Raw genomic sequence first — 106,130 nt, 5'->3', positions numbered from 1 at the left:
TACAGTGATTATAAAACACAGGTGGATGGTAAATTACATTTTTGCTAATATAGCCCCAGAAATACTACAAACTGTAACTTTATTACAGGATTACTTTAATCCTTTCAGCAGATTTTTAAAGATGACGGGGAAAAGAACGTCCAGCAGATGGCAGCATTTCACAAGGTGGCCGGTTACCATGTCAATGCAACTGTCACAATTCACGGTTTTCAAAAACAGAATTAGTATCAAATATGTCATTATGTACATGATGACAAAAATTGTCTTGATATTGTCAAAGATGTCCTGGTATATAGTGTCCAAATATAAACTCATTGGCATTCAAACGGCCACATCTTCTTCAAAGATGTTCAGATTTGCTGGTTTTTCCGTGGCTGTGCACATATGTCATCAAAATATGTCAAAATACAAAATTAAGAATCTAGTCTGGCCAGTAGGGGGCAGGTCAAGTGAAACCCTAACCCGAACCCAACCATTTCAAAATAAAAGTTGATATGGAGCGATATATAGTTCACACTAAAAGGTTTTATGCATTTCACTCAGATGACTGAAGAAATATTATTATTTTAACGTTTTAAACTGACTACTACTTGAGGGACAGCTCAGGCACTCTGGTGAAGCTGTTGTGGACAAAAGTCAGTATTAAATTAGGTTAAATAATATATTATTATATTATTATAATAATATAATTTAATTTATTTAAATACTATTTAAATGTTTTTTTAATTATGTAAACAGTGATTTCCCTGTGCTGATAATGTGTCAATAGTATGTCATACTATCACACTTGGAACTATCCCTTTAACTGAGCATGAAAACTAGTTTTCACCTGTTAACAATGGAGAAGTGACGCTCACTCATTCATCACATACAAGTATAATTCATGTGCTGATCATGTTTAAGCAGCAGTTACTAAAAACTTGGACCACAAAGCCCATTTTACTGAGTGGCAAGAAAAAGATTAACCCTTTACCACCTCTAGGGGACCAGGATCTGGATCTGAACCCACCGGACCAGAAAAACCAGCGTTTTAAAACCGAACCTGTTGTTTTTTGTCCTGGTCTGGCGGCTTCGGTTCCACAACAGTGGGTTTGTCCCGGTCCGGCTTGATGTCTTTTGGAGACAAACAGCCACAAACCAAACAAACGCAAACAGAAAAAAAACAACTAACGTGAGGCTGAATGTTGCATATTGTATCTTTAATCGCTGTGTGTGTGTGTGTGTGTGTGTGTGTGTGTTGTACACAGTATGTATTTATATTGGACTGCGTTCTGACTGTTCTCAGTCTAACTGCAAGGCTGACCCAAGGCTTTACTGTTCCAAACCGGACCATACTGTACCGTGATGGAAACACGACTATATTATTTTGGCAGAGATTTTCACTCCTCCTCCCAGACGCAAATCTCGCATTTAGCTTCGGAACCGTCACTTGGATTTCACTGGATGTGCTCCCCCTCGTAGCTGGGATCAAATCTGAGTTTCCAATTAACAAGAAGCATTGGAGACTGGGTAACTTGCTAAGGGGGGACCCCAGCCCTTGACCTGGAGGGGATTCTAACCAGCAACCTTCCAATGTATTAGTTGAGTATTTGGTATTTTATTTTAAAATGATTGTTTATTTTATTTTTAGTCACAAAATGCCAGTACAGTACATATATTGTTGATACCAAGCTCTAGAATAAGTGAGGTGTGTCATTATGAATTGTTGCCACTCATTGACAACAAGGCTTCTGTTTCTATTTATTGTAAGTAGTAGTAAAAAGTAGCATCATCTTGCCACATGAGACAGTATCAGTGTATTATAAGTCATTTATTATTTATAAATCAAATGCATAACCCACTTGAGAATCAATTACAGTCTTATTGTAAAGTTGTAGTCAGACCTGCAAGTAGTGAAAACTACATTATGTATATGTATTTGAACAGGTAACGTGTAATATTCAGAAAGGTATCAGTGATCACACAAGAAACCAGTGAAAGGCTTCGGATCTCAGTAAGAAAACAAACAGATTTGTTCAAAAGTTTGCTGACCTACTTACTCAGACGTATTTGGGCCAAGAAATACACGAGGATGAGAAAGCAGCTTTATTTTCAGACTTTTTAGCCATGTGATGTTTCTAAGGCAACCACAAGGGGGTGCACTCAGTCCACCTCAAAACCAGGTGAAAAATCACAAATAGTATTCAAATAAAACAAGATAGATTATTCTTGAAATACGTTTTCAAGAATAATACTTGATTCTGATAATATGGTTAAATATTATAGGTCATATGAACATGTATTACATTGCAACTAATGTTTCGGCTAACATCAAACCTAATCAATATTTGTTATGATTAAAAAACGTTCCCTTTTTTATTTAAAATTGAAGCTTTTATTTAAAAAAAATGTAGGTTTTTATTCCAAAGTCAGATGTCAAACACAAGAATAATGCAACAATACATATGAAATGATTGATTTACGTTGTTTATCAGATCGGGATCATTTAAACGATGCTGTGACGACGTTAATGTAAAATTCTTCATTTAATATCAAAGCTGCTCCACTGATATGATACTGCTGCAGTTCCACGTACACCACATTCGTTTGGAGATGTTTATATAATGCCAGATCATTTGGCATTGGAACTGTGGCTCTATTAATGGAGTATTTGTCTTAGCTGTTTATGTAAACAGAGTCATCAGACAGAGGAGGAGAGAGAGAGGCAGAGAAAGCTGCGTTCAGGGTGGGATGATGACAGCCCCTGGCTCTGCATTGCTGACGAAAGCTGCTTAACTCCTCAGTTGCTATGGCAACCAGGGAGAGCAGCCAGACAAAAAAACGAGGCAAAGGGGAGGGGCTTTCAAGGGAGAAATAGAGGAGAAAGGGCTGGATGAGAACGACAGAGAGAGAGAGAGAGAGAGAGAGAGAGAGGGATACAGACTCAATCAAGAAACACAAGGAGCAGCAGAGATAAAGCAGAGCTAAAGACGAAGGAGATAAATGCTCACCACACTCACTATTGGCTGGGGAATACAAACTGCAGCAAGAGACTGAAGGATCCAGAGAACGGAGTACACAAAGAGAAGATGGATGTACAAACAGAAAACACGGACCCCCCACCCGGTGAATCCCAGCCGAGTGGAAAAATACGAAAAGGATTTAAGCTGTTTGGCAAACGCAAGCCAGGTAACATCTTTTCAATTCGGAGCAAAGGGGATGGGAACAGCAAGTCACCTGTTATCAGGAGCAACACCCTGGACGGATTATCAGAGAATGCTGCAACAGATTCAGAGCAGGATTCAGAGAAGGGACAGGAGGTGAGTCAAGGAGAGAGGGAGCAGGCCGACGAAGAGCCCCTCAGTGAAGATGGCGTTCTGGCTGCTGCCCCTCCTCGCACCTCCATTTCTTCAGCCTGCTCAGCCAAGTCCCTCAGCTTCCTGTCATTACTGAGGGGTGGCAGGAGAGGTGTGGGGGACCGGCGGGTCCACACCGTGTCCCAGCCGGTGGGTCGGCAACGCCGTGGGCTGAAAGGTCTCTTTGGCAGTGTAAAGTTCCGCTCAAAAGACAAAGAGGACAAGGAGGACATCCCACCAAGCCCGCTTCTCATGTCGTCCCGTGCCAACAGTGTGGAAATCATCAAAGAGGACCTTACCCTCACCCCCAAATCCCCTCGATCTCTGGAAAGCCCTGAGACTGAGAGCAGTGAGCACCTCAAGAGTTTAATGACACCAGACGGGGATGCCACACCCCCACCAGAGAACACAACTCCCCAGGTAACAACAGGGAAAGTGAGCAGTTCCGATGAGCCTGCTTCTGAACCACCTTTGGTACCTGGGGATACCAGCCTGAGCTCCTTGTTGGCAGACATATCCTCTCTCTTGACCTTTGACTCAATCTCAGGGGGTAAGGACATCATGGCTGATGTGGAGGCAGAGTGGGGAAAAGCCAGCAGTGGCATAAGTGCTGTGGTGAGTGAAGTCCCGTCATCATCCACATCTCTATTCTCCAAACCCACCATGTCCTCTCCACTGACTTCTACCTCGGTCAGTGCAGCTGCTATGGCGAAACCCTATTCTAGAGCCGCCTCCACGACAGCCCAGAGCCAACCATTTACTCCTCTGACAAAGTCGACTTTACCCTCTATCATCCAAACACCAACCACATCCTCCACTCTGACACCGAACTCACTCAAAATGAGCTCGGGTTCTACTACATCTTCTACTAACACTGAGAATAAATCGAACTCATTAACCACCACAACAAAAATATCAACTACCGCTGTCACATTAACAAGCGTCTCAGCTCCAGTGACGTCTTCCTCGTCCATCATAAATAAACCCACACAGAGCTCCACCTCTGCTACAACCACAGCTCCTCCAAATGCCCCAGCCACCATCAAAGCTTCCCTCACTACTCCACCTCTTACCTCAGTGGCCGGCAAAGTGGCTTCAGAGATTGCAGCACCAACAACAACAATTGATTCAGTAAGTAATGCTAACTTTGTAGCGGCTCTGCCTCCAGTAACACATAGCCCTCCCTCCCTTATTACCACCACTACACTGGATTCAGGTAATTCAGGTTTGAAATCTTCCAGTGCAAGAGATTGTAAAGCTCCAGTGACAGTAACAGCAACCTGTACCGTCACAACCAAACCCTTCTGTCCTCCACCAGTTATCACCTCCAAGGTGACAACATTTACCACATCAGCTGCAACCTCAGGCTCAAAGCCGACTCTTCTCTTGAGCTCAGTGGACCAAAATAAGACCTGCCCCTTACTGGTCACCGCTCCAGATCTTTGTCCTCCCGCAACTAAAACTCAACCCAGCCATGCATCTGTTTTAGCTCCATCATCAACTTCTTCAGATAGAGTTTCTGCCACAACAAAATCCAATGCTGCAGTGGTCTCTGTAGATAAGATAACTCCTGCTCCAACACTTACTGCAGCCCCTACTGCTGATGCTTTTGTTCCCACAGGCCTCCCAACACCTCCTGCTCTGGGTCATAGCGCTAAAGCTCCCACTGCTCGAGCTGAAATCCCAATCTCAGTATGCCAGGATACCCCGACTACAACCCACATCCCAATTTCTGTATCTAAAGATGGTCCTGCCCCTGCTCAGATCCCTGTTTATGTATCAAAAGACACTCCTTTGTCTGCTAAAATCCCAGTTTGTCATTCGAAAGCCTCCCCCGTGCCTACGCTTGCAACTTCTCCTCCTTCTCCCACTGCTCCTTGGCCAAGTGAACCCGCAGTCTCTGCTATAACAAGAGGAAGTGGACAGGTGACAGTTGATTCAAGTAGCACACCGGGAGGTATCACGGGTGCTAAAACAGACGAACTGAACAGTGAGACCCGAACAATCCACCAGTTTGCCTCCAAAGAAAGGAAAACACCACAGGTGAAGGCATCAGGTCTTAGCAAAATACCTGTCGTTGGAGGTGGCAGAACAGGCAAGCAATCTGTCCGAGAGAGCCAACACGTTGAGAATGAATCAAACAGAGACCCGCCTACTCCTGTGTTAGAGGAGGAGAGGCATTTCAACGTACACAATGCAGTCAGTGATGTTGAGGCCAATGTATCCACCTTAATACTCACTCAGGAGGAGGATCAGCAACCAGCCCAGCCAAAGGTTCTCACCAGTTTAGCACGTGACTCCAAGATCCCCGTGAAACACAGCACACAGTCTCACACTGCCTCCCAAATCCCTCAACCTAAAGAACCCTCTCGCACCAAGATACCCGTGTCCAAGGTTCCTGTCCGCAGGGCAGCTCATAAACCTGCAGCGGCAGGAAGCAGCACCCAGATCAGAAAATGACATGGACTCAATCAAACGACGATGACTGAACCTTCCCCTATTTAACTACATCGTCGCCTTTTTAAATTCATATTTCTAGAGGGTTTTTCTCCGGCCGTCTCTTGGCTTCACTTCACCATAAGCAACAGAAACAGAGTCATGAAGGTCGACAGCACTCAAGCACAAATCCTCACCACTGGAAGCTGAAGCAACAAGCCCGGCTCTCTGGTGTGGAGCCGACGGGACATGTACTCAGGAAAGGTTCGGGTCACACCTGAACACACAGCAGCATCGGCAAGTGAAAAGGTCATTTGGGAACAATCTCACACACACAAGGCGAGTGCCTTTCTAAAGGTGCTTTTCCTAAAGACTTTCAGAATTTATTCAGTCTTTTCTACAGTGCTTTTAACTTTTGTTACTCCCGGTTTTTGTAGGACGTGTCAAAAATCATGTCATTTCTTTGCAGAAAACCTCTTTGATAACAAACAAGACCCTTTACTTTTTCTTTATGCCAGGAGAAGACGAACGGACGCTCTATAAATCAATGCAACAACCAAATTTACATTCCGCATCTGTCTCTGGATGTATGTAGCAAGAAAACGTGCCATTAAGTTTTTGCACAAGATGTTGAACTGTACAGAGCCTACGTCCACCGCCCCCCCGCCCCCCTCGCTCATATGTAACTAGATCAGATCTCACAGTGGGACTATGGGAGAGACTGTGGTTTGAGGGAGAAGGAAGTTGAAATGGACAAGCGACAGCAGCCATTATGAATGGGATCTCCCGCTTGTACACTGACATCCACCCTTACCCCGGTAATATTATAAGATGAGAACAATATCTCGGTGTCTAGTCTCATCAGTGTTGTTCTGTTTCCTGTTTAATCAATAAAACAATGAGTACTAGCAATCTGAAATCTGTTCACGTTGTGACTTTATTGTAGAAAATTGTCATTTCTAAAACAATTTACAGGGTCTGTATTAAAGTGATATAATATAGTTTCAGTAATTCTTCACCTCTGTGTGGTTTGACGCAACAGTGAAATCAGTGAGCAGTTTTAATGGTGTGGCTGATCATCTGATTTATGTGACATAAATAATCCAGCGTCAATCCGTTAACCATCTTACCACGGCCTGGGCTCAGTGTGTCATCATACAGTAGGAGCATCACTCCAGCATCATCCCCACTCGTACAAGCTCACTGACCTGAATAGCGAGCACATGAATGTCAGCAGGGCCCGGCCAATCAGCTCCAAGGAAAAATGCTTAACACGCATCCCTTACCATCAGAGGAAACGGTCAGGGAATGTGTGTCATTGCTATTCTTAGTGTGAAATGCACCAAATGGATCCCCTCGTACCGAGTGGATGATTTGATTTGGACGTTAAGCATCGGCTTCATGTCAGAGCAGAAAACAACAGTTTACAACGTCTGCAACGTTACACACAGATAGGGGAAAAAAAAGCATTTTGCAAATCAGTTTCCATCTCTAACCTGAGGTTAAGGGAGGGAAGCTGGTCTGAGTCATGGGGTAATGTGAGTCTGGTACAGGACAAAAGGTGATTTTCTTCTTTTTTGCTAAAAAGCATTAGCGCGGCGACACACAAAGACCTCACTATAGTTTCGGAGGCCAGAGGCTTCAAGCTGAGCAACGATGACCATAAGTTGCCCAAGACAAACACAAGGATTTTACCACATCTGTTGATGATCCACACTGCACAGGGTGAAACCATCCCACTCAGAAGAGAACAGCTTCCCCCTGAGGCTCCCACATAACACATGATTGCTTCACAGGCACACCTGTGATTTGGAGTTTTAATAGTTTATATGTATATATATAAGCATGCCTGTTTGTGCAACATACCAGGCTCCTTATGAGGCCTTACACCGTGTCATGAATGAGTGTGATGAATTCCATTATGTTCTGATTACAAGAGCCAGTTTGTGTCAATGGTTTCCTGTATTTTAAAAGTGAAAAATAAAACATTCACAGTCAGTGAATGCTGTCTTTTGTCCACCTCCATTCACATGATTTCCCAGCAATGTGGCTCTCATGCTTGTGAGTGATAGTAACAACAGCCTTGAGTAAAGTACAACCAGGGAGCAAGTTGGAATAACGTTGGATTAACTCAGCAAACGCTGTTGCATCATCCATACTGCAGCGTCCTCCCCAAAACACTGGACCCATGATGGGTATGACAGCACTCATGATGGCCTTCCGTGGCCTGTGTGTGTGTGTGTTTATGTCTGTTTTTGCCTCCATGGAGAGACGACGCGCCTCTTTAGAAACCGTTTTAGCATGCTTCATTCTGCGTTTCCATGCCAACCCCACTAGGTCAACCAATACAAGGCTGTGAGTGGAGCCTGGGGGAGGAGTTTAGACAAACGAGTGCCTTAATGAGCACATGCATGGTTTTCATACTAATAAGACAACACCTCATTAGTTCATATAGTTTTAAAGGGATTTACAGAGTTATGTTTTGTGTGTGTGTGTATTGTAATAGATCTTTGCTGTGATTTGAGACTTATTTTACACTCTAGTCATTTGTAATAGTAAACATTTATCTAGATTAATCACAGATTAGTTGAGGATTGTTCTTTGTTTGGATTATTACTGCGTGTACATGTACAGCTGAAACAGTTAAATGTGTCTCGTGACATATAGACAACATAATTGATCATTTCAGCACATTAAATGTGACACTTCTCTTCTTGCTGCACTTTTCCTAGTGCACTTTTGTAAAACGTTGTAATGTTATATTAGAATTACAATTTTAATAAATAATAATATTTATTATTATTATTATACAATATTATATTACTTTATAATTATAAAGTATTTTACTTCCTAATACGCAAAGCACACCATTCACTCTCACACTCACACCTACGGTCAATTTAGAGTGCCCAATTTGCCTAATCCCCAAATCTGCATGTTTTAAAGTAAATGCATAATTGAAAATACTGTCCAAAATTCTAATATGTGGAAAACTGATGTGGAAATTCACAACTCTTGATTAATCTGAATAAGATTAGGCCTCACAAAGTCAATAAAAAAGACAGATTATGGATTATGTTGAGAATGTACTGAGAGCTGGAGTTGATCCAGTGGTGGTATTGACTCTGAAAAGTGACATTTCTTAATATCTAGTTACACTGCACAACAGAGTCATTGTGCAGTGTATTATTCCCAAGGTGATATATTATAGCTGAGCAGCAATAACACTAGTGCACTCAATATCCATGGGAAAAGTTGCTCCAGTGGGATTTTTAAAGCTCTCTTTGATGCATCAAGAAACTAGCTCACTTATCCCTTTCTATTTTTAACCAATCAGGTTTTTCCATCCCAGTAAAATATTCAACATCATATTCAACATACAAAACAAGAGATATGACTGGTAATCCAAATGATTTATTCATGACACACGTGGAGTATAAAAACACCTGTCGCAAAGTGTCAGTCAAAATCTTTGAGTTGTTCATATACAAAATATAAAAATGAAACGTTCTAAAAATATATACTTGAATGTGGTCATTTGTTTGGTTGTAAGGCTCGTGTTTCACACAGTGGGAGATGTTAACCTGACAGATACATGTGTGAACCAACGCACAGCATTGAAGTGATTTGTCAAATAAAGTGAGACTGTTGCAAAAAATACAATTAAAAAAATGCATGGATTCCAAACACATAAAAAAAATAATATATATATATATATATATAATTTTATGGTGGAGATCCTACACATGAGTTTTGTTTTGCTTTCAAAAAGCAAATGTTAAAATGTTTTTAAAAGACGTGCTAATAAATGCATATATTTGATATAAAAGCATTACAAATGTGGACGACTGTGGCTCTTTTCTTTCACGTGACCGATCATTCAGAGCATTACATCATTGCAGTGCAATCTCTCTCCACTAAGGACCTCTGCTGGTGATGCAGCACAACACCACCTTGTTTTGTCTTGGCTGCAGATAGAGGGAGCTAGTTGCACAGTTTTCAGAATGACTTGCGATACAATTGTAATATGGAACATTCCTCCACTTCACTGCACTTTACATGAAAATCAAACTACATAAAATAACAAAAAACGGTAAGAATGGTGCAAAGAGAGAAAGGAACGCTAACGAAGGACATTCAGCACTGCTTTAAATAAGCAGACAAGACCAGCTTATGCTTGGAGTCTGGCAGCAGCAATCACAACCTTTGAGTTCAACATTTGAATACTGGTGACAATATAGAAATAATAAATCTGGATTAACACACAAATGTGCAGTCTTGCAAGTTATGTTGTGAAGGGGGGGGAGGGGATTAAAGGTAAAGTAAAGGTGGAACCTAATAGAAGAGAAACAGGAGAGCAAGAAGAACGTTACAGAGAAGAGAAGCAGCATCAATGTAAACTACTGTTCCTGATTTGGGCGGATTGAACCTTTTGAAGTAGTATTTTTAACCTTTAAAACTTAGAGAGAGACTGACTCAAGCCCCTCCCCTTTCCAAACACCTGTTTCTAACTGTCCATAACCAGTGGAAAACGGAACGCGCTTTAAAGTTGTCGTATTTCAAGAACGGTTGATGATACAGATTAGGTCTGTTTGTGAGGGAGTTCTCGTTGCTCTGCATTGCTGAGCAGGCACTCTAATAATCCTGTGGAATTCTAATAGATGCTGTACTGCATTGATTTGTGCATTGCTAAGCACAAATATCCCTGTGCTATCCCTCACATCATTCTTCACCTACTAATGTGTTGGAGAAAAGGCAAAAGATGTCAAGTTTGTCCATTGTGGGTTCCTGTACAAACATGTGTCAGCCTCGCCTAGCTCCTGTAAATGTACAGTTTACACTTAAAAGCTTAAATTAAGCAGGAAGGAGGAGGAGTCAAGGATAGAGAAAGACGGAACACAGAAGAATAAGAATATAGCTTAATTACTAAACCTGTTGAGTTGTTGTGGCTATAAATGCTACAAGTGTAAACAGAAGATTTTTGTGCTAGCTCTTCACAACACGTTCATTATGAAACTATTTTATTATCTGATATGTGCAGAAGTCCGTTGTGCTGTGGATTCTGATGTGTGTGGGGACGAGTTACACCATGAAATGCATGTGTCCTTCAGCACCTGTCACTATCACATCCATCCAGATACGCATGGCTTCAGGGGACGGAGCCACCATGTAGTACACCCGGTCATGTGTCTTCACACTGAACGTCAGCGAGGGGTTGGGGCTCTTGGGTCGGATGTGAGTGCGAGATTATGGAGGAAAGAGGGCAAATAATAATGGAGAGTAAGAAGAGGGGTGTGTGTGTGGGAAAAAGCAGAAGACACAGAGATGTCAACAGTGTTCAGAGAAAATGGTTTGGACCATGACACAAACTGCAGCTCACGCATGAAGTGACTTACTTTGTGTGCGCTCTTTAAATGGTCGTAGTACACCTCTTCTATGGCCTGGAAATAAATGACTCCCTTCATCTTGGTCTCATGTTTGTCTGCAGACGAGAAGATGAACAGAGCTGTTAATGGACGGCGGTAATGCAACGTTACTGAGGTCCATCCGAGAAGAAGAAGAAGAAGAAGTGGACGGACTTTCGATTGCAGACCCTGTCTCTGCCTGGATCTCACCTCAGCGCTCTGTCCCTGACTATGTCTCTGGTGTCTGGTGAGCTTCACATGTGCTTCTAATAAAGACTGTTACCAACTGTCCTGTGCTGCATGTGCACTACACACATTTCATGACGATGAAGAAGAAGAAGACAGACAAAAAGATCAGGGAAAAGCACACGTGAGCGATGGGACTTTAAGACTGTAATGAATGATTAACTCCAGGAGGAGGCAGTAGTGCAACATTATGGGAGAAAAACTAAACACTGTTTGAATGCAGAGTGACTCGCCTGCATAGTAGGTGAGTGTCCTGCGATTCTGGTCAAAGACAAACCAGCGTTTCTTCCAGGTCTTTATTTTGCCGCCCATTTTAACCAGGAAGCCTCGACAGGTTTTGTCGGTGATGGCGAGGTGGAAGCAGGCGTCTGGGTTGTGTCCCGCTGTCTCAATGTGTCCATGAAGGTCAAAGTCATCTTTCCTCACGGGCAGGTAACGCGTCAGCAGCCGAGACTGTGGAAACATACGCTGCTTTGTTGAAAACCTCACTGTATGAAGACCATGATGACATGAAAAAGAACTTTTCAACGTACCTGGGATCTTTGTTTCTCCCTGAGCTTCACCTCTCTCTCGACAAGCTTCTGTCTCCTGCACGTCTCCTCCTGCAGGCGTTTCTCCAGTTCCTCCCTCCTCCTTCGTTCCTCCTCCAGAGCTTGTCTGCGCATCTCCATCTCCCTCTCCTGCACACGTCGTGTACGTTCAGTTACAGCCATGATTACAAACATGTGTCCTGTGTGAAGGAGGTTTTAGTTGGTTTGACGCGTTACCCGATGCTCGAGGAGCCTCAGCTTGTCAGCCTGGGCCTCTCGGAGGAGACGCTCCATCTCCTCAATCTTGGCCATATTGTTGGTGCTTGCACTGACAACAAATGAACAAACAAGTGGTTAAACAAAAGAATCAATTGACAACTATTTTGTCATGATTAAAACAAGATTAAAACTCTCAAAACAAGACATCTGAGAACATCATTTCCAGGTTTGATGAACAAAATAATCGGCAGATTAATCGGTTATGAAAATAATCGTTAGTTGCGGCTCTAGTTGTTTTTTTTTGTTTTTTTAAATTAACAAAACAGTGCGATAATGATCATGATCAAAATATGAACAACTTATCTGTAACTCCCAAAGGGCGGACCAAAGGTGAAAGGTCATTAAATATAAGCAAATACAAATTTGTTAATTTTTGATTTTTTTTAATTAAGTTTTAAGTTGCTATAAATATATAATAGATTTTAAGAAATAAAAATGATGTTATAACTTATTGTTCTTTTATCTGACCTATTATAGCAGGTATAGCAATGTTACATTTTTACACTCATTTAAATTCATAACTTTGTTTTTTTATGTTGATGGATAATTACGCACTTTGTTATAATGATTATATAAATAAATGAACAGCATTGTTTAAATCCCACATTCACATGAAACATGAACAAAAACGATCTTGGTCCATTGGTGACAAATACACACAAAACAAAGACTAACACGTGGTACCAAACATGTGTTTCCTCACAAAATGAACTGGTCCAATTCTTTGAATAGAAAACCAGATTTCTGTGGATTTAAAGTGTGTTGGGAATGTTTGGGCCGATACTCAACTGTCATTTTGAGATATTGTTATTTTAAAAATGTTACATATTATACCTTTAAACTACGGGAGTGAGTATATTATTATAATTCTTATTACCATATATCATCACCAAAGTTGATATGAGTATAATTGTATAAATTGTCTAAACAGTGAATAGTTAGTGTCTTACCTGGATATGTTGTCTGGGGAGCAGGCAGAGAAGCTGGTCTCCAGACTGTCAGAACTGTCCACACTGACCGTATCTGAGGCCTGGCTGTTGTCTGGGTAAGAGAAGGTGTCCAGGAACACGCTGGCCTCAGAAACCATCCTGCTGCAAAAATCATTTCTTTTCTGTCGGTCCTCAGTCATGAGTGCATGGCTGTTACCTGTTGACAGAAGAAAAAATAAAATAAAATATATATATATATATATATATATACATATACAAAATAGTTCAACAGACTGCAGAGCATCTCGCTCCACCCAGGGTTAGGGTTCATACTTCTGGTTAAAAGTGACTTAAATAACATTTATTTTGTCATTGTTTGAAGTTGTTGCTGATGAATTCAACATGTATGAACAGTGTCGCCTGAGGTTTCAAGTTAATCACAAAGATTTGGTTGCTGGTGCTTGACTCACTCTTGGGCAGGCGACGGGCGTTCAGGTCTCGGACAGAGAAGCTGAAGCCTTGTGGGATGACGCTGCCACAGCTGGAGCTTTGGGCCAGAGGCAGGTGAGTCTGAGGGGGAAAATCAGCACACATGGTGGTCTGGACCAAGCTCTACAACTATTACTCAGCCACAAAATACTTCACAGGCTGGATGGGTGTTGCAGAAATCCTGTTTGGGTGGACCGTCCTCTAAGGACACAGAGTTAAATGTCTCTGGAATGAAAATGATGACGACAATCACAATGAAATCCCCTTCTTCTGATTCTGAACTTGGACTCATCCTGGACTGGTTTATTCAAACATTTGCTTTACAGGGAAAGCAATTCAAGATTCAGCTTCTCAAATAAGAGAAACAATAAGAAACCATCTGAAACTACAAGACGTTGTATTACATCCATCATTTCATTCCTGTATCTGATCTATAACATCTGCTCATATAAGTTAAAACACAGTACTAACCTTGGGAGGAAGGGTGCGTCCCAGAGATCTGCCATAAGGGGTGTGGAGCTGCTGCTGGCTCCTCTTATGAGGTAGGCTGTCACTCGGGTGGGGAGGGCTTTCTTTGCTGCTGCTTCTTCTCCTTTCCTTCAGAGAGTGTAAGTGCTGCAGTGATCACAGACGAGGATACAGATAACCAGGTTTGATTTGAAGACAAAGAGGAGAGGAGCACCATGTCTCAGTATTATGAACCAAGTCTGATACCTCTTTGATGGCGATGGGGATGTGAGTGAAAGTCTGTCCCTCAGACAGCTCGGCATACTTTCCCTCCAACGACACCAGCTTGTCTCTCTCCTGCAGACACAAGTACAGGATATTATACTTATATATACACATATATACATATATATATATATATATATATATACTGTAAATAACTTTCTCACCTTCTGCAGCATGACGAGCAAATTGTTTTTCTCTCTCTGGAAATTCTCTCTCTCTTGTTGAGTCTGTGAGGTGATCTGTGAGGACTGTTTCTTCAGCGTCATGAGCCTCTCCTATAAGAACAGATCATGTTTGTATCAACATGTAAAGAACAGATTTTGATCACATTTTCCAAACCTATTTTTTACCCTTGTGAGATAGTGTATTGACACTGAGCGTTGAGCCTCGCTGCACATACCTTGCGTGTGACGGTAAGACGCTGATACTCGGCGACCTCCCGCAGTAGTTCTTGGCGCTGAGTCTCTTTCTCTTCATCCTGATTCATTTCTCTCTCCAGCTTCTGAAATTCCAGATCCTCCAAACTTTTGGTCTGCTCCTTAGCCTCCTGTACAAACACCACACACACACACACACACACACACACACTAACCATCACAACTAAGCGCCTTGTGATATTTCAGTTTTTCTTTTTTAATACATTTACAAACATTTCTACATTAATGAGAAATAACATGAACTTTTTGATTTTAGAAAATAGCTTAGATTTAAAGGGGTCTGAATACTTTCCGTACCCACTGTTGGTTTTTATGTACACACACACACACACACAACCTCAGTTAAAGTCTGTATTTAGTATCTACAACACTTATCTTATTTGTGATTTCTTTACCTGCGACGTCTCCGCGTGGCTCGTCTTGTCAATACTGTGAATCTTGTCCTTCAGTTGGTCCAGAAGCTGCTTCTCCCTCTGAAGCTGGCTTATCTCCGACTCCTGTTCCCCCTCCAGCAGAGCACACTCCACCTCCATCTGCACAGAACAGAAAATAATGAATACAGACACTTCAATTACAACACCAGTGATTTCTGTCACACAGCAAAGACTGTGAGTTTGTGTTTTTCACCTCCCGCACAGACTCCTCCATCTGGTTGTCCAGGTCTTTGATCTTCTGCTCCAGCTCTTCTATGTTGTTTACCACTTGGATCCTCTCTTCCTCTATATGGGTGACCTCCTGCTTCAGCTGCATGCTCTCCAACGCCTGCAGCAACACCAGGAATGTACAGAAATACTTGGCTCAACGGCGGAATTCAAACTCATTTGGCAGGAGCATCTTGGTGATTTGGTTTTTATAACGTGTCACATTCCCAGAGACTGGGTCAGGACCTTTGTTGCCTTTTACTAAACGTTGAATAAAACACATGCATAAAGACATATGTCTTTCTAATGACTGGTTTACCTCTTTAAAATAATATACAGTGCTACAGAAATGGCTGTAAAAAGGTGAGAAAATGAGATGTTGCTCTTGAAAGTGGAATAAAATGAGTTTTCACTGAATGCAGTGACAGCAGCTGCTGCTCTAACTCATCCGGAGCTGGATCGCTGACAATAGGATTCTTTTCTACTTGTTATGGTGTAATGGAAATCTCCATCACTCCCACATTTCACACCATTCACCATATTCCTGTTTTCATTCACACTCATAGTATGTGCGTCCAGTATTATCAGCTCTTTTTCAGAGGCTCATGTGGCCAACAGGTCTAGGATTTATAGTTTCCCAGACAGACACTGAACCTTCTTTCTTCCTGAGCACACTGCTGGAGGATTTGGAGTCACGAGTGCCACACTGTCAGAATATAATCTCATTTCTATACTCCGAAGAAACCTCCGCTTTCTTTCCCTTTTTTGCATCGGTGAAAGGTTTAAAACATCTGGAAAAACGACTGTGTGTACCATGCATGTACACACACACTCGCGCAGATGTGCACACACACACACACACAACATTTCTCTTGGGGATAAAGTCATTTCCTGCAGCCCCAAGTGTTTCAATGGTTGAGTGCTGAAACAAAACGAGGACTTCTTCATTAAAACCAGACACACCATTAGATTGTTGCTGCTCAAGAGAAAGAAAAGACAGGAGATTATGGCTTTGCCCAGAGCTAGAAACTCAGTCATTTTCATATTTAGATTTGTAAATGAAACATGTTTTTATCCATTCCTCTGTGTGTGGGACAAGGTGTACCACTGTCGCACACTGAAAACACCAGTTAATCATAGTAACATCAAAGCATGTGACGGGGTCTTGTGGAACTGATTTCCCAGTTTTTGTTTGTCTCAGCAAACCACATCAACAGGAAATGTACTAATTCACAGCGCACACAGAACCACACTTCAAAAGCACGGGCGATTTTCAGTAATCTGCCTCCATCAAGTGTTTGTGTTGAATTATACGTGGGAAGACACGCACTTGCACATGCAGCCGTCATGCCAGGAGATGTGCGAGCATTCTAGCACTGAAAACTACAAAGGACATTTGTGTTTACACGCGTGTAAACAAAGCCACTTTGAACCAGATATGAAACCATTCACTAGAATGTGTGGCTCGAAGGTTTTAATTAGATTTTTTAACCTCACAACCCCGTTAGAATATCTTTAAATAATAAATAAAACTATATCTTTTTGAAATTTAATGCATGTATATATATGTACATATATGTATATATACATATATGTACATATATGTGTATATGTATACATATACATATATGTATATATGTATATACATATATGTATACGTATATGTATATATGTATACATATATGTATATACATATATGTATATATGTATACATATACGTATATATATGTATATATATACATATATATGTACATATATGTATATATGTATACGTATATGTATATATGTATACATATACATATATGTATATATGTATATACATATACATATATATATTCTACACATTTTACATAATCACTTTAATTATGTACATTTGTGTTATAGAAATGTAAAAAGGAAAATGCAAATTAACTTGCTATTATCCTGGTAAATAAATAAACAATCAGAGATAAACAAGCAATCAGCAGACTGATAAACTGCATTCCGCAGCAGGGTGGACTTTGATTTAGTTGCTCCAGTTGTAGAGTCCTGGTGTCTCACTGTGAGTCTTACACTCAACACATTTCTCTCTGAATCTGAAAACTGTATTATTATTATTGTTATTGTTGTTGTTTTTAAAATTGAAATGTAATATAAAAGTATACAGTTATAATATTTATATTTATAATAAGTAATGAAACATTCTGGTTAGTGTGGGACTGTGATGAAACTTACTTTGACTCTATGGTGGGTGGAGGGTGATGGAGCGCTGCTGTTCAGGCTGACAGCCGGTGAATGGGACCTTGCCTCTCTATAGCCGCTCTGCTGATGCTGGCTAACCTGCTGCTCATCAGACAAATGAAAATCTCTGGGTTTGGCTCCGAAGCAGCTCTCCTGAGCCACGCTGCCGGGAGAGTCTGAAAACACCGAGTCCTCGTCTGACACCTGCAGCTTCTCCAGCTCCTTATTGATCTTCTGCAGGTCAGAAACAGCCGAAACCGCTGGCTCCTCCTCCACGTGACCCATCTCAGTGCACAGGTTCAGAATGGTCTCGAGACGCTGACTTTCCTGTAAAACAGAGTTTCCATCAATGTTGATTTCTTCTGCTGTTTAGTGAGAAAACTGTAGTGAGTGACCTTTAAACCCACCAATCTCTGCACCTTCTGCTCCCTGAGTCGCTCATCTCTCTGGTGCTGGTGATAGTCTCTCAGCTCTTCTTTGCCATTCAAAGAACTTATGCTGCTCACTCTCTGACCCGGACTCAACCCGCCTTTCCCAAAGGACAACCTCCTCTCTCCGAAGCCCAGATCTAAGCCTGTCCCATCCATATCGACACCCAGAGAGCTTAGAGAGGCCAGACTGGCTCTCCTCGGAGTGCTGGGCATGCTGGCAGGGACGGTCACATCGGGGGGCTGCTCCAGGGAGGAGAGACTGCGCCGTGCCACTGCTGACCCCACCCCTCTGTGTGACCCCACCGAGTGACGCAGTGGAAGCGACAGAGCAGGTGGGTCTGCTGCGTTGTGAAGGCGTGGCAGCGAACGACTGTGCAAGCCCAGGCTGTTGAGGGAGCCGGTGGAGTACTTCCTCTGCCGGGCATCTCCTCCGGCTCTGCCCTGAGAGTAGGGCCTGCGGCCCATGCGAGGGCTGGACGGCACACTGGCTGCTCCACCTTTCACCCTGGGAGAACGAGGTAGAGCGTCCCCATAAGAGGAGAGAAGAGAGTTGCCATCTGCTGGGTTAGGATGGAGCAGACTGTCTTGTGACTGGTGGCGAGAGTGGGAGTGGCGGACCAAGCCGCTAGGGCTCAGCTGGCGATCGCTCTGACGTGGTGATGGAGGCACACTGCTGCTGGTCATGTAAGAGAAGTTTCTAGAGGCAGACGGAGGGCGGTCACTACTGCTGATGATGGACAGTGTCCTGGTGGACTGGGGTCCAACAGGTGAAGGCACACTCAGGTACTTGCGGCTGCACTCGGCTGCCCTCAGACTGGCCTCCAGGGCGCTCTTCCTGCGCTGCAGCGTCTCCATCAGTTCCTGTAGCTCTGCTTTGGAACGCGAACCCCTCAGCAACGTCCCGCCCACTGAGCCACTGCTGCTGTGCTCAATCTTCACGCAGTCTGGAAAAATGAGAAGAGTTCTGAGCCCAGGACAAACACTGGCTCAATCAAGTGGTGAAGCTTCTTCTAAAAATGGAAGAACGAACATGGACCAAGACACAGAAGAATGGAAACCAAATAAAAACCTAATTTCTTGACAATCAGAGTGAGGGTGAGTCATGGTTGGCAAATGTAGACTCACAGAAGTCGTATTACAGAAACGACTTCACTGATGGACTGTGGAACATCACAGTGACAAAGTAGTAACACAACTCTTTCATTCTCAACTTCACAGACTGTAAACAACGACTCCTCTGCTCATTGTCTGCCAATAAAACCCTCCCAAATGTCACTTTAAGATCTAGACCGTCACTTAAAATAGTGACAGTGAGCGAATGCAAGTGTATTTAACATTATATGCAGCCTTTTTACAACCGTAATGTCTTTAAAAACATTGACTTCTGCCAGTTAAAATGATTGGCTGAGGGCAGCGCACACATTTCATGTAAAGCTTAAGGATCAGTAAATATCACAAATAAAAAAAAGATTCTTGGATGTTTACCTGAGCCGTAGCTCAGTGTGGAGACTGCGCTCCTCTGAGGAAGCATGCTGTTCATCCCTCTTTCTCTGGTGCAGATTCAGCACGATGAGCAGTTTCCTGCAGAGACGAGAAATAATGTGAACATCGAAAAAAAAAAACAGGTTCAAAAGATGCTTTGTTATAGATTTTAAACAAGATGTTTATAATAGAATAATATATCATTTCAAATTTGAAAATGATGAATTCATATTCTTGTAAAAGAGTAGCAAACACTATAGAGGGATCACAGGAAGTTGAATCCATGCCTTGTGGTCCCTTGACTTATCCTGAAAAGCTCCACACAACAATGCCTCGATTCAAGTGGATATTACAGATGTGCATATTTAAGTGGAAAGAAAAAAAAAAGAAGCTGAGTAGGAAAACAGATCTGGGGAACAATTTTAATGTCGGCCTCAGTGTTACCAATAAAATATCAGCGCTCATACTTTACGCCCCCAAATCACGACCAGCCGTCGAAAGTATTCCTCATTGAGTTTGAGGCTAAACCTGAACTGGGACACTGGCATATAATAGTGGAAAATAAGATGAATCATGACAATGATTAAAATGATTTTAAACGGCTTGATCTAAGGGGACAATGATGCGACAAGAATCAAAACATCAACGCAGTAGATGTACATGTAAGAGAATTAAAGAGAGCGGTGCTGATACAAGAGACGCTTCAAAAGTCAAGACGTTACACACTGTTGGATCCACAGAGATCACACACACACACACACACACACACACACACACTCAGTCTCTCTCTCTCCAGAGAAAGCCAGAGACTGATCCCAGATTTTCTGGTCTTGCTGTCTGGACAGAGGGCCGACAGGAAGTAGGGTATCCTTTTACATAGACACACAATCAATCAGCATGAGTTCATTCTCCAGACCTCCTGAAAAAAGAGGCCATGGACCCAAGCTGATGTCAGGAGGGAGAGTTTTTTTATTACTGCACCGTTCAGACGACAGGCCAGCTGTTTAGTGTAGGCCGTAAACTCACAGAGAGACGTAAACACTCTGAGGACGCTGATCAACATGTGGTAACGCCGTGAGATAAACAAACTGTTCTTGATCAGATATGGGATGCAACATGTTTCTTTTAATTCCTTTTTTCATTAACCGTTGGCTCTTTAAACTGTTTCTATATAATGGCCTATGAATATATATATACATACATATATACATACATATATATATATATATACATATATATATACATGTATATATATATATATATATACATATATATATACATGTATATATATATATATATATATATATAGGCCATTATATAATGAAAGAGGCATTTTCTTGCAAGCAGGTGATGTTGATCTTGTTAATATTTTCATTTGTGTAGCTGCTTTTACAATATGCCTATCAAACACCACACACACACCAACATGCACGTGAGGTTGTGAGCCACAGTTTAGAGACCACACTCCACAAATGTCAAATCACAGGAGATAAACACACACCAAAAAAAAACTTCCATTCATGCTTCACTTCTTAGACATTTCTTATGCAACGAGTAACGTTCTGAAAAGCACTTTCAGTCACACACTCTGACTGAACTCTTTGCTGCGGACACGGTGCTGTGATGTGAACGAGACAGAAAGACACATAATAGTGACAATAACAACAACAACAACAACTGACCTTTGATCTCTGACCCAGTCACATAGTTGTGAGGTATTTGGTTTTTCTTTTTACATCTGTCTGCTGTTGCTGTGGCTGAAGTCGGCTCCTTCTCTATGAAATGGCAGAGAGAGGTCTTCCCATGACAAACCCTCCTCTCCCCTCCTCTCCCCTCCTCTCCCTCCACACCTCCTTGCCCAGACTGTCCTCCTCCAGGAGGGAGAGAGAGAGAGAGAGAGAGGGAGAGAGGGAGGGAGGAGAGGCTGGTGCCCCTCTCTGGTGGGCTAAAGAAATGCTGTTATGCAATGAAGCAAAGTCAGGGCATGAAATGCAAGAATGAAGAGATGAAACATCAGTGTCAGCTTTAATGAAACAACAGCTAATGTCTGAATGACTCCTAAACTCACAAACATCAATAAACTACAGTATCAGGTCATCATGATATCATATATCATCAGCTGATCTGTCACAGGGTACACACACACACACACTCATTACACCAGGATCTATACGTGGTCCGTTGCTATGAATCAATGATGGACCTGGACCCGTGTTCAGGGTCCAGGTCTGGACTTCCCACAGAGTGTTTCCACACAAGAAAAGGCTGCAGTCGACACACAAAATATGTTTCTCGTATCAGATTGTTGTTTTAACAGTATGTGGAGGCGGGAGAAGCCCTCCTCCGTCTGTGTGTGTGTTCTTGCATTTGTTACCTCTTTAGGACCTTGGTTTTTTTTCTGGCATAAACACTGACCTTGTCAGGAAGAGTTGTCCTCAAAACCTGGTTTCTGAGGAACTGGTTAAGTTTAGGACTAAGATTTGAATTGTACTTAGGTTAAGGTTTGGGTTAGACATAACTGGTTATGATTGGCTAATGCAGTGTCCTTAAAAGGGATAGCTGCGTGAACGTGTGTGTGTGTGTGTGTTGTTACTCCCCTCTTAAGGCAAGGAGTAAAAAAAAAACCCTAAGATTGTACATTCAGAGGACTGTATCTATAGCTCTGATCCTTGTCTGAAGTAAAGCGGACTGTACCATTCACATGTCATGACTCAATAACACAGTAAAAGCCCAAGTATAAGTTTTTGGAGAGGAAATAATGAAAAGTTATTTTGGAAAAATCCCCCGATTTCCCAGAGACAAAAAAAAGAAAGAAAGAACCATCATGCAAAAAACTGCTGTTACGTCATAGGGAGGGGGCTGTGGATCGCAGCCTGGGCAAGATGATTACTTCCAGACACAGAGCTGGGGTCTTTATCATAAACACACACACACACACACACACACACACACCTCTCTTTCATTCTTTACAATTTCAGGAAAATAAAAAAACTCCATAATCCATAAATCTCAGGAGGGGCTCATTTTCAAAATGGGGATACTTTATTGCTAACACAAAAGTTTAATTAATATAGTGTGCTGGAATGTTTCTCCACTTCCTGTGCAGAGTTACCACCACACACCAACATTGGCAGCAAACTGTGTGCATGTGCGTGCATTTCTTCAAAGTATAGACTGCGACCATGTGGAGAGCGATTCTAAGCACAAAGTGTGGAAAACGTAGAGGAGAGGGGAGACGGACCGAGGGAAAACTTGGTGTCAGATTGTGGGAGAGGGTGAATTATCAAGTGTGGTAATCATCGGGAGCTCTGAGTCACAGCATGAAAACTCTCAAGTGTCTCAATCGCAGGAGCTTGAAGAAAAGAGGCCCGTTTTGTAGCTAGATGAAGTTTAATGTTGTTTAGACGGAACTTTGGCCTCATCTTTTCTGTTTTTCACCTGTATTTGCATCCAAAAGACACTCTCATCACCACACTGTTGGGCTTAATAAGAACACAGCAGTGCAACAAGCATTGTGTTACTGAGTCTGTCATTATTCTGCCGTGATGTAATGTCCACGGTTGTCTGGGTGTGTTTAGGCAGAGTCATATTTGTAATTTGAATCCAATGTCAACACAAACCGTTTGTGGTTTTCTTCTTATTGAAGCAAATGCATTAAACAAGCAATAAGAAATGGTGCCTCTGTTGCATGATGGGGTTCTGGTTCGGGTTCTACCTTTCCACATAGAACCTGAGGTTCCTGTTCTGTTACAAAACAGCTATAAAAATACATAAACATATATATATATGTATGTATATATATATATATAGCTCATTTTTATTTATTTTATATAACCTTTATTTAATTTATAAATCATAAATTAATAATACAAATTAGGGACGATTAACCTCACCCGTGTTGCCATAAGTGTAATTTGACGCTCCAAAAGTATATAGTAAAAGTACTACACATTGTGTATGAAGTACAACAGGTACTAAAATCATAAACTTCTAATAATAAGAATGGAGATGTGGCTCAACTGCTACAGTCAGTCACTTTGTCCATTTCTCTAATTCTTTACATTTCCTACTCAAATACTCACACTGTTGGTATCTCATCCCTCGTTTGAACGTTTGTGACGTGGAAGAGGATTCACACTGCTGCCCCCTGGTGGACAATCCCAGTGAAATCCAGCACGGTCAGGTCTGGCACCAGCATGAAGTGACTGAAAGAGCTTTATGTAATTATTTTGTTTCCTTTTCATTAAAACTATCCCGAGTGATACACCCTTCACTGCAATATGAACATCAAACTGTGAAGTGACCTTTTATTGGTGTGTGTGTGTGTGTTGCTGCATCATATGAAGTTGCACTCTTAAATTCTGTTGTATGCTTTTGCTTACAATAACAATAAAGATATCTAACGTGAACTGCTCTAAGGCTTCATAGCTTCTCCAAACAGGTAAGTGTGAAATGGAAGATATTCAACTAAATTAAATCCACATCCAACTTTAGAACGGCTAAATAAGATTAGACGACAGTTTCAAAGTTAAAAACACAAGAAAAGACACAGCACAGTACTCAGTGTTGTCTTGTATTGATAAAGATGTGTACAGCTGCTGCCACTTCCCATAGATCTATGTCTTACCATGTGCTCCATGTGAGTACAACAGCACTGTCCATAGTCACACAAATATGATGATTGTGTTGTACCTTTCTGACCCCTCATGGTGCTGGGCCTCGTCAACAGTGAAGTCTGCGGTGGCAGTTGTAACTTGAATGGCGCCGTGGCTCAAAAGAAAAGCTTTGTTTATTTGTCTTTTCCCTCGATGCTTTTCACAGACTGTGAACAGAGCACTGACAAACGTCTCATATAACAACTTACACAATCACACATCAAGAGACACAATATGCTGTTCATGTCCAAATCTGACTCGACTGTTTTCATATGAGCGTATGCGTGAACGGGTAAATTTACAAAGATAAAAAAACCTTTTTCGGCCTTTTCCTGTCTCACAATTTACATGGCGTAAACAAAAAGACTCACTCTGTACATTTCCCTTTGACTGACGTCTCATTGTGCAGGTTACACATGATCGTGTCAGGAGCACAACATTCACCACAAAATAAACCCTCCAACTATATTAAAAACACAGGGAAATGTGTTAGATATATTGTACATATGAAACCATCATGTCTGAAAAATTATATTACAACTGCAAACAATAGGTTCTACTTTACTTAAATATTTGTACATCACATAAATGGACTCTTATTTGTCCAATGTCTCTGTCCCGCTTATCCAAACGCCCTCAAGAGAATCACCATGAGCAGAAAATGAGATGAAAGGGTGAATGCACAAATGAATGTTGACTCCTTGTACATTTATTTACACACTCACAGCATGAATCACAATGAGTCCGTGATAGAAACAGACGGTTCATCAGTGGGAACTGTTCTGTTCTCAACACGGCGTTCGTCAAAGGTTTTAAATTTGCAAATTTTAAAAATAAAATCAATGTAGAAAGTGATGACTTAAGCGTTCGAGTTTACACAAGAGTCGCGGTGACGTTTATTAACGAGAGCTACAAGCTCGGCGTTCAAGGAATTCTCTTGGATGTTTCCACACATCCAGAAACTTCCTGCGGTTCATAATTATGACGACTTTTTTTTATTTCTACTTCTTATGTGGCAAACAGACAAAATCATTTATGTTGCGTGGCGACAGCAGCAGGTCCATGTCCTCTGTGGTCTGTAGCTACACAGACACCTTATCTAATTGTTTGCAGTGTTTCACACAGTCGGTACATTAGGGCTGCAGCTAATTATTATTTTCATAATCAACTGTTTGATGATGATTATTTTGTCGATTAATGTCCACAAAATGGCAAATGGCATTTCCCAAACCTACGAATTATGATGTTCTCAATTGTATTTAGTCTACAAACCACTATTACATATATAGTTTTAATGATTTCTTTGTTATATTGAGCAAAGAAACCAGAAAATATTGTATTTGGTAATGATTTGATTAAACACTACAGCCCTAAGGTACACTATGTTGTTTCTGTGCGTGTCACCATCTTTCTTTTGTTTTTTAATATTCACAATGTAAGATTCTGCTCACAGTTTCTGTTCATTGCTTAGCGTCCGGTTGAGGATCTTGATGAAACTGCTTCATAAAAACATTTATCTGACCCAACACTTCCTACTCAAATCTGCAGCCACACAGTTTTGGGGGGCGGGGAGGTCCTGTGAGTGGGACCAGGACTCTACCTCTACCACTTGCCCCTCTTGCTCCAGTCTTTAGGTGTGAAGTGGAGACATTTAGGATCAATGCGCAAGTGTCTCTTCTGCATCGCTCGTTCATGTCCGTCCACGATGTCTTCTGAAAGAGTCAAGATGTACTGACCCTGCGTTCAAGACACAAACAGAGTCACACTCTCCACAATTGGGAATAAATTGAACCAAAAGTGCATATAAATAAAAATAATAACAATCATTGATGGGATGAATACTCTGGATTGGTATTGGTGTGATACAGGTCAAAAATCACTGGATTGGATATCAGGCTGATAAAAATATCAAATCCAAAAATTTCAATTCACAAATTGAAATGTTTATTGCACTCATGAACAAAAGATTAGAAACAATTAATTGGGGCTTCAATAGTGTGTCAAACAGTGCGATTTCATTAGGCCCTGCATAATGGGCTTATTGTTATTATTATTATTACTTGACTCTGTGACTCTGTCTGTCTGTGTTTCTGCACTTACCAATATGACCGACAGAGGCTTTTTCGGCACAAGCTCGGGTCAGGTGGTTGTGTGATTCTGGGTTTTAATCACCATCCATTTTGTATTTATTTTATTTTTTGTGTTTATGTCTTCATTAAAAGGAGAGATTATTTGTTGCACCGTTGGAGGATTTAGTCTTTTAAAAATATGAAGCTGTTTTTTTATTTCAAGCTTTTTCAAAGTCTAAAATTACTGTATCAGACTGATACCAGTATCAGCAGATAGGTCGGATCCATAGGTTGGATATGTATTATCATCATTAATAATGTTCATCATCATTATCAATAACACTATATGTTATTGTTTGAGGAACACAATTTCTGTCATTATCATAGAAGCATTCTTCAGTGAAAGTTGTTTTTTTCCAAAGCAGAATACTGTGTATGCTGCTGACCCTCTTTAGGACTTGAAACAGCACTAGTCGCTTTGTTTTTTATATATAATGTATGAAGCCTTAAGAGTTGGAGCTTATCAACTACACATTATATTGTACATATAACTACGATGTTGGCTTATTTAATTACATTTATACTGGATGTGTGTTTTGTCTGATAATTCAAGAGAAAATTAATATATGATGCATTGTGATTTATGATCACTTATAATCCATTACAGGTACACTAGGGAGGATGTTTGGTGTTGGTCATAATTTCTAGGGGTGCAACAAAAAACAAATCCTAATTGGTAATCGGTTAAAAGTTAAAAGTATAAAAAGTTAACGATAGATTTACAAAACGAAAGCTCTTTGAATAACTTGTCTTTTTGATGTTTGTTTTTAAGCAGGGGAAGAAGTGATTTTCTTTTCAAGCTACATCACCCAGCTACACCTTTCAGTATAATGTAAATGGACTGATGTGAGAGAGAATGACACTCTGGGCTCCGTTTACTGCCTCAACCAAATTTGTGACATCACTGCAGACTTGGACCAATCACAGGGCATTTACAAGTGTGCAAAGAGCTCCTTCGGGCTGTTCTACATCTACTCTGCATTCAAGTCCCTTCTGTGGAGGGCTGTGATTCAGTAGATAGCATTGTGACAAAGCTGTAGCAGGAAGTGATTCTTCCTGCTGTTCATACATTATTTACTCTGTCATCAGTCACTTCCCACGTGACACTGATCTCACCTTGTAGTAGTTGATAAGGTTGAGGTATTGAAGTGTTGAAATGACGTCTTCCTTCTTTACACTTGTGATCTCACTGATTTCACTGAACAAACAAAAGAGGATCAGATTGTTTTCTGGTTTGGCAATCATTGTTGGGAAATGACTGAACGTTGAGATAAAATACTAACAGTTACATACTTGATGGTGATCTGTGGCCTTTCTCCATTGTCAGGTTTGAGGTCCATGAGAATTTCCAAAATAGTCTGGGACCAGTAGGAGCGATAGGACAAGAGACCCAGGTCAGAAAGTGGCTTCTCAGGAGTGCCCGTCTTCCCTTCCACCTTTGAAAGCTCGTAACCTGACGAACAGCGAGGAGATGAGTGGCAGACATATCCAAATAATTTAAACAGACAAATGTGAATGAAGTACGTCACTACACTTACTGAACTCGATGAGCAGTTTACCATAGCCCCTCCTCTGATAGGGAGGTAAGGTCAGGATGCAGGCAACATTATAATCTTCAGTGGACTCTTTTTCCTGCATACAGAAAATAAAAAATAGATGGTGGACAGATGTCAGTTACTACATCATTGAATATCGATATACATCACAATATAAATCTACATTTCTGTAAAGCTGGGTGATATGGTTTATATCTTGATATTTTAAGCTGTATCCCGATATATTAAGTTGCACACAGGTGGTTGCTGTGGGATCATGAGAAGTTTGTTCATGTGACAATACATCTGTATTATATGCTTAGAATAAAAGTTATTACCTTACATTTCAGCTCATACTTTTACTTCTTTGTCTTTTTGATGTTAAATAAATATGCGCGTTGGAAACAATGAAATTGCATATAAATATGGTCAAATTCTATTACACAATAATTAGACTTAAAATTAAGACACTTTTTAAATTTTTTTAAATCTAATTTAGTCAATTCCGTGTATTTTTAATTAAATATATATTTAGTGTATTTCACCAATTTATTTAATATAATAAATTTAATCATCATCAATGCACCAGGAAAGGTCACCACAGATACATTATCCACAGGCCAATATCCCAAACCTAAGACATATCTTGCCATGATATGCCCATATAATCAATATAATTAGACTGTACATATGCACTGTAACAATGGTTAAAATGTGATTCATCATTTGTACCTTAGAAAAGTAGCCCACTATGTGGAAGCCTTTGGAGTCGTACTCGGTCATTACATAGAAGAGGAAAGGGTCCGTGTCATAATACAAGGTTTTGTGGTCCAGGAAACACTTAGCGAGTAAACACAGGTTCTGGGAATAATTCTGGAAAAATATGATTGGCACAATATCAATTAAAGTAAGTAACAACAAATGTTAAGAGCACAGAAAAATAATTCCTGTCACCAACTTTGTTTTTCCGGCCGTCAATTTCAAAGAACGATATGGTGCCTTTGCGGTAGATCTCGTTGCCTGGAGGATGTCTCAGATTACATTTCGTCTGTTGGAGATGACAGAGGATGAGAACTGTGTCCTATGAGCTACGCAGCCACAGATGAACGACACACTGATGATTCTTACCAAATGTCTCTGGAGACATTTGAGGCTTTTAAGATACTTGAGGCAGAATTCACAGAGGTAAAGGATGGGCAGTGTGGTGAGTTCCTGTGGGTACGGAGAGAAGTACCAGGGCTTCAGTCTGTGACGTCCCAGCTCTATACACTCGATGTTTTTCATTCGGGTGACGATGTCATCGTGGCTGCGGTCAGACACCAAACTTCCCGTCATGCGGGGGGCAGTTGGGATGCCATCCGAACTATCCTGAGAATCCTGGGAGGGAGAAAAAACAGGAGATTACAACCATTAGACATAAAAAAATCACATTGAAACATAAAGCTGCTTGATCAATAGATAGGTAGAACTTAAATTAGCAACATGTGCAATCACAGTGGTTGAACATGTTAACAGGACTAGACAGATTAATCTGTTGTACTTGAGGCACAATCAATGGGCAATAAAAGGAAATTAAACAGACCTCTGGTGGTGGTAGAAAGACACTGGCAGTCTGAGGGATGTTATACTGCAAAACCTTTATCATCTAGCAGAAAAAGACAACAAACACAAGCTTTTGAAAACTACAATGTAACATTTAGTGGTGTTAGTACATTTCCAGGTCGGGTTAATGGCAGCCAAAGGCAATATTGTATACAATACAATATCTGACATGATACCAAACAGTGGATCAAGCGGATTTGACAGACTTCATGACGTTCCTCCCTCAGAATATCACTGCCTTATTAGACATATGTAAAAATCGGGAAAATTGCCTTTCAAAAAACAATGAAAATACACGTTAGATTATTTAGATTATATTTTGTATGTAACCATTTTAGCAATTCCGTATAAAGAGATGGACTTGGAGTGGATTTTTAAACAATATTCATGAAAATTGCTAACTTTAACAACACAATTGGTTGCAAATACTGGTGTTTCTAATCATGTTTATCAGTTAGTTGTGCTTAAATAATCGAACATTGTGTTCTAGATTCCAAAGTTTTATTATACTGTACTTCTAAAATTGTGGTTTCTTATGGTTAAAATAGAAAGGAGGAACATAACAAATGAAATGAAATCTATTAAATGTGAAAACTAAAGGATGACAAAGCATTAAGGACAAACATCTTGTAAGAGCACTCATTGAAATGACATTTCTTCTGACTCAACATGAAAGAATAAAATGATACAAAAAGGAGATGGAGACTGAAAACTGAAAGGAAAAGCAAATGTGTGCATGTGATTCTAAACTGGTTACCTCATCAGTTCCCCCACAGTTAGCTTTCCTTTTCCTCCCGGGCTGAGGAGTAGGAATGAGAGGTCTTCGGGCAGTGCCGTTCTATCGTTGTGTACAAAAGAGAAATGACATATTAGGCAGTGAAAAGATTTCAGTTCAAATGCTGAAGAATCCATGAGGATGTTATGTACCGTTGTGAGTGAGGAGAGCTGTTCATGGTCTTCGCGGGACTTGAAAGTGTTAGTTTCCCTCACGGCAGGGAAAACGGACGCCTGAGAGGCTTCAGCTGAGGGTGGCAGAGAGGGGGGAGGCGGCGTGACTGGGGATACCTGAGGCGCCAAGGCGACAGGCTCTACTTTCCTTTTCTGCAGGGGATAAACTTTGTTAAGACACTCTTTGAAATTCAGACAGACCATGAACAAAAAGCTGCATTTTTATTTCCAAATTTCAAACTATAAGCATCTATAATGTAATGATTATAAATGAGGGTACTAAATCATGAGGGCACTGAATCATAATCTTAATATTACCTGCAATCTGTTCATTGATAGAGCAAGATTCAACTAGTTTGATGTTAATTACACCCTATTTAAACCTGGTATTAAAATGCAACAAACTAATCAGTGACAAATGCACTGGGTTGCATTGTAACTAAAAAATGTGTGTAAAAATGTTTTGTTTCTTTACCACTGTTAAAATAACTTCTTTGTTGTGCCATTTTGACATCGATTATGTAATGTTTGTAGACAATTAAGGCAAAAATCAATATTCAACACAAATACACAGCAAGATTACAACATAGAAAAACAAAAAGACATGCCAGCTACCTTGAAAGACCTGCACCCGAAATTTGGCTTGTTCACAATTCCAGTGCGCACACCGGACAAACATTTGGATAAATGTTTTAAATCACTTCCAGATTTGTTCTGCACAACAGGATCATCTTCTTCCTTTACTGTGTCGTGGTTGTTTATATCTGGATTTCCATGCAGTTCAGTATGACTCGACAGCTGTGAGATCATATGAGATGCATGTTAACACCAGGCTCAAACAAGGTCTCAGTCATTCTGGAATTGGTCAATAATCAAGCTGTACCGGAGTGGGGAGGGTTTTGCCTCTGGAGGGCGCTGTGGCAGATTGAAGGTTGGTATCTAGACTCTTCCTCTGAATTGAACACAAAAGGAAGAGAAGGGGGTTTACTCGGTTTCACTTTAACTCAAGGTATAACACGGTAAAACAAATTAGTGTTCACTGTACACACATCTAACTGGTTCCTGGAATGATAATAAACACACCTTTAAATAGTACACTTCCTTTCCTGCACTCCTATTGTCCTCTCAGAAACATCCTTTCAAAATATCTTTGTCCACAATTATACCAATAATTTCATAATTTCATCATTCAGAACAAGGAGAAAGTCGAAGACACAAATAAACAACCTGACACGATGTATTGATCAACTAACAATTATTTACATAATTTATTAATATGCTGGTTATTTTGTTGACTAGTCCATTAGTTGCTTGGTTCATAAAATGTAAGAAAATGTTGATTGTTTTTTGCCCAACTTTTCTTTTTTAAATTTTTTGGAATTCAGTTGCAGGCCAGATTGAAAGCTTTGAAGGGCGCCCGCCAGTTGATGATCCATGATTTTCTGTTACCTGCTTGATCCTCTACATGAGGCTCGTGGGGGAGCTGGAGCTAATCCCAGCTGACATAGGTGGGGTCACACCCTGGACAGGTCACATTGGTGTCAAAATATACAATAAACCTTTTTGAGCCAGGAACAGATGTATATCACTGGTGTAGTGTAGTCTACTGCCATATTGCCCAGGCCAACCTTGCTATGATGTATACTAGGGCTGGGCAATATATCAATATTACATCTATATCATGACATAAGACGTCGGTCTTCGACTATCGAGATAAAGTATCTGTGTGACTGGTTTTAAAGGCTGTGTCATTCATAATCATCATATTTATTACATTTGTGAAATGAAAAAAAGCTACTTAACAACACTGTTATTGCAGAACTCTTGGTTTTAGAGTTCTCTTTTCTATCTTTTAGAGTTCTCTAAATTCTTACCTGAGTTAGTACTATCATAATTTTATGTCCTGGTGGACAGAACTTGTAACAACCAAATTAAGTTAAAATTAAATTAAGTTTCCTTCCAATGACCTATAGTGATTACTATACAAAATATAAATGCAAATGTATTTACAAACTATAGATACATGTGCATAATACATATTAAATTTCATTCATCCTGAAAAGAGCTTTTACTAAATGATGATTTATTTTCAGTTTACTCTTGCAGTAACCATGCTCACATGATATAATGATATAAAGTGCTCTAAATTGACTGCACTGATGTTATGTTTGAGGTAAGAGATAACAGTTTACTGGTGTAGTGTAGAGGTGCTTACCACTTCTCTTTCTGGGGAACTGGGACGGGAGCCTGGAAGACCATTCTTGGTTGGAGTTTTAGCTTCTTTCTTAGGGAACTGAAGCTTCTTCAAGTCCAACCTGTCTCCTGTGACCCACTCATCCAGACGCTTGTTGACTGTTATCAAGTAATTTTACACAAACAAAAAGACATTTAATGTAATGCTCCTGTGTCGTTTAATTCAGTCTATATCATGCGAGTAAATAATGACGGGACAAAAATATACTCACAGTCAATGTAGTGAACGTAGTAGAGCTTTCTTGCTGTGACTTCCTTCACACTGAGGATTTCTGCCAGTGCTGTATGAAAAACAGACAATTTATGTAGCGCTCACCAAACTAGAGCCACAAAAGTCAAACGTTGTTCACGATGACACCACTTTAAATCTTAATGTGATTTTAAAAAGCTATATTATATTATAAACAGCATAGCTGCATGTTGGTGTATTGACAGTATAGTGACATACTCTCAAGCTATAGTCCATAATAAGATCTTAAGGTTTTGGTTGGGGAAAAAGGTGTCATGGTTATTGGTAGTGACAGCAGGCTTATGGAGTGGGGTTATTGCACAGATAAAGTCTGTTGACCTGAAGGTTAGTGTGTTCTATAACACTTATATAACCTGTGATATTCAGAGGTTTTTTGATTGATTTAGTTAAAAAAAAAAGTTATAAAGTACAAATAAAATTCTTCAAGCTAAATACTTCTACCAAAAATGCTATTTAAATATTTAATAATATTGTTTGTCAAATACTTGAATATTTTAAACTGAAAGTAATGCAGGGTTCACAGCGTGTTGAGCTAGCAGGAGCACCTAACGAGATGCATTCAATGACCCTGGTGAATTGTATCACTTTTGCAGGATCATCAGCGTGTTCATCTTAGATGAGCATCATCAAGATGCATTCTCTTACTACTAGAAAGGGAACATTACTGATCCACATTGCTATTAAACAGAGTGACTGATAGGGAGACTTGGTCGAAAACCGACACACCAAAAGAAATGATTATGCCAATTATGTACCATTGGTTTTTACATTCTAATTTTATTGTTATGGCTGAGACTCTGTGTACTTACCTCACTAAAGGCAAGGCATTGCATTTGTATAGATTAATATCAATGTGTCAAAGAACAAATCAATTACGAATCTATAAAAATATTTAGGAGCATATCATCTAACATATCAGACAATGAGTGTGCATGCCTCCCATGTGCAGCAGACAGACAAGCAAGCTTTCTTTTTTGGGGGATTTATGAGAACTGTAAAATGAGCAGACACACACACACATTGTTTTGCTACCAACAACAAAACACTTTGGCTACAGCTTCTGAAATGTAACAAATTACTATATCACTTGGATTGAAATGAGTGAATTTAAATGGTCAAAATGAAACCACAATGTTAAGGAAACACTGTCAGATTCCAAAAGGATGTTAGATTACATAGGTCATATATACATAACACGCTGAGATACAAGTACAACCCTGCTTTAAGCTTTGATAAAATGACTGTGGCACCAAGTGTCACTGAGATGTCAACTGTCTTTATAGTGACTGACATTCTTAATCTCACCAAAACAAATTATATCAACAACAATGAGGTTTAGCACAAACCTGGCATTATAAGTGAGCCAGACTATATTAAAAACAACGGGGTTTTTTCTAAGCCGATCATGAGACTCAGATTTGTAAACAGACTGATGTAATATAGCTTCTTATTTCTCTAATGAAATATAATTATATTCCCGAGACTCGGCAGGTAATTACTTGTTAGATGTAACAGTGGATCATTACGCATGAAATTGACACGAGACACCGTGGGTCCATGGTCTACTGATGTTTACGATGCTCACAACAGTGGTCGGGGATTCCGCTAACAACAGCTAAGGTTCGCCACTTAGCATTAGCTTAGCACTAGAAAAACAAATACTTACGCCATTCGTCCTCGTGTTCTTGATTTTTACGAAGAACGGGCAACCGACAGCCCTCGACAACCTCGACCTGTAAACAATAATATGGTGTTATCCCATAGGAGAACCACTGACTGCAAAATAAAATAGTATCTTTTAATAACCTACCGACGATGAGCTATCCGCCATTTTCGTCATCAGTGTGAGTATGAGCAAGATAGCAGCAGCAGGGTGTTGTGGGAAAATGCCGGTCCATGCCAAAGAGAAACCAAAAAGCAAGATGATTATGTGAGAGATAAGCGGAAGTGGGGAAATCAACCCGGAAAAACGCCGAAAAGCCGCAACAATTACGTTTATTTTCAGTTTGGGCCATAAGTAGCCGGGGTGCCTGCTGCTGAATAATTTATTTTATCCGTTATATATACATGGTACGCTAGTTAGGTTTTAGTTTTGTTTTCAGTTTATCTATCAGCTATTAGAACGTTGCTGAATTTCTATACCACTCTCTTCTGGTGGGCTTACTACGTTGAAGTACTGCACCGTTGAAATCACGTAGAAAACGTATTTATTTTATGCCACTGGCTTGTGCGTCTGAAATATTTCTGCACTATTCTTCATTATATTTTGACGTTTGGTAAATTTGCTATTTCTTTCTTAATCGATCAATTTATTGTCCATAGTTAAAAAAAAAAGTTTACCCAGTGAATAAACAATTTTGTTTGTTCTGTTGATAAGTGGAATTACTTGCATTCAGTATGACAGTGAGACAGTTTCAAAGACATGGCATCCCACAACGTATTAAATCTTACTCTAATGGCATTATTTAATGATGTTTCATGAAACCTTTATTAATGCAGTTGCATGTCACACCTGAATATCCCTCACCTTCACTTCCAAGTATTTTGGAGAACCTAAGTTCATTTAGCATCAGAACTCATAAGATTTTAGTTTGTGAAATATTGAAAATACTATATATGGTGGCCCAAAAGAGCTGATCCAGCTCCTGATATAAAGATGAAAGGCTTATTCTGCTATAATAAAACACATCAACTCATACAATCAGGCAACTGTACACTTATAAATATCACCGTATAAATATCTTGTTATATTGGGATATTAAAACAACATTTCACCCCAATTTTACACACTGGGCCTTTAAGGTTTGTGTATAAATTTCAGCTTTTGCCTGAAACGTTGATTTAAGTTTTAAGATCAGGTCAGCTGTTGACCTTTAAACATTAATTATTAACTAATAAATGTGATTTCACATTTGAGACTGGTCTACAAGCCAAGACTTTCAGTAATCTGCTTCATTTTATCTCATTGACTGTTAAACAGGATCGAATCACCAGCTGTTTGCAGTTATCTCTCTCATAACTCGATTCAAGTTGCATTAACAGTGATAAAAGTGAAGAATTTTTTTTTTGCAATGCACTGAACTGACAGAATGATGTTGTGCAGGTATACCTACAGTACATGCAAATATTGTTAGTCCTGCAGGGGTCTCACAGGCTTTTACAGAAAATATCTTCCCACTCACTCACTCACTCACTCACTCACGAAAGGCGGGTACACCCTGGACATGTCGCCAGTCCATCACAGGGCCACAAAGAGACAAACAACCATCCACTCTCACTCTCACACCTATGGTCAATTTCGAGTGTCCATTTTGCCCAATATGTTTTTGGATGAAAATATCACTGCATCACTGTGTGTCTCTTTTTTATACCTTCTCTCCATAACATTTGATTTATGCCACCCAGAATAATATAGCCAAAAATATAGCTGTTCAAAGTTAGGGATATTTGCTTCTAAATACATAACAATAACAATAGCAATAGCCAATGTGTTGTTGGGTATTTCAGAAACCTCTATAATGATACTTTCACTTCACACAAAGAGTGAACAGAAAGTGATTATGTTGCATGTAGTTCAAGAGTCAATCATTGAATCTTATGCTTTCATTGCTTTATTACAGAGAAAGAATAGGGCCACATGTGAATACGTTTGAAAAAAAGTCCAGAATTATTACCTCAATCTCAGCATTCCTCATCTGTCCTTTTTTATTTTTTGTTTTGTTTTCAAAAAATCACATGTGGCCCAAATACACACAATGCGGTTATATGTGAATAATGTCAACTAAAGAGTTAGTACCTCTCTGAGCCAGGGCAAAGGTTATAAATAATCTTTATTATAATCCTAAGAACACCGTTCAGTATACAGAACTTGCATTTTTTTGAGTAGAGAAACCTTAAATTTAATTGTAATGATAAACAAATAAAAGAAACACCAAAATACATTTAAAGAGCAATCTGCATTTAACATCCTTGAATTACCAAAAACCTTTCAATCAGACAAGTAGCTTTCTGTAGAGGGACCACCTGTATATTAGCATTTGTCATGCACTAGAGTTGGGTAGCTAATGACATGAGAAAAACAGTGACATGATAAATCAAACTATCAAAGAAAGTGATCTGATTATTATTGTCTACTGCTTTATCCTCCACATGAGGGTCATGAGGGGAGTTGGAGCCAAGGGTCAAGCCAGCTGACTTGACCCTGGACAAACAACCATTCAATGTCACACTCACACCTACAGTCAATGTACAGTAGAGCGTCCGACTGACCTCTGCATGTTTTTGGACTGTGAGAGGAAACTGGACAACCCAGAGAAAACCCACGCACACATGGGGAGAACGCACTCCACATAGAGAGGCCCACGGCTGAACTGGGATTCTAACAGTCAACCTTCTCTAATTTAGTATACTGGAGCTGAACTATATCTGTCAGCAACTACATTTCTGCCCAGGCGACACTGGAAATTATAGCTCGAAAAAATAAACAAATCAAGAGGATTGAAAATCCAAAACACCAGGTATTTGGAAACATTGTGGTTGTATTTTCAGAGCTGTTTCTTTGGTCAGATAATGAATGAGAACACTGTATGACATCATCTCACGGAAGTGAGCCGATTCGTTCACATCTTGCAGCACAGGACGGATGATTTGTTTTCTTCTTTGGTACCACAGGTCTTCCGACCCAAGGCAGACACGCTTGTGAATCCAACACTAATCATCTCAGCTTTGTTACCGTTTCATTTCTGTCGTTGAATGTCTTTTCCCCTTCTTGACACAATCATTCCTGCAGGTCTGCTACAAGTTCATGGCTTCTGATATAATCTGAAGATACAAAAAATATCTGTGTGGGCATTTGCCCATGCTTCAACAACAAGAACCAATTATCTTTGTGTTCCAAAAACAAATGTGTGACTTTAAAGCACCCTGAACCCAGTGTACTATGAAACTGCTGTCAACCCTCCAGTATGAGCTTGTTCATACACCCACCAAATGTTGTCTCTTGCTGAACATATAAGCGACAAAGACAGACCTGAAGTTAAAAGATAAAAAACAATCAGATTGCAGCATCACATCTTCATTCATAAAGTAGTCAAAATACATTTAGATGGTTATTGTACATGATAAAACAAGTAGGTAACAAAAAAAACTCTCTTTTTCTGTAAAACACATATTGCCACAGTATCGGTGTACAGGTAACAAATTAATATCACCATCAATCGTCATCAAATGTTGACTATTGCTAATAATGATAGAATCCAAACCTGCAACACCATGGTCAGTGATTATTGATCTGCTCCCTCATTCAGCTACATAATGATACATTTGGTTGACTGTTCTTCTTTCTTTCTTCTCAAACATGGTAGGATACATCCTCTTGGATGAGGAAAATAAAATATTCATAAATGTAAAGTGACACATGCAACATTCAGTTGCAGTTTTCCTGTTATACTTTCAAGCAGAACTCATCACAAACAGGTAAAAAAAAGAATCTAAATGAAATACCAGTAAATCAAAAGTTGTTAACATACATTGAAAAGTGCAAATGTAAATTTGTTTACAGCATAACATATTCACTGTACAATCATTGAGTATATTATCACATCATTATATGCATTATAATAAGGGTTACTAAGTAGCATAGTTCGGGTAAGAAATATTTCATGGCAAGTCTATTGGTAAATCTTGCATTGCCCTGTTACAAAGACAGGCTCTTCTAAACATTGCTAAAGTGTGTGTGTGTGTGTGTGTGTGTGTGTGTGTGTGTGTGTGTGTATGGTGTATGACAATGAAGCAGAGTAAACTCAAATGATTCTAGTCCAGAGGCACAAAATCTGCATTTCAAGTATCTAGCATTGTTTTTGGACAACAAACATCTGTCAGACATCAGCAAAGCAGAGAGACAGAGAAGCGGAGGAACAGCGATCTTTCCATACATAATTCAGAGAGTGAGACAAGGGGAAACAAGCAGTTGAAAGAATTGTGTCAAAAGAGCAACACTAAATACCTTTTTTATATATATATATTGTTTCGCCATTCTCTCTCCGTAAGCTGTATGATGTAGAAAGACTCTGCAGCAGTCATGCTTGTTTCACATTTTGCCTTCATTTAAGTAAATGTTTCCACAGTAATGGGAGAAACCCATGTGTTATAATACATACAGAGCAAAGTAAGGAATCCGAGGCCTGGTTTCAAGGTTTACACCAACAGGTCTTCTATGTCTAAATGACCACTCTCATTAGTGGGGCAGGAGTTGGTGAAAATGACCACACTTTTGAGGAAGACAGAGAAGAAAGTATTTCGCTGGCAGTCCGTTTGTTCCATGAAGAAAAGCCACCATGTTCAGTGTCTTGAACAGATGATCCTTAGATGAGACGGAACACAAAAACAGCTAAAAACTGAAAGTGGCCTCTTTTCTGAACACTTCAGCTCAAAATAAATATGAATCCAAATTTCTCAGTTCAATTAAACATGCTTTCTGACACTTTGCTGAGCATTCTTGTGTATGTTGGATACACATACTATTATGGGATGGGATCTCACGGACACCAAATGTAACTGTCTTTATTTTCCTTTTTGTTGAATAGCAAACCTAAAATAAAGATAATAATCTGTACAGTTAATGCGACACAGCTTCTGGATGACTGCATGTGTTGGGTTTCTGTACATCTTTGTACATGAATGGTACGTAGACACAGAGGAATAGAGACTACCTGTTTTCTTACTGTCTCATACTGCCAGGATATGTATGAGTGTCTGAATCCGTCACTTGTCTCTGGATGTTAACGCTCTGATTTAACTTTGTAGCGCAGCACCAGGTAAGTAGCCAGTCTGAGGACCAGGAAGAAAACTCCCAACACCATGAAATCCACATAGAGCTTAGCGTCCTCCACGTCCAGCAGCTGCAGAACCTCTTCAGGCTTTTGGAACTTACACACCGAGCCTGGACACTCCAGCTCTGAACGGTTCATCCCATATATCGACAGTATCACCCCTTCAAAGCCATACCTGGGAGTAGACACAGAATTTTAGATTTAGATTTAAAGAGCAAAAACATAGAGAACTGTAAAATTTGTAGAGGTTATATTCTTACAAATACGACAGCTGACAGTACCTGACATAGGAGACATAAGAGCTCCACTGTAGGTATTTGGGAATGGTGTCAAAGTTGACAAAGAAACCAGAGAAGAGGAGCACGGGTATAGCTGTGACTGGACCCACAAACGTTGCCACCTGTGGGACAAATAAAAAACATTTACAAGAGGTACTGTGAACAGACAGCCTGACAGAAGTTCGATCTCATTTGAGATGAAGTGTCTGGAAAGGGTGTATTAACCTCCCAGATACCAGAGAACCCAGAGAAAACACACGGGGAGAACATGCAAACTCCAAACAAAAAGTACCAAATGTACCACAAAAAAGAACCATACAAAAATGGGATGCAAACCGGCAACCTTCTTGCTGTGAGGCAAAAGATCTAGCCAAATGTGCCCGCTGAGGAGCAAGTTAAGGTTTTGTGATTAGTTGGTTTTTAGGAGATTCTGAAGTTGGCCAACACAGCATCCTTGCAAGATCTAAATGTAATTGCTGGCTCACCCAGGCAAGTATACAGATGCACCAACCTGCAGAGATGTTGATGCTGCCCCAATAAGGAGACCCAGGGACTGGGCTACCAAGGCTGTGGACGTGGACAAGGCCATGAAGAGCAGGTAGCGACCCGCCTCTGGTGGCTGTTCAGTCATCCAGTACACTATACTGCAGTACATGATTGGACAAATCACCTGAGGAGGAGATAGTCATTAATCTATAGACTGTCATTTGTCCAGACCAGTGAGCATTAAATCACTAAAGTGCTACCTGGAACGGTATGTCAGCCATTGTTTTGGCCAGGTAATAGGCCTTCAGGCTATACCAGTAGTTGAGATGCTCCCTTAAAAACACAGACATCTCCAGAGGAACTGTGGCACAGCAACATTAACTTATTATCATATTAACACAGCAACCACAAAATCATCAATATTAATGGCAGAGACTTACAGGTGAGGACAGTGGGCATCAGGGCAGCAAACATTAGGAAGAGCATGGAGAAAAAGAGGAAACCAGTGTTGTTGAAGACCTTGCTGGCATCATTTCCAATTTTCAGATAAAGCAAGCCAATGAGCACACCAATGCACAGATGGGACATGACCCGGAGGTGGGTCAGAACCTAAGAAAAACAAGAAGAAACAAACAGTCAAACACAAAAATGTACAGACAAAAACATCAGGGGTTTAACATCATTTCTGAGTTCATAAAATGTGACCATTAATAATTTGTTTGAATGGTTACCGTATCCCTGCATATTGTAATGAAGGTTCTTTTAAAGAGGATGCAGAACTGTGTGAATGTACTGGTGGCAAAACTACGTTTCTCCAGGGTTCCTGTGTCCTGTAGGGAACAAAGACAAAAAAAACACCATTATCTTGTCATTTGTGTGATATGCTGAGCACACACACAAACATACAATGTGACTCCCATCATGACAGTGATTTTCCATTACCCCAACCTCCTGTAATTTATCAAATTCTTGTAGTTATCTTACTGTGACATTTATTTACATATTTAGTCTATATTAAATAACTAAAAACTGAATTTATACTTCACATTTGGCCATCTTAGATATTTAGATAAATAGAGGAACGTGATGTAGTGCAACCTGAGAAATGATTATTCCTTGCCATAATAATGAATTGGACCGACAGTCTAAACAGAGTACTGCCATCTCATGAGAAGTGCCAGTACACAAAATCAGTCAAATGAAGACGTACCGCTCACTTCAAGCACTGATTGCGACACATCTGCTTATCTCACTTGAAGATATGTAAAGTGGTATCGGGTGCAGCAGTGTCGGAGTCGTTTTATGAATACAAATATGAGTAGTCTAGGGCAGCATCAGACCCAATACCCAATACTGGTATTGGTATCAGTGCATCCTTAATCCTAAATTCAGTGGTTGTTTGGCTTGGACCTCAGTGTGTCGTGCAAGCTGAAGGACTTACACTGTGACACTGGGAAGGACAGGAAGAATCACTTTTTGAGTTCTTCTTTCCCTCTTCGGAGCACAGCCCACCCTGGACAGCCTCAAACAGCACTGGATTCAGGTCTCCATACTCCCCTGATGCCACCTCGATGACTGAGAACAAAGAGGACGAGCTAGCCAGAACAACAAACACACTGAAAAACATACATAGCATACACATAGGGAGATGTCTGACTTACTGAAATCAGCCGGATTATGATACGTCGGGCAGTGGAGGCTCAGGTTCTTCAGATAAGGAATGAGGTAAGGGACTGTGCCCTTGTATATGCACTGACCCTGACTGAGGATGTACAGCTGGAGGAGAAGGAACACAGTTACACGGAAATCAACATCAACTCCCTGAATCATTTATGAAGAGAGAAACAACAGACTTGGATGTTCACTACTGAATTGCTTGAGAGCTGGGTAAACATAACCATGCTCATGTAGAGGTGTGCAGTTACAACGCCAGGATGCTAGGGGGAGCTTGTTGCTCTGACTGAGCACTGAAAAGGAACTTCCTGCACGTTAGCACACTGATCCTAAAGGAAACAACTCCCGGCAGATCTAAATAATTGATATGGGCATGTTGGAGACTCCAGGCCCGACACACCCGTCATCAGGAAAGACAACTGTTTCCAAGGATGCGGCGCAAGGATGATATTGTGTACGCTTTCCAACTCTCTATATGCAACGTTAATGGAGAGTGAAGCTCTGTTTGACACATACGATCTCTGTTGACCTGTGTGATGCTTCCCTCTGTGTGCCCAGTTAATACTGCACATGCACAAAGTGATTAGCTTTGGGCAGGGGAACTGAGCTGTAAAAACAGCACTGCAGCATCGCCGCCGGGCCTGGATGTGCCAGTGCATAGTATTTACATTTTACTGATGTGTGTTTGAGTTAGGGCTGTTGGACCGTCAGATATAATTTGAATATTAAAGAATGTATATTTCTGTTAATACACATGTTAAAACGTGGTGATTCAAGCCTGGACATCTTTCCTCTGCCTATCCATGTGTGAAAAACAACATTCTTTGGTCACCCTACATCCAAGTTTTTGGCTTTCCTTCAACAACAACAATCTGCAGAATATGCAACGTCAAGATGAAATAGCACCCGACAACGAGCAACATTAGGAGACACCTGCCAACACTGCACCCTGGCAAACTAGCCGAGTTTAAGTCAGAGCAGGCAAGAATTACATATTTTTTGCCTCCCTCCACATCACAGGGTTCACAACATCACTTATCGCGGACCCTGGTATACTAGCTGGTCTAGTTTTATCTGGCTGACGGAGCTTGTGTCCAAATGGGGGATTATTTATCAGAGAGGGTCCCCCTTAAATGTGGTGTACCGCAGGGTTCTGTTTTAGGGTCCATCCTATTTTCTTTGTACATGCCCCCCTTTGGGATCTTCAATCTTTTCATTGTTTTGCTGACGATGTGCAAATGTTTCTGCCACTTAAATGGGGTAACAGGGACTCTCTTCAACCCATACTGCATTGCATACATAAGGTCAGAAAAAGGATGACTCTAAACTTGTTTAATTAAATGAAAATGAAACAGAGTGGACCTTGGCTTTCCATTTGACAGTGCTTTCAAATTCAACAAACAAATCTTGGCTGTTGTTAAGTCAAGCTTTTTTCAACTAAGGCTCATCTTAGGTGCCAAAATCCTGACTAAAAACCCAGGGCGATCGGGCCTTTTCTGTAGCTGGCCCTAAACTTTGGAATGATTTACCCATGGACATTAATCTGCCCCCACCATTGCACCATTGAACATTTTGAATCACTTCTAAAGACCCACGTCTTCTCCTTGGCCTTCAGTTCAGGATAAAAATAGTCAACCCAGACACTTCTATGTAGTTTTTACGATTTTATGATTTTATTATGTCACTCTTTTACTGTTTTACGTTTAGTTTTATTGATTTTAGGTTTTATACCTTATATGTTGCTGTGCCTTTAAATATGTAAAGCACTTTGGTCAACCTTGGTTGTTTTTTAAATGTGCTCTAGAAATAAAGTGGACTTGACCTGACATATATCGGGCTCCTGATAGAGGTGATGTACCAGAAGAGAAAGTACGTTATATATACTTATGTTTATTTGTTCAAAGACTTGTTTGTTTGTGGAAGCATCGACATTGTTTAAAGGACACTTCTATCAGTTCTCAGAAAGCAACGTGACAGGGGTTTGAAATAAATCATTTCCTTTTCCTTGTGAGAGAGTGATTTTTGTATAGGTCCTATTTAAAGTTAAATTTACCACTGTATCACTGAAATATATTTAAGTGTATTATTTTGTGTTTAAGATGGGTCTGAGCTCTGGTGTAGGGGTGTCTAAAGTGCATAAAGTGGGTAGGTACTACTTAATTCATCATCATCATCACCATCATTTTAGCACACCCCTGTAGTTGATTTAAGTTCAATTTAAGGTCAAGGTTCCCCTACTATATGGGTGCATATTCTCCCGCTACACTAACTTGTCATATCCTGGTCTGAGCAACAACTAATGGTAGTCTAGATGTTTCCAGCATTAAGAGTACTCAAGTTACCTTATCAAACATCTCAAAGAGCTTGGCACTGGGCTGATGAATGGTGCAGATGATTGTCCGTCCGCCTAGAGCCAGAGACTTCATGAGAGAAACCACCTGGAAGCAGGACGCGCTGTCCAGACCACTGAGACGGGAATCAAAGTTAGTCTGAGATCACTGTGTGTTGATGACACAGATCGTACATATATCAAACAGAAATGCCATCCTACCTGGTGGGCTCATCAAAGAACATGACAGGAGGATTGTTGACCAGCTCCTGGGCGATGGCGAGTCTTTTACACTGACCCCCAGAAAGAGAGTTGGTGCGTGTCTGAGCACACTCCTGAAGACCCAGTGCAGTCAGGATCTCATCCACCTGAGACACACACACACACATGAATGTTGGTATATGATGATGCACATTTATGACAACAGGAGTGGGTACTATATGCATATATGACCAGCAGCCCATGGCCAACTTCAGAAAAATAAAAGCTAAAAATAAAAACATATACCATATTTTTATATATTTACATATATTTAATTTGACATTATAATCTAATCACTTTACAAGTGGGACAGAGATGGACCCACTTTCCAACAGACAAGAACATGAGGCATTTTGTTTTGTCAACTCTTACAGTGATTGACATGACGTCATTTGACTGTGTTGAAATGATGATAATAGTATGGATGCAAGGGCGTCGGCTTGCACATGGACGGTGGGGACATGTCCCCAGTAATATTTGGAGAATGCCAGATTGTCCCTATTTACATTAGAGACAGGGCAATGTGTATGTGTGCGGCAATGCTGTGAGATTAAAGTGAGCGGATTTTATGAGCATCAGTGAACGCATCACAGCCGAGCAGAAATATCGCTGAGTCACAGAGCAGACGCTAGAGAGAGAGAGAGAGAGAGAGAGAGAGAGAGGGTGATTTGCTGTTCTGACACAGAACAACCACAGCGCTAAGGTTTTAGGGCCAGACCTAAAGCATCGTCACCAGTCTTGTGACCAAACATATGCCCTTGCCTGGAGGGTCTTCCCCCGCTCCTCACTGCCTTCAGGAAAACTGGCACAAAACGAGCCATGATTTGACTTGTAGTGCCTCTGTAAGTGAATGTGCTCTGTAATCATGACAGAAATGCAGTCATGATTACACTTCAACTTTGCGTCGCTTTAGCATGGCGACCAACATCGCTGTGCACTTTGTCAGTTCAGTTCCAGTGAGGTGAGCATCTCTGACCTGTCCTGCCAATGAAGAGCAGCGTGAGTGACTCATGTTGCAGTCAATCACAGCACAGTACCATAATGCATGTGTCGCATGACGTACCCAAATCAGATGAGAGCCGCTGAGACTCAGTGGCTCTTATTAAAATACCCCAGATGTGAGTTTTATCATAAAATCAGCTTCATTTAGTTTCCTTCATTCAAAAGGGCCATATCTGGCCTGTGGGCTGCTAATTGTATGTCATTTGGGACAGACTAAAACCTTATTTAAGTCACTTACACTGTTACTAAATACTTAGTTAGAGGTGGTGCTGCTCCTCGGCTTCAATCTAAAAACACATTTTCTTATTCAAAGAAATGTTGTTTTTTAGTTTTTTCCCAAATTGTTGGGACAACTGGATCATACTTTTACACAGTGGCAAAGAATTGGTCTTGCTAGTTGTAATGACTTTTACATAGAGAGGGTTTTTAGCAGCTTTACTTACTACACTAAATCAAAGTTATCTAAGACATATCCAGACTAAGCACACAATGTGTAACCCTCCCTTTTAATTGTATTGATTGCATTCCTTTTTGTCACTTTAGGCAGTATGTGGGTGGGAGGGGAAGTTTCATTTATTTGTATTCATACAAATACAACATTTGTATATTGTATTTATCTTGAATAAAAATATTATTTTAACTGGAAACAAGAGGAGGAGTGAAAGAAGCCATCGATGTTCAACTGGAGAAAACATCTCTCAATGGAGGAGGTGGCTTATGATTCCAACGATCCTTCTCCTTGAGCACTCCAAACTGATAACAACCCTCATTCACACCTTGACTGAGGTGAAACTAATAAATCAAAAGTGGGTCAAGGGGATGAATGCTCTTGATTGAACAACTCTCAAGACAGGTTTCCAGAGGCTAAATATCGTTAAATAAAGCCTCTTTGATGAAAGGTGAACATCTTCAAACTTAAAGGAATACTTCACCGATTTGCATTTAGCTTTATATTACTAGAATAGTGGTAGTATTTTTGAAAAAATCAGGGGAAACTGAGGTTGGGAAGCCCACTTTTTCTACCCCTATACTACCCCTGTTTTAGAAATACAAAGCTAAATGCAAATCAGTGAAGTATTCCTTTAACTTAAGCTACAGTTAAAGTAGTAAAGATGAAAACATATTGTTTAGTTTCCTTATTTAGTCTAATACAAAGTGAAACCACACACTTATGGTCTAAATATTCATACTTACAAGTTCATTTTTGACCTGCACGCTCTCATTCAGTTTCAGATTTGCAGAAACCTAAAAGACAGACAGAAGTCAATGTATTATTACTTAATAGTTGGTTTAAATTGTTAAACCAGGTTGCTGGGAGTGATGACTTCACCATCATGGCCTCCCTAGTTGTGAGGTGTGGCAGCAACATGTCATCCTGCATGATGTAGCAGGACATCTTCCTGAAGGTCCGCAGATCCCTTGGTCTCCCATTTACTAGGATCTGACCCTTCATGCCCGTCTCCCTGTTTCCAAACACAAAACAATATTTTACTCCCATTTTCTCAGGTCATGATTGAAGTAAGACTGACAAAACTCATGCAGGAGAAGAATTGAGCTGCAGATTCACAAACACAAACAAAAAAATGCAACGTGAGAAACGCTCTGCAAAAGAAAAATGATCTGCAGAAAGACAAGTGTTTATGTCCGATTAAAAGCTCTCTGAAACATACAGATATGCTGATCTGAGGGTTTTCATTTTGAAAAACGGATGTCGATATCCTTAAAAATCAGCTTGACTGCAGGCTTTTTACCGTGAATCCCTTTGTAATTCAAGTGTTTAAGTTCAGCCTCAGATCGTCTGACTACAGAGAAAGTGTCGGATAGCATGAGCGCAGTCGGAAAACGTGAATAAAGGTGTTTTAATAAAGTAAGAATTAAGTAGTCTCCGAGTATCGTAACGACTGGTCATAGAGGTGCATGACAACGAGCGCTCCCACAGACACACAACACTTCCGTTCCTGCTCATGTTTTGGGATTTGTGTGTGTTTTAACTCCTGCTTGTGTTTTGCATTGTCTTGTTTTTGCAGCTCGTTTCTCACGTTGTGGTTTTGAATCTGCAGCGTTTGTGAATATGCCGCTCGTTTCTCCTTCTGCATGTGTTTTGGCTCACTGCACTGTGTTTGCCCCCCGTCGGCCACCGTAATCATCTGGTTAAATATAGTAAAGAAAGGAAGCGGGTCCGGGATTTGTACGAAGTCTGGTGAACTTAACAACATGCCACAATACAATCTTACCTGTAACCTGCCAAAATATTCATCAGAGTGGATTTCCCTGCTCCAGAGGGCCCCATGATGCCAATCAGCTCTCTGCTGCTGAATCTTCCCGACAGACACTTGAGGAGGGCTTTGTAACCTGACAAAGGGGGAAATATTCAGTTTGGTTAAGTTGTAATTATTGTAATTAATAACGGTTTCATATTGACTGTGTTAATGGGGGCAGCACCGTGTCCTCTCTGTGTGGAGTTTGCATGCTCTCCGTGTGCCTGTGTGTGTTTTCTCTAGAGGAAATAGATACTCCAGCTTCACGACTGTGGCAGATGAACCACATCAACACAGACAATCACCAGGAACCCTCAGACAGAGGGAGCATTGTTGTTGATCATCATGCAAATGTGTTGCCAAATCCTTTTAATAGGTGGCTAACAAAAAAGCCCAATAAAAAATACCAATCCTGGAAATACAAATTTAGACAGAGATAAAGTCAAAGCTTTTATCAGTGTCTGATTGAAGAAATGGAGCACGACTCAGTCTTTCCTGCTCTACCGAAGCTTTAGTGTTGTATCTCTGTCTGATGAGTAAATCTAAACATAAAAAGTCATTCCAAAAATAAGCTGTGAGGAATAAAAATAAAAAAAAACCTACAGAGAAGTGGTGGGTGTGCAGCTTATGTTACAGACAGATTTTAAGATTGTGACGCCATCAGTGGCGCCAGCACAGAAACCACAGGTATTACTTCTCTGCAGTGGTTTTAAAGATATTAGTGTGGCCTGCTAATGTAGATGGCTGAGATTTTTCATCATACGTGGCTCTCGAGGCTGAGTGTAATCCAGATATTGGTTATTGGTTATCTCTCCATTGTCTGCTGGGACACTTCCTCCTGTCTTGAACCACATAAACCTCAGCTCTATGTATAAACCAGTCTTACCTGGCGGTGCTACACCAGACAGCTCCACTCAGACAGCAGAGCAGACCTGCTCAGCCATGTGCTGCATACTGATGATCTAACCCACTGCTGTAGATCACGCATAGCAATGATCGTATCTGTATGAGGCTGCTGGCACATCATGATCACTCAATCTCATGGGAGCGTGTGTGTATTTCCCCTCACTGTCCACTCCTGACACGACAGAGGCTTTAGCAGCATGACACAATGCAATTAGTTCAATTAGAGATTAATATCCACTACTGCCTCACAGCAAGTCACCAGTTCAGTTTCCGGTTTGACCTCCGATTTCCTCCCTCAGTCCAAAAACAAGCAGACTTTCATTAGACACTGACCCTTGGTGTGAGTGTGAGAGTGAATGGACTGTGACCTGTCCAGGGTGTACCCTGCTTGTTGCCCTATGTCAATGACTCCTGCTCCTCCTGTGGAGGGTAAAACGCTAGACAGTGAGTGAGTGACACTGTGTTCAGGTTGTCCCATACATGACGTGTGTGTCATCACGAGTTCACAAGTTCACAAGTTTCTTGTCTGAACAGAATAGAAACTATTGCACCATGGGTATGAATCTTATGTAGGTTAAATTGTCGTTTTCTGTGGTTTATTGTCCAAAATTGGTAAAAGGTCTCTGCTTTTCTTGATGACCACTCAAAGCTGCTTGCCATTCACCCATTCACACCCATCCATTGACACATCGCCCATCTTTCATTCTTGCTGAAATTCAATCATATGCTGCCGGCACAGCCATCAGGAGCAACATGGGGTGAAGTGTCTTGCCCAAGGACACATCAGCATGTAGACTGACAGAGCTGGGAAGCAAACCCACAACCTCCAAGTTGAAAGATGGCCCGACGAGGGTCACAAGAGGGGCTGGAACCAATCCCAATGGAACACCAATGGAACTAATGGCGTTGGGCCAATAGTGATGATGATAATTGTCATTATGATATAAACGTTTGAAGGGGTCCTGATCTATATCATCTGGTGACTCAGCAGTTTTACTATTAAAGGAATACTTCACCAATTTGCATTTAGCTTTGCATTACTAGAATAGTGGTAATAATTTTAAATAACTGTGCTTTGCCCCCCTCAGTTTTCCCTGACTCACAATTTAGCACCGTATAATAAAACGTGAGTAAGGTCTGTAACGTATTTGCCAACTAATTCATTTTGGGATTTGTCTGCAACGCAACTGTCTGCTTCACTCTGTAAGAAGGGGGTGTGGCCTATGGCTGTGCCTCCCAGGGAAGTGAGCACACTGCATTCTGGGAATTGTACTCAACCCAATGCCTGATTGTGAAAAATGCAAATGAAGTGGACTGAGAGTTGTGAGCAGCGAGATGTGACAGAGGTGCAGCTGCATCACATGGTGCATCACATGGTGCATCACATGGTGCATCACATGGTGGAGAGAGATTACCATCTTGAAGTCAAAGTGGTTTTAAAGAAACACTGTTATATATATATATATATATATATATATAATATACAGTTTATTTTTAGAATTGATTAATCTGTCGATTATTCATTTGTCTATAAAAGTTAAAATGTTGAAAAATGTCAATCAGTGTATAACAAACCTGGAAATGATGATGTTCTCAAATGTTTTTTTCAGTGTAATGATTTTTTTTCTCTAAAACCGATTCATCGATTATCAACCAATGGGTCGTGTCTTGTGTCTCAAATGCCGTCGCGGTCAGTGATTTATGATATTCTTGTTTGATTAAATTATGACAGCCCCACTGGGCAACTGCCCGATACGCCCGCGGGCCTGTCCAGGCCTGCACACAGGTCACGGTTCGGTGCGGACCTCGGTGTGGGGGTCACGGTTTGGTACGGGTTCGGTACAACAAAAAGTCACACATGCATAAGACTACCTTTTTTTTTAATTTATTTTGAACAGACAACAATTGACTGCAAAACTAAAAACCACCTCCTGTTATAAAAGTAAAAAATAGAATAAATGTTTCCAGCGACGAACCACACCTCCTCGAAACATCGCCGGCTTCTTCTTCTGATGTCCTGAACAACACAGGCAGGTAAAACAAGACGATCGCCTATCCGAGTCCCTCGCTGGATCCACTCCACGAGGTGACGGTAAGCGATATTACGGTCTACAAAACAATGCGCACAACGTTAGTGATGTAATGTATTTGTGCTTACGGGAGCACAGAATTAAATCAGCTATAAAGATGCTAACGTTAGCTCAGCTGGCATTACATAAATATTACAATACAAAACAAAATACTTACTTTATAGTCAGACGTTTGGCTGGCATTTCCAATGTCTCGAGGATCCATCAATGGTGCTCTGTTACACATAGTGATTTCTTCATTTCTTCATCGTCACTGACAGGCAGGTCCTTTCCCACAACAGCAGCCACCACCGGCCGGCTCAGGCTCCTTATCCCCACCAGCCACACTGCTGTATCATATTGAAAACTACATCCTACTGTTGTCGTTCTCAGCTTACTCTGCAGAAGAGCCTGTTGGCGTAACTGTTTGTGTTTACATTCTGGGAATGAGGTTTCGTCCCCCTATGGGCGGGTCTAACACATGCAGAACTAGCAGCGTAGGTTCCAGCCCTGGACCAAGAAATGCCCTCCGATGACTGAAGCTACTTCTCGACTCAGGGAATTATTCAAAAATACTACCGCTATTCTAGTAATACAAAACTTAATGCATATCGATGAAGTATTCCTTTAAATTAGCACTATCTTCAGAACATATATTGTCAAAGTTCATTATGTCTTCTGATTGAACTTTTTGGTTTGTTCTTTTTGACAATTGTAAGTTACTAAAAACGAGGTTGAGGGTTCGGTCCCAGAATTTACTGAGTAAATGGGTGAATAACAAGGAAAGCAACTTCAGGCCCTTATCCACCACAGGAACTTTTCTCATTTATCTGGGATTTTGAAAAACCTTGCTACCAAAATTATGTAGAACACAACACTCAAAGGTAGGTACATGCTGTCTATAAGGATTGTTGCTGATCGGACAGACACACTGACTGTCTCTTTACTGGAAGAAAAGCGCTGGTTTCACATAGAAGGATGCACGCTGCAGTTTCCTTTTGTTAAGTGGCTAAATTGTTTCTTGTGTCTCCGCACAGACTTTTCATCAAAAATGGGCCTCATTCAACCACACCACAAAAAGGGTGTAACACCCTAATATGACTGCACGTATTTTCTTCCTAACAAACACGAATCCTCAACACAGGTGAGGGAAAATGAACTGCAGTAAATAAATACTGAAATGCAGATGACATGTAAACATTTCCCCGCCTTCCCTCTCTTCCTGCTCTCTTCCTCTTTCATGGTCAGGCTAGTGTTTCACCAGTTATCTCCCTTGGGAGGAAGAAATTCTCAACATAAAAGTGGTTCACAGCAGCTTCATCCTAACAAGGATAAATGGCTGCTCTCGCTCCACCAACAGCCTGCTATAAAATGCAGTCAGAGGGCAGCACGTACATCATCTCACCTTCCTAAGAACAACACACCTTTACTGCATTTACAGTATCTCCAGGTTCATTTACTGGAATCAGACACAATGCCCATGACTCATAGCTGGTGTGTCAGTGAGTCAAAGATAAAAAGACATTAAATTAGCCCTGACATCACATATTTTAAGCCTCTTTGCTCTCATATACTACGCCGACAGGAACAACATGAAGTGATGTTTTTTAGGTAAAACAACAGAACTATGGCGTGAATGTTGATGTGATTCCACCTGTTCTGCTGCTTTGATCGCAAAGCCGATGAACTGCAGAGAATCACCCCTAAGCACAGCTTCTTGTGTCAAATGAGACAAAAACACCAAGTCGCTGCTTCAAGATTAAAGTTAGGCGTGGCTCGTCATGGAGCTAATTGATGTGGCAGAAATGGGTTAAAAGGGGCAGGATGTATACGAGAGGAGGTTCTGGGAGATCAAATAATGAGTAAAATGGCAGACAAGATGTCACTTAATTAGTAAAAGCTGATACACTTCCTGCTCACACATCATCAGCCTGATGGCCTGAGGCACGCATCCACCAGAGAGGTTGAGTTTAATGGGACTACTAAAGCAAAGCATGCGCATCAATGTCCAAACAAGCTTCACTCCCTCCGTCTCTGTGATGAACGGGTACTCTCCATACATGCAGGTTTGACAGTGGGACAACAAACGCTTTCATAATGCACATCGATATCACACAAGCCTGAAAATAAGTAAATAAATAATAAAATGCAATGCATCCAGCACGGCCACTACTAAGAATAACATGCAAATAATGTCAATAAAGGATTCCTCTGATGATGGGCAACTACAAATGTACAGAAGATTGTTAAACAGACGAGCACAGATGACCAAAGGTTGGAGAATCATCCTTAACAATGGCGTCGTATTTAAATGCTGTCATTATTTCAAGAGTGGATCAATTGTGGGCCTGACTCACAGCCACCGCCTATAGTCAAGTGTAAATAATTTACAATGTCTAAACTCTGCTGAGCAAAGCTTAAAGGAAAACTAGCTGCCACCACACACTGGACACAGTGTGTGTGTGTGTGTGTGTGTGTGTGTGTGAGGCTTGGGCCACACATGTCAGAAGTCAGGAAAGGAAAAAGATCAGTCACAGAGGCTTTTACATGGCTGACATTTCTGCTCTCTCGATATTGATCATCATGAGTGGTGCATGTTTGTTCATTCATCACAGTTACTATGTGAACTGAGCTTCCAGTACCTCTCCTCCTCCACCAGGGACCCTCGCGGATGGTGTAGGAGAGCTCGTTGAACTCCAGGTCCACAGCGGAACGACGGGGGAGGTGGGAGAAGCGCTGAGCCTCGGTGATGTGGTTTTCCACTTTCTTTAGGTGGGTGAGCAGCGGCGCCTCCTGTGGGGCTCCACTGTGAAGTTTGGTCTCTTCCATGGGGATACTGACGGAGCCTGGCTCCAGTGTCCTCTCAGCCATACTCAAAGGCTGCAAAGGAGGACACACATGTAAACCACATGATCTTCAGAGTATCACTCCATACAATTGAATGCAGCATAACCTGAGCTCAATTAAACAAACGTATTCAATGATCTGAAACGTCACAGTCAACATTTTTAACATAAATCATGTGAAAATGTGACATAAACCGATGCAACAGACGGTTCATTTAATCTTCAGTTAATCATAAAAAAAAAAATACAATAGCATAAAAGGTTGCGGCTAAATTTCTTAAGTCAAGTGCTACACACTATAAAAAAATACTTGTGGGTATATATTCAATTACTACCAATACACCCTCCTTAATAAGACCTTTATTAAAGTATTTAAGATCATATCATGTATTGTAGCATGTTGGCAGTTTGTGGGTGGAGTTTCCCAGACTGCTTTGCACATGCTGCAATTTAGTTGTATTTCAGTTTGTTATAGGTGACCGATGCAGATTGTTTTTTTACAGTCTCTGTTATAATGGATGCATGTTCTCATAAGTCAGTTATCTCAGAATGCTGATGCACATCTGAAATTGGCATTTAAGTGTTTTAAGAACACCCGTGGTGGTTTTCAGTAAGAACAACAGGTACACGGACACAATGACAAACAACACCTACATTCATAAGTCTGTCTTTGCTTTGTTCCACTTACAACTCATCTTCAGCCATCGCACACAAACCTGTGACCAGTTGAGGCTTTAGATTTCATTTCATATTGTTTGTGACATTATCTATGGTTAAGCAGTGAATGCTGATAAATGTTATTATCCTCATCCATTCATAGCTTGTCCTCATCACTAATAGTGATGATGACAATTGTAATCAATATCACTGATTTGTGAAATGCACCTGGTATTTTCTTCTCTTTCCTTTCTTTGTAAATATGATGTTATGTCTGTTATCTGCTGAACTTGTTTCTGTACATATGACACCTATCTGTCCATCATGGGAGAGGGATCCCTCCCATTTTTTCAAGGGTTTTTGTGGAGTTTTCCTGACTTGCTGTGAGGGTCGGTGCAGACGGTACAGCCCTCCGAGGCAAATTGTCTTAGTATAAATAAAATTGAATTGAATAGTCTGACAGGTGACCGTATGGAGCCGATATGAGTGAGTGCTAATATTACTCTACAGCAGCTGTCTACTATATATGACCTATATGTATCATAACATATGACAAGTGAGGAATATTGACCATGGTCATGTGTGTGCCAGGACATGTGAGTGCACACAGCAAAGTTTCCTAAAGAAGTGATAAAACCTGCTTAGAAAGTGTATCTGAATTGTGGAAAAAAAATTTAATCATTATATACTTTTTATATATCACTGTATTAATCAAATCAATATTTCGGTTCTATTTTCAAGACAAGTATATATATATATATATATCTGTGTCTTATATATCTATATCGACATGATCTAGATATAATATATTGTCCAGCTGTAATGTTACAGTATATAAGAGGCTCCAGCACCTGTTACCAACACCACACTGATGAAGAGGATGAAAACAGAGTCTAAGCTGAGGAAGGACAGAAGAATAAGTGGAGAGGTGGATGAGTCACACATGGAACTGATGGCATCTTAAACATGTCCTTCTTACACTGAGTTGCATTGCGCGCGCACACGCACACACACACACACACACACACACTGAACATACTTATTATTGCGTGTAGAAATAAGCAGGTGGGCAGCTCAGACTGTCCCGGTGCTCCTCTTTGGGTGTGAGCAGCAGATGATCCTCTGCTCCACAGCAACAGGAGAAGCCCACCTCCCCCCAAAAAACAGTCCCAGCCTCACAAAAACAACGACGGTCACTTGTGCGCCACAGTCGAGCCGAGATCCGGTGCGGTCCTGAAGCGTCTTAAGGCCCGGGCTGTGTTCTCCTCCTCGTCAGTGTCTCTCGGGGTGCGGCGCTCATTATCCCGCATCCGCTACAGCAACTCCTGAGATGAAAATCATGTCCGGCTTCAAACTGTGACTGCATCCCACCAGTCAGAGCATCGTCAGGGAGACAGGAGGATGCCGGTCATGGTTTCATTTCAGCGATGGCGTGAAAGTACGGAATCCGCAGCTAAATACTCACACACACATCTTCGTTCACGTGCGTTGATGAAATGACCGACGATGGTCTTCAGCTGCTGACATGTGGTGGGAAACAAAAACAGAGCTGCGGATGATTCAACAGCAGCAGCAGCAGCAGCAGCAGCACAATAATCACCATGAGCAGCAGCAGCAGCAGCAGTTATCCTCTCCCGTTTAGTGTGTGTGTGCGTGCGTGTGCTGTGTGTGCGTGTGTGTGTGCGTGGCGGTCTGGGATGCTCTATCTACAGGGCGTTGTTGCTGGAGAAAAATACATCGACTGTTTGGATTTGGATTGTTTTTTCCTAATCCTCAGATGAATAGAAATTAAGAAGAAACACATGAAGAACATAAAATAACTGAAATATATGTATATATATATGTAAATATATATATATATATATAAAACATTTATAGTTGATCAAATCAACATATCACACTGAAACATGTTAGTATTATTTTTTCTGTATAAGTAGTCATATAAATGTTGTGACAATGTAACGGTTTCATCTATCTATCTATCTATCTATCTATCTATCTATCTATCTATCTATCTATCTATCTATCTATCTATCTGTCTGTCTGTCTGCCTGTCTGAGTCTCCATCGTGGTAAACAGGATTTACCACCCGCCCCCCTCTCTGCCTGTCTGTCTGTCTGCCCCTTTAAAGGCCGCACCTGCGCAGCTGCCTGGTGCTGATGCTGCAGTGCTCGGGTTATTTTCGGTAAAGCAGCCGGGGTTACTCGCGTTCAAACGGCTCCTACATGTCTTACATCACACCTGAGAGGAAATCGAGACAAGGATCAGCCAATTACACACCTGCTTCTTCATCAGAACCATTTCAAACGAGTTCCCATGAGCTGTTTCAACAGAGCAGCACTATATCACACACGGTTATAGTGCAGCACGAGGCAGGACAGTGTCCAAGTTCATTCATTCCTCTGTGTCAGAAAACAAACAAACAAATATTGTAAATAACTTTTCATACACATAAACTGTAACACAACGACCTCCATTTATCATATTGAAACATGAAAAATAATTGATGTTATTATCAAAATAACACCAGTCTGAAATGAGATAGAAATAAGATTAATCAATGAGAATAAAACAATTCAATTATGTAAAATACATAATTGAATTAGGGGGGGGGGGAACTCGTTGGATAAATGGGAGGGTTTACAAAGTCAGTCACAAGCAGTCACTATTTGAATAATTAAGCTGATTTGTATATGATGAAGTCCACACATCGTTTGTTCTATCACTTTTTCTGTACGTCAGACGTTTGCCACAATAAAATGTGTTGCAGTGTTGTTATTATCTAATGTGATCTGTTGGGCTTGGTCTTGATACTAAAGTCACATGACCTTTCCTCCCCTCTTCATTCATCTAAAAACATGAAACTGAGTTCATCAGAGACAGAGGTAACAGTGGTATTCTGCTCGTAAAGTGCACGTTAACTGTGGTGGTCTGACACACTGGTGAGAAAAGAGCAAATACATGGACAAGAACTTGGAGTTTCTCTCTCCTGTGTGACGTTAGTGACAACATCAGCGCCGGTGTCCTGGGACTGTAGTGTGGTTAGACTCTGTGTAAGTGCTGAGCTGCTGTGTTATTACAGCACACACCAGAGATCAGTGATCAGACAACATGAGCCAGCCACATGGAACGCTAACAGACAAAGGTGAGAGTAGTATCCAGCAATGCCCTAATGTGTGTGTGTGTGTGTGTGTGTGTGTGTGTGTCATGTAATGCATCACCATAATGGCCTTTAAACAAGGTCCAGGTCACAACACCATTTTTTACACTGTGGCTAGAACAACCAGTTTAATAGTGAGTAGCCTATTAAAAAAATCCAGGTGGCGGTAATGAGCCTAAAAGCTGCCAGCAAACATCCTTAGCCTATAGAAAGAAGTAGTTACAAAAACAGACGAAGAAGAAAAGTGATGGAGGGTGTGGAGTTACTGTAAATCACCATTGTGGGAATATGTGTGGGCAATTGGCATGAACATATCCATAGCTATGTGCCCACATGCCATAAAGGTATTTATTGAAAGTGCTTGAGCCATACATTTTACTGTGCAATACAACATTGAAAGAAACAAAATATCGTATTAAACTTGTTTGTCTTTAAAGTCAACACCTCTTATTTAGAGACAAGGTGATAAATAAAAGTGTTTTAATAGTTTGTCAATTAAAGATATTTGGCACATTTGATATTTAAGACTTCCGGTTTGTGCGGCACCATGTGCAGATGTGGTTTTGTACTGTTTCTCTTTTTAAACCCCTCTGTACGCGTGCTATAAACAAGTTAGAACGACACGTAAGGAAAATGACAAAAAAATCACCAAGCAAACAAGTCAAAGCCGGCACTAGCGCACCAGATGACGCAAACGACCATAACAGGCAGTTGGAATATTCTATTTTTAATTATTTCTTTTTCTCCCCCCCTTTTATGGGGTATAGAGTACTTTATAACTAATATAAAGGGAAAATCAATAAAAAGATATTTGAATAATAATAATAGTAAATTTGATATTTTGAATTCTCCCCAAACGGATCCACATCAGCAAGTTTTTACATAAGCATGAGCTACATAAAATCCCAATATTGTTTTATTTATTCCTAAGTGGGTCACTTTTTATAATCATTTTAAAATAATGGAAGGACACAAATAGGTCTTCATGCCAGTGTGTGTTTTCCTTTGTCAACCGTTTTCTTTTTGCAGTTATTAAATGTCACAAACGCAACAAACTTTGTTATTATACTTATATATGACACATGATGTTATCTTCATTTTATGGGTCTCCAGATGAATTCTATTTGGGTTGACAATGACGATGGAGCAGCAAGACCAATCAAACTGTGGGTTATGAAGCCTTAACCAAGAATCCCCAAGAGAGGAGTGTCAGCAACAAAACTAAAAGTCTCTTGGTGATTACCTGAGAGGAGCAGAGTGAGAGGAATGGTCTGGTGAGTTATGTAAAGGGATTAGCAGGATGTTAGCTTGGGTTATCAGATTTGAATCAATAAAATTGGAAATTTACAGTAAAGCTAGAAACCAGCTGCCACACGGGAGACGCCTGCAGCCTGAGCATCTCTGATTGTTCGGGAGCGGTTTCACACAAGTGCATGTGGACTGACTATGTGCTGACATGAAAATTCATGTACATCATGTACATTCATGTGGTCCAGTAAAGTGGAAGAGACATTGACAGATTTGGACTTAACTTCTATAAACACAAGCGTAGTCTCTTCCCAATCAGAACTGTAATGAGCTGCAATAACATTTTCAACCAAGTGACCTGAGTTCTGTGCTGGAAGAATAACATGTGTCTGTATGTGCAGAGGCAGCAAGATGGGTGTGAGGCCCAGGGACCGTCTGCAAAGTGTGTTGCTGAAAAGATGTACTTCCCATGGTCACACTACAGCTCGTATTTTGGACAAAAATGCTTTTAAACAGTGCCGCTAGCATCCTGCTGGGAATACGTAAACACAAACACATCACACCCATTCTCCACTCACGACACTGGCTTCCTATCTCCACCCATATAAAGTCTCCCTCCTCACATTCCAGTGCATCCATGGTCATCCAACACCCCCCAGTACCTCAAAGAACTTCTCACCCCCCAGACCTCAGCTCACTTCTCCGTCCCAGGACTAAGTCCTGCAAACTCGGAGACCGAGCCTTCTGCTCCTCTGCTCCTCGACTGAGGAACACCCTCCCTGAACTGGTGACCTGTCCAGAGTGCACCCCGCCATTCATGGCTCCAGCAAACCTTCAGGATTACGACAATGAATCAATTAATGAGTGAATGTCCACATGGCTCTGTATGCAGGTTCACAGTGAAGGAGGACCCAGACTTTGGACTGTTGCTGGAGAGTCTCACTGGAGTAGCTGGGAGTGAACGTGATCAGACATACTGGGAAATCCTGTCAGAACGCTCTGGAGAGAAGAGTGTGCTGCATGCGGGTGAGTTTCCTCCCCAGTGTCAAGATGACATATCTGAGAAAAGACTTAATGAGCTGTAATGAAGCAGGAGAATTGGTTATCCTTTCACTTACTGCCTAAGGATGCTCTCTTGTGTAGTTCTTTGGAAACCACCTGCTATCGTGTGTAAATGTTTTCTGTATTAATCCCGAATAATCTGGAACATTCATTCAGATTCTTTGGTTTTTGAAAACATTTAACATTTAACACAATGTGAACTGAGCAGCACAGAATCTGTGCACCTGTATGACCTCTATGACCTACTTGTTTAACTGTTGACTTGGGTTTTGGGTTTTGTGGGCTCATCAAAATTGTAAACAATCATAAGAAAAACATCAGAGTGGCACTAGTTAAAAAAAATTAGGGCTTAATAATCTAGGGAAAATCGTTCTAACAAATATTGCAACAGTGATTTGATATGTAGTATAATTCTTAAACACAATGACTGTGAATCTGAAGTGTCATAGTCTACATAAGATGCCATTACAATAGAAATGGGATATAATCTTTATTTATAGATTACTTGTCTCATATTGATGACCTCTTAAATCTGCTTTAAACTATCGTTTTGCATTTTTTTCATCCTTTCACTCACACATTCATACAGTGCGTCTAGCGTAGAGTGGGTTAATATGAGTCACTTTTTACTTCTGTTGTCCTGGAGGTAAAGAAAAAGGACGCAGACATAGAATGAAAACATATACCTTTATTTCAGGATGCCTGAAACTGACCATCTGAGTTTTAGAATGTAAACTTGATCATATAGTGCTAACAAACAGTTTTAACAGTTCTGAACGTGCGTACCGTACTGTTGTTACATCTGTTTTGTCAACTTTATAAATCATGTTTGGAGGGAATTTATGCCTGCAATGATGATAATCAAAATAGTTAAACGTTAAAGGTACAGTTTGTAGTATTTCTGGGGTTATATTAGTAAAAATGGAATTTACTGTCCATAAGAAGAACACCTGTGGTGTATAATCGCTGTATAATAATTATTGTATGATTTTCGTGGCCTTAGAAAAAGCAATTTATAATTTTTGAGGATGGAGGAGGAGTCTTATTTATTGTGTTGCTGAAGAAAGAGCACCAGCATCTGAATCTCCGTCACCAGACCCTCCCCCACTTTAGCAGGTAAAACTTTAGCTGCTAAAATGTTAGCTGTTAAAGTGGTGGAGGATGAGGAGGCTGCTCATGTGTTGGACTGAGGCTGTAGCGCAGAGTTTTGTTTCTTACTATGGGATGGGACTTTTTTTCAAAAAAAACGACCGACAATCGACACGTGAATTTGGAAAATTGGATGAATTTTCAATAAACGTAGGTTAAGATATTGACTAGATCTGAAATGAGTCAGAATTTAGTTGACCTAGACGATCTGCACAGCTGCTGTGTTCCATATGTTTAGCAGACTGCTACTACAATGAATGATGATCGTATTAATTGTGATTAGATCAGCGTGATTGATCGTTTTGTTTCGTTTAGTTGTTGGTCACTGCTTTGATTTGTCAATATTATAGTTTTTGAAAACATGCACACAGTATACTTACTATCTGTTTCTTAAGCTCAGCAACTCTTTTCTAACAAGATTAAAGTTTCAGCTCCTTCCAGCACAGATGGACAGAGAGTCTCTCTGTAATCTCTGTGATTTCACTACCTTTTCGCCTTGTCTTTACCTTCATTTCCCAAATTAAATGAAATAGTAAGTCATCCAATGAGAGATTGATGTCTAAACTACAATATCCTAACTGTGAGTAATAAGTTGCCTTCTCAGAAATGACAGCGTTAACAATGAGAGACCTTAACACCTGACATTTATTGATTGTATTATTTAAAGTACTTCAAATAATTATTCTAAAAAATAATAAATAGTCTGACAAAGTAAATGTCATCTCCCTCTCTCACAGCCTCAGAGGGATTTAAAACCTCTTGCACTGAAATCTTCCTGTCATGTTGTAAAACCTTGTTTTCATCTTCATGTATATCGAATAATCCACAAAACGAGATGAAGTAGCAAATACAAGGGTGGGTTGACTAGTTCAAAGCCCTGGTGTGCTTTTCATCCCTGATCGTCAACAGTGGAATCAGTAAGGTTAGCACAGACAAGCTTTGTATAGAGAATATAAGTGAGAAGCCAGAGCTTGAGCCACCGAGCCCCTTCATCTCTGCTGTTTGGGAAAACTATGGTTTACCAGTGAACTACAGTAGCAGTGGAGAAAGTCAACTTCTACAGTATACTGAGGGCATCCAAGTGCTGGACCACAGGGGAGACTATGTTGAAAAAAAAGACACATTGCATGCATCATGGTCAGCCTGAGAACTTTTCAGCCCACTCGTACACCGTGTGTCTCTGTGTTTCTTCTTCCTCGGATCTTCTCACTGCTCGGATTCATCCAAGTGTTAGCCTGCAGTTGCTGAAAATGACAAAACAAAAGCATGAAATTCCTTGACCATGAGTTCAAAAGTTCAAAGCAACACCACATTCAACATGCTTACATAAGTCTGGCCAATATATATATATATATATATATATAAAGACAAGATATGGTCTGTTTATGGATTTTGGATATTGTCACATGGCAATAAGTTATCTGTGATGACTACTCCTGGTTTTAAAGGCTGTATTGATAATCATCATATTTATATCGAATCCATCCATCCATCCATAGATTGTCTAGCACTTCACATGAGGGTCGCAGGGCTGCTAACCCGTCCAAGGCGGGGCCAACGAGTGACGTGCGGTAAGGGGAGGGGTAAGGGTTTTCTGTATGATTTCAACATTTTTATGGTCAAAACCAGTGATTTCCTGTTCAAATACACAGGAGAGCGATGAGCTGTGCCTCACACTGACTGAAGCAGTGCTGCCTTACTTTATATCGCCAATATACATGTTTGATTATACATGTACTGCACATGCTCACGTTCCACAGTCTGCCTAATATATTTAATGAATGTATATAAACAGTAGATATTTTATAAACAGAGTGCATTTACAGTGTACTTTGAGAAGCACAGATATCTGAGCCCAGAGAAACAACCTGTGTGCAGCTTCATATATCTACAGTATATATCTCGATATATCTCGATATATCTTCTATATCAGGATATAGCCTAAAAATATCCACATATCATTTATAAGCCATATATTGCCCAGCCATATGCTTACATTACATTAAAGTGAGGAAACTATATACTCACCACATGATAAAGCGCAGTCACAAATGCAAGGAACACACTGTGCAAAAAAACGCTTCCATCCCGTCTCCTTGTTCTTGCAATTATCTATCAGAGTGCAGCCTTGTTTGGGGTTTGGGCCAAAGTAGATTTTATGAGCACAGGTGGAGTTGCACGTCCCATTTAGTTCCCTCTCACTTACTTCAATGCGACCCCGCTGACACATTCCTATAGGACAGGTACAAGAATGAATTACTGAACGGACCATGGGGTCCCTGAAGACCAACCCTCTGCATGACTATCATGTTATCTTCGCTAGTATGTTATTCATCCCACTATTTAACAGGTGTTGCCTGACCAAAAGCACATAGTGGTTGGTTTTAACTGGCAGAATCTGTAAGATTCCTTCCTAATGCTCTTGTTATTGAAAATAAAAGCCCTAGTGGTCTTGTCAGTGAATTGGAGTGAGGCTAGACTAGTGTGTTAGTCTGCTGAAGGCGCAGTTGGATTAATGAGTAAAGATGACAAATCTTTACTAGAGGGCACGAGTAAGAAAAGTCTTGAAGTCACTCACGAGTAATGACAAGGTCACTCATGATTAAAGCCCTTTTGTACCCCTGTCGATTTGTGCGGGGGCTCTTTTCCCGTCTGTGTCTCAAGAAATGTGGAGTATAAATCATATGTTGAGCTAAAACAGATGATAACAGTTACTCACGGAGGCAGGTGGGTTTTGATGTCCACAGTCCGTTAGGTTGGCAAAAGCTGGTAGGATTTCCCACCAGCATGAAGCCAGAGCGACAGGTGTACCTCACTGTGGAGCCCACCCACCAGTCATTACCATACACTACACCATTATAGTCCACATGGGGTCTCCCGCAGTTCACTGCCACACAAAAGAAAGAGAAAGGCAAACAACAGGTGAACCAGAGAGAGTGATTTCACGTTCTCTCCGTTTTTCTTTTGTCAGTGTTTCTATTAAAAAAATCAACAAATCGGCTAGGTGGAGTTCCTTAAGGCTCCATCCTAGGCCCTATTATTTTTCTTCTGTATATGTTGCCCCTTGGTCGTGTTTTTCAAAAACATCACATTTCTCTTTTGCTTTGTGGACGATGTCTTGAGTGATGTTGAATCATGGATGAGTGCTAATTTTCTAAATCTTAATGAATCCAAGACAGAGATTACTCCGTTTGGAGGAAACACCTCCTCAGCCTGTTCTGCTGATATCCTGAGTTCCAACATTAAGTCCTGTGTAAAGAACCTCGGTATAATTTTTGACAGCCATTTTAAATTTGACAAATTTGTGCTGTTTTCCAACTCCGCCTCAGCCAAGACCAAGTCCTATTTTTCTAAGATCGACCTTGAACAGGTTATCAATGCCTTTGTTACATGTAGATTAGATAATTGTAACTCCCTGTATGTTGGCTTGGACCAATCCTCTCTCAACTGCCTTCAGCTCATCCAAAACGCTGCCGCTCAACTTCTCTCCGGCAAGAAAAAGTGCAACCACGTCACGCCAGTCTTAGCCTCCCTCCACTGGCTCCCAGTCTGTTTTCCTATTGATTTTAAACTTCTATTAATGGTTTTTAAAACCCTCAATGGTATGGCCCCTCTGTATCTTTCTGAGCTCCTGCGTCAGCACACCCAACCAGCTGCTGCTGGAGGTTCCTCAAACCAAACTTAAGTGTAGAGGTGACAGGGCCTTTGCCGCAGCTGCCCCCAAACTCTGGAACAGTCTCCCCCTCTATATTAAAACCTCCCAGACCCTAGAGACTTAATCCTTGCTTAAAACACACGCCTTCTACTGTATATGGTGTTTCATAAATGAGCACATACAATTTTTTATTTTTTACTGTTTTTATTCTCATTCTCTATTTATGTATTTACGTATTTTTTTATGTAACTTGTGTGTCCGCCTTCTGTACAGCACTTTGGTCGACTGCTGTCGTTTTGAGGGTGCTGTAGAAATGAAGTTTCAGTTGAGTTGATCTTCGTGGTTGTAAGTTTTACCTCTGCACAGGGACTTGTAGCCGAACCAGCAGCAGCTGGAGTCTCCACAGCGGTCTCTCCTTAGCTCCTGGTGCTTTGCCTTACAGCCTCCATAACAAAGAGGCACTGACCCAGACCAATATGTGTCATCAATGAAATCTGGCTGGGAAATCCATTTTGTCTCACCTAAACAACAGTAAAGACAACTAACGTCTTCTTACAGTACAGCAATAAGCAATCATTAAATACAACAACTTACTATAATGCAGTGAGCCTTGGCTAATGACTTAGACACCAGACAATTACATGAAGAATATGATGTAAATAAGATTAAATTAGCATTATAGGGTCTTACCACTACCTTCCACTTCCTCTCCAGTCCATCCTTTCAACTGAGTAATTCCTCTGTGGAACAACCCACACAGTGACAGCAGCAGCAGTGGATAAAACCTCATCCTGCCCATTTTGATTGAATGTGTTCCTGTGAGAGAACAAGTTCAAATGGAAATGTACAGCCTCATAATCATCCTCACAAAGTCAACAGACATGAACTGACTTCTTTGACTGTAAAAAGATGAAGCCGTGAGCTGAGACACTTAAACTAAGCTGTGTTTGCTGCTGCTGCTGCTTAATCTTCTACACACAGCTTATGCCACACACACTGCTGTAGTAGTGCAGGGTGAAGTGGCTCAGTTACGGTGGCCCTGAAGTGCAAATCACCAACACAAATAGAAAAACACAAACAACATTAACAGAAACACAATGACATTAACTGCAACGGAAAATGTAGGAACATGCTGTCAAACAAGCATCGTTGGACTTTTAACCGGTTAAATTAGTTTCAAGCTAGATATTCCATATATAATTCCAAAAGTAATATTGTTGTTTTTTATTATTTTGTTTTGGATTTTCCACTGTAAATAAAGAACCTCCTGTTTACAACCTCTGTTGCATCATCTTTGGCTAAAACAGACCTTCTTTCCACAGGAGTCATATTACAGATATTGACCACAGATTATGTCAGTTGAGTGTAGAGTTTGCAAATGAGGATGTCTTAAATTATCATTTGTAGTTTAAAGTAAATATCTTACAGTGTAACAGTTGTTTTTACAGTATATTTCACAACATTTCACCTTCCTAACTAAAAAACATATCTGTGTCTGTGTGCTTTCTCACTAGCGAGAGTCTATGGTCAGGAGCTGTGCACCTTCAATGAACCAAACATAGGTCACTTCACCGGTACTCGCTGTAAACGTTTTGAACGTGAATGTAGGTTTAACAGTCACAGTTAACTCTTGTTGTGTCTCTTGCTCAGACAGACTCTCTTTTTCGTTTCTTCGCTTCTTCTGAAAGTATCCGCTTCGTTTTCCTTGGCTCTGTTGTGTAACGTAAAGAGGAACGCTCACGCACGCTGTGATGCGTCCCGGAAGAGAGGGTGAAGAAACAGCCAAAGTAGAAAAAATGCTGACGTTGTGGAAATGATAAAGGATCGTTCACCACATCTCCAGTCCATAAAACAGTGACGTTATTATGATGGATTTTTGTTAAGGACAAAGACACTTAAGCCCATTTTGCCGGTAGATGCGCTGCATGAATGTGAGAGAATAGGTGTGAAGAGGTGAATGGCAAAACTGTACTGACTAGAAAAGTGTTATATAAATACAGACCATTTACCACCGTGTTGTGACTGGACTCACCACTTTCACGAAAACTGATCATTGGTCTCTGGTTTCATTCACTTGATCAGCAGGTTTTATACTGGGTTTTATATCCACACACAGTATATACATACAGTATAATGAGATAATGAAACCACTCATGTGTTACAGTAGTAGAGTTGAACAAAAAACATGCACTCACATTCTAAAATGCTGGCAGACATCAGCTCCAGTTCCTCCTACAACCCTCAAAGGATGAGTGGATGGATGGATGTTATGCTTTTATTAAATCAGGATACTCACTAAGAGAATAACCTTCAGTTAGGCACTTTGGCAGAACATTTCGAATCAAGTAAAAAAGTGAACACTTCAGTCAACTGCTGCACATTTACTGGTGGCTCCCAACAACAGCCGTTGGAAAAGTATGCGATTTATGAGATGCAGCTTTTATTTTGTCCCAAAGTTATGAAACACACTTTTGTAGCTTCCAGCCAATGTTATCAGCGAGAGGAAGCCGATGCCTGCACACTTCAAACATTGGATCAAGCACCTGTTCCCCTGCGTCAGGATCTCAGGATCTGCTCGTCAAAACACTGGACAGCAGAATGTTCACCGGGGTTGGCACTGTTCAAACTACCTATTGTCAATGGCCATTTTTGTTTGTGTACACACTAGTCGGGGCATAAATCTAATTATTGCATGAGCAAGGAGGTTAGTGTTGTGACAACGCCACCTGTGGGTAAACCCGCAGGAAATTCTAAACTTCCATCTTTTAATCATCATTACTGGGACACACAGGTTCGACAATACCACAGGGGCAAGAGACGGTTTCAAGTTAAGAAAATACTTAAATTAATTCACAAAAGTTCCCACACACCAGTTACCTGGTTCTACGGTAAAGGGATGCTACACCTGCCCATTTCCGGTCTAGCAGAGTCAGACTGGAGATGATGCTACTGGACTCAACCGATCCATTTGTAGCCCAAACCGCCCCCATCTTGGCCACCGGGAGGAAGTGGACCCCATTGGCTGCAACTGAGCAAAGGCAACACTCAGACAGAGGGACATCGTGGGCCGAGTGCAGGAGGGGAGGAGTGGTCTTGGCCTCGGGGCCATCTGAGAGACGCAGGCTGGTGATCAAGGAGGTACGTCAGGAAGTGGGAGCGGGAAGGTGCGCACAAGCAGTGCATCATGGGAAGGAGTGGAGAAGAGGAAGATCTCCTGGAAAGAGCTTGGAGATGGAGGCATTCAAGGCGAGCTTTACCATCAGGGCTGCCTACGATATCCTGCCTTCTCCTGCAAACCTAAGCTAATAGTATGGCAAAGACCCCACATGCCCTCTATGTCCAAGTCCAGCAACACTGAAACACATATTGGTGGGATGCAAGACCGGCCTCACCCAAGGCCGCTACACCTGGTGGCACAACCAGGTGCTAAAGTGTCGAACAAGCTTGAACGCCTTTCCTCCCCCACCATTCTGTTGGCGATCAACACCATTCGTCCGGGAGGGCAAGGGGCAATCAAGCCTCACCACCATAAGACCAGACACTGGGCACGAGACTGGAAGCTGTTGGCAGACCCTTTGGACAGACACAAAGGGTCACAGGACAGACCCTTTGGATGGGACCATTTTTGTCTCTCTTGTAAGTCCAGCATCTCCAAAACAAATCCGCTAAGTATTGGATCTGGCGCCATCTGAGCCTGGAGTATTCATAAGTTAGAGGTAGATGGGTTATGGCCTTCATCAACAGCAGATGATTTGGGGTCAAAGTCTCCAGGTCATTTGGATCGTTTGAGATTCTGGTGATAGGGTGGCTATTTATAATCGTCTCAACCTCACAAAGCAGATTGTGCGGCCCCTCCTCGTTTGCCTCTTCACACTGGAGTTGAGCACTTTCCTTGTTGTCTTTATCTGCCACTCCCATATTCCTCCGAAATGGGATGTGGACGGTGGGTTGAACATCCATGTGATGCCTTTACTCTGTGTCTTGAATCTTTGCATTATTCAAAGCCTGTATTGTCTCCTGCAGCTCACGCTCCGTGCCCACAAAGTTTGTTCCATTGTCGGAGCTCATCAGCCAGACCTGACCTCTCCTAGCAATGAACCTGCGCAGTGCGTGAATTGCAGGAGTCGGTTTCCAAAGAACTTGCTTCCTCGATGTGCAGGTGAAATCCACACCATACCTTTTGATCATGGTCACCTCTTTTTATCTCAAAAGGACCAAAATGATCCACGCGGACACTTGTAAATGGTGGCTCATCAGGTACAAGTCCGTCACTGGGAAGTAGTGATGGGTCGGTCGCAACCGAGAGCCGGATTAGAGCCGGCTCTTTGAAGTGAACAACGGGAGAAATTATTTTTTTAAATTGTCTTTTAAATGCAAGACCGCAGAACAAGGTCTGGTCGCAAGTTGGTGGATGCGATCTCAAGTCCATCCTTCAGAGATGTAAGCTAGATGCTGGACTTTCCCTCCCTAATTTTCAAATGTATTATTAGGCTTCACATATACATACAATCTCATTCTGGACAGGATCACCACACGCCCCCTGGTGTAAGTTTGAGGTAAAGTCTTTCAACACACGCTCTTTATTGGCTTATCTTACCTCTTCTGTTTCTAATACCCTCCCTGGCCTTCCAGATAACCCATTGGGGATTTCCACCCTTAAAATCTGGTACCAATTCAGAAAATATTTTCAGTTATTTAAACCTGCTCTAGCTGATCCCACTTTTTCAATATGGTTTCATAAAGGCCTGGACAATTTTAAAGCTCTCTATAAGAATGGTATTTTTCGTAGTTTCTCAGATTTAGCATTGGCGTTTGAACTCCCACCTTCTCATCTTTTCCGATATTTTCAAATTAGACATTGTGTCAAATCTCTGTTTCCAGCTTTTCCGTTTCTACCCCCCGCTCAACTATGGGACTAGCTCTTTTGCTCTGATTCCATTCAGAAGGGTTTAATTTCTAGAATTTATACTAACCTTCTATCTTACGACAGCTCGCCTATCACTAAAATCAAGGCTGCCTGATCTTTGGTGACAATTGGTGGGACACAGCTCTAAAAAAGCTCATCCTGTGCCCGTCTCTCACTCATACAGTTCAAGGTTGTGTACAGAGTTCATATTTCCAAGGCCCGTCTGTCACAAATTTATCATACTGTCAGTGACATTTGTGACAAATGTCATACCTCTCCCTCACATTTTTTCAAACTTTCAGTCGAGATGGAGAAGGTTACTACGTCCAGAGGGTAGTCAGTCAGAAATTCCACAAGCCAACAAGCCAGCAGCCGTTCATGTAGCATCATCCGTCTGTCTCGATGGAGTTTCATACAAGGCAGATATGGTAGTCTCTGCTGGGTCCTGCTCAGGTCTCCCTGAGTTTAGGCAGATCACACAGATTGTTGCAGTTCCTACAGAAATCATGTTTGTGTGCAGAGTCATGAGTGCACGGTACCATGAGCACCTTAGATCGTATGAACTTTACTACTCTGATGTAACCCCGCCCCTGTGTGTGGTTCCACTGTCAGAGCTCAACAATGTTTTCAGCAAATTGAATAGATAGGAAACTAATGGTGACTCTCAAACGTTATATTCTGTGCTGAACAATCCCTCTCCATAGTGGCAGTGCAACACGACATGCTTGTGAGAGTTATCTTCACTGAAGCCTGATACAGTTGACCTTTTGATTGGCTCCCTTAAAGGTGCTCTTCAAATAAACTATAACTTCAGCTTGCAGTTTAAAGATCCCAGCTTCAACAACGAGCTGTGCAATCGAACAGAGATATCAGAGCTGCCTGAGCGACACTTCTCATCCACTCTTTAACTAGGATCGGCTGATTAACAGAGTGGAAACAGCCGCTGATCAGAGGTCAACACCTGGAGGAGTATAGCGCTGAGAGAGAGACACACAAACACACCACAACCAACACGGCAGCACGAGGACCGTAACATGACTAAATCAGTGAACCTGGCTCGCAATCTTGTCCTTTCCTGCATGTCACAAGCGACTCCCGTCCACCTTTCTCTTAATTTGAAGGGAAGCTTAGAAATGACAATCCTCATATTAGTAGGGCTATCCATTTCTTCCATGTACTCCATGCTGTTAACTGTATTGCAGCAACTGGTGAGGATGTTTCATTCTTTCTAGCCAACTTTCCACTTTTTCCACAAAAATTCTTCAAGATAATGGCTTTTGGCTCGTACCACTGTTTCTCTTCCTCTTTCAAATAGTTTTTAACTGCATCATTTGCGTCACAGAACTACATAATACATGTCTGACATCATTCACTTCGATGCGCTGGCTCATTGTAAATGTTTGGAAAAGAATGGACACTCATTGATTCTTGCATGCGGTGAGAAATAAACCAACACAAAGCAGCAGAGGACGAAGTTGGACTGCGTTATTTCTAAATACTACGGGAGCGTTGTAACATAGCAACGAGCGTGTCAGCTAAGTCATTAACCATTTTCTATTTGTGATAAACCCGAATGGCAGTAGCTTTAAGTTTTAGACTGATAGCCATTACAGATAGTTTAAAAAGTTTAAAAGTTTAAAATAATACAGGGCAACATTTGTACATTAACACAAATCCATCGTAATCACTCCAACGATCACTCTATCGTTTCCATGACGTCAGCATTTTGTTGTTCTTTTCCTTGAATTTCAGACTGTTGGTAATACATTATCCTATAACCTGTAGTAACAATACATACAGGCCTCTAATTTTTAATCATTCTCATATGAGGGTTATTAGCTTGGATAGTTCTTTGACTGTATGCCAATATGTACCAAACTAATTTATCATGTACCACTTCTGTAGCAGAGGGTAGATAAATATAGCTGTGTGTCATCTACATAACAATGAAAGTGTATGTTGTGCTCTCTAATAATGTTCCCTAAAGGAAGCGGGTAAAAAGTAAAGGCCCAAGCACTGAGCCCTGTGAAACTCCACAATTAACTTTAGTTTGTAATGAGGCTTTATCATTTACATGAACAAACTGGAATCTATCAGTATGATTTAAACCAGCAGAGGGCAGCACGTGTGATCTCTGCAATAGAATATCAGTAGGTTCAGTGCCCTACTATAGTATTGGAACAGTGAGGCCAGTTCCTTTATTTTTATCATAAACTGTTTGTTCATGTGTTCATGGGACTGTGATACCTTCACTCCTGCCCTCTGGAGGTTCTTGGTGATGTCACCAACAGTTGTTTTAAAAGGGTCTTTCTTTACAGTTCTCACAATGTTTCCGTCATCTGCTGCTGATGATTTCCTTGGTATACCTGTTCGACATCAGTTACTTAGTACACCAGTAGTTTCTTTCTACTTCAGGACATTCCAAATGGCCACTGTTTGTGCAATGGCACTGATTGATCTCTCAAATTCACAATAGACAGCGCTCTGGTTTTCATGTTGATCCCACTTCTAAATGCAGTGAATAAACAATGCAATAGGACACACCTGGATAACACAACACACCTGTCAGTCAGTTTCCAATACTTTAGCTCACATGAAAAATGGGTGGGTTCAAACAAAAGGTGCCATCTTCAATGTTGTGTATCAGATCCAGTTGTCACCTTTTGCATTATTCTGGCAGCCACAGCTTCTGTGAGCTCACCTCGACCCTCGACCACTTTCTCTGTGGTGAAATGACGTGTTTTCAGTGATTCAGCTGATTTATACGATTATACGTCTGCGTCGCCGCCACAGCTACGGGTCTGAGAAAGGACACGCTCATGGGAAACTTCCCACAGCTACAGCGTGGAGGCGACGCAGAAGTGGCTTGTTCTAACTTTATTTTATGTGATAAAAATGACTGTGTGAGATAAGTTATACTCCTGGAAAACATGTAAAAATACTGTAGCTATGTAGTGGAGGAGGCTTGAGTGCAATTACATTTGAGGACTGTGGGAAAATCTAAAATAATGGCCTGTAACATCCACTTAATACCAGTTATATTGTTATTATTATTATTATTACCAGAAAACACTAAAAAGTTGATGTTTCAGTTCATGTTCACCTAATATCCAAAGCTTCCTTAGTACATTTTTTACAGATCAATGGTATACAGCAGAGGGCGCCAGAATGCTATACTCTCAAATACTATATATGCAGTGGTGCATACACAAAATGACATTTTTTCAATTATGATGTTAGCAAACATTTGATAATAACTTTATTCAAGTAGTAAAGTCAGAGTAAAAAAAAAATACACTCTCCAAGTAATTAGATTTGACAGATTATGCTGAACATAAATGCCAACAGTCAATCTCTTGGCTTATATTGTCACATTTTTCTAAAAAAGAATGATCAACCATGAGGCAGAGTAAATTATCTGACATCAGTACAATTAATGAATTTAATGTAAACGATACACAAACAGCTACAATGTTACCAAATGAAATATATAATATGGTTTATTACCTAATATAGGCTAATGATCAAGAATATGTGTCCCTTCATTTAGATGTTTTAATTGAATAAAGTTACAGTGCACCGGCTTAGTGTAGCTATGCAGCAGCACATCCAATAACAGTGTGTCCTCCTGTGGAAGATGACAATGGAAGTCCCTGCTGCTAGGAAGTATCTTGAAAATTCATCATGATGGAGTCAGTTCCTTCATGTGACAAACCTCCAGTGAGAACATACAACGTGCCTTCTTCCTGACTGTTCTCCTCTGCACTGATGGTGGGCTCGGGCCTCTGCTCCTCCAGCAGCACCCCTCTCAGTTCTACCTGTAACTCTGAGGAAGCTGCGCCCATCGATTCTTCTGCCAGCTTCTGCCCTTCAGTCTGGCCACCATCCTCATCCTCCTCCGTTTGCCTGGTTTGTCGTTCCCTCATCAACTGCTCGGTCAGTTCCACACTCTCATAGCGAATCAGCTGCAGACGCAGGAAGCCGTCTTCATGCTCCTTGTATCTGAGGAGAAACAGGTCACACTGTGAGTGCTCCAAAGCTTTATAGTCATAAAGTGGACAGTTGGATTCTCACATGTCTTGATGTCTTTTATTTGGAACTATCCTCTGCTCAATTCATTGGTGGTAAAGAGTCAAACCTTGCCTTGATGTCCACAGTGGATCATTTCAAGGAACAATGTTTGACTTTAACTTAATTTGTTTTCTGCTCTTCTTCCATGGACTTTTATTTTATGTTTTTCGTTTGGTAACAAATATTCTTCTCTCGTAACTGTTCACTTTTACAGTCTGTGCATAGTGAAGCATGGAGGATAGTGATTTTTGGATTGTATTGGACTTAACACTTTTAACTATTCAATATCCTCTCCAGTGATTAAGACCAGTATACATATACCAAGTCATGTTTGGCTAAAATTGAATAGCATTTGTTTAGTTTTGCTTAACTTGCTTAACTAAATAAAAAAGACTTCCCAGCCACATCAGGATTTTAAAGTGTAGTTGCATGAGGTGTTGGCACAGTCAGCGATGACTGAGGTAAGCAGACCCCCCTTTCACCATGAAGCAGCTTGTGGCGCAGATACACACCTGTCACAAACCACTCATGCTTATTATTATTATTATTATTATTATCAATAATAATAATAATATCTGGATATTTTTAGGGTAGATATATGGGGATATAAAGCTGCGCACAGGTTTTGTTCTGGACCCACAAAAATGTTTCTTTTGACATGTTTGTGCTTCTCAAAGGAGAGTGACAATACAATACTATAAAATAAAATAAAATATCTACAGTTATTACCTTTCATGTCAGAAAATGCCTTATTCATTCAATGATGAAATTGTCTATAAATATTGCCATTATTACACATAATACTACAAGATTGATTGATTGATTGATTGATTGATTGATGGAAGACATACCTGAACCTGGGGTGTCCAGATGGCCATTTGAATTGGTGTTTTTTTTGCAGGTGCACCGTTAGGTTGTTGCCTCTGGTGAAGCACTGACCACAGACATGGCATTTGTACCGAGCGACAAAGTTCCCCTGGTTTTCAAAGAGAAACATCACAGAACAATAAGTGATACCAACATTCCCCTCAAGAGTACAATTCCTCATTCAAACCCCCACCTCGTGCTCTCTTTTATGGTGAATTTTCATGGTGCTTTGGGTGCGAGAAGTGAAACCACAGCCGGGAATTTCGCAGTGGAATGCCGGCACACTGCTGTGGCTATCCAGGTGTTTGCGCAAATCAATGAGATTCTTACAGCTGCAAATACAAAAAGAAGTGCAAGTCCAATGCAAATGTGTCAACAATGGCATGTAAACGTGCATTGCTACAGCTTCGGCGCATACGATACCTGTACTCGCAGTATTCACAGCTGTACGGCTTCTCGTTGCTGTGACGAAACTTGATATGGTTGCGAATTGAAGAGGGTGAAGGACACGTCATGTCACAGAGAGGGCATTTGTAGTGACTCACTATAAAAAAGAAACATCATTAACCAGTGACGATGATTATCATAATGAAAGGAGGGAAGGAAAATCATAGCTTTTTTTTGTTGCTTCAATTTGGATTGGCACACTCATTTGAAAAATACATGGCAGTGTAGTAGAAAACAAAGGCTTCACTTTTATGATTACAACTGTCATACCCTCACATTTTCAGGTTATACTCAGGATACTTGTGCATGTTTATCTTAATAAAAGGGTTTTTTGTGTATCTTTAGCGCACACACTCTGATTTCATGACAACATAACTTTTCTTAGCTCACAGTAGCAAACCCTCACATTAGAAGCTCTATGCTTCTAATCAAGTTGAGAATTTTACATCAGGAGTTGTTAATGAACTGCTGCCTCCATCAGTAAATGTTATATTTGACTTTTTATTTTTTAATATTATTAACATTACATAGAAGCACTGCTCCACACCAATAGAGAGCAAACAACGCTATGTATTAAACTGTAGCTAAACTTAGTGATGATAAATGATAAAACTGATCAAGTGTTAAGGTTCAAACTGACCGTGGGTCCTCATATGGTCTCTCAGCAGCCGTTCTGTGGCAAAACGTTTGGAACAATGAGAACACTGGAACCTCTGACCTAAATCCAACACAAGCACAAAACACAACGTCAAAATACAAAACGTTGGATACATCATCCTGTCATATTTTGGACGTGGTTTATTTTATTTTCTTCTTCTTTTTTCCTCGTTTACCTTCCATGGCGCTCTGTCGTATGACGTGGTCAAACAACTTGGTGTTGTTGGCATACATTCCCCCACAGCCTGGACATGCCACTACCTTCTCCTGCGTGTGGCTGCGCAGATGCTCCCGCAGCTTAGGGCGCCCTTTGACGGTGGCTTCACAATCTGAGGAGTGACCAGTGCAGAACTCGTCTCAACAATGTCATATTAAACACAACCTCCTCCACCATAAATTACAGGGGATATGTTGACTCAGTATTGGTCCAATACTGGTCAAAATCACTTATCAAATATCAAAAAACAAAATCCTTATATATGACATAGATTCTTCAATGATATTGGACAAACAAGTGGTATCAATTAACCAAATGCTGTAAATTACCTTTCCATCCACAGCGTATTGGAAATTCACAGTCTCCTGTTGGTATCTCTATACACAGGCTATGCATCTCCACATGGCGGTAAAACCACTCAGGGTTTTCATATGGTGGTTGCTATGACAAATGTGAACAAAGGAAGAAATGGTTACATTTTATTTAGAAAATAGAAGGAGAAAAAAAAAATCCTAATTGTATCCTAATTATTAGTTTTTCCAGCACTGAATATGATTTGCAACCAAAGCTGCTCATTTTTAAAAACATACTTCTTAAGATAACAAGGCTAAGAATCGTGACTGTTTATATCATGGTTCTTAAACTCAAATGACCTGGGGGACAAGTCTGGTCAGTTGGGGCCCATCAAGTAAAACAAGAAGAAGAAAAAAGTCCAAGTTTTTGGGGGAAAAGCGACAGTAGGAGGTGGGCGATATGAGTTTAAATGACAATATTAGTGACGATATTTCACAGAATTTCAAAATAAAAGTGTTCGTTTTGATATGGAACAATATATAGGTTATAATAAAAACGTATTTATGATGCAAAGCGATAAAAAAAACATACAGGAATAACTCATAAGTTGATATTATGTGGTGGGCCAAATGAAATCCATCGGAGGGCCACATGTGTTTGAGACCTCTGGCTTAGATGGTGCCATTTGCTGCTGTAGTGTGTTTCACATAAGTACCTCACAATCCTCCCACAGGCAGACAAAATTGTCAGGGACTTCAGGGACGATGTTGTGGTTGTGGTAGCCAATGGAGCAGCTACCAAGCTCAGGCTGGGCATTGAGCAACTTCTGACCCAACTGCTTTAGCTTCGTGTGGTAACAGTGGAAGAACAGATGTCGTCGAATTTCCTCAGGACCCTCCACAGAGCAGAAACCACAGTCTCTCCACATGCAGTTTCTCTCTTGGAACAAAAAGAAAATATTCCTTTATTATTGGCTTGGTTGGCTTTATTGAACATTATTATTATTATTATTGTTATTATTATTATTGAACAACAACAACCAGACAAACCATTAGGAATGGGATGATACCACTTATCTGAGTCTGATATGATACTGATATTATTCCAGTATCGTAATTGTACACCATTTATGAACTATGATGGTCATCAAGACTATAAAAGCACTCTTTTTACCATGTCCCAACCAGAAAGTCCATCTACCGCCCCCCATATGGGTTATATGTGGACTGATGATATGGGTCCCACGTGGGCTTGGTTCGTGGTTTGCCGACTTCAGGGCCATGTCCACATTACTGCGACCCAAAGACACCACTCACCTTCTGCGTCTTCTTCTTCGTCGTTGTCCTCTGTCAGGTTAACTGCACCTAAGTGAGTCTCCGCATGCTTACAGAAGTTCTCCATCCTGTTGAAAGACTCCTGACATGAACTCCACTCACAGCCCAGTTTCAGTGTGTTCGTGTGTATCCGTTTGTTGGCTGGCATCTCTGTCAGTCCAAAGACAGACGTTGTTTCTGGTGTTGTCTCCCTGTTGTCTCCCTGTTGTCTCCCCGTCTGCTAGCATCTGCTAACAGTGTCTCTACAACAATGAGCAACTGAAACACATGCGACAAACACTAAACACAACACAACAACAACAACAACAACAACAACCTCTCTCTTAGACGGCGGATTCTACCGTTAATCCGCCGTTAAACGTAAATCAGGCTGTAAACAACACCAAGCCTGTGTGCAGCGATGTTCGTCTCCCCGGAAACAAGGGTATGGTACTTTAATAGTTCCGGTGTTATGCCGCGAATACTGCAGATCATTTCCAGGGCAAAGTACGACTTGAAAACGAAAGGTGCAAGTTAACGGATTTGACCGTTTTGACAACTTATATCCGACATCTGTATTTTATGAACGTTAAGCGTTATTAGAGCGAGGAAGTAACATTGTTCATAAGCTTCGTCAGCAAATTTCCGATTGCAAACTTTTTTCTGTTCTTGTTCTCGATCGGATTGCTTTTCGGGATAGTTTCTCAGATAGTCATGGACATTGAATTGGTGTCAAAGTTGATACGATAAAGCATGTTGATACCGCCCTTGGATCCCTCCCTCAATTTTATTTGACAGGCTATGTCATCTCTGTAATAGTGTAATGTAATCCTGGATGCAATATAAAATAAAAATAAAAGCAATAGATGTAGAATATCAAAATGAAAGTCCCCTGAAATTGCAGAATTGACCTGTATTCCATCTATATCCATACTATATTCAAAGAAAACTTCCTGTTTCCACAATGAAATTCAACTTCACATTACTAGTAGGGGGTGACTCTCACAGGCGGGGTACACACTGGACAGTTCGCCAGTCCATCGCAGGGCCAAACAACCATTCACACATAATTTAGAGTGACCAATTTACCTAATCCCCACATTGCATGTTTTTGGACTGTGGGAGGAAGCCGGAGAAAACGCACACATGGGAGAATATACAAACTCCATGCAGAAAGGCTCAGGGCTCAAACCGGTTGGAACCCACAAGAACCTGGGTCTTCTTGCTGCAAAGGCAAGAGCGCTAACCACTACACCAACTGTGTGGCCAGACAAAGTACTTTTTTATTTAATCTTCCAATAGACACATGGAAAAAACGGCAGCATTTGTTGAACTATCAGAACTGCACGTGATAAAGTATCCTCAAACCTACAGTAAACCGCAGATTTCATAAAACACCTTCTCTTACAGAAAGCTCATGTTGTGTTACAGTTTCTCTGAACACGGATACACATCAAATGTCCTCCAGGAAAGTTTCAATCAAACTGAGAGGTAGCTCTTTAAAAAGTACAAATATGATGGTTTCGGCACCAGGATCCTGCTGTACCCAGTGTGGACAAGGACCCAGGACAGGACATGGACCACAGACCATCAGTGTACAGAGTAAGACTCCTAAAGAAACCAGCTCCCATCATCTTGTGTTAACTCATGTGATAAGAAGATTGAGTCTAACTCTCTGTTGCCCCCTGCAGGTTTAAGAAATGAAGGTTTACACTATTTTTCCTGCTGTTGGATTGTTATTGTTCTATTCTATGCAGATGATACACTTTCCTACATAATCATCATACTTATTCTAGAACGATTCCAGTGAAAATGACTGTAGCTTTTCATTTCACAACAAACAACATCAACCAACAATGTTACAGAAAAACAAAACGTTTTCAGTTTTTACCAAAATTGTGTAGACATAGTAAAAACGTTTTAGTTTTTCTTCGGTTGATGAAAATAGGATCATTGATCACATCTCCAGTCCATAAAACAGTCATCAGGCATCACTTTCTGGCAAGTGGGAATGTACATTATATGAGATGTACTGGCACTTTAAGTGTATTCCAACAAGTAGAAATGACTGTGTGAGGTATAATCTGTCAAATATTAGCCTCATGAATGAAATCAAGTGATTATGAGGCAAAATAAAAACTTTATGTCACAAGGTAGGAGCTGCAGTCACTTGATGGCAAGTACAAATGAGCATTTCATGGGTTGTACTGGCAATTTAAAGTTATTCAAACAATGGATGAGGTATAATCTGCCAGATATTAGCCTCGTGAATGAAACCAAGTGATTTTAGTGCAGAAAAATGTTTAGGTTACAAGATCGGAGCTGCAATTACTTTTTGGCAAGTGCAACAAATCTTGTTATGGTTTGTCGTGGTCCTTTGAGTGTATGCCACAAAGTAAAAATGACTGGGTGAAGTGTAATCTGTTTGCTAAGTGGAAATGTACATTTTAATGGATGTACTGGCAATTTGAAGTTATTCAAACAACTAAAAAGGATTGGGTGATGTATAATCTGCTAGATATTAGCCCAATGAATGAAACCAACTGATTTTGAGGCAGAATAAAAACCTTAAAGTCACAAGGTCAGAGCTGCAATCACTTTTGGCAAGTGGTAATGTACATTTTATGAGTTGTACTAGCCCTTTAGGTGTATTCCAACAAGTAGAAATGACTGGATGAGGTATAATCTGTCAGATATCTTCTTATTTCTGCTAGTTCATGATAAAATCTTCGCATATAAACTTAAAATATACATACTTATTCACACAAAATTTGCCGATATTTGGAACAATAACAAGAAAGAAACAAATCACACGAAACTCAATTTTTAAAATACAGTTTAACAAAAATAACTGATTATTTTATAAATATAAATGTTTTATTGCAAGCATAACCAACTAGTTAATAAAAAAATAAAAGAAAGCGATAACATTTAGTTCTTAATGACATCAATTTAAAAAAAAATTGCATTAATGTTAAATGGAATACAAAATTAAATGTTTAAATGGAAGCTACTTTGAATAATTAAAAGGATGCAATACATTTCTGTACTATACACATACAGTAATATGTACTTTCACAAGTGATCAGAAGGAGAGAATTGTCAATGGTTAACACACAGGATATGACATTAACATTATGCCACCATCTTGTTCTCAGTAGGCTGACTCTGACCTAAAGGCTGCATAGATAACCTCTACAAAGCACTACATTGCAATGACTTGTTCAAATGTATTTATGCTTAAGAAATACCCCAATCATGTTAAGGATTTCTTTGATCACATTCCAATAGGGAAGCAATCGTTTTCTTTAACTAGGTAAAAGAGATGACATCTAAACTGTAGGTGTGTGGTACTAGCAGGAAAGGCAGTGTTTGAGCAGTTATTATTTACTATTATTCAAAAGCAAACTTGTAGTGATACAATTCTGTAAGCATAGTTGCACAAAGTGGTGAACATAACAAAATAAGGCGAACTGAAAGCTGATTAGCCATGTTAAATCATTCATAAATCTATTGCACGAAACAGCCAATACATGGGCTCTCCTCACCTTTAGTAATTTATTGCTATACACTTTGAAACCAATACATTCAGATTCAGTTGATGTTCTAATTTTAAAAGCAATTGTTCAAATTGAGTGTTGTAAATAATTCAAATTCAGTTCCTAATGGCACACATAAGATCCCTTTATCTTATGTTGAAGAGATCAGACAATTAATATTTGTTTGGCCTTCTACAAAAAGATTTGTTATTTAGCCACTGATTGAGACAGTAGTTCACATCTAAAACAGAAACAATAACTTAGAACACTTTTCGCTATTTAATTTGCTGACGGTCTTTAATTTGTTATCACTATGATTTTGTTCATGTTTTGATAGCATTGTCAAACAATGGTGTGCAATTGTACAGGGGTGAGAATATGGTATTTTACATGAAATCTTTCACATCACAGAGAAACATTTTAAATATTGTCCAGTGATTTACACATTCACTCGTATTTATGTTAAAAGGTTTTCATAGCTTCGAATCTCCGTAAATGTGAGAGTTCATGGACTTAGAAGACCAACAGCCAAAGGAAGTGACATCACCAGGGACAAAAGCCATGGTGCAGATTTAAGAGTGATTGCAGAGCATATAGGCAGGATTCCTGCAACACAGAAGGTTAGGATTTTAGATATTTTTGGTGCCACTGTTCGAAGATAAGAGTCACAGAACAAGACATTTCTACCCACTGTGGTGCACAGCCATGCTGTTCTCTTTCCAGCTGTTGCCTTGGTAAACTCTGCAGGTGTAGGTGTAAGGCTTCTCATCAGCCAGCGGGGCCCAGGTGAGACGGCACAGATTGGGAGTGACCAGGCTCACATTGCTTCTCCTGCGGTCTTCAGTGGACACGTAGATGACAGCATTGGGGTAGGTGCTGCCCACCAGCCGGCTGTCCTGCCGATACTCACAGTAGGGACCTGGGACCTGGTAGGTGGGTGGAAACTCACAGTCGACCCTGACATTTCTCTCCAGGTAAGTTAGACATGGAAACATCTGGGGCCCACGTGGTGTGAACAGAAACGAGGACACAGAGTTCACTGGGAGAGATGCAAAGACAGAGTCAATCACTGTTACACTGTTAGTGTTACATAAAATAACATTTACACTCCCAATACAGAAAAGTATATCTTGTCATTTTACTGTATGTTTAAGAATTGGCATCTCATTCCCACAGGCTGCAGACCACAGAAGATCTTGTTTTCCTCATTGCCTATTTGTATGTTGAATATCTGACATAGAAGTGAGTGGGGAAGTGATTAGTAAGCATGTGATTGATACATATTAATTAAATACTTTATTAATACTTTATTAATTCCCTTAGGGAAATTATTTCTCTGCATTTGACCCATCCTAGAATTAGGAGCAGTGGGCTGCCACACTGAGTAGCGCCCGGGGAGCAATGGGGGTTGGGTACCTGCTCAGGGGTACCACAGCCCTTTTTGACCTGGTGGGGACTTGAACCGGGTCAAAAATGATGTGTGGTCAGCCAAAATGACAAACCCAAAGGTCATTGAAAATGGGATAATTTTTCCCTGGGACTCATCTGAAAGACCATCCTTGGGTCCCGGGACGCATTACATTGAAAACCTAGCAACATCACATGCAGGGTAATCCAGAAGAGTGCAGACCAGATGAAGATCCTGCTGTCCCACATAGAGAGTTTGGACAACGGGACAGAGTTGCGGAGCCGGGTGATGAATCAAAGAAGCTAGGCTAGGCTAGCCTTACCTTAATTGCATGCTGACGACACACTGACGCTTGTACGTATGTATTACATTTGGACTTGACCACGTAACCAACTACACCTGTTAGAGAAAATCTGGACTTCTCAAGATTATAACTGATCCAGAGCCAGCATAGGCCGTAAGCGGTCGCCCAGGGCATCATCTGCTGGGGTCAGCAGGACTATCCGACATTATTATACATATTGAAATTCTGAATGAAACACAGGCTTTCTTTGTCTGAGGAGTCACTTGGAAAACCACTGTGGTGTGTGTTGGACACGGGAGGAGACAAATACCCTCTCGCAGAGGCCACCAGAATGCATAGGGCCGGCCCTAACCCCTGTCATACTGCAACCATTTCTTGACCAAAAGTAACAGTGATATACAAGTATAATAATAACACAGTGAAACAAATGTACACATACTGTGAGTCTGATGCGTTATCATTATCCTGCCAAAGAGGAGACAGACCGTGGTGAACAGGTGCAGCTCCATGCCGACGTTTGCCCAATCGATCAGATCTACAGCAACACCACGTTATGACCTGGCAGAGCAGAACATGGGACGTGATGGAATTCCCATTACAATTAAAACAAAGAGAGAAGATGCATATTGACCCAAAGTTAACAATCTATTGTACAGGCGAAACCTTACTAATACAAAATGTTCAAAGAATTTTAGCTCATGGTTCTCCTAAGGTTGGTTAGAACCAAACCAAAAACTGAGGGTTATGCAGAAGCCTAACGTTCCCTAAACGTTGAGGGAACCGCAAACAGAAACTTTCTCCTGTGGTTGCACAGTGGTGACACAACGTTCCCATTTGGTTGTATTTTAGTATTGTTGTTTACAACGAGAACGTTCTGAGAACATTATTTAGAGGTTTAAAATGTTTGTATTTCAACCTTCATAAAACATGTTTAGATACATTATAAAAGGTTAGCAGTTGCTAAATTCACAGACAATTGTACATATGAGCACAGAGGAATATATTTATACCCCACTTTCCAGTAAATAAGTAATAGTAAAGTAGTAAATATGGTGAAAGCAGTTCAGTTCATGAAATGGGTTCCATTTGTGAAATGGTAATTACAAACCTGTCAACGTCTGGACGAAATTTAAGGGAATACTTCACCGATTTGCATTTAACTTCGTAATACTAGAATAGGGGTAGTATTTTTGAAAAACTTGTGCTTCCTAACCTCAGTTTCCCGAGTCAACCAGGAACACTTGGTCTGCCCCACTCGTAGGGGGATGGGACCTCATTCCCAGAACGCAAACAGTGTATGTTCATAATAATCAAATGAAGGGGAAATCTAGCAATCACTTTATATAATATAATATAACAATAATATTATAACAATATAACATAGCAAACTTGTGTTTCTTGTTCAACATTTTTAGGCCACCTGACAGAGACTGACGGAGTGGAGCCTTCCAAACAGCCACATTTTACTTGCACACAAGAGCCATTATTCAGTTTTTTATTACATTATTTTTATTTCAATATTTTTTTACATGTGAACTTTTTTTATTTATAATTTTTTTGTTTGTTTTACTTGTTTTCTATTTCTATTAGATTATTTTATACCACCTAAAACTAAAAATGTTATTTATTTGGCAAATAAGTACCCAAAGTACCCAAAGTCAGAAATGAATCAAGCATAACATTCAAATAATGTTTCTGGTTAGTAAATAACTATAATATGATATTTTAATCAAGAAATAATTATTTGCTTTACTATTTTTTGTAAATTGGCAACATAATTATATTTGGCATTAAAAATGTAATTTTGTTAAAGCGCTTCTACATACTGATGTATTAACCATTACAGAAACAAAAGACATTACATTGGACGGTGGCCTTTTGTAAAAGCTTGATTTTGTATATATTTTCTATTTTTTTATTTTTTACCCGTTCATCCATTCATCTAAGACATCTAAGTATGAGACAGTTGAAAATAATGCAATTTGTATAATATGTACCAAATGCTGTCATGCAACCAAAGTAAAATTCTACAAAGGTTGAATGAATGCTGTGACTAAAGTAACATTGAGGGAACGTTCTGGGAACCAAAAGCAACGATAAGGAGAACGATAGGAAACAATTCTATGACAACCATAGGGCAACCTCGGCCAAACCTTCAGGGAACGTTCCTGCAACTAACACATGACATTCCCAGAACGCTGTGGGAACCAGTAATTGTTAGATGGCAACAAATTTAAATATGCAATATTTATATATATCAAGCCTGTTGTGTTTGACGTTCTCCTCGCAGACAGGACGACGCCCATGCAGTCGCTCTGCACTGCAGCAAACTGACAAACTCTCTTCACTGCATAGCTGCACGTTGTGTCCTTACGAAGGAGAAACATCCCGCCGGAAAGCCACATATTTAAAACACATGCAGCTTGCCCGGAATGAACATGCTATAATACTGAATAGTGTTTAGGTTTGACATTATGTTTGACATATTTGAAAGTCTGCAGTAAACGTGTAGCTCTTACCTGGCCTGTTCGCTCCTTGTCTGGAGTCCGGACTGTTAACGTTACTCAGCACTGCTTCCACCTTCAAGCGCACTACGGCTGCATTCACGGGTCGGAATGAGACAATAATACTACGTCTGCAGTACCGGAGACCAATGGCATGTGTCTGCAGCAACGGAGGTCGCTATCGTGGACGAACTGAACTGAATCAGTCACGAAAACGAATCGTTCATTTCACAATTCAGCTGAGCCGAGCTCTGATGAGGCACTGCGGTCAAGCCAGCCGTCACTCCTGCCAAAGCTGGGGAACAATCGTCCGTGTAAGGTGGGGAAGAAGAGGGGGGGTATTCTACCCTTTAGATGTGCTGATGACATTTAATAATCTTCTAAATACACGGGAAAACAAGTAAACATCTCAAACTTCTCATTTTTCTAATTATACTGATTTTTCTAAATCAATATAATCACAGCAGCCCCTTAAAAAGTGTCGCACTCAACATTCCACACTCGAGACAATAAAGCACATTTATATGTCAAGTACAAATTTTAGGACACAATATATAATATACAAATATAGCATTTGGCATATTAATTCAACTGAAGAAGAATTGAGAATTCAATCAATTTTATTAGTATAGCGCCAAATCATACATAACATACATGATCTCAAGTACACTGTACATAGACAACATCAAGGAGAGCAGAGAAACCCAACAGTTCACACAATGAGCAAACACTAGGCATCAGTGGAGAGAAGAAGAAATCTCTGACAGAACCAGACTCAGAGGTGGGGGACAGAAAGGGGGGACAGAAAGGACAAGAGGGAGATGAGGTAGAGACAGAAGAGAGAGCGAGACCAGGAGCAGATACACAACAACTGTATCAGGTTACAAGTTTATACAGGACAGTTCTGAGTCAGTGATGACATGTTTAAAGAAATACAATGTCATTTATATAAGCAGCAGCAGAAACTGTTTATAAAAATGATACTGATATCGACTTTTAATTATAGCATAATAATAATAATGGTGATGATATATATGATAATAATAGACTCCAAAACTGGATCTGGATCCTGCAACCTGCAAGATGAGGACACACAGAGAGAGAGAGGGGGAGAGAGAGAGAGAGAGAGAGAGAGAGGAAAGGAAGGAAAGACATAAACTAGGGAGAGAAAGAACAAGGTTAATGACATATAAAAAGTCTAAATGCTACATAAAAATGTAAATATAAATGTCAAATCTAAATCTTTTGGGTGAAACTAAATATTTAGCTAATATGCAAATTCTGCCAGTAAACGGAAGTACCAAAATCAAATTTCGAGGAGGCTTTATGTTGCAGCACTTGATGGAATTGTCCTGGACAATCTTCTTCTTAGAGGTTGTTTCCAGCTGCATCACCTCATGTTGAGTATTGACCTCTTCGCTTTGTCCACTAGTGCTGATGGGAGCTGCTCTCCTTATGTGTCTTACACTGATGGTCTGTGTTCCACATCCTGTCCTGTGTCTTTGTCCACACTGGGGACAGCAGGAGTCTCCTGGTGCACCACGGCTTGTGAAGACTGGATCCTTCAGGATGTCCTGACAGATGACAGCAAACTTGTGTCTGTGAGGACATTTCTTTATCACCAACATGTCAGTGACAGGTGGACATGTGTGTGGCTGAGACTGACAGTGAATGAAAATCCTCATTTGTTGACTGAAGCAAATGTTGAGCTCAGTGGTTCTGATCGACTGATGATGCCACACCATAGCTCTTGCAATCACCTGCCTGCCTTCTTAAACTACTCTTAATCTGAATTTGACTAGTTTGTATTTCGTACCTTTAATTCACGTCACTTTTATCCAGATCTGGCTGCTCTGGACTCAGTCATCTGGCCCACCTTTTTGGATCTCCTGCCTTCTCTGGTCTCCTCCTCTAACCCTAACCTTAAATAAACACACTTTACTTTGACTCCAATGTTGTCACCTTGTCTGTGTCCACATCTGGGTTCACAACTCTGCAGCCACGTAACATTACTTCCATGTCAGTGACAGGTGGACATGTGTGTGGCTGAGACGGCAAATGTTGGGCTCAGTGACGACTGGTGACATGAGACAAACTTGTTCTCTAATCCTGAGACACTTTTCTTACAGTTTCGTCTCACAGTGGTTCTGATGGACTGTTGTAAAGCTCTAACCCTGAGGCCCATTCTCTATGGAAATAAATTTGTGTCAACATTTTTAAACAATACTTTTCATGAAGCAAACAACACATACATTTGTTCTTTGCGCTTGCTCACTTGTTCCTTGCGCTCCCTGACTTATTCTTTGTGCTCCCTGGTTTGTTCTTCGTACCATGGTTTTTTATTTGCGGGCGGGCCTTAGGAAGCTGCCTGCTGATTGGCTGGAGTTTCAGATGGACAGCGACTCCAAGCCTGTGACCACTTCCGGTTCATTGAACTTTCACTCCAAAATTCCAGCCAATCAGCAGGCAGCTTCCTAAGGCCCGTCCGCATCTGGGGCCTGAAAGTAGAATTGACCACAGATTAGCTATTTAGCTAATTCTGGTATAGACCTGGTTCTGTACATGGTCCCTGTCAACTCAACTAGAATTAAGATATCCAGCAAATCTGAGAAAGTGGGATTTATCCTATGCTAAATTCATCCTGACTTGCACGGACACCAAACCAGGATGAGGAGGCGGGGCTTGGTCAACCCAGGTGTAATTTATCCTGGTAAATTCACATTCACATCTCTTTAAAGTTGACCCTGAGGTCGATCACAGATTTAAAGATTTATATATGTATATATATATATATGTAAATATATATATATGTAAATATATATGTGTGTAAAACATGAGTTTTCTGTAAGAAAGTGTTTTATTAAATCTGCAGGTTGATGTGACTTGCATGTAGCACAAACTTCTGTGGCCTGTGAAGGTGATTGAGTGACATGTGTGTGCAATAGCAGCCTATGGCCAGTAGATGGTGCTAGGCTACTCTGCTTATATGTTATTGAGGAGGTGTTACCTGCATTGGCACTTCACAACCGGTACCAAATCCTAGGAAATAGAAAACCCAGTTTCAATTTTAAAATTCTCTTATAAAGCATCACTACTTTTATCAATGGAGCAGGCCCTGAGCTGAAGAGACGCGACTCGGACACTTTTGCCATACAAAGGGGAGTTACCCAAGGCCACTGACGGTCTAGTGTAGAGTATGACGGTATGATGGTTGTTTCATTTCCTACATATTATGAAATATGATGTTATTTCTGTTTGCCCTGACCATGGAAACTATTTAACTCATCCCTTAGTATCAGACACTCACAATAAGCAATCTAATCCTGGAGCCATTTCATCTATGATGTGTACTGTACTTAATGTTTATATAATCTTAGTCTAGTCCATGTGTATTTCATTTTCACTCTTGTTGAGAATTTAGATTTAGAAAAAGTTTCAAGATTCTTGCATTTTTAGATGCCCCTGATAATAATGATTGTTATTTGAACCTCTTCAATAAGAAGTAACTTAACAATTTGCCTCTCAGACAGGATTTAAAAATGTATTGTGTTGTTTGATAAATTAGATCCTAACAACTACAGGGGGAACCTGGGGAAGATGTTCTACTCAATTATCAACAGCAGATTGCAGCAATACCCTCAGAAAAAGTCAAACTGGATTCATCCAGAACCATAGAACCACCGACCACATTCACGTATAGAGAAATCAAAAAATAAATCAAAATAAATCAAACAAATGTATGTTTGTAGTTCTGTCCCCTACGTTTCCAAGTTTCCCTTCCATTTCAAGTGTTTTATCCCAGCACATGTTTTTTATCCCCAAAAACTTATCTGCTTCCTTAACGATTATTTTTATTTATTGGGTGCAATTAATGACATAGGCAATGAACAAGATCAATGTATCTATATTATTATTGTATTAGCTGCTTCTGCATAGCTTATGTTGTCAGTTGCAGCCTTCTTCCTGATTTCACAGCCACCATATACAGATACTATATACTACATATAACCTTGTAGTTGCCACCACAGTCACAGCATTTCTCTTGTGCATTTTCACCACATTCTTCGATTCTATGTTCACCTCCACATTTGGGACACTTCTGCTTTCCTTTACAAGCACAGACATGCTGTTAATCTGCTCTCTGTTGACGTTTCTTTGCAACCTTTTAATCCTGCCTATTTCAACTCCAATAATGCTCTGTTTGAGTTTCTCTAAATCTTCGTCAACAGGAATGCCTATAACGCCCCGTGACACCCGGTTCTCTCCGAGAATCCAGCTCAGTCCGTCTGTTGTGTAGCGGTCTGCAGTTAGACCTACTTGGCACCAACCTCTCTCCCAACCCATGGTTCACAACTGGTGGTGCTTCCAGATTGTGCAGCCCATAGAGCATGCACAGTAGTGTTACTCCCATGCCTGCAGTTTAAACATGCCACAGGCATGATGGGATTAACACAGTCACAGCTGCTGAGAAGGAAGAACTGTCATGTTAACTGTGATATTTAAGCATTTAATAGGAAATATTTTGATTCATAGTTACAATGCTATATCTAGTATTTAGTATATTTGTAATGGATTTTAAAAATGTTCATCCACCTCAGCTCGTCATTTCACGGATACATACTGTATGATAATAATCAAAGTTGCTGTAAACTGATTTTTTTTCCCTGTTAACCATGTTTATTTGACATCATCAAACCTATATGTAATAACAGGTAAACACATTTTAAATATTTCTACAGTTTTAAGATATGTTTAAATTAAATATAAAGAATAGAATAAGTAAGCAAAATAATTACAATGCCTCGTTATAAAATTATATTAAAAAAAGTATCTAAAAAATGTACAATATTAACATTAACATTGGACATTAACATCCAGTGCAGGTGAGTGGGATAATCCAGTTTAGTGCTCACTGGGGGAAGAAGCTTTTGCTCATCCTCTCAGTGTTGGTTCTCAACCTGCATCATTTTGAACAATGTAAATGTCCTACAGTTTGGGTTGTTCTGATACCATAGGGGCCAAGAAGTCCTGTTTTTGCAGCTTTTTATTGTCCACAAATGTTGCTTTCACAGAATATAAAGCGCACTACTATAATTACTATACTTTATTATTATCATATTATGTTAATATAATGTTATTAAAATAATATTAAAATAAAGTCAGACCAAAATACCTGCAGACTCATGATCATATTATTAGGAACAAGAACCACGTGTTAAAAGTAGTTTTATAACTCCAGATTCTTTCACTCAATATGTTTATCTTCAACTCAATTCATGTGTTCGTCACATTTATCAGTAACTTTATGAACCGAGAGTGATGATAAGACAACCAGCCTCCCCGGGAATCACTGGTGAAATGACCGCAGGTCTCAGTGCATCACACGGCCACAGCTCCACAGTCCACACCGTGATAAACAAAGTGATAAACAAAGTGATAAACAAAGTGATAAACAAAGTGATAAACCTCTCCTCCGACACAGCAGCTCTTTAATACATCGATAATACGTTTGAAAATAAATGCTAATGAGCGACGAATAAATAACTAAAACCTGCTTTGTCGTAATATTTTTAAAAAAAAACATTACCTTAATGAATTCACATTTCTCCTAAAGTTTTCATATCGTACGCTTCCCTGACAGAAGCGCCGTTCCCGAGACGCCACATGACCGCGCTTTGGCGTACTCGTACACACCTGTGACGTCACTTTGGGACATCATATTTTTATGGCCTACAAAACGATTTTACAAGTATGAAACTCAATGAATTAAAAATAGAGAATATGAAGATATATACATGTCTATGTCCTTGTCTCGAGAAGCTTAAATGGCACCTGGGCGATCCTCCCCGCGAGCGCCCCCCGGGGGAAAAAACAACACACAACAGGGTTAAGCAAACTGTGATGTTTTATGATATGTCCACAAGGACATTCATGCTAAATGTAAAACATGTAACAAGATCTGTGGGGAAAATAATAATAATTAAAAATGATATAGAGAAAAATATTTCTCAATTGCACGAATCCTTTATCGGAACAATGGAAAAACACCCTTAAGAGACACCAGTTATACTATACACATGCCATAAATATACACAATAATAATAGCAGAAAGCATCAATAACAATATAATACAAATACAATAGAGAATTAAGATTCTCTAACTTCTTACACAAATGTGAAAACACACTGAAGATAATATATTCAATTCAATTCAATTTTATTTGTATAGTGCCAAATCATAACGTACATTATCTCAAGGCACTGTACATAGACAACATCAAGGAGAGCAGAGAAACACAACAGTTCACACAATGAGCAAACACTAGGCATCAGTGGAGAGAAAAAACTCCCTCTTAACAGAAGAAGAAATCTCTGACAGAACCAGACTCAGAGATGTGCGGTCATCTGCCTCGACCGGTTGGGGTGAAAGGAAAAATGGGGGACAGTGGAGAGGTGGTTGTATATATATATATATATATATATATATATATATATATATATATATATATATATATATATATTAATATACAATTGCACACAGAACAGAACAAAGAAAAATGGGCCTGTATTTATAATATTATGCATGAAATGTGGGTTATTTGGGAGAAAGTTGATGTGTGACTGACTTTAACCCACTAATTCCATTAGAGTAGCCTATTGCTTTATTCCCCATTGATCTTACAGGTGGTAATGATGCTATTATGAATAGAAAACACACAGTAGCATGCATTGATTTTGAATGTTGCTCTTAACTAGTGTGTGAACAATGACAGTCCAACAAACAGATGAATCAATCAGTTAGTCATAAGTGTAAAAAAAGAAATGGAAAGAAGAAATGAAACTGGTCCGAGAAAACAGAAAGCATTTAATTCTAATGTGAACTAAAGAGAGCGATAGTTCAATGAGAAGCTTTGTGTTTTTAACACACACATTTAACAAAAACGACGAGGGTAATTAACCATGACTCTGAAGAACAACGTCGATTATTCTATAAAACGATAAATGTGTTTGTTACTACGTGATACATTTGAGGATGAGAAAGTAAACCAGATGAAATCATACACGTCAGTTATAATTCAAATTGCTAATGATTTCTTGTAAAGTGGTCACGCTTGTTTGAAGGTTTTGTTCCGGTCTAACCTGTTTCGTTGCCGGGCAGAGAGGCTGAGAGAGGATCATATATCCGGAAGTTGGGTGTTGTTACTCAGGCGGACTCTTTCCGTGTAGGTACGCCGAGTTACAGGTGGCAACACCGATACTGTTGCTCACAAGTGGGCTCTTTTATCATATACGTGGTTTTTAAATTGACGTGAGTGTTTTTCTCGTTGTTCCACGCGTGTTATTTATAAGAGGAGCCACGTCGTGCAACACAAACATGTTGGTTTCGGTGACGTTGTTCCTCTGGGCAGCGACAGGTGAGCGAATTTGTCAATAAGATTGTGTTTCTTTGTAAACAAAAACTAACATAGTTTTATCGCCTACTGTTTCACTCGTCGACAACAATGCTGGTTTACTGTTAGTAGCCTCGTGGTGGTTGTGGATAATACCTGTAAATATGAACGTGGAGCCGCTGTAGGCCTTCACGTTCTGCTATCTGTGAGGTATATAAGCTCATTTTAATATCATTATATTTTTTACGGAAGAGTTTGTGTTTGTGTACTACCAGTTTCCTTTAAAATCAAGTAATAGACCAATAGTTGGTATGACGTCCAATACTGAGCACACTGAGTGTCCCACTGTTTCTCCATTGTCATTATTTATCTTATGCGAACTGTGTGAGAACTGTGTGAGAACTGTTGAACAATGATGCTAGCTGCTACTATTATAATTGTTCATTTATAAGTCGGGGTCACACGTAGGCCTCACCTTCAGTGAGACTCCCACCATTGTTCTTTGTGCTTGAACCTTCTCTGACTCATCAAATAACAATGTTTTAGTTCAATCACATAACTCCAAACACTCACTTGCTTTAGTGATTTAACGTAATGTAAATGTAGTGGATGCTTTATGATTGTAGTTGTAGCAGGGCATGTCAGTTTCAGTCAGTTGTTGGTGGTTTCACTGTTTTCTGTCTGTGTAAACAGGGACAAGGGACATTTTTTTTTGTCTTTCCACGCCCTCAAACGCAATGAGCATGCTCTCGGTTCAGGTGTTTATTGATCCCAAGTGCTATAAATGCAGAATATTAGTTTGTATGATGAGCTGTGATCATAGTTTTAGTATAACACACAGGTAGATTTTGAACCCCAAAGAAGCAAAATGCAGTCGGATGGTTTTATGGTCCACGTGTCATCCATTCATTCAATTATTTATTTCAGCCCGTTAAATTAAAGAACAAACATTTTTTAAATTGTTTTTCTGTGTGAGCCAAATATCAGAAATGTTGTAGGTTTGTTAAAATAAAACGTGGGTAACTGAAAAAGCAAATGTGTCAATATGATCCGAAATAAAAAAAATAACTGCGTGTTTTCCCTTTAAATAAAAAAGAGAAAACTTTTAAAATTGAATAAAATCTAGTAATATCATGCTGTTCTCATTTTCAGTTGTTTATTTGTATTCAGCCATTTTATGAACATTCCAAATTCTTGTTGTAATTCACTTCACCTCTCCGCTCCTGACGTCTTGTCGTGATTGCTGTCAATCAAATACAAGACGTTCCTTGTGGGTGTGATCGCACTGAACGTGACCAATCATAAGAGGTTGGTTTCTCCCCCCAAAATGTCGAAAGTCTGGTCGACTCGCCCAAGCACATTTCAACTTCGTGAGTAGACTTCACTCGCGAGCGCGGCGCGCGTGTGACCACTGTGCGCGCGCGGTGCAGCCACCAACCGCGCACAGCTCAGTCGTTTCTCATTCGCAGCTGTCTGAACGTGTGCGTATGTAATATCATTTATAGATAATATCATTTTTAATAGTCTCTCTAGAACATAGCTCCATTTACAAAAGGTTCTATCAACTCAGGGTCCAGGGAGGTGGGAGTATAAGACAGACAGACCTTCTGTGAGTGACTGTTCCCAGATTCTGACGGTGTGGCAGTAATAAGTCACTTGTGCTTGCAGCGTCATTGCTTTCATCCTAATGAGCTGCATGATGTTATTGTCTGTCTTTCCAGGTGTTAATGGCTATTCAGTCACTACCAAAAATGCTGAGGTGCAGGTGAGGGAGAATGAAGGTGAGTCATGACACTATAGTAAGACGTTCATTCAGTAATCACAAGTATTTTAATGAGCATTAAAGGAGTTGCCCCCTCGTGGTTGACCGAACATTGGGCCACCAGAATCATCATTAATTGCCAAGATGTTGAAATATCGGAAACTCTATTTGAAGCTGTGTGGTTTTGTTATGGTTTTTGTGTTTAATCCTGTGACTTTAGTATTTTTAAGTAAGCCTTATGTCAAGCCTTAAAGTTAAGATATACAACATAAAGGCAATGGTTATTTTTTTAATTTATTTTGAATTAGGTTAGGCCTAAATTCAGTTTTAGTGTTTAAATGTAAGTCATTTTGTTTTTATGATTTAGTTGAACAGCAGATTGTAGTCATTTTTCTTTGCTGTTTGTTTGACTGCACTAACTTCAAAGATCTTATGATCTTATGATTCTTCAGCTTTTAATAAAACATTTTTTTTTAAAACTCTTTCAGGAAATTATGGGCAGTTAGCCACTGTTATGTTCACAGTCGAGTCTGTTTAGTCATTTAAACTTGTGATTTAATGCTTTTGTTGTTCGTGTCAAAACCAATGTACATAACAAACAATGACTTTTGTTTACCATTAAAATAAGTCAGAAGTCAAAGTAGTTGTAGTAGCACTTGTTTAAAATAGGCAGTGAAATGTTCTTTATTGTGATTTCTGTTATTTCTGATATTTCAGGGACTGACCTGACATGTACTTACTCGGGAGACTTTGGTTCAGAGGCCAGAGTTGAGTGGAAATTTAAAGACCTAGGAGGCTCACAAACATATGTGGTTTTTAATGGTCAACCAACACGTAAGTAGATAATCATTTCTGTGGCATTCTCCTTTCTTTGTTTTCACCTTCACCAAGGATGTTTTAGTTTGAATCTTTGTGACTGTCTATTGATCTTTTAGCTAGGTGGATATCTCAAAAAACCCTTAAAAGAGTAAAAGAGATATTTTGATATTTGGGTCAGCTCATCTACTATCTATTAATTTAGGTGCTCCCTTTGCTTAGATGTAGGGCTTGGTATTGATTTAAAATTGATTTAAAAATCAATCGATACCTGGACTTCAATGCCGAATCCTGAACGGTGCTTATTTTCGATGCAACTTTTATGAAATCCATTTTCACAAAAAATTGCATAGCACATTATGGTAAAAATGTTTCTTATTTTATTATTATTTATTTTCAGCTACATGATATATTTACAGACTCTAGTCTCTCTACAGACTTTAGTAGTGTCCTAAAAAAACACATTAAACCCCTCTGTGACCATCCTGTTGTCACTGACAGGGTTTGGCATGCGTACTTCTGATTACTGTAACTCTTAGACCGCAAATAAAAAAAACTATGGACTGGCGATCTGTCCAGAGTGTGCTCCGCCATAAAAAGTTAGGAGATGGACGGACGGATACCTGAAAGCAGAGAAATAGAGCTTTGTGCCCATATACTTTCAAAATCTCATTACATATACTTTGCTGTAGCCCTCAGGACTTCCGTGGAACGACCATCCAATCACAAATAAGATTCACCAGCGCGTCAAGTCGTTTGACGCCAGCTTATCAGTACCATATTCCTAAACGGTTCAATAACTGCCAGATATTGAAAGTGAAAGTTATCCTAGAAAAAGGAACAGAAAGGGACAGAAACACTCACTCACTGAACATTGTTTGGCAAAACTAAAGCCATAAAATCAATATAAATCCAGGCAACCTCATTATCTTGATGGCCGTAATAGAGTTAACCATCCCCACAGTGTTGTTTCAGTCTGTTTAATCCTTTATGGACATAAACACGCACATAAACAATAACATCTGTAATTGCCCCGTGAAGAGGGAAAAAAAGAGACAATTTAACTATATGTAGGTTCAATTTGATCCAGTACTGTTGATCATACCATATATTTAAACCTTTTATTTAACTATCTGCATGTGCCTTCAAACTAGGGGTGGATCAAAATATCGATTTGGTGATAAAGTGTTGTTCTTCCACATGCAATTCATATTTTAATGAATAAATCAAGATTTACTTTAGTTAAAAAGGATCCTCGTCTCAATGAAGAGACCTAAATAACCCAGTTCATGTTGTTAGCATCATAAGATCCCAGTCAGACAGCATGCTGCATGCTTACTGGCTCACAGACCTTGATGACATTAACCCTTTAGGTATTGAAAATGTATATCGAACAGATCCTTTGATATTGGGCAATAAAAAGGATGTTTAGTCGTTACCTCAAAGTATAAAAGTTTGATACCCAGCTCTACTTATGATTTATTAGACTGTTTTTTAAATTAATTAATTTACTTGACAGAACTACACATCTCAGCCAAACAAGTTTGTGTTTATGACCATATATTTTTATTAATAAACCTGCCTGTCAATGTGTTTTATCATGTAAATGTGATTAAACAATTCCAAATGTTTTGAGATGCAACACAGCTTTGATATAAACCGGTATTATGTTACATACTCAACCTTTTCCACAGAACCATATTCCAGCCGTGTGACGATCTATGGAAGCAACATTAGATTCTCCAAAATGACCCCTAAAGATACTGGAGTGTATGACTGTGAAGTGTCGGGCAATGGCCAGTTTGGGGAAACCAGAGTGAAGCTGACTGTTTTGGGTAAGAGATCACAGTAAAACTCATTTTCTACTGTGTCCTGGATTTATGTGAACAGATCAGCTCAGAACTGAACAATATTTCCTGCAGTGCCTCCATCTATGCCTGTGTGTAGGGTCCCTCCCACTGTGACAACGGGTAAGACGGCCCACTTGTCCTGCCACGACAACATTGGCTCACCTCCTCCCAAATACAGGTGGTACAAAGACGGCACACTTCTGCCTCCGGATCCAAGCAAGATTTCCGGCTTCAAAAATGCCACCTACCATCTAAACACAGAGAACGGCAACCTGGTCAGCGACACATCGTCACATCATTGATGTTTTGGCTTTCAAATATAGTTAAAACAAAGTCTTAATCAAAATAAAAATGTGACCTATTTGTCTCTCAGGAGTTTCCCAGAGTGACCAAGATGGACTCAGGTCAGTACTACTGTGAGGCGTACAATGACGCTGGTCCTCCGCAGCGCAGTAAAGAAGCCAAGATGCAAGTCCGTAAGTGTTTTTCACTTTCATTTCAAAAGTGTGTCTGAGTTGATGAACATTGAGTGGAAGAGGAATTATTTAGAGACGCACGGAAACATTTTGAAACAGGACGTTTCGAGAGGTCGCTTGGAGACGGAGAGGCGCACGGTGCACAGAAAAACAGCTTGTCTGTCTGTACCATGGACCCTCGTTGTCTGATATGTTATAATATAATAAAAATATAATATTTTCATAGTTTCTTAATTGATATATTCTTTGAATCATGAATATTAATCTATACAATTGCAATGCCTTGACTGAGGTAAGCAGACATAGTCCCAGTCATAACAACAAAATTAGATAAAGCTTCCTTTTACTCTTATGTGAAATACAAAAGATAGAAAGAGGTTGACTGCAATATAGACCGTGTCGGGCTGCAACTAATGATTATTTTTAGAATGGAGTAATCTGTTGATTATTTTCTTGATTAATCGAGTATTCTTTTGTAGGAAAATGCTGATCAGTGTTTACCAAACATGGAAATCATGATGTTCATGATCTTTTCAGTTTTAATGATTTTTTTTTGTGAAATGGATAAAAAAAAAAACCCCAGAATATATTCACACAGCTGAAAAATCAACTTTGACATGAAGTATTGATAGGAAACTTTCTCTCTCTCTCGTGTGTGTGTGTGTGTGTGTGTGTGTGTGTGTGTGTGTGTGTGTGTGTGTGTGTGTGTGTGTGTGTGTGTGTGTGTGTGTGTGTGTGTGTGTGTGTGTGTGTGTGTGTGTGTGTGTGTGTGTGTGTGTGTGTCCAGGTACATTGATGTTGTGGGGACCTAAACCTGTTTACACAGTCACATTATGGGGACTTGTCCTCCTTGTGGGGACAAAAAGCAAGTCCCCATAACGTAAATTACTACATTTTAAGGTGAAGATATGTTTTAGGTTTAGGATTAGGCCAGTAGTAATTGTGGTTAAGGTTAGAGTAAGTCTCCAAGAAATGAATGTAAGTCAATGCAATGTCCCCTCAAGTCATGAATGTCGAACGTGTGTGTGTGTGTGGCATTTTTATCCAGGGATTCATTCACATTCCTGATTCCTGTTCTCAGGGATGTAGAGTCTTGATTATCACCAGAAATAAATTGGTAATGATCTTAACTTCATGCTCAAAGAAGGCAAACTCAATTATCTTATGACTTTGTATGAGGCTGAGGTCACGAGTGAACTGCTTAAAGAAATACAGTGTTCTCTGCTGGCGTTCTCCTCCACACCTTGCACAAGAGCTGAGATGCTTCAAGCAAATAGAGTTAGTGAGTGTTGCTGTTAGACAAGAGATGTTGTGATATTCTTTGTACATCTTTGAAATGCCTCTCCAAGCTCTTTCTGTGTGGCTTATGTTTAATAAACATAAATGGTGCTTTTAGTATGGTCTCAACGTGGGTGGAGTTGAACCAAAGTCGTACCACAGCTACATGAAAATGCCGGGATGTGGTTTTAAACTCTTTTTATTTCAGTACTTCCTTCATGACCATGCATGTGAATGACTCCATCTGACACTGTCGCTAAAATACAGCAGAAAGAGTTATGATCACTGGCTTTGAGCTCAGCTCTTTTGCAATATGATTGAGAGATTTCATTAAATTCTGTTTTGTTATTATCTAGAGCTACAAATTCAGCACATCTGATGGAGATTTAGAAACGCTTTCGCTGCCAGAAGCTTGAGGGATTATTATTTTAGCAGCTGAGGCTGTAATTTCAGCTTCCAGCTCAAGTCGCTGTCTTCCCTTCCCGAGCTGCAGATGCTGTTCCTCCAACTCATGTATCTCATTCAAATAGTGCTTTTTGCATGGAGTTTTCATGTTCTCCCCGTGTGTGTGTATGTTCTCTGGCTTCCTCCCACAGTCCAAAAACATGCAATATGGGGATTAGGTCATTTGGCCACTCTAAATTGACTGTAGGTGTGAATGTGAGAGTGAATGGTTGTTTGTCTCCATATGTGGTCCTGCGATGGACTGGCAAACTGTCCACGGTGTTCCCCACCTATCGTCCCATGTCAGCTGAGATTGCCACATGACAACAGGACAGAGAAGAAAGAGAGCACTCTAGATCTAAAGGAGGATGCTATGCTCCTTTAGCTATGCTATCTTAGGCATGGAGGCAGAGAGACAGAGCACAGAGATCACTCACTCTTGTAGCTGATGCCAGGTCTAAGAGGAGCGCTTATTTGAAAGACCGAAAATTGAGAGATTTGAGAAATGGGTTCAAATGGGGTCTGAACAGTAACAATAATTTCATCTTTTGTCTTTAAGGTGACATAAACACAGGAGGAATTGTTGCTGGCGTAATTGTGGCTCTGCTGCTATTGGCCCTCCTGGGATTTGGACTTTGGTATGCACACAAGAAAGGATACCTGCCCAGTAAGTTTTCAACATCATTTTTATCAGGAGCATTAGCATTCCAGTCCTCTATGTTGCCATTTCCACAAATTAATAATTACCAGGCCTGTCGCGATGCACCAAAGTCATGATTCGGTTCATATCTGGATTTTCGATGCACCGTTCCATTTATTTATTTATTGAAGCGCAAACTCATGTCACACTTCTGCATTTTTCAACCACGACACAGGTTTGTGGGTTAGAGTATCGTTGCAGGCTTAAGAATTACACTGTTGGGCATCAAACGTATGATTAATGGCTGTATGGAATTAGATCTGTGTCAACATTTTCAAACAACACTTTTTAAGAAGCAACAAAAATACTGATTTAATCATTCAAAATGTCATTCTTTGAAAATAAACTAGTTCTTTGCGTGCCCTGATTTGTTCTTTGTGCCATAGTTTTTTGTTTTGTGGGCGGCCTTAGGAAGCTGCCTGCTGATTGGCTACTTAGTTTTGGAGCGACAGCTCAATGGACCAGAGTCGCCACAGGCTTGGAGTCTAAGCCTGTGACAACTTCCAGTGTTATGAAAGTGTTGTTTGACGCTAAAAACACTATATAAATATATAAATGTTCATCCATTGTCATTATCCTGCCTCATAGAAGTGACAGTTAGAATATTTACATGTACTTGATCTAACTGATGTTATTTCCCTTTACCTTTTTTCCTTTTACAGAGAAAGATGAAAGGTAAGATAATGTCTCCCCCTATTTATTAAATGATTGTACATGTTTAAATTCTTATGCTTTCTGTTGTCACTGCCTCGATGTTTATTGTTTTTGTCCTACAGTAAACCGAACGTGGTCTACCAGCCTCCATCATTGTATGGCGGTGAAGATGATGATGTAAGGATTAACCTGCCTGTCTAAACTTAATATTGTTGTCGAGCTTCATTTTTCTGATATGTGGATGTTAATTTGATATCATTTGTTTGCTTTCAGGGAGAATTTAAACAGAAGTCATCATTTGTGGTGTAGTCTTCAAGAAGAGGTCAAAACAAGAGAACACCTTGGGTTTTAAAGCTTGAGCTTTGAGCTTGTATTTATCCAGATTTTCGATTGAGTGGATTTCTTATTTACTCCGGCTAGATAATGAAATAAGATGTTATTAAATGAGCTGTGACTCATTTTAGCCTCAGGCCCTGTGTGTGTGTGTGTGTGTGTATGATCGTTTTCTGCCTCCTAAGAGAGCTAAGTTGTGTTGAAACTGTGCATCTGGTTGTAAATACAGGATGTCATATCTAGTACACTACCACTACTATGGCGGAACAGGGTACATGGAGGGTTTTTTTTCTGTGCAAAGTCAAAACACAACTGACAGCATTTTTCTTTATTTAACTTTATAGACATTCAAATTTACATTGCATTCATTGACCTTTTTTTTTTTTTTTTACAAAGCTGTGAAGCCTCGGCCCGAGAAAGTTCCAACTCAGTTGAATTGCATTATAGGTCAGGCTGTTTTTAATGGTGATTAGTATTAGCATGCATTGCAAACTCAGAGCCATTTTTTGTGTGTTTGTTTGTTTTTATTCCCGGGCACGCCAATAAACAATCAGTGCATTAAGTGGCGAGCAAATGGAGTCAATTCATCCAGTTTTGCGCAGATGAGTGCAGAAAACGAGGCGTGAAGCAGCCGCTCTCTGTGTTTGGAGTGGCTAATTAGGAGCCCATTACAGGGCATCTCAGCATGGTGCTACCCTGATTGTTTATTAGAGTTTCACTGAGGTGCAGGAGCAAGAGAGAGAGAGAGAGAAAGAAAAGGGGACTAATAATAGTAATAAATGGATAATAAATGGATGCCTAAAAGACACTCACAGCCTTGGTAAATGCCAGCCTCGGAGCCTCCGACAAAAAGGGCTCTTGTAAAAGTTAAGGGGGGAAAAAAAGGAAAAAATCTGTACCAGCACCGTGCATGTGCTTGGCTCCGAACTCTTAAATACTGTCTTATTAAATGGGTAAGTGGCTGAGTGCTGGGACCACCAAGTCAGTCGTGCTGTCACTGGCACACTGCTCTCTGTGGGCTGAGCAGACAGGATATGATATAGGGTCACCAGAAATGATGGTTTAGCACTCGGTGATGCATCAGTTCCCAGCACTCCCTGCTCCGCCTGCCAGTGGCATTCCAAAGGCATCTCGTTTTTGCAGAGGATGCAGATCTACGTTGTAGCCTCCTACAACGCTACCTTGAAAATGTGTGTGTGTGTGTGTGTGTGTTGGAAGGAAAACACTGTAATCAACAAAGACAACGGGGCTTTCTGAAGACGGAGGATCAATAGACCGCTACAGGTGACTGACCTCAGTGAGCAAGTACACACTTACACAGGCGTGGGCACGTGTACCTGCTCTACTCAGTGTTGTCTCCACCTAACCTATGGCTTTTGTGTGTGTGTGTGTGTGTGTGTGTGTGTGTGTGTGTGTTTACATTCACACATAGCCAAGTATCTCTCTCCCTCATCTTCAAGATCTAAGGCTCGATGCCAACTGGTGCTTTGGTGCCAGGCACTGCCTTATCGCCTCCCTGACACACACACACACACACGCTCGCGCACACACTTGCATTCTTACTCACACGTGCACTTTAAACAACCTTGTTGCAAGAGTTTGTGCACACACACACACACACAGTTGTACACAATGATCTACCCTCCACATAAACAAAGATAAGCGCAGGAACGCGCAGCTGAGGGCCCAAGAGATACAAAGCTATTACTGCGAGACCACAGTCGCGTGGCTGTGTGTGTATGAGCGTGCAGTTGTGTTTGTGTAGTGCCAGTTGCAGAGCAGAGTTCTGTGTGTGTGTGTGTGTGTGTGTGTGTGTGTGCGTGTGTCACCACCATTTGCCAGTGTTGCAGCACTAACTGCTCACTGCATAGTGCTGGAGACTGCCAACCTCGGCACGAGGTGCTAAACCCCTCACACTGACTTCCTGTCAAGATCTTTGCCACCGGCCGCCCCGGCGTGCACATCGGAAATGTATCTGACAATATGATCACAGCAAGCCTCCGAACAATGTGCCAAAGAGCTCTGACAATTCAACAGTGGCTTTGTCAGCACCGTTGTTCCACATTAAGCACTGGATCACACCTTTGTGGAGCAGTGCGGCCGACTCGCTGTCTCCAATCTTGATCCCTGACAAAAATCCAACCTGCCGAGGTGACACAGTACAAAGCGTTTTCCCACTTTGCCGAGCTGACAGACCTAATTACGGCGGTAAATTTCTAGGGATTATTCCTGGATCAAGTCTCCTTAGTACTTTGAGCTGTACACCCAGTGTCCCTCTGGAAAGGAATTTCCTCAGATTCTACTGATTTTCCCAATTCCCAGGTGTGAACACTGAGAGTGTCTGTGTGAAATACTCTGTGTGTTATCTTTAGTAGTAACAATTATGTTTTGCCTCTTAAGTGAAATGAAATCTCATAAACCGCTTATTATCGTTAAAGCCTTGAGCCTGCCAGTGTGTGTGTAGCGGACACAGATCAATAATCAACAAAAAATCTGTCCATTTTTCAACACAGTGTGATTGGAAATCTAAAAATAGACCCTTTTCCCTGGCTGAGTGACAGACGCTTGCCTTTGTGCAGCAGAGGAATGAATTCCTCAGCATTATGACCACATCAGTTCCTTCAGCTCTTTGAAAATAAATGCAGGACCGAGGCCGGTTTTTTTCTGTTGTTATCAGAGCGTAGGCCCAGTCACCTTTTCCCTTTATGGGCATGTTTTTGCTAATCTTGCTACTGGCCTCTACTTTTTAAGTTGAAACAGGTGTTGCACTTATAATGCTATCGTGTATTATTAGTGCGAGCGCCACAGCTTATACTCTTCAGAGGCCGTGTTTTCTTTGCAAATTCATGTCTTGGCTGCAAGGCTGATACCGTGTTTCAAATCATTTTGAGCAAGTCATTAATGCTATTTTGACATGGGTCTAATTTTAAGACGGACTTGCTGTGGGTCACATGTACTTGTTATAAAAAAAATAGCAATGCAGTATTCATATGCAGGCAGACACAAGTCACATTCACTGCGACTCACAACTCCTTTTCTGTGTTTGCCATCCACCGTGTGCCTATATCTCTTCTTTCTTTTTTAAAGTGATATGAAGTAAAACTAAAATAAACTGAAATAATAAAATCAATCTGGTGCAGAACTCAGCAGGAAGGTTCTGCTTGGGTCCCCACAGTCACTCTACTCTTGGACTTTTCTCTTCCATTTTCATGTCTAAGGATAGAGAGATTAAAGGGAGGTCATGTCTCAACCCTGAAGTGCAGCCATCACTCAAAGATGAACAGTGCCAAGCTACTCTCGCTCCTGCACTGGATACTCAACATCCCCCGGTGCTCTTTGGCCCTTCTGTTCATCCTCAACCCACCGACACACACACACACACTCATAATCTACTCCAATGCATGTCACTGCATGTGTGTGCGCATACGTGCATGGCAGCGGCCACATCAAATACACCAAAGCAGCCCCTCTGAGACGTTACCCCATCCATTCTCATTCCCTCAAACTCATTCCAATACAGACAAAAGTCAACATTTCAAAACCTGAAAAAATAATAAATAAAAGTAAAGGCAGACTACATCTGGCACAATGTCTGTACTTAAAGTTTCCAAGTATGTGTCTGGGGAGGAGATCTGGTGGGACAAAGCCCGAATCGGCTTGGAAGCAGTAGAAACGGATGTCACGCTGGAAATTTATATGGTGCGGTTCAGGGAGCAACGGCTGTAAATTGACAAGTGATGCTTGTGAGCAGCGTTACCCGTCTGTTTCCCTTTCTCTCATCTTCTGTCTTTTTTTTTTTCCGCTCATCTTTTCTTCTCTGTGCGTCGCTGTTACTTCTTACATCTGTGTTGGCCCCGAGCATTATTGTTAACGGGTGAGAGGTACAGAAGCGAGCCAGAAGACAAGAAGTGGGGGAGAGAGAGAGAGAGAGAGAGGTAGCTGTGCTCGGAGATGTGGGAGAAAATTACTTGTATTCCCCATGTGACATGAAAAAGTGACAGACAAAAAAAATGTGAGGTTCACTTGAAGCCAGCATCTTTAATCTCTGGACAAAAAAACAAAAAAACCCTCAGTATTTTGCTTGGATGAACGTGACCCTAGAGTCCTGTTTTGGCAGCGGTGGGAAAGTGTGAAACGAAGGGAAACTATAACACAACTCTGACAGTATAATATGGAGTCAGCTGAAGATGTTTGTAACCAGAGTGCCCTCACAGTGCGTCAATATAATCCTGGAAAAAGGGCATCAAAGCTATAAGGCCTGTGTGTGTGTGTGTGTGTGTGCCATAATGTGATCATTCTACTGCATAAATGTCTCTAATGGCAGCACTCTTTTAAATAATGCACGATCCTCTTCTCTCCGTGGCGGCCACATGAGCCACCGTTCCTGACACATTTCCTCTGAGACACTAGACACAGAGAGCGAGTGCACAGGCCGTGCGACTGCAATATGATGCTGCAACACACACGCACACACACACACAAGACACAGAATTGCCAATACTTGGAGTAATTTCACATACATGTTCAGTTACTGAGCAGTAATTGTGGCATAATAATAATTATTGACCAAAATCCAGGACTGATGTCAGTCACTTTGATTCTTTGAAGTCATTTTTTCTGCTGATACCGACTGTCCATTTGAGGCTAAATATGCTCCATCACTCTACAAATGAACACAAATTGAGTTATCCTTTTAAAATGCACAAACTATGCTACTAGTCAGTGTTCTGCCAATCCATGTGGAGAGCATGTGTGCCAGGAGCCACAAGACATCATCGAGCCAGTGGACAGTTTCAATAATTGAAAATGTTATTTCATTTTCTGTGAAACAAAGTGAACCCGTTCTGAGAGGATGAAGTACACTGTGGTGATGTGCACACTGCCCCAGCAATGTTCTGCAATGACATCTGGCAGAGTGTGCTTTCTCCCCCGGCCCCCCCCCAGCGTCGCTGCACACCACTCGAGAACAGACAGATGCCAAGACCACTGTGGCAGCTCTGTCTCGCTCCCTCCCCGCGTCTTGTTTTGTTGTTTTTTTATCCCAGCGTGCCAAGTCGTGTCTGAT

At 40.5% G+C, this 106,130-nt stretch overlaps 8 protein-coding genes and 1 long non-coding RNA gene across 11 annotated transcripts; 2 read left to right on the top strand and 7 right to left on the bottom strand.

Annotated features, from left to right (window-relative positions):
- The first annotated feature begins 2,696 nt into the window (after positions 1–2,696).
- Positions 2,697–7,769, top strand: si:ch211-244c8.4 (mucin-5AC). Its single transcript, XM_044028338.1, has one exon. The coding sequence runs from the start codon at positions 3,069–3,071 to the stop codon at positions 5,793–5,795; it is 2,727 nt and encodes a 908-aa protein (XP_043884273.1). The 5' UTR covers positions 2,697–3,068; the 3' UTR covers positions 5,796–7,769.
- A 1,396-nt stretch (positions 7,770–9,165) lies between these two features.
- phldb2a (pleckstrin homology-like domain, family B, member 2a) lies at positions 9,166–21,581 on the bottom strand. Its single transcript, XM_044028337.1, has 17 exons — positions 21,275–21,581; positions 19,596–19,691; positions 18,087–19,054; positions 17,674–18,006; positions 15,446–15,580; positions 15,214–15,351; positions 14,782–14,928; positions 14,546–14,656; positions 14,364–14,453; positions 14,121–14,264; positions 13,631–13,730; positions 13,182–13,377; positions 12,190–12,280; positions 11,956–12,102; positions 11,656–11,875; positions 11,168–11,253; positions 9,166–10,994 (listed from the first exon to the last, which is right to left on the bottom strand). The coding sequence occupies exons 2-17, from the start codon at positions 19,648–19,650 to the stop codon at positions 10,854–10,856; spliced, it is 3,102 nt and encodes a 1,033-aa protein (XP_043884272.1). The 5' UTR covers positions 19,651–19,691; positions 21,275–21,581; the 3' UTR covers positions 9,166–10,853.
- Positions 21,582–24,363: 2,782 nt separating this feature from the next.
- LOC122771489 (histone acetyltransferase KAT5) lies at positions 24,364–34,840 on the bottom strand. Its single transcript, XM_044029087.1, has 16 exons — positions 34,775–34,840; positions 34,631–34,697; positions 32,927–32,995; positions 32,677–32,813; positions 31,345–31,413; positions 31,077–31,259; positions 30,441–30,614; positions 30,271–30,351; positions 29,494–29,556; positions 29,040–29,288; positions 28,870–28,959; positions 28,644–28,784; positions 27,915–28,008; positions 27,670–27,829; positions 27,493–27,574; positions 24,364–25,984 (listed from the first exon to the last, which is right to left on the bottom strand). Exons 1-16 carry the CDS (start codon positions 34,802–34,804, stop codon positions 25,850–25,852), a joined length of 1,824 nt encoding a protein of 607 aa, XP_043885022.1. The 5' UTR covers positions 34,805–34,840; the 3' UTR covers positions 24,364–25,849.
- A 4,149-nt stretch (positions 34,841–38,989) lies between these two features.
- abcg4a (ATP-binding cassette, sub-family G (WHITE), member 4a) lies at positions 38,990–56,136 on the bottom strand. The gene is made up of 15 exons (XM_044029037.1): positions 55,600–56,136; positions 53,700–53,937; positions 48,059–48,176; positions 47,155–47,287; positions 47,019–47,069; positions 44,784–44,929; positions 44,575–44,698; positions 42,220–42,334; positions 42,000–42,133; positions 41,290–41,388; positions 40,999–41,167; positions 40,819–40,919; positions 40,584–40,742; positions 40,076–40,194; positions 38,990–39,969 (listed from the first exon to the last, which is right to left on the bottom strand). The coding sequence occupies exons 2-15, from the start codon at positions 53,926–53,928 to the stop codon at positions 39,744–39,746; spliced, it is 1,923 nt and encodes a 640-aa protein (XP_043884972.1). The 5' UTR covers positions 53,929–53,937; positions 55,600–56,136; the 3' UTR covers positions 38,990–39,743.
- On the bottom strand, positions 50,893–51,391 carry LOC122771457. The gene is made up of 2 exons (XR_006360605.1): positions 51,236–51,391; positions 50,893–51,097 (listed from the first exon to the last, which is right to left on the bottom strand). It is a non-coding gene; the product is annotated as an uncharacterized LOC122771457 (long non-coding RNA).
- Positions 56,137–60,698: 4,562 nt separating the features above from the next.
- si:ch211-117m20.4 (CUB and sushi domain-containing protein 1) lies at positions 60,699–65,806 on the bottom strand. Of its 2 annotated transcripts, none has more exons than XM_044028913.1 (5): positions 65,531–65,806; positions 65,191–65,355; positions 63,899–64,066; positions 63,208–63,411; positions 60,699–62,423 (listed from the first exon to the last, which is right to left on the bottom strand). In XM_044028913.1, the coding sequence occupies exons 1-5, from the start codon at positions 65,631–65,633 to the stop codon at positions 62,410–62,412; spliced, it is 654 nt and encodes a 217-aa protein (XP_043884848.1). In that variant the 5' UTR covers positions 65,634–65,806; the 3' UTR covers positions 60,699–62,409. The 2 variants fall into 2 exon arrangements, with proteins under 2 accessions (XP_043884848.1, XP_043884847.1); XM_044028912.1 differs by having other exon boundaries at positions 65,525–65,792.
- A 7,165-nt stretch (positions 65,807–72,971) lies between these two features.
- LOC122771692 (histone H4 transcription factor) lies at positions 72,972–78,065 on the bottom strand. Of its 2 annotated transcripts, XM_044029403.1 has the most exons (10): positions 77,969–78,065; positions 77,610–77,885; positions 77,009–77,232; positions 76,329–76,440; positions 75,959–76,111; positions 75,766–75,843; positions 75,102–75,222; positions 74,872–75,010; positions 74,663–74,787; positions 72,972–73,742 (listed from the first exon to the last, which is right to left on the bottom strand). In XM_044029403.1, exons 2-10 carry the CDS (start codon positions 77,773–77,775, stop codon positions 73,400–73,402), a joined length of 1,461 nt encoding a protein of 486 aa, XP_043885338.1. In that variant the 5' UTR covers positions 77,776–77,885; positions 77,969–78,065; the 3' UTR covers positions 72,972–73,399. The 2 variants fall into 2 exon arrangements, with proteins under 2 accessions (XP_043885338.1, XP_043885337.1); XM_044029402.1 differs by having other exon boundaries at positions 77,610–78,065.
- A 2,367-nt stretch (positions 78,066–80,432) lies between these two features.
- Positions 80,433–85,633, bottom strand: si:ch211-215c18.3. The gene is made up of 4 exons (XM_044027577.1): positions 85,377–85,633; positions 83,297–83,415; positions 81,837–82,184; positions 80,433–81,751 (listed from the first exon to the last, which is right to left on the bottom strand). Exons 2-4 carry the CDS (start codon positions 83,364–83,366, stop codon positions 81,651–81,653), a joined length of 519 nt encoding a protein of 172 aa, XP_043883512.1. The 5' UTR covers positions 83,367–83,415; positions 85,377–85,633; the 3' UTR covers positions 80,433–81,650.
- Positions 85,634–92,537: 6,904 nt separating this feature from the next.
- LOC122770497 (junctional adhesion molecule A-like) lies at positions 92,538–101,460 on the top strand. Its single transcript, XM_044027382.1, has 10 exons — positions 92,538–92,776; positions 94,474–94,533; positions 95,232–95,348; positions 97,025–97,165; positions 97,253–97,455; positions 97,554–97,656; positions 99,938–100,045; positions 100,741–100,753; positions 100,855–100,909; positions 101,006–101,460. The coding sequence occupies exons 1-10, from the start codon at positions 92,737–92,739 to the stop codon at positions 101,039–101,041; spliced, it is 876 nt and encodes a 291-aa protein (XP_043883317.1). The 5' UTR covers positions 92,538–92,736; the 3' UTR covers positions 101,042–101,460.
- The last annotated feature ends 4,670 nt before the right edge of the window (positions 101,461–106,130 follow it).

This window comes from Solea senegalensis, linkage group LG6, assembly GCF_019176455.1.
Source record: "Solea senegalensis isolate Sse05_10M linkage group LG6, IFAPA_SoseM_1, whole genome shotgun sequence".
NCBI classification, from domain to species: domain Eukaryota; kingdom Metazoa; phylum Chordata; class Actinopteri; order Pleuronectiformes; family Soleidae; genus Solea; species Solea senegalensis.
This window is presented reverse-complemented; position numbering and strand designations above follow the sequence as displayed.

Bases quoted from the DNA above. Each gene is read 5' to 3' on its own strand.
- si:ch211-117m20.4 (XM_044028912.1), bottom strand. From the start codon at position 65,633: ATGGGCAGGATGAGGTTTTATCCACTGCTGCTGCTGTCACTGTGTGGG. The intron at 65,356-65,524 runs GTAAGACCCTAT...ACTGTTGTTTAG, and splicing joins AGAGGAAGTGGAAGGTAGTG to GTGAGACAAAATGGATTTCC. The intron at 64,067-65,190 runs GTAAAACTTACA...TTTGTGTGGCAG, and splicing joins CTACAAGTCCCTGTGCAGAG to TGAACTGCGGGAGACCCCAT.
- LOC122771489 (XM_044029087.1), bottom strand. From the start codon at position 34,804: ATGACGAAAATGGCGGATAGCTCATCGTCG. The intron at 34,698-34,774 runs GTAGGTTATTAA...TATTGTTTACAG, and splicing joins TGGCGGATAGCTCATCGTCG to GTCGAGGTTGTCGAGGGCTG. The intron at 28,960-29,039 runs GTAAGAATCATC...CATCTCCAACAG, and splicing joins AATGTCTCCAGAGACATTTG to ACGAAATGTAATCTGAGACA.
- abcg4a (XM_044029037.1), bottom strand. From the start codon at position 53,928: ATGGCTGAGAGGACACTGGAGCCAGGCTCCGTCAGTATCCCCATGGAA. The intron at 47,070-47,154 runs GTGAAGTCATCA...TCTGTCTTTTAG, and splicing joins CAACTAGGGAGGCCATGATG to GTTTCTGCAAATCTGAAACT. The intron at 39,970-40,075 runs GTACTGTCAGCT...GTCTACTCCCAG, and splicing joins TCTTATGTCTCCTATGTCAG to GTATGGCTTTGAAGGGGTGA.
- si:ch211-215c18.3 (XM_044027577.1), bottom strand. From the start codon at position 83,366: ATGGAGCTGCACCTGTTCACCACGGTCTGTCTCCTCTTTGGCAGGATA. The intron at 82,185-83,296 runs GTATGTGTACAT...CATCTCTCCCAG, and splicing joins GATAACGCATCAGACTCACA to TGAACTCTGTGTCCTCGTTT. The intron at 81,752-81,836 runs GTGGGTAGAAAT...TCTGTGTTGCAG, and splicing joins CAGCATGGCTGTGCACCACA to GAATCCTGCCTATATGCTCT.
- LOC122771692 (XM_044029402.1), bottom strand. From the start codon at position 77,775: ATGCCAGCCAACAAACGGATACACACGAACACACTGAAACTGGGCTGT. The intron at 76,112-76,328 runs GTAATTTACAGC...GTCACTCCTCAG, and splicing joins AATACGCTGTGGATGGAAAG to ATTGTGAAGCCACCGTCAAA. The intron at 73,743-74,662 runs GTATGTCTTCCA...GTTTCTCCTCAG, and splicing joins TCTGGACACCCCAGGTTCAG to ATACAAGGAGCATGAAGACG.
- LOC122770497 (XM_044027382.1), top strand. From the start codon at position 92,737: ATGTTGGTTTCGGTGACGTTGTTCCTCTGGGCAGCGACAG. The intron at 92,777-94,473 runs GTGAGCGAATTT...CTGTCTTTCCAG, and splicing joins GTTCCTCTGGGCAGCGACAG to GTGTTAATGGCTATTCAGTC. The intron at 100,910-101,005 runs GTAAGGATTAAC...GTTTGCTTTCAG, and splicing joins ATGGCGGTGAAGATGATGAT to GGAGAATTTAAACAGAAGTC.
- si:ch211-244c8.4 (XM_044028338.1), top strand. From the start codon at position 3,069: ATGGATGTACAAACAGAAAACACGGACCCCCCACCCGGTGAATCCCAG.
- phldb2a (XM_044028337.1), bottom strand. From the start codon at position 19,650: ATGAACAGCATGCTTCCTCAGAGGAGCGCAGTCTCCACACTGAGCTAC. The intron at 14,657-14,781 runs GTATGTGCAGCG...CTGTTCTTATAG, and splicing joins GTCTTACCGTCACACGCAAG to GAGAGGCTCATGACGCTGAA. The intron at 14,454-14,545 runs GTGAGAAAGTTA...TTGTGTCTGCAG, and splicing joins TGCTCGTCATGCTGCAGAAG to GAGAGAGACAAGCTGGTGTC.